At 38.4% G+C, this 144,179-nt stretch overlaps 8 protein-coding genes, 1 long non-coding RNA gene and 3 pseudogenes across 9 annotated transcripts; 10 read left to right on the top strand and 2 right to left on the bottom strand.

The window, feature by feature from the left end:
• Positions 1-16,248: 16,248 nt before the first annotated feature.
• On the top strand, positions 16,249-24,481 carry LOC110790827 (scopoletin glucosyltransferase-like; annotated as a pseudogene).
• Positions 24,482-50,608: 26,127 nt separating this feature from the next.
• Positions 50,609-56,637, top strand: LOC110790829 (uncharacterized). Its single transcript, XR_002533937.2, has 3 exons — positions 50,609-50,811; positions 51,837-51,929; positions 56,342-56,637. It is a non-coding gene; the product is annotated as an uncharacterized lncRNA (long non-coding RNA).
• Positions 56,638-58,546: 1,909 nt separating this feature from the next.
• LOC110790828 (scopoletin glucosyltransferase-like) lies at positions 58,547-63,845 on the top strand (annotated as a pseudogene).
• A 33-nt stretch (positions 63,846-63,878) lies between these two features.
• Positions 63,879-66,361, top strand: LOC110790830 (scopoletin glucosyltransferase). Its single transcript, XM_021995596.2, has one exon. It carries the CDS (start codon positions 64,677-64,679, stop codon positions 66,144-66,146), a length of 1,470 nt encoding a protein of 489 aa, XP_021851288.2. The 5' UTR covers positions 63,879-64,676; the 3' UTR covers positions 66,147-66,361.
• A 747-nt stretch (positions 66,362-67,108) lies between these two features.
• LOC110790831 (scopoletin glucosyltransferase-like) lies at positions 67,109-70,697 on the top strand. The gene is made up of 2 exons (XM_056843748.1): positions 67,109-68,169; positions 69,410-70,697. Exons 1-2 carry the CDS (start codon positions 67,643-67,645, stop codon positions 70,338-70,340), a joined length of 1,458 nt encoding a protein of 485 aa, XP_056699726.1. The 5' UTR covers positions 67,109-67,642; the 3' UTR covers positions 70,341-70,697.
• A 1,061-nt stretch (positions 70,698-71,758) lies between these two features.
• On the top strand, positions 71,759-73,475 carry LOC110790832 (scopoletin glucosyltransferase-like). Its single transcript, XM_021995598.2, has one exon. The coding sequence runs from the start codon at positions 71,777-71,779 to the stop codon at positions 73,241-73,243; it is 1,467 nt and encodes a 488-aa protein (XP_021851290.1). The 5' UTR covers positions 71,759-71,776; the 3' UTR covers positions 73,244-73,475.
• An 828-nt stretch (positions 73,476-74,303) lies between these two features.
• On the top strand, positions 74,304-75,972 carry LOC110790833 (scopoletin glucosyltransferase-like). Its single transcript, XM_021995599.2, has one exon. The coding sequence runs from the start codon at positions 74,362-74,364 to the stop codon at positions 75,823-75,825; it is 1,464 nt and encodes a 487-aa protein (XP_021851291.2). The 5' UTR covers positions 74,304-74,361; the 3' UTR covers positions 75,826-75,972.
• An 828-nt stretch (positions 75,973-76,800) lies between these two features.
• Positions 76,801-78,397, top strand: LOC110790835 (scopoletin glucosyltransferase). The gene has a single exon (XM_021995601.2). It carries the CDS (start codon positions 76,845-76,847, stop codon positions 78,303-78,305), a length of 1,461 nt encoding a protein of 486 aa, XP_021851293.2. The 5' UTR covers positions 76,801-76,844; the 3' UTR covers positions 78,306-78,397.
• A 1,459-nt stretch (positions 78,398-79,856) lies between these two features.
• On the top strand, positions 79,857-81,333 carry LOC110790836 (scopoletin glucosyltransferase-like; annotated as a pseudogene).
• A 550-nt stretch (positions 81,334-81,883) lies between these two features.
• On the bottom strand, positions 81,884-94,521 carry LOC110790837 (phenylalanine--tRNA ligase, chloroplastic/mitochondrial). Its single transcript, XM_021995602.2, has 10 exons — positions 94,197-94,521; positions 93,550-93,740; positions 92,718-92,924; positions 92,516-92,633; positions 86,663-86,739; positions 85,296-85,475; positions 85,128-85,172; positions 84,538-84,642; positions 83,012-83,125; positions 81,884-82,171 (listed from the first exon to the last, which is right to left on the bottom strand). The coding sequence occupies exons 1-10, from the start codon at positions 94,465-94,467 to the stop codon at positions 82,121-82,123; spliced, it is 1,359 nt and encodes a 452-aa protein (XP_021851294.1). The 5' UTR covers positions 94,468-94,521; the 3' UTR covers positions 81,884-82,120.
• A 9,259-nt stretch (positions 94,522-103,780) lies between these two features.
• On the top strand, positions 103,781-107,208 carry LOC130471910 (uncharacterized). The gene is made up of 5 exons (XM_056842269.1): positions 103,781-104,120; positions 104,449-104,890; positions 104,972-105,118; positions 105,236-106,205; positions 106,648-107,208. The coding sequence occupies exons 1-5, from the start codon at positions 103,781-103,783 to the stop codon at positions 107,206-107,208; spliced, it is 2,460 nt and encodes an 819-aa protein (XP_056698247.1).
• Positions 107,209-142,187: 34,979 nt separating this feature from the next.
• LOC130472512 (uncharacterized) lies at positions 142,188-142,916 on the bottom strand. Its single transcript, XM_056843730.1, has 2 exons — positions 142,794-142,916; positions 142,188-142,710 (listed from the first exon to the last, which is right to left on the bottom strand). Exons 1-2 carry the CDS (start codon positions 142,872-142,874, stop codon positions 142,438-142,440), a joined length of 354 nt encoding a protein of 117 aa, XP_056699708.1. The 5' UTR covers positions 142,875-142,916; the 3' UTR covers positions 142,188-142,437.
• Between the last annotated feature and the right edge of the window lie 1,263 nt (positions 142,917-144,179).

Genomic DNA, 144,179 nt, shown 5'->3' with positions numbered 1-144,179 from the left:
TTGTACTCCTGTGTATCTTACTCGTAGATTGTCTCGTGATATATTTTGGTTGATTCGTGTTCAATTAACTAATTTTTAATCATAATACTGATTTACTTTTTAAAATATAATGACGAAATTTGTTCTATTCAAACTTATTTAACTCGTAATTTGTACTTCTTGTACCTTTATAAACCAAAGATATAATTCAATGTGCGTTGTTCAGCCGAGTATTCGAACACTTGTTTATCAACCGAGTAAGTAACCAAACATGTTATAATCTAAACTTATTTAACATATTGTTCTTTATCGGATGTATTTCCAATAAAGCTATGTTACTGTATATATTGTTATAGTCTTGTAGAATTATGTAGATGTAAACTGATCTATAATCTCATAAAGTTATATAGAATTAGATAGTTGTAAACAAATAATCTCACAAAGCTATTTACTTATATAATACACAATTATGTCGTTGTAGATTTATATTCTTATATAGTTATAGTTTTGTAGGGTTCTAGTTTAAACTAGTTATGATCATCAATTCATTAATTATTAGCTTATTAGAGTAATCAAATGTAGAATGTTATACTTGACAATGTTATAAAACTTATGAATTTGTATTACTTTATTAGTCTTGTGCTCTTTTATTGACTCATATTCAACGGACTAATCGATTATTGAACTAAATTGATCTAATTCAATACGGTATAATCTTATTATAAGTTATAACCAAAGAATAATCGAAAAACTATGTTGAATCAACTGAATCAACTTATTATAAGATATTTTTTCTGGAATTCGATCGATCTAGATCTGCATAGTACAAGGAGGAAATGAGTGAGTGTTTGAAATTAATTGCAGCAACCTCAAATTAAGGCCAAAGTTGCAACTATTTAGAATTGCAGCAATCGACCAGCGCGGGAGTTGCAATTTATTCCCCTAATTGCAACTTGTATGGTCTATACGCGCTGCGAATTTTTTTTTTTTAAATAGTTTTTTTGCAACTCGGGGTCAATGAATTCGCTGCGAGTAGCTCATTTAATAATTGACCCGCGTTGACCAAACCTACTTTGCAACCCATATGACTTGTGTAAGTTGCAATTGATGAGTTGCAAATGACATTTTTTCTACTAGTGATTGAACTTGTTTAATTTGTCTCGTTTTGTTGTTGAACATGTTAGTCTCGTTACTGCTTAAACCAATATGAATATACGTTAAACTTGTATTTACAAACTTTACAAATTAATTACGTATTAGTTCATCATTATCGATTATTAATTGATACTTTAATAGTTATTAATTCATCAATAATTGCATGTCATGAATACGAGGTGATAAATTATACTACGTATTAGTCATTAGTTTATCGTTATCTATGATAAAATTAAGTCATATATTATATACTCACTAACTCTATTGGTCTTAAAATTTTAACACTTTTAAAATTTGGTTACCTCCCTTGTCTCTTAATTAAGAAATCCATATTATAATATAAACGTATTGAAAATTGTGATTTTAGTAATAACCCGATATTGTTTATAATTTTATCCGAATTGACCTGACCAGACATGAACCCTGCGCGATACGAACACGACCCGATATGATATGAACCTGTTACAACCCCGCTAAACCCGTTTACAAGCCGATGTGCTCCAACCCGAACCGACCCGATATGAATCCGACCCGATACTACCCGACTAAACCCGTTTACAAACCGACCCAATATGGCCCGACCCGATTATATCCCGACCCGATATTAACACGAACCGACATGAAACCGATCCGATATGAACCCGTGCCAACTAATCCGAACCCGAACTGATCCGTTAAATTTTCAACCCGACTCGATCCGACCAGATAGCCAAATAAACCCGTTTTAACTTGAACCAATAAACCCGACCCGAACCAAATCCGTTTATCCGAATTGACACTTCTTACTCATCGGTCATTGTGGGGAGGCCTAAATGTCCACCACCTCCACATCCAATGCTATCCCCAACTGACCCCACTAGAGCGTTACTTTGCTAAGCACAAATGCCCAAGTGACGATTGATTATAAATACGGAGTATTACCTCCATTTCAAAATAATTTTTACGGTTACTATTTGCACAAATATTAATACACAATAATAAAAGTGTGTAAAAAGGTGAGTGAATATAATAAAATATGAATAACTATGGTAAATGAGTAAAAGGTGGGTGGGTGTAAAGAAAAAATAAATAAAGTAAGAGAAAGTGAATGGAAAGTGAGTGGAAAGTTGTAAATGTTGTGGGATAAGAGGGGTAAAATAGTAAATTTTCATGTCTAAATATAGAATAAAGGGCAAAGTTTAAAGAACATTATAAAACGAATTAAAACGGAAAGTGTAAAGATCATTTTGAAACGGAGGTAGTACAAGTTTGGCTCAGTAAGATTGTACTCTATTTTGATAAAGTAGTGTAGTGGTTGTCTTCGTACGATAAGTCAGAATCGAAATAATTCCTCGTCCTCTGGCCCAGATGATGCGTATTGTACTTGTGACTCATGCGCTACATATAAAAAAAACAGTAATTGTATATTTCTTTCTTGTATGTGGAGTGTAATATAAGGTTCATATGATCGACTTCATATTGTATACTCTATTTCCGTGCTTAAGCTTTGTTGTTCTTCTTGAATTCGTTTAATGAGAAAATCATTCTATTTTTCACAAAGAGGGTGTTTGCATTTCGCTGTTGGTGGTTCATTATTGGTTGTTTTACTTGGGTGGTTTGACTGGTTGTTGGCATTAACTTTTCTGTTGGTTATTTGATTTATAAATATGTTTGGTAAACTCATTTGTTGGCGGTTGGCTGTGACTATTTAAAATGACATTTAAATACAATATTATTTTTATCCATTTATTACTCCATATATTCTTAATTAATTAACCAAATTAGTTATAATATTTAAAACTAGTCTTATATGCACGCGATGCGTGCGAGATAATATTAGAATTTTAACAAAATACTGAAAATGTAGATAAACTGCATAAACTTTTACGAAATCCAAACTTTAACTGACAACAGAGCAAGATCCCTAATTAAAAAAAAAAATCATTAAGCCAAGAATATTACTAATTCATTACAAAAAGGTCAAAATTACTTGCGTACTTCTTACTTTAATTACTTGTCATATCCAATACATCAACATAAAACGACATTCAATATTTGCAACCAAAAAAAAAAAAAATCAAAACTTGGAGGTGACTGGAGTTGTGTGGTTGTGAGCCTTGGGGTAGAATAGCCAGGCCTTCCCTCGTTGGAGTTGTTCTAAAATCAAGACAAATTCTTGTTTGGTGATTGACCTATGAGGCTGTGAGCCTTGGGGTAGAATAGCCAGACCTTCCCTCATGTTTGGCAGCACTGATTAATGGTTATGGAGATGTTGCTGCAAACTAAACTACCCCTTTTCTGCACATATAGATTCTTCATGCACAAATGAAATAATAAAATATATTTGTTCTCAGACACAGCAATTCATTTCCGATAGACATTATCCCTCAAATATGAACGAAACATTTCAGCCTAAAAGGAAGTTATTACAGACCTGTTTTGGTTTTCCAGAACTGCTACTTTTGGTTAGTTTGAGAACCTGTAAACTGATAAGTAAAGAAAGTATAAGAGTAACAAATTAAGAAAATTTAGTCATCCCAATTAATCACATGCTTAGTTTTCTGGTGAGCACAACCAGCTCATTTACTATTTCAGAGAGGACTGAAGATGAGCACAACCAGCTCATCTACTATTTCAGAGAGGACTATCAGCTCTCTGGTACGGAGAGGATACAACTAATACCTAGGTAATAACCCTTTTACAGCAAACTAAAATTTCATATTAATTAAAATGAACAAACCCAGAAAAATTAAAGCAATGCCCAAAAAAGAATTAATGGTGAAATAGTATGATCGCCGGCGCCGAAGAATCAAATATACAGGTTATGCACCGGTATAATTATAATCTGCACAAAGTGGAAATTAAATCAGCTTCAATATAAGACTATCATTCCCAACTATCATTCACGGCTAACAAACTAATTTTGTGCTAACTATCTTTCAATCACTATATATATATCTTTCAAAATTTGTGGAAATTAAATCAGCTTCAATATAAGACTATCATTCCCAACTATCATTCACAGTTAACAAACTAATTTTATGCTAACAAATTTGTGCTAACTAACAAATTTGTGTTAACAAAGTAAATCATGTAATTATTTCAAAAACTTTGTGCTAACAAATTTGTACTCTGTAACTCCTAAAATCAGGGCGAATATTAGTTTAGGAATTAATAACAAAAAATATGTGTTGATTGCTTGTTAGCAGAGTGTTTTGGATTCTAAAGTTACTTATGTCGTTTTTGTTCGACTAATTGTAGATATGTAGTTTAAGAAAATCTTAATAACCGCTTGGTGGTTTTATAAGGAAAGCGCAGAAAGATTTTTAAATTTGAACTGGTCAACATCCTACTATGTATAACTTTTAAAAAAATATTGCATGAACTAATGAATTTGAAATGACGATTCAAACTACTATGTCATTTGAAATTACTATAACCTTCACTCCTTTTATAATTTCTCAAAGATCCAACTTCCGAAATTTATAACAATGTTATCCATCTCTCCTCCACAATCCCTCTCATATACCCTTCACTTTTTTCATCGAGACTGCTACTGGTAGTCACAAACTCTAGAGGTGGCAACATGTGAGGAAAACTTGAGCCAGTCGTGACTTATATTGAAACAATAGATTATAAAATATAAGACTATCATTCAATAGTTGATTGCTACGGAGTTTGAGGACAAAAACACATTGCAAAGTGATTTTAATTACTAAAGAACTTGAAGTTTCTAAGATCTTTCAAGTTTGAATTCATGGAGTAAACAGAAAAAGGTTAAAAACGGACTTACCGGTATACCAAAGGCCCAAGATTTAGCAGCAAAATGGTAAAAAACGGACTTACCGGCATACAATAAACTATTCGGTACTCCAGTTTAGCATCAGACATCAACCTACTGCATCTAACCTAAAACATTTGAAGGACGTACATATTTGAAGAGTCGAGTAACTAATTCCTGGTGTTTTGGTAATAGAACATCTGAAGTTATGAACATGTTTGAATGATGAAGTGTAACTCTTGGGTGGCCAATAGGAATAGGACAAACTACCATGCAAATAGTATACCCCATCAGTCCATTGGAAGTGTTTAGGAAACTACAATATCCCTAGGAATTCATCACAACTGTCCACCTTAACAGTACATTTATACCATGACAAAACAAAAGTTCCTGAAGAATTTAACAATGAGGTTTTTGAAATGGGAGCACTTGTGCAGAATCTCAATTGAAGTAAATAGAAAATGCTTCATTCAATTTTAATTATATAAGTATTTTCTCCACAAACCATTTTTTAGGCCTCACTTTAAGAGAGTTTATGTAATCAACCAAAAAGAGAATCTAAATAGTCAACTACCCACCAGTTTGTGTTCTTCTCTAGATATCCCCTATAGCCACTGAATTCCTCAAAATCAATAACCCTGACATCCTTTCCGCAAACCATGCCCCAGCATACAACAATCAAGAACACTACACCCAATATGGGGCTACACAAACAGCAACAGCCATTTCAATTACTACAAATCGGGCAATATTCCTTTTTCAATGCCGTATACTACCATAACAGCTTGATGATCAGACAACAGTACCAAATTGATGTTTGTTAATTCTCACAATGGCAATACCAACATCAAAGAAATTACAACAACTTTTAACACTATATAAAAGAAAATAAAACTTAGGGCTAATTATAATGGAGGAGAAAGAAAGAGTACCGGATTAGAAGAGGAAACAGCGGTAGAAGAGAAGAGTTCGCGACACAGAAGGCAGGTGAGAAACTCGGCAACCGTGCCACTGGTTGTCGGAATGGAACTGGATGGCGACAGATAGGCGGAAGAAGAACCGTCCGACATGGAAGCTCCCGATCCGATTCATCAGTTTTCATTGCAAAAAATCAACAAATTCCACAAACATTAAGCACAGAATCAGAAAAGTTTGACATAAAATTAACTACCAAAGCCTAGTTGAAATTAGGCAAGTTCAGAAACATTAACCGTTGATTCAAGCCGAGCAAAAGCGAAAAGAAATTGAACGAAGCAATAAAATAGAGAAATTAAAAGAATTACCTGGGATTTAATTGACCCAGGTTTCAATTGGAATTCTTGAACGTTATGGGAGAAAATCCAATAAAAATCGAAACACAAATTGGTCCAGTCTGCAAAGCACCAATAATCAACACTGAAATAAAATTGAAATATGGTATGAAGTTATAAACACCAACAATCAACACTAAAGCCATAGATTGTCATTACAAAACTAAAACTAATTCAATAACAGTCCAATTACAAAACAGTAATTCTAGAACAACCAAATACCCAGTTCAAACATTACCTATGTTTTAAATGAGCTAATGGTGAAAATAATCACAATTTTCCACGAACCCCAAATGCACAATTAAACATCAATTGGTGAACTCCAAAATCAGGAAATTAACACCAAAAAAACTAAATTAACACACCAAAAAAACAAAAAAAAAAGTAAGGAAAAACAAAAAAATTAATTGAGGGGGTAATGATTGAAATTATCAGAAAAGATGAATTCCAAAATCAGAAATTGCAGAATCACCAAATTCGTGGTCTGGTTATTGTAGAAAGCTTCGATTTTGATAAAAACCCAAATTTGAGGCTTCTGGGTGAAATCGAAAGAAGTTAATACGGATCTGAACCGATGAACAACAAAAACACACAAAAAATAACACAAATAAATTGAAGAAAATTCATTGAAACCGCATGAATACAGCAAAGCAAAAACGAAATGCATAATTACATACAAATATACAATTCAATTCCAATTCCATAGCAAATCGGGAGAAACAATTTGAGCGAGTACTTGAGATTTGAAAGAGAAACCCGTTGAGATGATGAAGTTCAATTCGTCGGGTTGCTCATTCGCCCTTTCTCTGTCATGGAGGGAGGAGAGATCGAAGATGTGAGATTGAGGGAATGGGGGAAAGATTGAGTGAAGGAGATTGAGTGAAGGGAGGAGAGAGAAAGAAGCGGCGGAGGGAGAAAGGGCAGCGAGGGGTTTGAGAGATGCGAAGGGTTTGAGAGACGCGAAGGGTTTGGGAGTTGGAGTGGAGAGGGTATTTTGGTATTTTTCAAGGTGGACACGAAAAGTTAATTTACTTAAAAGCCCTCAGGAGCTGGCTTATATAATAGAGATATATTAGTAATAAATGAGTGATAAAAAATAACAACTCCCTCCGTCCCTTTTTATTCTTTACGTTTGGTATCATGTACGTGATTTAACAAATAATTGATGTAGATAAAGATTTTCTTGTTGTATAACTTAAACAATGAAAATTACGTTTATTAAAAATTGGACATTGGAAAAATAAAAAAGATTTAATGTTCTAATGGGAAAGTGTGAGAGATTTAATGGTTAAAATGACCCAATGAATTTGATTGGTGAAATAATGAGTTGACACGATTTTTGACAGAATATTAGAGACTTATGTTACAATATAAATGAAAGATTCTAAGTGTAAAGATTAAAATGGCACATTAGAAACGGAAAGCGTAAAGAATAAATTGGGACGGAGGGAGTATTAATTACTTCTAGTTTAAAGAATCATTAACTTAATTAGTATTAGTTAAAATTATGAATTTATAATTAACCATTGTTAATCACTTAATCATTGATTATTCTGTATAAATTATTTAATAATTTAATTAGTAAATAATGAATATATTAATTAAAATTACTAATTAAGTAAATTAATTAATTACTTCTATTTAAATAATCATTAATTTAATTAGTAATTAATTAGTAGATATTAAAAATTATGAGTTGTTATTTAGTAATTAATAGCTCTTAATGCATATATAGTTAATCGTTGATTACTCTGTATTCATTTTTTAATTGTTAATTATTTATTAATCATTATTATTAATTGTTAATTAGGGAAAAGGTAAGGATAAAAAAGTAATTTGAAGATACATTGAAAATCCAAAAGCCATACAAAAAAAAGTAGTTTTTCATTTTTTTTTCCGATAAGTTGGTTTTTCGGCTAACTAAAAAGCCAATTTACCTAACACTTTTTTTGCGGTTTGACTAACAAAAAAAAGGCAATAACTAAAAGATAGTGAAAAATCCACCAAAAAGCAATTAATCAAATACCCAAAATGAGTGAGTTTTCTTATCTATGTTTCCTCAGATTTAAATGTAAATTTCGTTAGGATCTATCAATCAAACAAAACTATTTATTTGCTGGTAATGTTAATGTCGGTGCCAACATAGTTGGTAAAGTTTTAGGAGAATGATATATATCAAATGCCTGAGATCAAATCTTATTTACAAGAAAATTAATATAGATCCACGCAACAACGTTGATCTAAAGATTTTACATCCACTTCAACAAACAACTCAATTAGAACATTTTTTTTGGTACACTTTGATGTGGCAAAATATTTTATATTTTTGAGCCGACGGGGGAGACCCAGTGGCGTATCCAGGATTTTGAAATATGATATGATAGACATTTTCTAATAAGTACTTAATACAAAGTATGACGTAAAATAAATTAAACTAGTTCTTTTTTTAAAAAGTAATGTTAAAAAATTGAGGTCTATATAAGCATATAATATCTCATCACATTAATTAATAATTACATTGGAAAAAAGTATTTGCCTTATATTAGTCATTGACTCATTGTACCCACGACCTCCCTTTAAAACTATGGAATACAAATTATGAAAATACTTCGTATAATTCAAGTTGTTCTAATTTTCTTTATTGAACACGTAAAAACCATTAAGATTGTTGGAAACAATGCAAAGAATGAGTTTTACCATTTTGTGAAAATGTCCCACATTGGTAGAAATGAAAAGTGGGGATTTCAAGTGTAGTATTTAAAGAAAAGTGCTTTGTCCCACATGGAAAGAAAATGGACTTCTCCCTTTGTTTAAATATAGGGAAGTATAGTTTATACTTTGAATTACTTCCCCAAGTGGTTTGAGCTAGAAGGGGGCATCCCCACGCCATTCGGCCGGTTCGGTTTGTGTTTGTGGCACGTTCCTTGATACTCGTTTTCGTTTTGATTGCAAAATTAAACTTCTGATTTTCAGTTACAAACGTTTTGATTATGAAATTGATTCTGATTTCGGTTACAAATGATGCTGCCTTTATAAACAGGTTTTGGGAGGTCATTTGAAGACACCGAAAATATTCTAATTCACCTTCTCCTCTCTGTTTACAAAACCATGTTATTCTGAGCATATTACGAGTTTCTAAGTTCGTCTTATTTGCCTGTACATTAAGGCGAATTGCTGTGTAAAATCTTGGGGGTAACGCCTATTCCGATTGCACCGTTGTCGGGGCTAATTTTGCTTCTAAGACAATGTTGTCTGACACGTCACAACTTCTCACATAAATCAAATGTTCGGCCCACATTTACATAACCGTTTTCGGATTTTACAGTATCATATCCTACAAAGATAACCTCTTTATTCATTTTAAAATATTTTTGTATATGATATAAGAAATTGTCCATATAAGGGCACATTTTTGAGGAAAATTTTTAATCTTAAAACATGATAATACTTCGTAATCCATAAAGGTTAGATAATGAAACACTGAAGAAGTAAAAACATTGACGAACTAGCTAGAGGCTTATAGCCCATTAAAAAAAAGAGGAAAAATAAAAATAAAAACTACTGGTGCGAGGTTTTGAACTCAATCAAGTTGCTTGAATACATTGATTGAGGAAGAATGTCAACTAAGCTAAGCCTTCTACCTTGTTATTATATGCAACAAATTATTTTTAAAGAGGGTATACATTTGTCTACCCAATTTGCAACATAGATACACCTCCGGGGAGACCGCGACCTTCACCAACCCCTCTAATACTGCTCTTGTTACGTGGCCGACTATATACTTACCTACTAACTCGGTTCATAATATTATTTACAATTACTATTTGCACAAGCTTAGTATTAACACAACAAAGGGAGGGTGTGGAAAAAAGTGGGTAAATATAATAAAATATTGATCAAGTAAGATGAATGTGTAAAAATATAGGTGGATGTAAGGAAAAAAAAAAAAAGTTAGAGAAATTGAGAGTATATTTGTTAATGTTGTGGGGTAAAAAGATAAGATAATAAATTTTTATGTCCAAAATAATATAAAACACAATATAAAGAACATTATGAATCAGATTAAAATGAAAGTGTAAAGATTATTTTGAAACAGAAATCGAGCTAGAAATACTAATTCTAATGTTCATATCATCAACCAAGTATAAGAATCAATAATTAAATATGAGTGTAGTATGATTTGTAGTTATCATTGGCATAATAGTAGTACAATAGGCATGACATCTTTGTAATTCTATGGTAGTATAATGTCATGACATTATCACCTTTAAGGCGCATTACGCACACTTCCTATTCATAAATACTACAGTACTCCTTTAATTTCGTTTTCAGCATTCTTCAATCTCACTAATCCAGAAGAAAAAAAAAATGAAATTATATTAAAAAAAACCCAGTAAAATTAGGGGTGAGCGGGACCGGGTATCCGGTCAAAAACAAAGGAATCGGTAACCGGCCATAACCGGATCCTAATTTTTGAAACCGATCCCGGAACCAGTCAACTCGGGTCCAAAATCTTTGGAACTAGTACCATAACCGTTGGAACCGGTTCCGATACCGGGTACCCGATTAGCCTTCACTTTTTTAATGTTTTCTTAATTAACAATTAAGTTAAAGATTAAGTTATAATTCTGCTTTTTTGTAATAAACTATGAAATTGTTAAATTGTTAATAAGCTGGACAATTTTTAATTTGTTTTTTTCTAGACTTATTAACCCAAAATAACAACTAATCGTCATGTTTTTTGAACCATTTGTGTCTGTTTGGTACAGGGTATCTGGTCCCGGAACCGATCCCACTGGGTACCCGGTTTCGGAACCGGTACCAACGGGTACCCACTGGGTATCGGGTCCTAGAAATCTAGACCCGTAACCGGAATCGATTATGACCGGTTCCTAAAATTTGGAACCAGAACCGGTCCTGCTGGTGGTACTGACTACGAATCCGGACCCGTCGGGTCCTTTGCGGTTCTGGGTCGGGGACCGGGTACCCAGTATTTCCGCTCACCCTCAAGTAAAACTACATACTGAATGACTAACATGAAATAAATTATGGAAAATGAAAGCACGAGAAAGAAAACAGTTACTAATTCCGTTTTAAAAAAATCTTTACAGTTACTATTTGCACAACTATTAAGACAAAAAGTTGAGTGGGTGGAAGAGAAACGTGTAAAAAGATGAGTGGGTGGAAGAAAAAAATGAATAAGATAAAGAGAAGTTTTTTTGGTATTTACTACCTTAAAAATACACCACTTTTGTACTCCCTCCGTCCCGGAATACTCGCAACGGTTTGACTGAACACGCTTGCCAATGCACAACTTTGACCATCAATATCTTCAATTATATATTATAAAAACTTATAAAATATTAATATTTTGAAAATATATATTAAGATGAAGCCAACAATATATTATATGGTAACTCTTATTTTCATATACTATAAATAAAATAGGGTCAAAGTGAATTATGTGAATAGTGCAAAAAGTCAAACCACTGCGAGTATTCCGAGACGGAGGGAGTATTTACTACCTTATGAAAATTTTATTTTAAATTACTACCTTAAAGTTCCAATTTTTTTTGTATTTACTACCACTTTACAGTTTTCTCATTTTAAAATAGAGATATCTCTTTCGTTTATTAATCATTTTAAGTGATTCAAAACCCATTCTTCTCATTTATGTGTAAAGATTCAATAGGGATCTTGATTTTAACATTTTGTAAAAGGTAAAACAAATTAAATATTATTTCTAAAATTTTATAGTATTTATGAATTATCAAACGAATTGTTTTGAAATGTTGTTCTCAATGAAATTCCTACAGTAAAAGAAAAATAATGAACTTTGAATCACTTTAAACGATTAAGAAACAAAAAAGATATCTTAATTTTTAAATTAGAAAACCGTAAAGTGGTAGTAAATAAAATAAAAAAATGGAAGTTTAAGTTAGTAATTTAAAATAAAAATTTCATAAGGTAGTAAATACAAAAGTGATGTATTGTTAAGGTAGTAAATACCAAAATTTCCTAAAGAGAAAATGAGTGAAAAATTGTAAATATCGTGGGGGTAAGAAGGGTAGTGTAGCAGTTTTTCATGTATGAAAATCGAATAAAGCAAAAGTATAAATAACATTAAGAAACAGACTAAAACCGAAAATATAAACATCATTTTGAAAAGGAGTACTCCCTCCGTCCCAAAATTATCTTCCTGCTTTCCTAAACGGCGTCCCAAAATTATCTTCTTGTTTCTAATTTTGGCTACTAAGGTCCCCACTTTCTCATGTACTATATTAATTAAAATTGAATTGAAAATCCCACCCATGTACTATATTCCACTTTTCCCATGTACTATATTCTCTTTCACATGTACTTTATTCCACTTTTCCATACAACTCAATCATCATTTGTACTTTATTCCACTTTTTCATGTACTATATTCCACTTTTTTTAAAATCCGTGTTTTTAGTCAAACAGGAAGATAATTATGGGACGGAGGGAGTAGTAAACATGAAATCTTACAAAAATTAGAAAATAAATTTGTGTAAAAAGTAGGAGGGAGGATACACCGCTGTTCCCCAGCGGGGGTTTCCCCCATACCTACCCAAAATAAAAAAAGTAACAGAAAATAAATTGAAAAAGATGGTCCACCCTTAAATAAATGTGTAAAAGTGTTGCTAACTTGTTATATACTGTCAATGGTTATATAAGTATTGTCATTGTTGTATATATACTGTCATTGTTGTATTAAAATCTGTCATAATCACCCAAAAAAAAGGGAAATGAAATAAAATAGAAAAGTAAAGGGACCACTTAAATGAATGGTTAAAGGTGTTGCATTTTAAATGGATGGGTAAAAGTGTAAAGTGTTATATAAGTATTGTCATCGTTTGCATAAATATTGTATTTGTTGTATTAAAATATTGTCATTGTTGTCGATACTTAGTACTCTATTTGACTTTTCAACGCAATAGGTAAAAATACCATTTTACCCCTGTATATGGGGGGAAAACCCACTGGAAGACAACAGTGTATCGTGCCTCAAAAAGTAGTATTCCACTGCTAACATAAAAGGCGAAGCAAAAGGAAACACCGGCCTAAAAAAAAAAAATACATGTATTTACTCCACATCTCCACAATGTAGTACTCCCTCCGTCCCGGAATACTCGTAACGTTTCGGCTGGACACGTTTGCCAATGCACAACTTTGACCACCAATATCTTTAACTACATATTATAAAAACTTATAAAATATTAATATTTTGAAAATATATATTAAGATGAAACCAACAATATATTATATACTAACATTTATTTTCATATACTTGAAATAAAATAGGATCAAAGTGAATTATGTGAATAGTGAAAAAAGTAAAACCGTTTTAAGTATTTCGGGACGGAAGGAGTAGTATTTTTTTTTTCTCTTTTTTAGTGCAAATGAGCCATTAAGGAAATATAAATTGCAAGTGGTGGAGTGAAAAATCAAACTTGAGACCTATTATATAATTATCCTAAATCTTAAGCCTTGGGCTAAAACCTCACTGGTTACCATGTACGTGTATAGTTGCATATGAAGTACATTAATTACTATATACAAATAGTGATAAATGAAAAAAACTAATTAACCAGAGGTTCAGAACATACCGCAATACATGAAAAAATCGGGGGTTATTTGGGATGTATAAACAATTAAACATGCTATGTGGCATGTTTTGGTTGAGTTTTCTAATATATTACTACCTCTATTTCAAAATGATTTTTACACTTTCCGTTTTAGGTCACTTTCTAATGTTCGTTAAATTTGCTTATTCTATCTTTGGACATGAAAATTTAATATCATAACTAGAATTTGAGCCGTTAATGACAACCCTATAATGACGTGCCAAAATTTTCGTCGTAAATGTCTTTTGCGACGGGGCTAACAACTACTCCTTTTGTATTTAAATAGGAGTCACATATGACCGTGCATGAGTATTAAGGAAGAAAAGTTGAATGAAATAAAAATAATAAAGCAAGCGGGGTTGGGGCCGGTAATTATTTTAATCAAGTAAAACAAGTGAGGACCATTAAATTTTGGAGGGGAAGATGGTGAGGGGTTTCTGAAATTAATTGTTTAATGTGGTGGTGGATCATCGGGTAATTAGATATATTATTTAATTAGATAGTGGGGTAAAAAAGTTACTAAAAATGGAAGTGAGACTCCTAATAAAATACGGCCAGAAATGGTAAGTGTGTCTGTTAATAAAATACGGAGAGAGTAAATAAAGACGAGAACAACTGTCGCAAATGAATTTTACGATCGACGGGGTAACAACGAGATTTTCCATCAACAAAGGCCCCTTTTATAACGGGTTTGCAACATGAACTCTCGTCACTATTGGGCTTTAGCGACGGAATTTTCCGTCGTTAATTGAACAATTTAATTCTTATATTGTACCTTACCCTTCTTACCCCCATGTACAATATTTACAGTTTTTCACTCAATTTCACTTACTTTATTCATTTTTTTACACCTACCTTCATTTTTACACATTTATCTTACTTTATCCATGTTTTATTATATTCAATTAACTTTCATTCTAAGGTTGAATGTGTGACATTAGTACACACCAATTAAAAAAGCTCCAATAATATGTAAGTAAGAGGTTGGCGAGGCGGCAATACGTTATGTATTACAAAATGATAAAATAGTAAACAGGGCAAAGTACCATTACCATTTTTGTAAATAGAAAGTACACTTTCTATTAGAAAAAGTACAATTTTTTAATAAAGTACTATTCAATTGTTTTTGTCTTTTTCCTATTTTATCTTTTGCTGTGATATGCATGAGGAAGCACATATCAGATATGCATTTGGACTTCCTCATGTGCGTAATCCGTGGTATGTATATTCAATGGCGGATCTTAGTTAGTGTTAGGGTGGGCCCGCCCCCCCTCCCCCCTGGCCAGAAAATTTTGTAGTGTATTTTTAGTTGCACCCCCTCTAAAATTTGCGTATAATTGTAGTATGTTGCTTAATTTTTTCTACCGGCCCCCTCGTAAAATTGTTCAAGATCCGCCACTGTGTATATTGAAGATAACATAGTTATCCTAGATGATAGAATATCGTATATGGTAGAGTTGTGTTATATCTGAGCTATGTGATATAAGATAGAAGTTTATATGACTTAGGAAAAACCTATTAAGAGTAGAATATTGAGTATGTAATATAAATAGAGGCATATGCCCACGAATAATACAGAAAACCCAACACAACAATATATTTCCCCCTCAATAATATTTTATCACAACTCTACCATAAACGATATTATATCATCTAAGATAACTACGTTATCCCTCGATAACTATGTTACCTCAATAATGTATTAGCTAGGTTACCAACTTACAAATTCGTACTAATTTTTTAAATATTTTAAGGTTGACACTTGGAATATGTCTTTAAATTCATTTGTACCCTGTACATTGTAAATTATTCTTGATATTATTGTGCGAGTGTGATAAGGAGAGTATATAAAAATGATCTTTGGTAAAATGTTGACGACTACTCCCTCCGTATTTATTTAAGAATATACTTGGCCAGGTATGAGTATTAAGAAAAAGAATTGAATGAAATAAAGTAATAAAACAAGTGGGATTGGATAGATATTTTAATAAGTAAAACAAGTGGGTACCATGTCATTTTAGGAGGTGGAGGGTGGGGGTGGAGTGTAGATAGATTATTTAATTAGATGGTGGGGTTGATAAGTTACTAAAAATGACAAATATATCTCTTAAATAAATACGGCCAAAAAAGACAAGTGTATCCATTAAATAAATACTGAGGGAGTATTCAATTAATCTCATAGGGCATAGAGAAAGACAATGTAACAACTTATATCGGACATAAGATATTTAATTTGATTGCACTACAACAAATCTCATATTCTCATCAAGGCATATTCTTAATTGTATGTATCAAACTAACAAGAGATAAAAAAATGATTAGGTAATACTAATATATATAAAAAATTATTTTGATTGAGGGGGTAATTTCGGTTGCATGATGAATTGAATTAGGTTTCGTATAGGAAAAGAAAAGTTGAATCATGCAATTAACCAGGGTATAATTTGATGTGCGCACAGTGCCACGGCCCACTATAGCAAGAGCTAGCGCATGTGAAACATGTACATTTGCTTATAAATACAACTCTTCTTCATCATTTACTTGTTGAGATTATTAGTGCTAGCTAGCTCTTCAAAATATCGACCAAAATGACAAAAGTTTTGTTACTCACCACTTTCATTTATTTTCTCCCGATAATGTTTTCTTTAGTCGAAGCTACTAGGCTTCCAGGTAACGTCTTATTGTTATGTCCGCTCTCTCTTTTTATTATGCTCATTTCGACTACTAATTATACTCTCTATATACTCCATTAATAGACACAACTCTTGAAAGTCTTGGATGAAAAAACAAACTCACCAATCACTATATTCTTAATTTTTCAATGTTATTGATCGATGATACTTTTTGGTTGTGGTTGAATATACCAACTAAAGAGTGTAACAATTTTAAAATTTCATGTTGCAGGGGGTATGGACAACTGGTATGCTGCTAACTCTTTGAGGATCTTAGAGAGGCCTGCAAATTCTCCACCACCGTATCCAAAGCCAGCGCCACCGGAACGTCAAGGAGTCGTTACAAGTAATTTTCTATAACTAATCTAGTTAAGCAATAGAGATATTCACCCAGTGATCTATTACTATATATTAAAAGAGACACCATGAATGACACGTGTCATTTCCTGGTGCGATTTTTTCCCGCCAAAATATTTTTTTATTTTTTTACTTTAAAATAAATAGATTACATTACGTTTTTTTAGGAAACTAAGATAAAAATATATTTTAATTACCATAGGTGTGTACTGCATAATATATTATTGGAGGAAAGCTAAATCAATATTATTTTTTCCTTTATGATATAATTTTATTTATGTATTATTATAACTTTTTAATCTGATAAGAAATATAAAAAATATTGATAAATGAACTTCTAATGTTAGTCTACTATTAATAATATAATACGTGGTAACTGGTAAGTAAGAATGTTAATTAAAATAATAATACATGGTAAGTAGATTAACATATAAGTTTATTTATCAAGATTTTACTCAATTCAAAATATGTTGTACTTCCTCCATTTTTTTTAATTGCACCATCTTGGATTTCACGCTTGCCAATGCACTATTTTAACCACTAGTATCTCTCATTATACATTTTTAAAAAATATAAAAATTTGATAATTTTAAAGTATATTTGGAGACGAATCTAACAAGATCCCACTTGAATATATTTTTCCTTACATATAAATCACAAAAAATAACTATATAAGAATATGTGAATAGTGCTAAAACCAAGATGGTGCAATTATAAAAAAATGGAGGAAGTATTTGATTAACTCGGTTATGCCCGGGTCTTTTCGAAAATTAGTCTTGAGTCATTCGGGTATGGTTAACGTTGTTAGATCGTTCTACATACAAGTAAACGACTATAATTTTTAACTTTGCATAGTAATATGCAAATTTAGTTCATTTAAATATTTTTTTACACAATTTTGAATTTATACTTTTTCATATATATTCTTTTTAGTTTCATGTTTTCCTAATACGACAAGTCTTTTAGTTACTATTAAAATAATAAATTATTTTAGTAGTAGCCGTGCGTTGCACGGGCCCTAAACTAGTTAAGAATAAATGTGAGTGAATAATATTTCACATGTTCAAATCCCCAGGTTCAATTATAATTTATAAAGCATGGCCTTATGACTTATTCGTACGCAGCAAAAGATCTAAGCAAGACATCATCTTACGCATGAAAATAAATGTTCATTTGTTTGCACAACGTACGCGTACGTACGTAACAATACAATAACATGGCTCAAAAGTTTCACTCTCAACCTAACTCGATTGGGTGATGATAAAGGTCGCAAGTTGCGACAACATTTAGTTGTCGCAATCTTACGTGTCGCAGTTTAATTGGTACACATAGGCGCCACGTAGGCTATGTGTCATCAGAATATTTTTACTATCAATTCAATATTTTTACTATAAAAATATATAAATAAGGTAATCAATGTAAAAAAGGAAACAAATTAGGATATTAAGATTTTCCTACCTTTTTTTGAAAGGTATATAATAGATTATATAAGTTAAATATTTTAATTTCCAATTTAAATCATGACACATAAGCATGCCATGTCATCATTGTGACACTGCTTAAAGGTCGCATGTTGCGACCTTTATCATTTTCGAACTCGATTATACTTATTTTGAAGCAAGCTTAATTAAATTATATAACTAATTAAGCTTTCACCATATTTTAAAATTGTATTTACTTTTTAAACAAATAAGAAAAAGGAATAATAACAAGTTATGAATGGAAATTTATATGCAGGTAATTTGAAGAATAGGTATGATGTGAAAAGTGAAGAAAGTGAAAACATTTTAGGGAGGCCCAGACATCCACCACCTTCTTACCCAAAACCAGCACCTCCAGAGCGTTATGTAACTTCAACAAGTGATGATCAATTATCTGTCTATGACTATGCCTCAACATACTCATACAGGAGCACTATATAAGTAATGCAGTATTTAATTAAAGGGATCGAGCTAGTGTGTGGCCAAGAAACCCAGTTTTCGAGCTGACCCATACATACCGGTTCTTCTAGCTATTTCCTATTGGATCTTAATTATATGTATCATAATTAAGCGCCCTAGCCTAGGCCCGTTTTATTACCTACCCACTGCTACTGTACCACTAAAATAGTTACTACGTGTTACGAATTGAAATGAAGTACTTCGTATAAAATAAGAGGAGTACATGCTGTTAATTAAGCTAATGTTATGTTTGTACGGAATACTAAGTATGTATTAAAGGGTTTTCTTTGAAAACGATGATATATACCAAGTATGAGTGTTTAGAGTACGTATGTACTCACTTTAGAATTTAATTTAGTTCAAGCTATTTTTTTTTTTTAATTGAATCCGCTATGGTTAAGAAATTGTGAACTTTCTAATTAGCTACTTATATCCGTTTCAAAATGATCTACATAAAGAAAGCCACAAATACGAATTAATTAAGCACGAATAATGTAGTCATGTAGATGGGATATAAAGAAAGCCAAAAAGACGAATTAAGTGTAGGATTATATAGATGCATAAAGCGGAATTTCAGGAAACAATTTCCTAACATCAATCACAGGATCACATGCATAATAATAGTATAGATCAGATTATGACGAAAGAATAATCACCTTTGTACGTAGCGTGTTCTCCCGTTCGTATGCAAGCTTCGAAGATCTGAGAGCCCCACTTGTTGCTCCTCTACTTAGTCCACAAGCACCAATTGAATCCCACGTATGCTAGTACGGAAGAGAACGATCACGATCAATCTCTTTCTTTGTTTGTGAAGAACAGCGTTTCAGAGAATGAGAGTTAGGGTTATTGTGTTTTCCTTTTTGTGTCAGATATTCAATGAACGTGATTTTTAAATCCCTGACATTATAACTATTATAATGTGAGAGTTTTAGGTTAACACAAAAACAAAGCCTAACATTCTTTCCCTTAATAGACCGGTTGCCATAGGGCCTTTTGGGCACATTCCAATTAGTGCTTATATGTGTGACCTTATAGGATTAATATATTTTAGTTGTAGGTTCAATCAATATTGTGCTACTAATCACATTTGTTCTCTAGCAAGCAAATATGATTACTAAAATAATTAACTTATTATCTTCATAATTAATTCCTATTTATATTTAGTAATTGCCGAAAATGTCTAAGAACATAATTCCTTCATTTAAGTACCAAGTATATTCTAATCAGTAGCTTTTGAGTGAGAACGGATAGATATAAAAAGACACGAGTGACGACTTCTTGTGAGGATAAGGGTAACTTCTATTTAGAGATCGAGGAAAAAAGGACGGAGAAACTAGTGATTGAATGGATCGTCAGTTATTTCACTCTCAACAACGTAACTACTACAAACGTGGTGGAATGGAGGTTTTACTTTAATGAGTAATAACATTCCAACTTTGAAAAGAACATGAGCCTCATAACTCATAAGTCATAAGGATATATACTTCAATTCTTTTGAGAAAAGTTGGTTCTTTTATGAGTTTCCCCCATCCTCATGCTAGAGTTTTCATTCTCTGATTAAGCCTATCTTCATTCGCTTCAATTCATTTTTATTGAAATTAAAACGGCCCTTTTTCATTAGATCGGCGGTCACTTACTTATTAGATCGGTCAACACTCATATGATAATCAAATAATCTTTAACAATCTACCAGTTGGACAAGATCTGAGATGACTAGACAAGCGATAGTGGACATGATATATAGAAAGTGGGTAGTAAAAATAACCGACTTTAGAAAGAGGAGGAAATCTTTGTCAAAAGTAGCTTGTGTAAAAAATGAACGCAAATAACTCTTATTAATACTGATTTTTGAGGTATTGACCTACCAACATACTACTAAATAGTTACTAATACGAGTCATTTACGACATTAATACTGACATACTTTTCAATTGGTACTAAAAAAATTGTACTTATCATAAATCACTTCACGTTTAAAAGAACCTTATAGAAAGAGTCGTCCATGCATATCCACAAGCGGCACGTACAAGGACCACAACACCAAAATGAAAATTGAAATAGGCAACTAGCTAGCTAGGCAAGGACGATTGACTCCATTTCAAATGCACTATGTCGATCACAAGCATGCTTTAACCAACTTACAGGACGAGTAACAATCTTAGTGGGAGACAATGCTCGATCAACTTGCATAATTCAATCATTTTCCATCCCCTCTTCAAAACATTGATTCTATACCCATGTGATTACATATACTATCTTGGGTAAATAAGTGAAAATAAGGTTACAAGATATGTAGAGTACAAAGCCTTGAAATTCTGTAAGGGTGAGCAGACTAGATACTTTAAGAGTGACGAGAATGATAAGGGAAACCCTCTATTAAAGTGCCTATAGTGGGGATTGAACCCCCAATCTTTTGGTTGAAAGATGAAATCATTTCCACTATTCCAAGACATTGCTTGATATGGCAGTACAAAGCTTTAGTTAGTAACTCAATACAAATAACTGAATAAGAGTATTCACATATTCTAGACCTAATCACAGGTCGAGGTGGGTGGCTTTTGTTATAAACCATTAAACATGACCCTTTTTCGGGTGAAAAATTCACACAAAATCTGTTATTATAGGCGAAAAAGACGGGTTATTCAGCCATTCAGAGATTGAGTGACATCTATAGTATTATTAAAATTCCAAGTCAATGCGCGAGTGAGTGCGTGACGTCTATTCCTTGTATCACGTGACTTTTGGAAAATGACATTGGCGCACTGCTCGCACATTACTCAATAAAGTTTTTACCACTACTCTAATGGTACGACTTACGAATCCAAACATATATTTTGGTTAACAATCTTACAATTTGAAATTTACCCACGGAGTACTTTTCTTCATTTTCTAAGATCATTTGTAAGATTGTCAATATAGGAGTTAAATGTTGCACTTTTTTAGCTAATTAAATATTTTTCTTCCCAAACAATCATTATTCGACTTTGTAATCTCTATTATATAAGTGAATAGGTGAGGTTATTTTAGTAAATCCACTTTTGGTGTTCCCATTGGATTACTAAAATACCCTCCATACTTATAGAATAGAGAATATAATGACAACCTACCCAATAGAAAAAATCCAAAGAAGAATTTTAATCAATCTAAACCCTTAAATAAATTATTACTATTTTAATCAATCTGTTTATATGCGTTCGGCTCTATCTAACCTATATTTCTTATATTCGCATGCATCGCGTTTATATTATATTTTTTACATGTTATTTCAGGTTTAAATGTAATAACACAAATCTGTTTCTTATATTCGCACGAATCGCGTGCATAAAAGACTAGTAATTAACAAGTGAAGTAAACATCAAGTAAATTACTAGAAAAATTAGTTTACTAATTATTGATTAACTAATAATTATTCTCAAATTGTGTAATGAGAATTATGTTTCACTTAATTGAATAAACACACTAATATCTAAATACATGCAGCGACCCGGAGCATTATCGGACCAATAACTAATTAGTTTATAGCAAAAACTTCAATTTTGGGCAACCCAAAGTCCATTCATCCTTCAAACAAAATGGGCTGGACTGTGTCCGGATAGCTGGCCCAAAAAATCAACCGAGCCCGGTACTTTTCCGGGGCTGGGCTGACTTTGATCCCGGTCTAACATGTTAAGAAGCTTTATATAGCACAATTATATTTTAATGAAAATGTTGTTCCTTTCCTGCCTGGCCCTGCAGATGCAATGCAAGTATCTAGCTGGAATTTTGCATAATTGCAGACCAATCATTAGACTTAAGATATCTTCATAAAAGATTAAGTAACAAGTGTCCTTTGCATAATTCCACAATCATGTGGCAACTCAACTAGTTCATATCTGCAACCTTAAATTACTTATCAGATTTAGTAAATTCAATTCTATGATATGTTCTTGTATATATAATAATCTAGCAAATCCATAAACTAGTAGCATCTGATTTTCAAATTAACATAGTTTTACATGTTAATTTACAAAAAGATGGGCAAAGAATTTCAAGGTAAGCTCCATATAGTGTTGTTCCCATTTATGGCTCATGGCCATATGATCCCAACGCTTGATACCGCAAGGCTATTTGCTGGTCGCGGTGTTATGGCAACCATGATTACTACCCCTCTGAACTCACAAATTTTCACAGAAGCTATTGAAAAAAGCAAGAAAGGTAATAATGGAGGTTTAATGATAGGAATCGAGGTGTTGAAGTTTCCGTCAGTAGAGAATGGTTTACCTGCAGGATGTGAGAATTTAGAGCAAGCAATGATGAGTTCAGAGATGGCAGAGAAGTTCATCAAGGCTGCAGGGATGCTAAGACAGCAGCTCGAGCAGTACTTGGAGAAGACACGGCCACATTGCCTTGTAGCAGATATGTTCTTCCCATGGGCTACAGAGTCTGCATCTAATTTCAACATTCCTAGGATTGTTTTCCATGGGATTAGCTTCTTTGCACATTGTACTAAACATATGATATGATTATGGTACACCACCCTTACAGAGTCGTCTCTTCTGATTCTGATGAGGAGTCGTTTGTTGTTCCTTTCCTTCCTCATGAGATATTTCTGACAAGAACACAACTTCCCCGAGAGTACTTGATGCTGCAATCTGAACAATCTGAGCTCGAGAAAAGACACAAAAAGATCCAGGAATCTGAGGTCCAATGTTATGGGATAATCGTCAACAGCTTCTATGAGTTGGAACGGGGAACCTCATTATGCCGAGGAAACAAATGTCAAATGGGAAGGAGAGCATGGCATATAGGCCCTCTTTTCTTACGCAATAAGACCCTAATTGAGGATGATGATCAACATAATAACTACATTTTTAATTGGCTTAACGAATTCAGTGATTTACATTTGTTTTGGAAGCTTAGCTCACTTCATAGTACCTCAATTACAAGAGATAGCAAAGGCTTTAGAAGTTATGTTATGGAGTATGAATTTATTTGGGTTGTGAGGGGTGATGATAAAAATCGAAAGATTGAAGAATGGTTGCCACAAGGGTTCAAGGAAAGGACTCAAGAAAAAGGTCTAGTAATACAAGGGTGGCTTCCACAGGCGCTGATCTTGGAGCATCAAGCTATTGTAACATTTGTCACTCATTGTGGGTGGAACTCGACACTAGAGGCAATCTCAGCTGGTGTACCGATGGTCACATGGCCTCTTTTCGCCGAGCAATTCTACAACGAAAAATTGGTGAACCATGTCTTGAAGATTGGGACCCCTGTTGGAGCTAAGAAGTGGAAACTGTTGCATACTATAGAGGATGTTGTAAACCACGGCGATATAGAAAATGCTGTGAGGAAAATAATGGAAGGACCTAAGGCTCAGGAGACTAGAACTAAAGCAAGGAGGTTGAAGGAAATGCCAAGGAAGGCTATGGAAGAAGGTGGTTCATCACATTGTGAATTAACTTCATTCATAAATGGGTTGAGGGATTACCATGCTAAACCACATCATTAAAGTGTATTGATAAGTTAATTGAGATATTACCATGTTACACAAGATGATTAGTGACTTAGTGTAGGCTAGGTAATTAATGTATAAGATAAATAGATAATGATTATGTAATTTTTATGGAATGCACAAAATGTAAATGGCTAAAAAGGCAAAAACTATGCAAATTAACTTCCAATGGTTGGTCCCTTATTGTATGGGTTTGGTGTTTTTTAGGCCCATTATGAAAGCCTTAATTCCTTGAAATCCTTATTGAAAAGGAGAAAAATGAATTTTAAATTCAATTAAAATCGTTAAAACACGAAATAGATATCTTAATTTTAAAATGACACAATAGTAAATGGGTAATGCTTCCAAACAAAAACATTCTTTAAGGTAGTAAATTAGAATATAATTTTCATAAGGTAGTTAATACAAAAGTGGTGTATTTTTAAGGTAGTAAATACCAAAATACCCTAAATTGATATATAAATTTCATAACTACTGAAAAATTTATATATTATTATTATTATTCAAAACAAGCATAGTATTTTTTTTTTATATATAATCTAATTCTCTCTTTTATTAGCTTTTTAATTTTATAGAAATTCCGTGTATTAGCACGGGCACATACTAATAGAACCTTAAATGAGAAAATTGGTTAAGTTATAATTTTAAATAATACGCAGCTAAAGTTATCTTCCACAACCTTTAGTTCAATCTCCTACCAATAACAATGTCAATCAAAGAAACATACAATAGATCGAATTTTAAGAATTAATAAATTTAGAGGGTAAATAGTTCTCGTAACATGGAATAAAAGAAAATACGTAGCACATGAGGAACCTTTGGTGAAAATGACATTATAACTTTTAGATTTAATAAGTTTGGATGATGTGATTATAAAGACTCGAGATTATAAAGATTAAAAATTATGAAGAACTTGATCATATCGAAGCAATATTTACGTAAGCTTCATATGAAATTCATTTACTTTTATTCTACGTGTTTCGTAAGAAGAAAATGAAAAAATGTTAGGTTGCGACTCACGACAATCTTTCGAACGAAATAAGAAGAATAACTTAATTGGTATAGAGTTGGAATCATGAATGATATCAAGGTGGTAGGGGTTTGGAATTTGATTCTTAATACCACGTGTTTAGTTCGATTTACGGATGGGTTTTTTTCCCTTTTGCTTGATACCTGGTGTAGGGGTTTTTTTTGGTGTCAAAACTTGTTTCCCATTCTACAAGAGGGGCGGTTCTTTAGAAAACCGTAGAATTTTTGTACCTCGAAGGAGTCGCCACCAAACATTGTTTAAAGTCTCGTTTGGAAATACCGCAAGTGACTCTAATTTGGATAAGGCCTTGAATCCTTGAAACGGATGGGTGAGATCCGGGCACGGGAACAAAAATGCTTATTCCGCGAGCTTTAGAAATATTCAAGTACGTTGGCACAACATTTTTTCGAAAATATACCCTAGATTAGACTATGTGGGTTTGAATTTAGAGCAAATTGAATCTCTAATTGTATGGTGGTCACTTTGCTTTAAAGATTGATTTAAGGAACCTAAGGCCGGTTTGTCCAAAAATATCTTTGTTAAGCGTGATGTAACCTTTGTATTTTGTTGTATTTAGCATGTTGGTGATGAAAGCAATAAAGCACATAAAGCAACATCACAATACTAGTAAAGTGCGGAATTAGTAAATACAAGACCCCCTAGAAAAGGACTAGGGAGTAGGTCCACATTGCCTAGAAATGGACTAGGCAAGTAAAGATGCGGAATTGAAAGTGCGGAATTGAAATTGCGGTATTGAAATTGCGGTATTGAAAGGTGCGATATTGAAATTGCAATATTGAAAGGTGCATAATTGAAATTTGTACTTGGGCACATGAGATTCGAACGCCAAGCGGCTCCTTAAAAATAAGTGCGTCCGACACGAATTCAAAGCCAAAAATCTCAACTTGGGAGAGGTTTCTCAACCCAAATATCCTAGATTTTGCATGTTAAACTTGAACTTGAAAGCTTGAATATTGAAGTTTTGAACTTTAAATAATTGAAATTTGAACTTGAAATGATCCTAGTTTAGGGAAATAACTATGAACAACCCTAAACATGGTAGGATCTTGAAAATTGAAAACTTGAACTTGTATATTGAAAATGGAGTTTTGAATCTCAAAAGACTAAACCTTTAAATGTTAAAAGGTGGCATCTTTGATTACCCCATGTTTGAGGGTGATTCTAGTCCAAGAGGTGATTGTAAACAACTTAGACATCCTTGAATCTTGAAAATTTGTATTTTGTATTTTGAAAAAGTTTGTAATTTTGGAAAACATGTATGATTGTTGCAAGTGGTGTTTTTTAATGATTAAAAACACCAACATGCTAATCATTTAGAAATCAAAGCAACATAGTTGATTAGAATGGGATTCAGATTTACCTAGTTAGGTTTAGGCAAGAGCTCCCAATTGCTTTTGAATTTAGAAATTTTGTATGTGTTTTTGAGGAGTTTTTGAGTTGTATTTTGAGGCGTAATGTCGAAATTACGACGTTGTATTGTTGTTCTCCTCCTCATTATGCTGAAAATGAGGGGTATTTATAGAAGGAATGGGTGCAAGGTGCCAGCACACGTCAGCGCAGGGCGCTGGACCAGCGCTGGGCGCTGGTGACGTGGCTTGAATGCCGCCAAAGCAAGGACGGGGAATCCGTCCTTGTTTCGTCTTGTAGTGTTGTACCTGTTGTACGAATAGTACTAGGTTTGGCGTTTTGTATTTTTTTGGAGGTTAAGGCATCATTTAGCGTCTAAAAATAAGCCTTTCTCGGGTTTTGATTTCCGGTTTTACGGGACGGGGCCCGGCATGCTCGGTTTAGTGGGTTGGCGCCCGAATTTGACTTGCCTTATATGATTTTGAGTGGAAAAGGCCTAGTAAAACCAATGGGATGGTCTACTAGATGAGTTTGTACTTGGATTTTGCAATTGGATTTGGAAAGTTGTATTTTGTACCGAGAACCGAAAGGGGAACGGTCTCGGGGGTTGGATTTTGGATCTCGAATTTTGGAAGCATTATTAGCAATTGGGATTTCCGCCTGGAGTTATTCCAATCACCTAATAAGGATAATGGTATCGTCATCATCCCAAAGGGGAGACACAAATTAGGCGTCTACACCTGGAGTAATGTATGAGCCATAGTCACCTACCCCTCTAGGTTTCTAAACCCCATACCTTGGGGGTTTGAGGTATGATTTAAATCTCTTAGCGTTTGGTTCACAAACTGGTATGGGGTTGGAATCAGGAATGATATCAAAGTGGTATGAGTTGGAACTTGATTCTTAATACCATGTGTTTGGTTCAATTTGGGAATGAGTTTTTTTTTCCTTTTGTTTGATACCTAGAGTAAAGGTACAAGTCATACCCATCTCCTCCCTAGGTTTCTAAACCCCATACATAGGGGATTTGAAGTATGGATTTAAAACTCTTAAAACTGCCAAACAAACACATATGGTATGAACTTAGACCATTAAAAACCCATACCTCATACCTAGAATTCGCGAACCAAACACCCCCTTAAAATTTCCACCCACATCATCTCTTATATGGCCACTTTCATATTCCCTCAAAAAAAAAAATTTGTGGCCACTTTCATATTATTTTAATAAATTCAACTCTCTCCTAAAACTACATGCAGATTAGGGTGTATATCTTTTAAAAATACGGAGAGAGTATCAAACTAGATAAAAATTACCCTGATATGAAATACTCCGTACAATATATTTATTGTATACAGTATACCTAATACGTGCAAAAAATTTTATCCATGCAGAAAGCCGCTGATACACTTAACTTTAAGCAACCAATAAAGAACCATCAATAATATGATATACTCCCTCCGTCCCTTAATACTCGCACCGGTTTGACCGGTGCGGAGTTTAAGACATTTGAATTGACTTGTTAATTTAATGGGTGTTAGTTGATAGTGGGGTATTTTTCTAATATAGTTAGTGGAAAATGTGTAAGAGGTGGGGAGTGGTGAGTGGGGGTGTGAATTTTTATAGGGAATAAGGTGTAAGTGGGGTTAGTAAGTAAGTGTGAGAAATAATATAATATTGGTATAAATTTCCATTTATAGAAGCGATGCAAGTATTAAGGGACGACCCGAAAAGGAAAGCGGTGCGAGTATTAAGGGACGGAGGGAGTAGTGTATTTCAGTATAAACTTTTCTCTCACAAAATTGGTATATTCCAAAGTCCAAACAAAGATCAATGTGGCCGTTGATGCTCAACAGATTCATGTAGTTTTCTTCCCATTTATGGCTCATGGCCACATGATTCCAACTCTCCATATGGCACGACTCTTTGCCAGTTTTAACAATGTCAGTGCAACCATTATCACCACCCCTCTCAACACAACGCGCAGATGGTGTAGGGGCCTGCACGTAGATCTACGTGCACCTGCATCAAAAAAAAAATACAAGAAGAACATAAGAAACTAAACAGAAGAACATAATAGAGTATTGAGTAAACGAAAAGAACATTAACCAAAAGCTGAAAAGAACACTAATGTTAAAAAACTAAAGAAAATGTACAAAATTGAAAATAACATATTCTCTCTCCTGATACATTATAAAAAGAACAACTATTTTACAAAAAGAACATCATGTAAAAAATGCAACAGAAAAACAAAAAAAATACATATCATCCGTAAGATTATAAAAAATTAAAAAACAGTAAAAAGGTTAAAAAGTTAAAAAGAACACAAAATAATTAAAAAAAGAACAACAACTTTTTTAGAAAAAACAAAGAACAAAATCAAAAGAAAAATAAAGTAACAAAAACTCAAAAAAAAAATTAAAAAAAAAGAACGAGAGAACAAAACACATGAAAAAGAACAACATTTTCTTTTTCCTTATCAAACAAAAGAACAGAATGAAAAGGACGAAAAGAACAACAAATCTATGTTATTTTATTAGTTGTATTTGTTCTTTTCAAACCACTTAGTGTTCTAATTAAAAAGACAAAAACGACGATATTTTGATGCACTTAAAACTAGATCTATATTTTTATTTAAATGTATTTTTGTTCTTATCCAACGCATCAGATCTATGTTCTTTTATTAAGTGTTATTTGTTCTATTTAAATGATTTTATGTTCTAATTAAAAAAAAGCCGAAACGACGATTTTTTGATGCACTTAAAACTAAATCTATATTTTTTTAAAAGTATTTTTGTTCTTTTACCACGAATCAGACTATGTTATTTTTTAAGTGTTATGTGTTCTTTTTGTTAGGTTATGATACATATAATTGAATATAAATCATGCGGAAAAACCATAAAAGCCAGAATTCCAAATTAATTGCTACATAACAATTAGCATAATTTAGGATGCATACTCTTTGTAGCGTGCCCTCCCTTGCTGCGCCCGAACCGAACAAGAACAAGTCTTTAGGACTCCAAGTGTCGTCCCTCCGTAGATAGTCCACATCACGCTCGGATCCGCCTTAGGTTTAATTAACTAGAATTTCCCCAAAGGTACTATATGTTTTTCGGATTTTATGACAAATAAAAGTCTGAGTTTTAAGCCTAAAACTTGAATGAATACTTGAATTACTCGTTATAAATTGTGAACCATGATCACCTATTTATAGGGTATGGGTATCGGATATTAGAATCCTACTAGGAAACTATTTAACTAATCTGAATTTAACTTAAATACAATTAATTAATTATCTAGTAGATTTAGGAAATCAATCTATACAAATCCTAATCGACCAAGGTTTGGTACACAAGCACAAACACACAAACACACACGCACGCACAACAGCCCAGGCCCAGCAAGTGCACGCAGCCCACGAGGGGCGCCCCTGCTGGCCTTGCTCGCGTTTGAGCTTTGCTTGCTTTGGTCGCGCGGGCTTCGCTAGGCGTTGGGCCTAGCTTCGTGCTAGGCCTTGCATCTAGCAAGCTCGTCCGATGTTCCGATTAATTTTCCGATTCCGGAATTCATTTCCGATACGAACAATATTTAACATTTCCGATTCCGGAATTAATTTCCGTTGCGAACAAATATTTAATATTTGCATTTCCGGAATTATTTTCCGATTCCGATAATATTTCCGATTCTGACAATATTTCCGTTTCCGGCAATATTTACGATTCCGGCAATATTTCCATTTCCGATAATATTTTCCGATACGTACCATGTTTCCGTTTCCGGCAACATCTACGACTTGGATAATATTTATATTTCCGATACAATCCATATTTCTGTTTCCGGCAATATCATCGTTTCCGGAGTATTCATTATTTGCCTTTGACGATCTCATCTCCCACTGGAACCAAGATCCGTCGATTCCGAATATCCATAGATGGAGTATTTAATGCCATTAAATACTTGATCCGTTTACGTACTATTTGTGTGACCCTACGGGTTCAGTCAAGAGTAAGCTGTGGATTAATATTATTAATTCCACTTGAACTGAAGCGGCCTCTTGCTAGGCATACAGTTCACTTGATCTCACTGAATTATTAACTTGTATAATTAATACTGAACCGCATTTATTAGACTTACCATTAAATGCATACTTGAACCAAGGGCATTATTTCCTTCAGTCTCCCACTTGTCCTTAGAGACAAGTGTGCATTTCCTAATTCCTTTGTCACTTGATGCTTGCTCTTGAACATAAGGTAAGAGTTGTCATCCTTATTATGTCCAGAGGTTTTTCTCGGTTTCAGAGTTCAACTGATCAAATAAACAGATAATCATAGCCTATGATTCATCTGAACACGACCATGCATTTTACAGTTTCTAGCTCTCCGAGTGGCCTTGTACAACTTTCAGCATTTCATCCCAATTTATGGGAGGACAATCCCAATCTTGCGATCTTGAGATTAGACTTCGTTTGATAGGTGATTACCCGAGCGTTGCCTTTATAGCCTCCTTTTACGGTGCGATGGTTGACAACGTCAAAGTAAGCAGTTCTCAAACAAGTAATCTCAAATCACTCAGGTATTGAGGATTAGTGTCTAATAATTTTAATGAAATTTACTTATGACAGATTTTCATCTCTTACAGTAAAGTTTCATAGGTCTGTCCGATACTAGTCTTCCCAAAGTAAGTATCTATGAAAATGATTGCGACATTGCCATGTCCACATAGTTCAAGAAACAGAACTACTAGTCATCTTGCATTCTAGTCGTCTAACGTTTTCTATGCGTCCGTCTTTATAGAAAACTCCAACCAGGGACCATTTTCAACTTTTGACATTCAAGTTCACTTGATAGACATTTCTTAGTCACAGGACTGGTCCTGACAATCTATCTTGAATATATAGTCAATTTGTAGGGATTCATCATTTAATAAACCACAAATTAAATGGAAAAATGAATCCTATTCATTAATGTGAATGGTTAACCAATAATGTTTTACAAAGTATTAAACTCTAAAACTTTAAAACATAAAATAAGGACATCATAGCCATTCTCCAACATGCTTGATTCCCATAGCTGTAGTGTAATACCTCGTATTTTTATAATATTTATAAGTATATTTTATTATATTTATAAAGAATTTTACGATTTATTAACATTTAAATAATATTTAAATGCATTTTATTTAATGTATTTTAATTAATTAGAATATTTATTATTTTAATTAATTACAAAACGAATTTAATTCTTGAGTCGGAAAATTAAATGAGTTGCAAATGATTTTTAAAGCTTCGGGTTTTAAATAAAAAGTCCAATTCGTTTTACTAAACGAGCCCAATCAATAGTATTTAATTTAAATCCTAAGCAAGCCCAATTCATTTAATTCCTAAGCCCAACTCAAATATCCTAAGCCTAGCCCATCAAGGGATTAGGGAGCCTATAAATAGGACACCCCCATCATTAAATGAGCCCCTAAAATTCATAAACCCTCTTTTGTTTTTCTTGCCCCTCACTCCATCTCTCCCCTTCTCTCTCTTTGCTCGGCACCCGCACGCCCTCAAGGCTCGTGCCCTCGTGCTGCACCCGCACGCCCGCACGGCCTCGTGCCCTCATGCCCGCCTCTCGTCCACACACACTCTCGCCCCTTCTCCTCTCGCAGCCCGCCCAGCCAGCGCGCATAGCTGCTGGTGCTATGCTGCTGTGTTGTTGCTCCATGTGCATCGCATGTTAGGTTATGATACATATGACATTACATAGATCATGCGGAAACAACCATTAACCCAGGACAACATATTATTTACACATAATCATATAGCATAATTTAGATGCATACTCTTTGTTGCGTGCCCTCCCTAGCTGCGCCCGAACCGAACAAGAACAAGTCTTTTAGGACTCCAAGTGTCGTCCCTCCGTAGATAGTCCACAGCACGTCCGGATCCGCCTTAAGATTGACCAACTAGAATCGCCCTTAAGGTACTAGAAAATTTCGGCACTTTTGAGCAAGATGTGTGTTTGATTTTCTCTCAAAAACTCACTTTTGAATACTTTGAAACTTGTGTATAAATTATGACCCCTAGGCCTTTATTTATAGAGTTATGGAAAAGGAATCGTAATCCTAGTAGGATGCGAATTAATTGGAATTAGAATCCTACATGAATTCTATTTAATTAATTTATCCAATTAGGAATAGAAATTTAATCATACACTGACTCTTGTAGATTCAGGAATCACGCATGAGCACAAACTCACACACACACGGCAGCCACAAGGGTTGCCCATGCGCGTGCGAGCAGCAGCCCGCGTAGCACGGCCCACGCAGCCGCGGCCCTTGGCGCGCGCTGGGCCTGCCTTGCGGTAGGCCTGGGCGCTGCCTTGGCTGGGCTTTGTGGCGCGCATGCTTGCTGGGCGATGGCCCCGGCTTCGTGCTGGGCCTTCGTCCGGCAAGCCTCGTCCGATGCTAATTCGTACGATACGCTTCCGATTAAATTTCCATTTCCGGAATCTATTTCCGATACGAACAATATTTAACATTTCCGATTCCGGAATTAATTTCCGTTTCGAACAAATATTTAATATTTCCGTTTCCGGAATTATTTTCCGATTCCGGCAATATTTCCGATTCTGACAATATTTCCGTTTCCGGTAATATTTCCGATTCTGGTAATATTTCCATTTCCAATAATATTTTCCGATACGTACCATGTTTCCGTTTCCGACAACATCTACGACTTGGATAATATTCATATTTCCGATACGATCCATATTTCCGTTTCCGGCAATATCATCGTTTCCGGAGTATTCATTTCTTGCCTGTGACGATCTTAGCTCCCACTGAAACCAAGATCCGTCGGTTCCGAATATTCATAGATGGAGTATTTAATGCCATTAAATACTTGATCCGTTTACGTACTATTTGTGTGACCCTACGGGTTCAGTCAAGAGTAAGCTGTGGATTAATATCATTAATTCCACTTGAACTGAAGCGGCCTCTAGCTAGGCATTCAGCTCACTTGATCTCACTGAATTATTAACTTGTTAATTAATACTGAACCGCATTTATTAGACTTAACATAGAATGCATACTTGGACCAAGGGCATTATTTCCTTCAGTCTCCCACTTGTCCTTAGGGACAAGTGTGCATTTCCTAATTCCTTTGTCGCTCGATGCTTGCTCTTGAACATAAGGTAAGAGTTGTCATCCTTATTATGTCCAGAGGTGTTCCTCGGTTTCAGAGTTCAACTGATCAAATAAACAGATAATCATAGCCTATGATTCATCCGAGCACGGCCATGCATTTCACAGTTTCTAGCTCTCCGAGTGGCCTTGTACAACTTTTAAGCATCTCATCCCGATTTATGGGAGGACAATCCCAATCTTGCGATCTTGAGATTAGACTTCGTTTGATAGGTGATTACCTGAGCGTTGCCTTTATAGCCTCCTTTTACGGTGCGACGGTTGGTCAACGTCAAAGCAACCAGTTCTCAAACAAGTAATCTCAAATCACTCAGGTATTGAGGATTTAGTGTCTAATAATTTAATGAAATTTACTTATGACAGACTTTCATCTCTTACAGTAAAGTTTCATAGGTCTTGTCCGATACTAGTCTTCCCAAAGTAAGTATCTATGCAAATGATTATGACATTGCCATGTCCACATAGTTCAAGAAACAGAACTACTAGTCATCTTGCACTCTAATCGTCTAACGTTTTCTATGCGTCCAATTTTATAGAAAACTCCGATTAGGGACCATTTTCAACCTTTGACATTCAAGTTCACTTGATAGACATTTCTTAGTCACAGGACTGGTCCTGACAGTCTATCTTGAATATATCGTCAAGTTGAAGGGACTCATCATTTAATAAACCACAAATTAAATGGAAAAATGAATTTCTTTCATTTATTGTGAATGATTAACCAATAATGTTTTACAAAGATTTAAACTCTAAAACTTTAAAACATTAAACAGAGACATCAAAGCCATTCTCCAATATGCTTGATTCCCATAGCTGCAGTGTGCGAGTTGTGCTTCGCTTGCGGCAGAGGTTTAGTTAATGGATCTGATATGTTGTCATCAGTTCCAATTTTGCTTATCTCGACTTCTTTTCTTTCAACGAACTCTCGTAGAAGGTGAAATCTACGAAGTACATGCTTGACTCTCTGGTGGTGTCTAGGCTCTTTTGCCTGTGCAATAGCTCCGTTATTATCACAATACAGGGCTATTGGTCCTTTAATGGAGGGGACTACACCAAGTTCTCCTATGAACTTCCTTAGCCATATAGCTTCCTTTGCTGCTTCATGTGCAGCAATGTACTCCGCTTCAGTTGTAGAATCCGCAATGGTGCTTTGCTTAGCACTTTTCCAGCTTACTGCTCCTCCGTTGAGGCAGAAGACAAACCCAGACTGTGATCTGAAATCATCTTTGTCGGTTTGGAAACTTGCGTCCGTATAGCCTTTAACAATTAATTCATCATCTCCACCATAGACCAGGAAGTCATCTTTGTGCCTTTTCAGGTACTTCAGAATGTTCTTGGCAGCAGTCCAATGCGCCTCTCCTGGGTCTGACTGGTATCTGCTCGTAGCACTGAGTGCGTACGCAACATCCGGGCGTGTACATATCATAGCATACATTATTGAACCAATCAATGATGCATATGGAATCCCACTCATTCGTCTACGCTCATCAAGTGTTTTTGGGCACTGAGTCTTGCTTAGAGTCATTCCATGAGACATGGGTAGGTAGCCTCGCTTGGAGTCCGCCATCTTGAACCTATCAAGCACCTTATTGATATAAGTGCTTTGACTAAGTCCAATCATCTTTTTAGATCTATCTCTGTAAATCTTGATGCCCAATATGTACTGTGCTTCTCCTAGATCCTTCATCGAAAAACATTTCCCAAGCCAAATCTTGACAGAGTTCAACATAGGAATGTCATTTCCGATAAGCAATATGTCGTCGACATATAATACCAGGAAAGCAATTTTGCTCCCACTGACCTTCTTGTATACACAAGATTCGTCTGCGTTCTTGATGAAACCAAAGTCACTGACTGCTTCATCAAAACGTATATTCCAGCTCCTGGATGCCTGCTTCAATCCGTAGATTGACTTCTTTAGCTTGCATACCTTTTTAGCATTCTTTGGATCCTCAAAACCTTCAGGCTGTGTCATAAACACAGTTTCTGTTAAAACGCCGTTTAAGAAAGCAGTTTTGACATCCATCTGCCATATTTCGTAATCGTAATATGCAGCGATTGCTAACATTATTCGAATAGACTTTAGCATTGCAACTGGTGAAAAGGTTTCATCGTAATCCACACCGTGGACTTGCCTGTAACCTTTTGCAACCAATCTAGCTTTGAAAACTTCAAGTTTCCCATCCTTGTCCTTTTTCAGTTTGAAAACCCATTTGCTTCCAATGGCTTGGTGGCCATCTGGCAAATCGACCAAATCCCATACTTGGTTTTCAGACATGGAGTCTAATTCAGATTGCATGGCTTCTTGCCATTGCTTGGAGCTAGGGCTCCTCATAGCTTGCTTGTAAGTCGCAGGTTCATCACTTTCAAGTAATAGAACGTCATAGCTCTCGTTCGTCAAAATACCTAAGTACCTTTCCGGTTGAGATCTATATCTTTGCGATCTACGCGGGGTAACATTTCTAGATTGACCATGATTCTCACCAGATTCTTCTAAAGATCTCTGAGTTTCATCCTGAATGTCATCTTGAGCATTCTCTAGAGTTTGTTGTTCGACTCGAATTTCTTCGAGGTCCACTTTTCTCCCACTTGTCATTTTGGAAATGTGATCCTTCTCCAAAAAGACACCATCTCGAGCAACAAACACTTTGTTCTCAGATGTATTGTAGAAGTAATACCCCTTTGTTTCCTTTGGATAGCCCACAAGGATACATTTGTCAGATTTTGGATGAAGTTTGTCTGAAATTAATCGTTTGACGTATACTTCACATCCCCAAATCTTAAGAAAAGACACATTTGGAGGCTTTCCAAACCATAATTCGTATGGAGTCTTTTTGACAGCTTTAGACGGAGCTCTATTTATAGTGAGTGCAGCTGTATTTAGTGCATGTCCCCAAAATTCTAATGGAAGTTCGGCCTGACCCATCATTGACCTGACCATGTCTAGCAAGGTTCTGTTCCTCCGTTCTGACACACCGTTCCATTGTGGTGTTCCAGGAGGAGTCAATTCTGATAGAATTCCACATTCTTTCAGATGGTCATCAAATTCATAGCTCAGATATTCACCGCCTCTATCAGACCGCAGTGCCTTAATCTTCTTGCCTAATTGATTCTCTACTTCACTCTGAAATTCCTTGAATTTGTCAAAGGATTCAGACTTATGCTTCATTAGGTAGACATAACCATACCTACTGAAGTCATCAGTGAAAGTGATAAAGTAGCTGAAACCACCTCTAGCATTTGTACTCATTGGTCCACATACATCTGTATGGATTAAACCCAATAGTTCATTTGCTCTTTCTCCAACTTTAGAGAAAGGTTGCTTTGTCATTTTGCCAAGTAAACATGATTCGCATTTACCATAATCCTCTAAGTCAAATGGTTCTAGAATTCCTTCTCTTTGAAGTCTTTCTAAGCGTTTCAAGTTTATATGGCCTAATCGACAATGCCACAGATAGGTGAGATCTGAATCATCCTTTTTGGCCTTTTTGGTATTTATGTTATATACTTGTTTGTCGTGATCTAATAAATAAAGTCCATTGACTAATCTAGCAGATCCATAAAACATCTCTTTAAAATAAAACGAACAACTATTGTCTTTTATTATAAAGGAAAATCCCTTAGCATCTAAGCAAGAAACTGAAATGATGTTTTTAGTAAGACTTGGAACATGGAAACATTCTTCCAGTTCCAAAACTAGCCCGGAGGGCAACGACAAATAGTAAGTTCCTACAGCTAATGCAGCAATCCGTGCTCCATTTCCCACTCGTAGGTCGACTTCACCCTTGCTTAACTTTCTACTTCTTCTTAGTCCCTGTGGATTGGAACATAAGTGTGAGCCACAACCTGTATCTAATACCCAAGAAGTTGAATTAGCAAGTATACAGTCTATAACGAAAATACCTGAAGATGGAACGACTGTTCCGTTCTTCTGATCTTCCTTTAGCTTTGGACATTCTCTTTTGTAATGGCCTATTCCATCACAATAAAGACAGCTTGATGTGGACTTGTCCTGCTTTGATTTAGCATTGCCCTTGGACTTTCCACCTTTCTTGAATGGTCTCTTTCTAGCCTTGAGTAAATCTTTGGCTTCACAGTCCAGTACTATTTCAGCCTTTCTGACAAGGTGAATAAATTCTGCAACTGTTTCTTCTCTTGGTTCACTTAGGTATTGTTGCTTGAAGCGACCAAACCCACTGTGTAGTGAATTGAGCAAGACAGAGACTGCCATCCTTTCGCTTATTGGTGTTCCTAGTAGACTTAGGCGATCAAAATATGAACACATAAGATCCACATGGAACCTCAGTGGGACGCCTACCCTCTGTTTAGTGCGAAGGAGCTGAACATGTGTTTCTTGGACCTCCATCCTATAACACCTGTTGGGAGAACTAACCTTTAGACCAGACATTGATTCAATCAACTCATGGACGTTCAGGTCCCTGTCCTCCGTACTTCCACGACAGATATCCCTCAGATTCTTGATGAGCGTAAAAGGTTCATAGGCTACAAACCTTCTAGCCCAATCATCAGGGATATTGTTCAGCATGAGACTCATAACCTTTTTGAGATCCGCATCCCAGGCGTAAAATCTCTCAGGGGTCATGTCTCTGGCATAGTAGCTTGGCATGGGATGTGATAGTACATACTCAAGTCCATTGAGTTTGACTATTTCAACTAGCTTAGCTTCCCATTCAAGAAAATTTGTCAGGTTCAGCTTGACCATAAGCTCAGAACCCATGATGATGTTTTGATTGTTGTTTGCCATATTAAAAACTACAATTGAAAAGAATAAACAAATAAATAATCATTCACAGTTTCTCTTAATAAACTTAAATTCTAGCATACATGCATAATTCAATGTTTATTAAGCATTTTATTCAAGTTATGTGTTCCGGCAGGTGTGAATAAAATGATTCCAAGATCCTAAAATCATTGAAGAACTAAGCACAGTTTGTCGACTTAATCCTAGAACATCTTAGGTAAGCAAAAGCCTTTTGCTAATAGTCTAGAAACTATTCTTGGTTGATAGGTACGTCTAAGAACTTATTAGGTAAACCTATCGAATTTGCCACGACATAAAAGGACTCCTTACTTATATCGTTGAGTTTCACCAAAACTAACATGTACTCACAATTATTTGTGTACCTTGCCCCTTTAGGACCAATAAGTAACACCTCGCTGAGCGAAAACTATTACTAGATTGATGTAAAGGATATCCAAGCAAGTGTATATTTTGGCATGGCACCTTTTAACTCAATTTTTAAGTTTGGAACTTAAGGCTCTTACTATGTTGGTTAGATTTTAAGTGAACTAAAATCCTTAATCATGCAACATAATCAAGCTTATGATCTCATGCATTTTAAGACATATTTAAAACAATAAATAACTTAAAACATGCATAAGATATTTGTGATCTAGTATGGCCCGACTTCATCTTGAAGCTTTGACTTCAAAGTCCGTCTTGAAAATCTCCGTGGGAGGCACCATTTTCTTCAAATAGGATAAGCTATAACTAATTACAACTATTTGATGGTTCGCAGACCATATTTGAATTGAAAAATAACTTTGGTACTTTAGACCAATTACATTCAAATTAATGGTACGCAGACCATATTTTCTATCCTATTTGGGCCATACTAGTCACTTCATAACCTGCAAAACAGTACATATACAATATATACCATTCACCCATTCATTATCATGAATGGCCCACATAGCTGGTTAGTAAAACACATTATGCATCACGTAAACATTTGCAGCAATTAATCAAGGGCACCAATAATCTACCAATTATTCAGTCCTTATTAATTCTAATCGAGTTGTTTTAACCTTAAGGATTTGTAGACCTAATCAAGAGTTTATGACTAAAAAGCGCTCCCACTCAAACCAATAAATTCATATGCTTTACTAATTTTAAACATAAAATTGTATTTCTAGTCTAACCGGAAACATACAAATTTAATTAAAATTTAAAGCTCATATAAATTTATAATTGAATCCAAAAATTTAATTTAATTTCAGTCGCATTTAAATTATTTCATGATTTTAATTTTAGTAAAATAATTAGAATAAATTCCATTTATTATAATTATAATATTCAAAATTAAAATCCAAGAAATTAATTCAAATTATTAATTTTAAAATTAATTAAAATTATGTGAACTGAAATTTTCAAATTAAACATTCAAAACGATCTAATCGTAACGCAAACACCCTACGCGTTGCACGCCCATGGGCCGTACGCACACAGCCATTGCTGGCCATGTGCGCGCAGCCCATGCGCTCGTCGCATAGCTGCTGCTGTCCTATCGCAAGCCTCCGCACAGCGCCCCATCGCACGCGAGATCGCTCGCTGGGCGCGCTGGCTCGCTCGCTGTGCGCGCGAGCCATCGCTCGCTGGGGCGCGACATCGCTCGCTGGGCGAGCGACATCGCGCGCTGCGCGCGCGAGCCATCGCTCGCTGGGGCGCGACATCGCTCGCTGGGCGAGCGACATCGCGCGCTGCGCGCGCGAGCAGTGCTGGGCGCAGCGCTCGTGGCACGCGAGCTTGCGCTCGCTGTGCGCGAGGCTGCGCGCACTTGTGCGAGGCAGCGCGCGTTGTGGCGCAGCTCGCTTGCTGCCCACACGCGACTGCCTTGGCTCGCCCTTCGCCCATGCCCATTCGTTCATTGTTCGTGGCACACGACACAAGGCAGGGCTGCTGCCTTGTGCTCGTGCACTACGCCCTTGCTCATTGCATTCGTGCCGCACGGGCGACGAGCTCCCTTGCTCGTCGTCGCATGCCCGCATTATACAACACCCCTTAAGGGTAACACGAAGCGTCCATTGCTTCGTGCGTGCAAGTTTTATGAACGAATCGCATAAACATTTAAAATTTATATTTAAAATAAATGACAAATTAATAAATAATATTAATTTCATAATTTTAGGGCGAAAAATCGAAAATTTATTATCCAATTGATTTCCGATTGTTATGGATTCAAGTCTAGGTCATAAAAATTTAAAATTTATCGTAAATTTACAATTTTTATGGTGGTTTTTAATCATAGGTTTCTAATTAAATTACAATTAATTATGAAAATCAAATTAATTCTAAATTATTCTAATTTTCAACAAATTAATCATAATTACAAATTAGATTGCATAATTAACAAGACTAGGCATTCAAACTTGTTAAACATATGCAGTAGGTCAATCAAAAATTCAAGATTTATCAACAAGAATCGCAAATATTTAATTTAACATCTTAAATTTACGAAATTTTGCATTCGAAAAACTAAAACCTTCGAAAAGTCATAGTTAGGCTTCGAATTTGAGAATTCTGGGTTCGGCAGAAAAATACTATTTTTGTCAAAATTTTAGAATGTCTTTTACATGCGGAATTGACACAAAAATCACTCAATTCGGATGAGTAACGAAGAAACTGCCGAAAAACTGCGTACGTATAATTAAATAAACGCAATTTGCAATTAATTAACAATTACGAAAATTAATCACCCCTTTTAATTCTTGCAAATTTGTAATATTTAACCATGTTCATGCAATTTAGATTATGAAAATAATAAGGGGCTCGTGATACCACTGTTAATTAAATAACCATGTTCATGCAATAATCATTTGCATAGATACTTACTTTGGGAAGACTAGTATCGGACAAGACCTATGAAACTTTACTGTAAGAGATGAAAGTCTGTCATAAGTAAATTTCATTAAATTATTAGACACTAAATCCTCAATACCTGAGTGATTTGAGATTACTTGTTTGAGAACTGGTTGCTTTGACGTTGACCAACCGTCGCACCGTAAAAGGAGGCTATAAAGGCAACGCTCAGGTAATCACCTATCAAACGAAGTCTAATCTCAAGATCGCAAGATTGGGATTGTCCTCCCATAAATCGGGATGAGATGCTTAAAAGTTGTACAAGGCCACTCGGAGAGCTAGAAACTGTGAAATGCATGGCCGTGCTCGGATGAATCATAGGCTATGATTATCTGTTTATTTGATCAGTTGAACTCTGAAACCGAGGAACACCTCTGGACATAATAAGGATGACAACTCTTACCTTATGTTCAAGAGCAAGCATCGAGCGACAAAGGAATTAGGAAATGCACACTTGTCCCTAAGGACAAGTGGGAGACTGAAGGAAATAATGCCCTTGGTCCAAGTATGCATTCTATGTTAAGTCTAATAAATGCGGTTCAGTATTAATTAACAAGTTAATAATTCAGTGAGATCAAGTGAGCTGAATGCCTAGCTAGAGGCCGCTTCAGTTCAAGTGGAATTAATGATATTAATCCACAGCTTACTCTTGACTGAACCCGTAGGGTCACACAAATAGTACGTAAACGGATCAAGTATTTAATGGCATTAAATACTCCATCTATGAATATTCGGAACCGACGGATCTTGGTTTCAGTGGGAGCTAAGATCGTCACAGGCAAGAAATGAATACTCCGGAAACGATGATATTGCCGGAAACGGAAATATGGATCGTATCGGAAATATGAATATTATCCAAGTCGTAGATGTTGCCGGAAACGGAAACATGGTACGTATCGGAAAATATTATTGGAAATGGAAATATTACCAGAATCGGAAATATTACCGGAAACGGAAATATTGTCAGAATCGGAAATATTGCCGGAATCGGAAAATAATTCCGGAAACGGAAATATTAAATATTTGTTCGAAACGGAAATTAATTCCGGAATCGGAAATGTTAAATATTGTTCGTATCGGAAATAGATTCCGGAAATGGAAATTTAATCGGAAGCGTATCGTACGAATTAGCATCGGACGAGGCTTGCCGGACGAAGGCCCAGCACGAAGCCGGGGCCATCGCCCAGCAAGCATGCGCGCCACAAGCCCAGCCAAGGCAGCGCCCAGGCCTACCGCAAGGCAGGCCCAGCGCGCGCCAAGGGCCACGGCTGCGTGGGCCGTGCTGCGCGGGCTGCTGCTCGCACGCGCATGGGCAGCCCTTGTGGCTGCCGTGTGTGTGTGAGTTTGTGCTCATGCGTGATTCCTGAATCTACAAGAGTCAGTGTATGATTAAATTTCTATTCCTAATTGGATAAATTAATTAAATAGAATTCATGTAGGATTCTAATTCCAATTAATTCGCATCCTACTAGGATTACGATTCCTTTTCCATAACTCTATAAATAAAGGCCTAGGGGTCATAATTTATACACAAGTTTCAAAGTATTCAAAAGTGAGTTTTTTGAGAGAAAATTAAAACACACACCTTGCTCATAAAGTGCCGAAATTTTCTAGTACCTTAAGGGCGATTCTAGTTGGTCAATCTTAAGGCGGATCCGGACGTGCTGTGGACTATCTACGGAGGGACGACACTTGGAGTCCTAAAAGACTTGTTCTTGTTCGGTTCGGGCGCAGCTAGGGAGGGCACGCAACAAAGAGTATGCATCTAAATTATGCTATATGATTATGTGTAAATAATATGTTGTCCTGGGTTAATGGTTGTTTCCGCATGATCTATGTAATGTCATATGTATCATAACCTAACAGTTACATAGATCATGCGGAAACAACCATTAACCCAGGACAACATATTATTTACACATAATCATATAGCATAATTTAGATGCATACTCTTTGTTGCGTGCCCTCCCTAGCTGCGCCCGAACCGAACAAGAACAAGTCTTTTAGGACTCCAAGTGTCGTCCCTCCGTAGATAGTCCACAGCACGTCCGGATCCGCCTTAAGATTGACCAACTAGAATCGCCCTTAAGGTACTAGAAAATTTCGGCACTTTTGAGCAAGATGTGTGTTTGATTTTCTCTCAAAAACTCACTTTTGAATACTTTGAAACTTGTGTATAAATTATGACCCCTAGGCCTTTATTTATAGAGTTATGGAAAAGGAATCGTAATCCTAGTAGGATGCGAATTAATTGGAATTAGAATCCTACATGAATTCTATTTAATTAATTTATCCAATTAGGAATAGAAATTTAATCATACACTGACTCTTGTAGATTCAGGAATCACGCATGAGCACAAACTCACACACACACGGCAGCCACAAGGGCTGCCCATGCGCGTGCGAGCAGCAGCCCGCGTAGCACGGCCCACGCAGCCGCGGCCCTTGGCGCGCGCTGGGCCTGCCTTGCGGTAGGCCTGGGCGCTGCCTTGGCTGGGCTTTGTGGCGCGCATGCTTGCTGGGCGATGGCCCCGGCTTCGTGCTGGGCCTTCGTCCGGCAAGCCTCGTCCGATGCTAATTCGTACGATACGCTTCCGATTAAATTTCCATTTCCGGAATCTATTTCCGATACGAACAATATTTAACATTTCCGATTCCGGAATTAATTTCCGTTTCGAACAAATATTTAATATTTCCGTTTCCGGAATTATTTTCCGATTCCGGCAATATTTCCGATTCTGACAATATTTCCGTTTCCGGTAATATTTCCGATTCTGGTAATATTTCCATTTCCAATAATATTTTCCGATACGTACCATGTTTCCGTTTCCGGCAACATCTACGACTTGGATAATATTCATATTTCCGATACGATCCATATTTCCGTTTCCGGCAATATCATCGTTTCCGGAGTATTCATTTCTTGCCTGTGACGATCTTAGCTCCCACTGAAACCAAGATCCGTCGGTTCCGAATATTCATAGATGGAGTATTTAATGCCATTAAATACTTGATCCGTTTACGTACTATTTGTGTGACCCTACGGGTTCAGTCAAGAGTAAGCTGTGGATTAATATCATTAATTCCACTTGAACTGAAGCGGCCTCTAGCTAGGCATTCAGCTCACTTGATCTCACTGAATTATTAACTTGTTAATTAATACTGAACCGCATTTATTAGACTTAACATAGAATGCATACTTGGACCAAGGGCATTATTTCCTTCATCGCACACCCACACCCTCACTCGCCCTCTCGCTCTCTCCTTCGCGCCCAGCGCGCGCGCGTGCCCCCTCCCTCGCTCGCGCCTGTCGCTGCTCGTCGCTCCTTGCTGCGCGCACACACACGGACGTGTGTGTGTGTGTGTTGTTCGTGTTCGTTTTTCCAATCTCTTTTCGCCCAATCACATTAATTCGTGGTTGTTCCGTGCTATAGGCCGGATTGGTATAATTCTCTTCTTCCTTACCTATTCTATTTAAATTTCGTATTTTAAATTATTATATTAGTATTGTTTTGAGTAATTAAAATGCTGGGAATCGGTTATGAATACCGTGGTTTGAGGATTTGCGTGCTGTGATTCATTAGGCTTGTTTTAATTATTAAAGGATGAATTTTCAGATTTGTTTATTGAATAAAGCATTGATTTTTATGATAATAAACTAGTGTTATTGGGATTTTCAAGTTAGGGTTTTAACCTAGACCTAATGAGTCAATTGATTAGCATAATTAGGTGATGATTTTAATTATGATGATCAATTATATTTTCAGATTTGAATAAAGGTTTAAAGTGTCGATTTTTATTGATTTTAAAGGCGGAAAAAGTATGTTTTCGTACTAGGGATTGATTTTGCAAATTGAGACGATTTTATTATTGAAAAACGATTGAATTCTAAAGTTTAAAGGAGGTTTTAAATTTTATAAAAAGTTGCTGGAAATTTAATGAACATGGAAATAATTTAAGTTTCATTATTTTGATGATAGGAGATTAGGAGGTGATTTCTAGTTGAGTGCTCGTTATTGCAAAGTGGCCCCTACGCTTAGGTATTCAAGGTACGTACAAGTCTAGGGCGACCACACCTTTTTGTCAATGACATTACATGATTGTTGATGATGTGAATTACATTATGTGGAATCATGTTTACTTTGGTGAAAGAGCATGTGATTTGTGATGTTGGATTTATTGGATTAATTGTTGAACAAGCATGTTGAAATTATTATGAGTATGGATTTCATTGTCAATCATGTTGTTCAATATTTATGCATGTATGGTTTATTTCACATGCAAGGGATGGATTATTTATTTGTATGCTATTGTACAGGATGTCTAGCATACTTTGAGCCAATTATTCGTACCTCGTTGTACTATTTATTTTACCACATGTGAAGAGTTAGCTCACGTAAGCCACCGCACATGTAGGGTTCAGTTGGGAATGTTATGTATGAAATGAATTAGGATTTGTCGTGCATGGGCACAACCCTCATGTTAATATGCATGATGTGGAGTCTCACTTTGGTGAGGAGAAACATGGTAGTAATATCACAAGTGTCTTGCTTGGTTGATCACAAGTCTTAAAGCATTAAAATAAGATTATTTTGGTTGTTGTTATTAATTGTATGTGTGTACACTGTCGAGTCTTGAGTTCGCATAATAAAATATTAATAAACGTAAAGTGCAACCCGAACAAGCTTCAAAACTCTTGGAACGTATATACCTTGAGTATGAACAATGGGGGGAGTCTTGCCGGAAAGCTCGTACTCCTACTAATGATACAGACGTTGTTTCATTTATATTATTTGCAGGAATTCCGCCGGTATGGCCCGATTTTATTAATATTATATTTGGTGTATGGTTGGCTTCCATCACCTTTCCTTTATGGAATATTTCTTTGGCCCGTTCGAAGCTTATTCTAATTAAATTGTGAGTCAAGAGTCGAGTCAAGAGTCGAGTCTTGTATTCATGATTGATTGTTAATTATTATATGGCTTTCGCATGTTGATTAACACTTAGTGAGTGATGCATGTTTTAGTTTCATTCACCCTATGCTTGTAAGTACTCAGCTTTTGCTGACTACGTGCTTTGTGTGTTTTGGTCATGGCCTTTGCCCTAATGACCCTATGATGATCTATCATTTGCACTTGCATTGATGGGGAGTGGAATAAAATAGCAGGTTGGTAGATCGGAATCATGTGGCTTGGGATGATCGAGAGAGTTGCATGTTTTCGTATTTTGAACTATTTAACTTTACTTTAATTATGTTTTGAAACGTTTGAATTATTTATACTTTGGGTTTTGGGCCATTATGGTTCCAAATTGTAGGAGGCCTCAATATTTCATTAATTATGGTTTTTAAAAGTTAGTTGACATTTAATTCCGCTGCGTAATTCTGGTACTAGCCTTAACCGTTATCACGGTGGCGGTAATACTTTAGTAATTCCTTTATTTTAAGTTGGAAAATGGTTTTATAAAAGCAAGGAATTATTAGGGTGTTACATGCAGTGTGCGAGTTGTGCTTCGCCTGCGGCAGAGGTTTAGTTAATGGATCTGAGATGTTGTCATCAGTTCCAATCTTGCTTATCTTGACTTCTTTTCTTTCAACGAACTCTCGTAGAAGGTGAAATCTACGAAGTACATGCTTGACTCTCTGGTAGTGTCTAGGCTCCTTTGCCTGTGAAATAGCTCCATTATTATCACAATACAGAGCTATTGGTCCTTTAATGGAGGGGACTACACCAAGTTCACCTATGAACTTCCTTAGCCATATAGCTTCCTTTGCTGCTTCATGTGCAGCAATGTACTCCGCTTCAGTTGTAGAATCCGCAATGTTGCTTTGCTTAGCACTTTTCCAGCTTACTGCACCTCCGTTGAGGCAGAAGACAAACCCAGACTGTGATCTGAAATCATCTTTGTCGGTTTGGAAACTTGCGTCCGTATAGCCTTTAACAATTAATTCATCATCTCCACCATAGACCAGGAAATCATCTATGTGCCTTTTCAGGTACTTCAGAATGTTCTTGGCAGCAGTCCAATGTGCCTCTCCTGGGTCTGACTGGTATCTGCTCGTAGCACTGAGTGCATACGCAACATCCGGGCGTGTAAAACCATATAATTGAATATAAATCAGGCGGTAAAACCATAAAAGTCAGGATTCCAAATTAATTGCTACATAACAATTAGCAAAATTTAGGATGCATACGCTTTGTAGCGTGCCCTCTCTTGCTGCGCCCGAACCGAACAAGAACAAGTCTTTAGGACTCCAAGTGTCGTCCCTCCGTAGATAGTCCACAGCACACTCGGATCCGCCTTAGGTTTAATTAACTAGAAATGCCCCAAAGGTACTATGTGTTTTTCGGATTTTATGACAAATAAAGTCTGAGTTTTAAGCCTAAAACTTGAATGAATACTTGAATTACTCGTTATAAATTGTGAACCATGATCACCTATTTATAGGGTATGGGTATCGGATATTAGAATCCTACTAGGAAACTAATTTAACTAATCTGAATTTAACTTAAATTCAATTAATTAATTATCTAGTAGATTTAGGAAATCAATCTATACGAATCCTAATCGACCAAGGCTTCGTACACAAGCACAAACACACACGCACGCACAGCAGCCCACGAGGGGCGCCTATGCGCGCGGGCGCTGAGCCCAGGCCCAGCAAGTGCTCGCAGCCCACGAGGGGCGCACCTGCTGGCCTTGCTCGCGTTTGGGCTTTGCTTGCTTTGGTCGCGCGGGCTTCGCTAGGCGTTGGGCCTAGCTTCGTGCTAGGCCTTGCGTCTAGCAAGCTCGTCCGATGTTTATTCGTATGTCGCGCTTCCGATTAATTTTTCGATTCCGGAATTCATTTCCGATACGAACAATATTTAACATTTCCGAATCCGGAATTAATTTCCGTTTCGAACAAATATTTAATATTTCCGTTTACGGAATTATTTTCCGATTCCGATAATATTTCCGATTCTGACAATATTTCCGTTTCCGGCAATATTTCCATTTCCGATAATATTTTCCGATACGTACCATGTTTCCGTTTCCGGCAACATCTATGACTTGGATAATATTTATATTTTCGATACGATCCATATTTCCGTTTCCGGCAAAATCATCGTTTCCGGAGTATTCATTATTTGCCTTTGACGATCTCAGCTCCCACTGGAACCAAGATCCGTCGATTCCGAATATCCATAGATGGAGTATTTAATGCCATTAAATACTTGATCCGTTTATGTACTATTTGTGTGACCCTACGGGTTCAATCAAGAGTAAGCTGTGGATTAATATCATTAATTCCACTTGAACTGAAGCGGCCCCTAGCTAGGCATACAGTTCACTTGATCTCACTGAATTATTAACTTGTATAATTAATACTGAACCGCATTTATTAGACTTACCATTAAATGCATACTTGGACCAAGGGCATTATTTCCTTCACTTTTCAAACCATTATATGTTCTTTTTTTTAACAACCTATGTACATTGATATAAAAGAACAAACTATGTTGATTTAAAAGAACAAATTATGTTGATGCCACGGTAAAAGTAAAGTTGTGAAAAGAACATTACAATTTGAAAAGAACATTAGAGGAAAGAACAAGAAAACGTACCTTAAACACTTGATCAACATTTATCAGGAGCATCAATATCTTTTAATAAATCTTCAAAAACTGATCTCAATCCTCGGAAAATATAATAGGGCTATAGCAACGCCTTTTTAGATAACAGTTTTCCTGGCGTTGCTATACCATAACTATTGCAACAGTTAAATAATTATTAATTTTAGTAGACTTTGACTTTGGAAAAACGTAGCTATAGAAAAGCTATTGCAACAATTATATATTATGAGTATTTTATTGCAACAGTTTTTAGTTTTTTAATATTTTAATGAGATATTGCAACGATTTTTTTTTTCAAACATCTAAAACATGTTAAAAATTAAAAATAAAATAAAAAAAGAAATAGGTTTATTAAAAATACGGATATTTCATGAAATACCCCCGAGTTTTACCATTATTCACCAAACGCCCATCAAGTTTCAACAATTCATAAAATACCCCTCACAAATGACTTAATACCCCAAGTACCCCTTTATGACGTCATCATCTTCATAATCAACCAATTACGATCTAATTATCCACCTAATCCTTAATTAACCCCCCTAATCCCTAATTACCCCCTAATCCCCCATTAACCCACCCATTAACCCATTAACCCACCCGTTAACCCACCTATTTCTTATTTTCTCTCTCTCCCCTTCCTTTTTCCATTAACCCACCCCCCCTCAAGGATTCCGGCGAGGGAGCCATGGCTGCCCCCCTTGCTCACAGCCATTTTTGTCTCCTTCTCACCTCCCCTACAACCCACCACCTCTTTCTCAACTCACCATCACCGACTCTCCAAATCTCCTCCATTATCTTCCCAATCGACGCCGTTGTGCCTCCTTCCTTCAGATCTTGCAGTGCCTCCTCCGCCGCCTCTCCTCCGTCAGATCCCGCTCCTCATGCTGCACCTCCGCTCTTTGTATTCTTCTCAAATGCCGCGCCTCCTCCTGTCAGATCTCGCTCCTCATGGTTCACCTTCGCTCGCCTTACTTTGCTCAAACGCCGCCGCCACACTCGTCGTCAATCTATGGTAACAGAAATTTCTGGCGAAGAAGGCGAGGGGGTTGCGGTTCAAATCTGGGCGAAGAGAAGGCGAGTTTCATCGGTGGAGGAGGCAACGACTTTAGGAGGTGGTGGTGGTGGCTTCAATGGCAGAAAGGGAAGAAGGAAGGGGAGAGGAAGGGTCGAGGAAGAAGCAAAAAAGTAAAAGGAAAAGGAAAAGGAAAAAAATGGGTCAATTATGAAAAATGGGTAAATGGGTGGGTTATTTAGATGTTAATTGAGTTAATTAGGGATGATGACGTTATAAAGGGGTACTTGGGGTATTAAGTCATTTGTGAGGGGTATTTTATGAATTGTTGAAACTTGATGGGCGTTTGGTAAATAATGGTAAAACTCGGGGGTATTTCATGAAATATCCGTTAAAAATATTTCATCAGGGCGCGTTTATTTTGGGTTTCCCTCTCACTGTTTTGTTAGGGTTTTGTTAGAGGCCTCTGCGTTCCTGGTTCTCTTTCGCCTTCCTCGTCATCGTTCCTTGAAGCAACAGATTTTATCTTCCATCATCGTTCCTTTGAAGCAACAGATTACGACTCTAGATTGGAGATATAGAAAGTGACGAAATCCAGTTCTGAATTTGCGCGAAGAACCACGTTAGTTTGTATTTATTTCTTCGAATTTGCTCTTACATTTCATAATTTTGCTATTTAAGTTTTCAACCGATTATAATGGAATTTTGTTGTGTTGTTCCGAGTTCTAAATTAGGGTCCTTAATTAGGGAATTCGGTTAATTGGGGAATTTGGATGATTGGGGAATTTGGTTGATTTTATTCATGGTGTATTTGTTGATTTCAATGGTTATTTTGGCTTATTTATTAAGTTCGGATCAGTTGGTTGCTCGTTGATGATGCTATACTGTTAGGTTTTTTTCTCGTTCTACTCTGTGCTATTCTGCTACCCTGTTCTATACTGCTGATGTTATACTTACTGCTACTCGTTTTCAACTTTATAATATACAAGGAAATATATGGTAAAGTGTTTTGTAAATTTGACCCATGTAGAGAGCATGTTAGGGAGGGAATGTGATGTTGAATATATATGTATAAAGTTGTATTGAGTTTTGAAGTGTTCACTTGTGAGAGAATCAAGAACAACGAAAGCTTGAATACTGGTTACATTTTATGTATATTCCAGATTATTAATCAAAATCACCCATCTTGTTCCTTGCAATCTGCTTATTTGATGTCTACACTATGTAATTCATAGCAGTAACCTCCATTTACTCTGCTGCTTCAGACCAATTTATTTAGTTCAATTTATTATCTGTTACTCTGCTATTATCAGTTGCACCTTTTTTTTTCTTTCCCTTTTTTGGGGAGCGGGGGGTGACAAGGGGTAACCAGGTTTCTCTATTTCTTGCTACTTGCCTGCTTCTATAAACATGAAAATTCCAGAAAAGAACACCGCTGGCTAACAAGCTATGTGAGTATAAATATGAATAACAATCGATTCTTGGTGGCGAATATATTAAAATTGCATGTGAGTAGTTATTTTCTAAATCCTGAAGGCATGTTTCTCTCCCAGAAGCCACATACCTGGAAGTTATTGTGCGTACTTATGTTGAGATGTGGAGGGGGATCATCTATTAATAAGGAAGCTATTATTTGATGTTCTGCAGGTTGATGATATTCACCAAGTAGATTTCTGCAAAATAACGCCGGCGAAGTTCTGTGGTTCAAAGGAAATTGTCCCACTTGAGTTCCGCAAACTAGTAAGTTCTAATTTTTTCTTGGTTTTGGATTGGAATGTTATTATAAATTTGTATTGATGAGACTTTTTCATAATGCTCTTCTTGAGATTCCTAATTTTTTCGGGCTGGTGTGGATTTTCGAATTTCTTATTCATCCATAGTACTGCTTACTTTAGTTTAAGTGTATTAAACTTAAAGTCACTTGAATCTGGTTGAGATTCTTGGAGGGTTCGTATATTTTTATGACAGTGAAGACTTGATGACAATTAAGATTGGGAATTCACTCATGTAGCATTTGAGGAGACTGCCTTCGGAGCATCGCTGCTGCCCAACTTTTTGGATGAGGTCATGAGTGTGTTTTGAGTCTTTTGTCTTGAGGCCTTGTTTTCTCTCTTTCTAGTTTCTACCCATATGTTAAATAGGGTTCGTTTGAGGTGGCTTTGTGCCTAGGCTTTTCTCTTGCTTTGTGAATGTGATGCCTCATTTGTCTTTCTAAGCATTAATTTATTATTTACAGCAACCAACAGAAATAAATTGGGCCATAGGAGTTGTTTTTAGTTATGATAGAATTGAGGCAAAAATGCTTCTTCAGTATACGAATCAGGTAAATGGACCTTGATTGTTGCTCGTCAGTTGAATTTGATGTTTATTGGATACCTAGTTTCTAATTTGGTATGTGGATTGAACCTTATGAATGCTTCTTCAGTATACGAATTGGGTAAATGGTGGCTGATTAAGATAATGTAGTTCTTTAGTGCGTCTATAACTGTTGAGAATCCCACTTAACCGAGGACTAGGGACGGCAAGATAACTGCAGCCTTGTTTTTTTATTGTGGAACAAATAGAACACTGCCTAAACCTACTATAATTTAATAATGTGAAAGTTGTTGTGATCTTATATTGCTCCCAATTATTAATATTCTGTTTACGTTAAATTGAAGATGTTGGCTGGTAATTTTCATTTGGAGTCTTTCTAGGCGTTTGTAGCGAAAAAGACTATAGCTTATGTCATGTCCTATTGGAGGAGTTGGATTCTGTCACATCCACAGGGACATTATGTGTTGTTTGGATGGGATTTGAGTGTGAATACTGATTAGATTTTCTACTAAAATATGCTTTCCTTCTACTGCTAAACAAACGGCGGTCTGATCTAGGAAGAATAATAGTGTTCCTGTAATTGGTTTGCGATTTAGTGGTCACAAACTCACGGACTCAATAGGTTATTTAGTATATATTCAGTTGTTATGCTGCAGTTTTGTTTCGTTCCTTTGTTGTCTTGATCAGTTGCTTATTTGGTGATAATGTTGAGTTGCAATTTGCTGCTGTGATCTATACTGTTGCTGAGCAGATACCTGAATGTCTTATCTCTTTCTGCAACACATAATTGAGACACTGACGTGACAAACAAAAAAAGAAAAACAACTACTGTATATTTTCTTCTGATGTAATAATCTGTTAGTTTGCTAAAGGAAAGTAAAGTTGATCAATTGCTGTGTTTACTTTGGTTTCTAACTTCTTAAGCCCATTTCTGGTTCCATTAGTAGTATTTCAACTTAAAGTAAAATCTATAGCTATTAGTTGTATTTTATGTCCAATCTTAACCCAATTTCGTGTCTTTGAAATCCCATAAAGTTTTGTGGTTATTTGCCTAAAGAACAAAGATTTCAGATTATAATGAGAATACACGCTGGTTGCTATATTCAGACTCTGAATTTTAAGTCTAAATTGTAATTATTTGCTGGTATAATTTGTACAAAGATGTAGAACAAAGATGTAGTATGAAAAGAACCCAGAGATAAAAATAAGAGTACATGTTTTGCAAACAGAAAGAACATCTAGTGATGAAGTTGATTGAAAAATAAAAAGAACATCTAAATTGTGAAATAATAGAAGAACACAGAGATATAAATAACATAACATGTATCTCTAATACAAAGAACATCAATAAGTTGGAAAATATAAAGAAGTTGACACTCCTTTTACAATGAACAGACAAGGAATTAAAAGAACATGATTTTGTAACTTAAAGAACAACGATTAGTCTTGAAAATTAGGAACAACAATTTTGGGTTTTTTGAAGTATTATTTTGCTGTTTATTGAGTTCTAACTGGTGGATTTGAATCCGAAAAATTCTAACTAGTGGTTTAGTTGTGCTGCCTGTTTCTGATTCTGATTCATTTTGTTGAGCCAGTTCACAGTGGTTTTTGAGTGTTAATAGAAGATGATGTATTGTATACCTTAGGCACTTTTCAGTTTTGGTCATTACTCTCAAAGCAATATATCCATGTAGATAATTTAGGGACTTTTGCATGCTTGTTGCAGATTGAGATGGTATCTTTAGGTGTAGCCAACATTGCGTGTAGTGTATTTGGTTCTTATTTCCTGTTTTATCTGATTTCCTCTATTTGGCAATGGTTTAAGATGCTAAGATTTGGAAGCCACTACTGTTGGGAACTTGTCAAAATGTGACAAGCCCTGCCGGCTAAAACCTCTTGAAGGTCAACAATGGCAAGGTTAGTGCACGTGGCCCTTTGGGAGTAGGAGTAAGGTTAAGTTTTCCTAGAGAGGAGTAGCTGAGCTTGGTTAAAAATTACAGACTAGATGGTTAAAAGATAGACAGGATAATAGCATCTGCTAGGACTGCTACGTGTATTTTCTCTCAACTCTCAAGTCTTGGATATTCTATCGTATTTGCTGAGTTTCGGGGAGACTAAGGTTTGAAGCTCATCAAAAGGGGGTGGGGAGTTTCTTCAGATTTGGGCTGAGTAAGCCATCGTGTACAAGCTTTTCATCATTCCTTTTACTACATGGCTACATGCAGGGTGTCTTTTATACTGATGTTAAGGAAAACAGACTTTTCACTAGTCTTAATTGGTTAAAGGTAAGGCTACATAATTTAACCACCCAAAAGCAGTACATGCACTTAAGTTGTCATTTTTGTTATTATTGGACAGAAATATCAATGAAACTACAACTCATAAACTCCTCTTTCTTAGACACCTCCTCCCCTTCCGCTTCTTCTACATATAAATTCTGTTGAAAAGCTAAAACTATTAAGTGCACCTAATTTCGATAAACAAGTAAAGGTCACTTCGGAATAAAAGGAACAGTACGAACGATTACTTGAAACATATATTATGTAACAAATTGCAAAAGAAGACAAGTCCATGATAAATTTTGTTTCTCATTGTCAATGAATGACACCATTTCTCATAATCAAAGAAACGACTCATTGCAACCCCTCGACCTCCGGTCCGAGGCAATAGTCCAACACCAAAGCAAGTTAAGGCTACAATTTTCCATTTTGCAAGAGGTGTAAAATTTAAACTGCCATACTAATATATGATTACTACATATCTTAAGACCAACAAAAGCTTATACCAGGAAAACAAAAGTAGCCAGTACTTTGTGGTGGTTATTTTCACGGGTTATAAATTGTAGGCAGCACTATCACGCTATACTCAACAACAAATATTATATCTCAAAAGCAGGATATCTAGAACCATGAACAACATAAATGAGATGGAAACATGATCTAGTTTATTAATACCTTTTGTACTTTCTATGCTGGAATGCTGGCACTTCATAACACCTTTTGTGGTTTCCACTTCAGAAAGCTGACACTTCATAATATCCCAAAGGTTGTAAGTATGTGCCCTGTGCTTATAGATGGCCAAAAAAGTAAAATAAAAATATATCTGCAGATAAAGGTTTTCCACTGTTAGGATACTTGATCCCTTCTAGTTGCCTAACATTTCCCTCATCCCAAGCAGATGGGCAGTTCACTCTCCACAGGGTGGTTAGCATCACAGTTTTCTAATTTTGTTCTTAATATATTCTAGGAAATTAGAATAGTTGCTGCTTCTGAACCATAATCTGAACTTGTCTGAAGTTCTTAGTCGCGATGTATTTTTAAGGTGAAAATAACAGAGCCTTTTGGGTATGTCTCTTTGTCAGAAAGTTCCTAGCAGAACAGCTGGACATGAACATGAATCCTCCAGGTTTATTCTTTCTAATCGATTCATGTCCCAAAGGATGTATATGGCCTGTTCTGAATATGACCTGTTCTGAGTCCTCCATATGTTGTCCTTTAGTATGTTTATGGCCTGTTCTGAATTGCACATGCTTTAGCATAAATGACATAAGGTGCTTATGTTGATTGGTGCCTACTGTGTTTGTGAAATGGCATATAGAACCATTTTTAAGGACTGCATGAAGTTGACTTCTTTTTTCTTTTGTTTTGCAAAAATCTTAGTTTGTTGTATATCATAGGCTACTAATGTAAACTTATTTGGTTAACAAGTTCATTCCTGCCTTTTAAGGTTTATCTTTTGTCATTCATGTGGAGCTTCTTTTTTCTTAAATATTTGGATTGTATTCATTGATATTGAATTCTTATTAAAATGTTATACTTGATTTGTTTGTTGTGTAGGATGGTGCATATAGTCAAGAAGTACGAGCTACTTTAAATATGTGGAGATTTATAGGGCACATAAATATTAGACAGGTTTTAAGAAATAAAGCTATAGTATAGTGATTATTGCAGGATTTTTTAATTTTAATGGAGGTAGTTTTAGAACCAATATTTTTTTGAACTATTCAGACAATTGTAATAGATATAGATTATTCTTATGAATTTACAAATTTTTAACTTATTTGTTATGAAAATCTTATTATATGTAGTTCATATTTATTACAGGTATATGGATAACTAAATCCATTTGAGAATATAGCTCTAGATCAATTGAAAGCTTTGTATTACATGTATATGGATAACTAAATCCATTTGAGAATTTAGCTATAGATCCATTGAAAGCTTTGTATTAGAGGTATATGGATAACTAAATCCATTTGAGAATGTATCTATAGATCAATTGAAAGCATTGTCATAAGCTCATTTTAAAGCGTTGTCGTATATAAAATCAATTTAAAGCGTTGCCATAAACTCAATTGAAACTGTTGCCATAAGCTCAATTGAAACCGTTGTCGTAAGCTCAATTGAAAGTGTTGCCATAAGCTCAATTGAAAGAATTACCATAAGCTCGATTGAAAGTGTTGCTATAACTAAAAATAAAAGTGTTGCCATAAACTCAATAGAAAATGTTGTTATAGGTACAATTAGAAGTGTTACCATAAGTGTAAGAAAGTGTTGCATTAGTTTTAAACTTCAACCAACAACCAACTAATAAGTGTTGCCTTAAGTTAACAAAAACTGTTGCCTTAAACGTGTAAATGTTGGCTTAAGTTGTTGAATAACTGTTGCCTTAGGTTAAAAGTGTTGCCTATAAAAAGCGTTGCCATAGTTAATTATGGCAACAGTTTATTATAAATGTTGCCTAAATCCGGGAAACTGTTGCCATAAACTTATAGCAACGCCCCCCTATTGGTAACGGTTTTTAAACCGTTGCTATAGGCCTATTGCAACGGTTAATTGATCTATGGTAACTGTTTATTGCCGTTGCTATAAGCCTATTTTGTAGTAGTATATCACGCTCTCCAGATATTCTCTTGCTTCGAAAACTAGCCAAATTAAACTAGTGTTTTTCTTAATTCAATCATTTTTCAACAAAGGAGAAACATTCAGAAGGAATTTTAGAGAGATAATAAGGAGAAAATATATTTTTCACTCTTTCACTCACCATCTTACTCTTTCTCTCTCAAAAAATCTCTCTTATGTTGAGAGAATATCAATCCTCTCCTCTTTCTCTCTCTAAAATGTATTTATAAAATGACTAATGGTTATGATTCATAAGTACAATTATTATATATATATATAGTTGCTGAAAAATAGAAAATGAAAAAATAGGAAGTAGAATCAAATAATAACAGAGAAGGAAAAAGGAAAAATTCTTAAAGAGTGCATAATGAGAACTATGCACGTGTATTTATTTCGTTTTTAACAGAATATTATAAAAAGAACAAATGAAAAGACTAAAAGAACAAATAGAGAGACTAAAAGAACAAGTCAAGTACCTTGTCCAACAATAATATATGATTCGGAATCATCATTTTCATCATTATGTTATGAATTATATATCAAGCACATTATTCATAATATCTGAAAAAATAATAGGTTAGCATGTATAAAACCAAGAAAAAGAACTCAATCAAAAGAACAAAGGATAAATAAAAAGTAAGAAGAAAAATAACACAATAAAATAAAAAGAACAAGTTATGAAACGCAAATGAAATTGAAAATAATAAAAAAAGAAGAACACAATAGAATGAAAGAAAAAATTATGAAGCGCAAATGGTCTATTTTTCTACTATAATGAAACTGTTCTTTCAATATGAGCATAAAGAAACTGTTCTTTTAATACGAGCATATGTTCTTTTAATACGTAAAACTGTTCTTTTCTGGAAAAAAATCGTAATTACATAATCAAAATCTTCAAAATCAGCAATTTCAACGAAATCAGTGTGTTGTTACATAATTTGATTCATTAAAATCATCAAAACCATTAAAACTCGATTTTTACAAAAACAAAATCATCAAAATAACCAAAATCATCAAACACATGATTATTACAAAATCAAAATCATCAAAATATAGAATTTATTATTTTAAAATTGAAAAATTACCTCCCAAAATCTGATTATCAGCTGCAGAATTCAGATTTGAAGAAGAAGAGTCGATTTAATTTGATGCTGAAGCAGAAAAATCAACGAATTTTTGGGAATTTTCACTACTTTCTCTTTCTAAGAACAATTTTAGAAAACCTAGTTCATATTTTCTCTCTCCTCTTCACAATTTGAGTTCAAAATATAAAATCTAGAAGAATATATATCGCAATAAGAAAGCAAATCGAATAAAAAAACAGAGCTGAAAAGAACAGGACCTTTAATGTTCTTTTGTTCAAGGGTATTGTTCTTTTGTTCAAGGAAAATGTTATTTTGTTCCCGTGATTTAATGAAACACGCGCGTTTTTTGTGTCTTTTATGTCGTTTTGTTTCTGGTGCACCTAGACCACGGTGCACACGCCTGCACCATCAAATTTGCGCTCTCAACATGGCCACCTTCACCAATGCCAATGAAACTAGCAACAGAATCGGAGCTCCGGTTATCAACTTCGAAGTTTTCAAATTTCCTACAAAAGAAGTCGGCTTACCTGACGGATGCGAGACCCCGGGCCAATTTTCAGGGCCAGGAATGATACATAACTTCTTCAAAGCTACAGAGATGCTAAATAAGCAGCTTGAGCACTACTTGGAGAGTGTCCGACCCAACTGCCTAGTCGCAGACATGTTCTTCCCATGGGCGACTGAGTGTGCATCCAAGTTCAACATCCCCAGGTTAGTCTTCCATGGGTTTTGCTACTTTTCTCTTTGTGCTCAATAAGTTATTAAACTACATGAGCCTTACAAGAATCTATCCTCTGACGAAGAGACATTCGTTCTTCCCTCTATCCCTCATGAGATACAGTTTACAAGATTGCAGATATCAGAAGATTTAAGGATAGGTGAGGAAACATTTTTTAAAAGGATAATTAATAGGGTCAAGGAATCAGAGGTAGAGAGTTATGGAGTGATTGTAAACAGCTTTTACGAGTTGGAACCAGATTATGCAGATTATTTCACTAACAAATTGAGGAGGAGGGCGTGGAATATAGGTCCGGTTTCACTTAGCAACAGAAGTCCCGATGATAAAGCTAAACAAACATCAGTAGATGAACATGAGTGCTTAAAATGGCTTAACTCAAAGAAGAATGATTCGGTGATTTACATCTGTTTCGGAAGCACAACAAGCTTCATCTCTCCTCAACTTGACGAGATTGCTATGGCGTTAGAAGCATGGGGAAAAGGTTTTTTCTGGGTTGTGAGGAATGGAGACGATGAAGAGTGGTTGCCACCAGGATTTGAACAAATGACAAAAGGGAAAAGCCTAATAATAAGAGGATGGGCTCCACAGGTGTTGATATTGGAGCATGAAGCCATAGGAGCATTCATCACCCATTGTGGGTGGAACTCCATACTAGAAGGGATCACAGCTGGTGTGCCTATGGTTACATGGCCTATTGGGGCCGAGCAATTCTATAATGAAAAATTGGTGATTCGAATTTTGAAGACGGGTGTCTCAGTCGGAGTTAAGAAGAGGAGTAGGACGCTTTTGATTGAGGATATCATCAAACGCGATGTTGTAGAGACAGCATTGAGAGAAATCATGGAGGGAAAAGAGGCATAGGATAGGAGAAACAGAGCAAACAAGTTGAAGGACATGGCACATAAGGCTGTTGAAAGAGGTGGCTCATCATACTCGGACTTTTTTTTTTGGTGAAAGAGTAGGGGCATGCCCCTAAATAAATAGCTTACAAACTACTGGAAGCAGAAACAGCAACACGCAAACAGAAAATAAAAAACAGGAACTAAATACTAAACAGAACACTAGCAGCTACACTATACTAACAAAGAAACATCCAGTACCACATCCAGCCTGATCATCCCGCAGCGATGGGCACCAAACGAGACGTAGTCATCCCCCCTATATCCTCCAATTTAACGGCCTTAAGGTCCATCGGGACCGCCTCAAAGATCACCACCGTTAGGTCGGCATTGACCCCATAGTTAGCTAACCAATCAGCTACTCGATTAGCTTCCCTATAGCAATGTGTAATTGTAACCTCCCACTCAGGACGATTAATGAGAGTCTTACATTTACGAATGATGTGAATATAAGGAGATGTTGATGGGCCTTCCTCCACCAACATACGAACCACCCTCCGAGTCCACCGTCAGTTGAACCTTACGATGTCCCCCATTCCACGCAAAAGCCAAACCATGAAGAACCCCCTTCAGTTCAGCCTTTGTGCAGCTACAGTCACCACATTTCACAGCAAAGGCAACATGAAGCTCACCTCTGTATCCTCTAATTAATCCTCCAGCACCAGCCTTCCCGGGGTTCCCCTTGGCAGCTCCGTCAGTGTTCAACCGAACCCAGCCTTCCCGTGGAAACTCCCACCTTATCAACCTCTCCACCCACTTCTTAGATATAGTACCAGCTAGTGACACCTTGCTGTCCATAGCCCTTTCAATATCACCCACCTGCATAAAAATAAAGGCCAACTGAATCTGATCTATAGGAATGTTAACCTCTCATTCAAAGCTCCTAGCATTTCGCCAGCGCCAGAGCCACCAAACAGAAACCGCGAACACCAAGGCCCACTCCTCACCAAATTTCAGGTTATGCTCATCCAAGTTATGCAGTACCCATTCTCTGAGATTACCCCCTTGAATAATATCAATGTCCTGACAACCAAGACGCCTCCAAACCACTCGAGCTGCAGGGCATAAGCGGATAATATGCTCGGTATCCTCCTCCATACCACACACCCCACACCTAGGATCATCAATAATTTTGCGAATACCTATTAATATTTGTCATTAATCGGTCCTGAACAGCCAACCACAAAAACATTCTAATTCTTTGAGGTATTGCAACACTCCAAATTTGTTTCCAGCCTTTAATTTGTTCCAGACTTGGACTCTCACATTGTCTCATTGCTGAACCCAAAGAGAAACCACCCGAAGGAGAACCATTCCAATATATCTCATCAATTGCCTCATCATCATTAATAATCTCAAAGGAAGCAATCTCACTTAGCATCGTACCCACTATTGGAGTCCCATAACTCTCGAACCGTATCATCTTGAATTTGGATAGGAGGCTCCGGGCAGGCCAAGGACAGAAGGGGCTCTTTTGTAGCCCAACGGTGATGCCAAAAGAATGTTTTCTCACCATTTCCTACTGTCATACTTATTCCTTTACGTATCGATATCTACATTTTTTAGGATCCCCCTCCACGCATACGAAGCATCGGGGCGAGCTTTAAACATATCTATATCACAACGACCGTCACAATACTTGCTACGTAGAACTCTAGACCACAGTGTGTTTGGCTCCGCTAATACTCTCCAACCAAGCTTAGCAAGGAATGCTGCGTTTGCTTGCCTCATTGACCTAAGACTAAGCCCTCCTTCCTGCTTATGCTTTGTTACATTTTCCCATGCTACCAGATGAATTTTCCGTGCCTCATTAGTTCCCCCCCAAAGAAACTTGCGAGTTTTCCTGTCAATATCGTCACAAACCGACCGTGGCAACTTGGTAGTTTGCATAGTATAGTATGGAACCGACGAGAGACAGGATTGAGCCAAGGTAGCTCAACCCGCCAATGATAAAGTTTTAGCCTTCCAACCTGTTCACTTTGAGTTAATCTTCTCAATAAGGTACTGGTAGTTCTGTTTTGAAGCACGCCCATTGATCGTTGGTACTCCTAAATATTTTCCGAAGTCTAGAGTACATTCCATACCAAGAGCATTACAAATAGCATCCCGAACATCCAAGTTTGTGTTTTCAGAAAAATAAACCCTTGATTTTTCTAGGCTCACTTTACTACCAGAGGCAGCACAGAACTAACAGCAAAGTGAGCATTAATTATCTCCAATGACTATCATACTATTATTATTGCACAATTAGTCGTCTAAGTATGTTTCTTTGATTTGAGTTATGGACTTATTGGAGTGCAGTACGGAGTATAAACTAAGTAGCAATCACTCAGTCAAGGAAAGATTAATAAAAACATGTGTTTTGTGTTGAAATCTTGATATTTGTAATTTGAGCAATGTCCTTTTCCCCCTGCTATATCCTCATAAAAATTAAGATGTTGTACGCTTGAACCCTCATTGTTTTTTCTTTTTTAAATGGATCACTTAGATCGGCAAATTTTCTAATGCAATTTTTACCATTAAATATCTCTAATTCTCTATTAGTAAAAGCTATAAAAGTATGATATTATGAAAATGTGTATTGTTTCTAATCCAAAATCATTTTACATAAATACATTTGATTTTTACAAATTCGAAAAAAGTTCAAGTCAAACTTAATACATGAATAGTGTCAAAGTCAAAGTGATGTATCTAACGAACCGAAGGAAGTAACACACAAGAGTAAACCATTTACCTTTAGTGCAACTCGTATACCCTTGAAACTGCATAAAATAAAAACACGTGGTAAAAATAAAAGTTTTACGGAGTACCATTTTATCCAACTATTAAATGCACGATCACATAAAACGCTATTTTAAAAAGCAAAAACCCTAGCCGTCCTCCTTTTTTTTCTCTCTAGGGTTTACAAATTTTAAAGGGTTTCTAGGCCGGAAATAGTCAAATTTCTTCGGAAATTTGACTATTTCCGACCCTTTTAGTTTAATTATTCATGTGTTTGTCTTCATATTCAATAAAACTACATCGTTTGAGTGTAGTAAGTTCCCCTATGGTGGGATTAGTGAGTGTAGTAAGTTCCCCTATGGTGGGATTAGTTGAGTATTTTGGGTCTTAGTATTAGTATAGTTTTGGTGGAGTATCGTCGTGAATTCGGTTCGTTGATAAAGAATTATACGAGATTGAATCAGTTATCAAAATTTCAAATTGACTTAGATGAATCGGATGGAAACCGTCCTCGCGGCTACAACAAATCGTTAGACCGTCTCTCCGAAAAGGATGTATGTTCCAGCGATATGTGCGAGAGATGTCACACAGTGCAAGATCTTCCCAACGATGGTAGTTTTTATGAAGGAATACCGCTTTTTGATTCAATTTATTATGTATTTATTAAATTCGATTTCTGTTATAAATGTCATATGACTTTCTATTAATGAATTGATTTTACATTTAAAAAAAATGCACGCGCACATCAACTATTAAATATGTGCGCCCACACCCAAAAGAAAAATTATGAACCAGTTAAAGACAACAATTACCTTTAAAAAAAAAATTAACAGATTACTCCATAAATTGCTGACCAGTGAATACTGAATAGACAACAAATGAACAAACAATGACAAGTTGTTTGGTGACCACTTATTGCATTATTTCTTCTGACTGCCTTTAGGTTGTGACTGAAATTAATGGGCCTACTCTTTATAACTCTAATGTTTTACTTGATGAATACAGGGGGTAATTAAGCACCTCGAAGGTACTACTCTTATCTACGAAGACAGGCCTACCAACAAAGTGGCGGATTGTTTGGCAAAAAATTTAAGAAAATCTTTTTTTTTTTGGTTAATGAAAGCTGTGTTTTCCATTCCCCTCCCATGGATTGTAATTTCAGGGAAAGCAGGTCTATAGCTATGTAGGAAGGATGGCTGCTCGATTCTACAAAGAAGTAAATCGTCGAAAACTGCTGAAATGATTTCTACTAGTCGGGGCTCCGATATTCAAATGCTTAAGAGAATATGTTCGGAGAGGAAACGGGCCAACGAGTGCAACACACGACTGTGATTGTTGGGCTTTTTAAGCCACCCGAGTTCATTAAGGGTTCGAAACAGCACTTTAATAATATTCGAGTTTTATTTCTATTAAATTTTCGTATTAGGATTTTGTGTTAACTATTTAAACACTTTTGAGCCGTCATTAAAAATCAACTATTCTTTTAATAATAATTTTCTGAGAGCGTATCTCTTTTCTAGTGAATTATGGAGTTTTGACAGATTTATCGCTTGTAAGTCTGTTCGTTCGTTCTAGGATTAGCGTTTGTTTTTCTTTGATATTTCCGATTGCGTCAATGACCGATTCCCAAATTTAATCTACTACGGAATAGTTCCTTTTTTTTATAAAAAAAAAAAAAAAAAAAAACAATGACAAGTTTAGTTTTTTGTTTTTTAAGGAAATAAACAATACAAGTGTTGATAAGAGATCATGCTGAGTTCTGCTTCTTCATATGAGTCTTCCAAATTAATCAATTAGATAAATTTTTAGATTTTGCTGATAAAAAAATGGCTGATGACGAACCACAACAAGTCCATGTCGTTTTCTTCCCATTCATGGCATACGGCCACATGAACCCGACCCTAGATATCGCAAAACTCTTAGCAGATCGAGGTGTCAAGGCAACCATCATCACCACACCACATAGCCTACCAATCATCACAAAAGCCGTCGAAGAGAACAAAGTCGGATCCCCAACCGGAACCGTTTATTTTGAGCTCTTCAAATTCCCATCAACACAGTGTGGCCTGCCTGAAGGATGTGAGATTGTAAACCAAGCCATAACGATTGGCATGGTACCAAATTTCATCAAGGCAGTCGGGATGCTGAAGGAGCAACTCGAACAGTACTTGGAGAAGACACGGCCTAGCTGTCTGGTGGCTGATATGTTCTTAACATGGACGACTGAATGTGCAGCAAAGTTTAACGTCCCTAGAGTGGTGTTCCATGGTACTTGCTACTTTGCTCTTTGTGCTCAGGAAATTGTTAGGTTATCTACGCCTTATAAGAATGCCACGTCTGATGTAGAACCCTTCATCATTCCTTCTCTACCACATGAGATTAAGATGACAAGACTGCAAATTTCAGAGGATTTGAGGAAAGAAGAGCTAACTGATGCCAAAAAGGAATTGGATTTGATCAAAGAGTCAGAACTCAACAGTTATGGGGTGATTGTTAACAGCTTCTATGAGTTGGAACCTGATTATGCAGACTTTTTCAGTAAAGAATTAGGAAGGAGGGCTTGGCATATTGGACCAGTTTCTCTCTGTAATAGGACTAGCATTAAAGACAAAGCACAAAGAGGGAACTCAAATGATCAAGACTCAAGCTTAAAATGGCTCAACTCAAAGCAACAGGATTCTGTCATTTATATCTGTTTTGGAAGCATGACTCAATTCACAGTGTCGCAGCTGCATGAGATCGCAGTAGCATTAGAAGCTTCCAAGCAAGATTTCATTTGGTTTGTAAAGAATGATGAAGACGAAAAGAGTCAAGAGTGGTTGCCGACAGGATTCAAACAAAGGATGGAAGGTAAAGGCTTGATACTAAGAGGTTGGGCTCCGCAGTTGCTAATCTTGGAGCATGAAGCCGTAGGAGCATTCGTGACTCACTGTGGGTGGAACTCAATACTAGAAGGCATCACTGCTGGTGTGCCGATGGTTACATGGCCTGGTTTTGCAGAGCAATTCTACAATGAAAAACTGGTAACCCAGGTAACAAAGACAGGGGTCTCAGTGGGAGCTAGGATATGTAGTATGGTTCCCTTTATTGATGATTTGGTGAAAAGGGACGCAATAGAGAAAGCTTTGAGAGATGTTATGGAGGGAGATGAGGCACGGGAGATGAGAAACAGAGCAAACAAGTTGAAGGAAATGTCACACAAGGCTGTTGAAGAAGGTGGTTCATCATATTCGAGTTTAGGTGCATTCATAAATGAGTTAAAAGCATCACCATGCTTGACTTCATTATTACTGTAGTATAATTCTTACATCTTTTAGATTGTTTTCTTCAAAACTCCGAAAATTTCTACCTTCAACTTGTGCTGTTACCATCCAAAATAAGAGGTCTGGTATGATTTCTGCCACCAATATTTGTACCGTCTTCCTCATGCCACATTACTATAGCCGTATCATAAATACTTATGACCCTTCAACCACAAGAAGAATTAAGAGAAAGGTCTTCCGAAGACAAACTCAACATGTGGACCCTATATTGCAACACTTCCTGCATCTTATCAATAAGAAAAACAATTGGTACGCTCCCTCCCACCCTAATACGAGTAATAATCACGCATAAGTCATCATTGCTAACTGTTCCGCCTATTGTGTATGGACTATGGAGTCCAACCATATCATCAACGAATAACGTAGAAATTCCCTGTAAACTCCACCGGACATTAATTTTCTTGTCCTATTTAATTTCACCATGACTTACCGTGTGTCCCACTATTCAAATTTTCTTAAATTATTATTGTATGTACTTTGTACGAGTACATGGAACTAAGGAAGTATTTTCGGATATCTGATATGTAACCATATCAGATCAAAAGATAAATAGCTCGAATATAAAATAGGGAAAAAAGAAAGTATCATTCATGTTAAAAAAAGTAACATTTTTGTTTAAAAAGTATCATTCAATTTTATTTTTTGTCTTTTTCCTATTTTATCTTGTGCTATGATATACTCCTCCGTATTTATTTAAGAGATACACTTGGCCGGGCACGGGTATTAAGAAAAAGAATTGAATGAAATAAAGTACTCCCTCCATCCCAGATTAGTTGTTACACTTACCTTGTTTGGTTATCAATTGTTATTTTATTTAAAAATTAGATGTGATAGGAGTTAATGGAGTATATTTTTAATTGAATGAGAAAGAGTATGGGGACAAAAAAGAAGTTAGTGGGAAGAGAGTGACAATATAATAATTGTAGGTCATTCCTATTTTAGAAGTGTAACAACTAATCTGGGACGGAGGGAGTAATAAAACAAGTGGGGTTGAGTAGATATTTTAATAAGAAAAACAAGTGGGGACCATGTCATTTTAGGGAGTGAAGGGTGAGGAGTAGATATATTATTTAATTAGATAGTGGGGTTGACAAGTTACTAAAAATGGCAAATATATATCTTAAATAAATATAACCGAAAAAGACAAGTGTATCTCTTAAATAAATACAAAGGGAGTATATTTGCAAGCACATATAGATATGCAAAAAGTACTTCCTCACATAGGACCGTGTCACCCAAATTATGAGTAGAAAGAAATACTCAAATCCCAAACCGATGCCATGTCATGGATGAGCATTATGCAGAAAAACGACAGATCTGACATATAAAGCCAACTTGAAATTTGCTTCCCACATTTCTAGGAAACTTGAAGCAATTCTAGATCATATAAACACACATAATATCACATTGTCTACCAATCTAACAACACTTTCCCTTGTAATTAGTTAATCACTGGGTTAATTTTGATCATGAAAATGGATGGTGAAACTGAACAGCTCCATGTAGTGTTGTTCCCATTCATGGCCCATGGACACATGATCCCAACCCTGGACATGGCTAGGCTCTTTGCTGCACGAGGTGTCAAGACAACCCTCATCACCACCCCTCTCAACGCACCTACCTTTACCACAGCCATTCAAAAGGGTAAAAACACATCCAGACCCCCACTAATCAATATCCAAGTGTTCAGGTTCCCAGCTCAGGAAGCTGGCCTACCTCAAGGTTGTGAGAATCTGGAGCAAGCATTAGGTCCTGGAGTTATGGACCAATTCTTTAAGGCTTCCGCTATGCTAAAAGAGCAGCTCGAACAGTTCTTGGACAAGACTCGTCCAGACTGCCTTATGGCTGGTATGATCTTCACTTGGGCAACTGATTCTGCATCAAAGTTTAACATCCCCAGGCTTGTCTTCCATGGGACTTGCTACTTTTCCCTTTGTGTAGGAGAAATTCTTAGGCTGCACCAACCCTATAAGAACGTCTCATCAGATCAGGAACCGTTCTGATAGTCTAGTAGGAACACGCACAAGAGGGGGGGTGAATTGTATTCGGAACTAGAGTGAGTTCCTTTTTCTTTTTAAGATAATATAAGGAACTGAAAAAGATAGAAACGAATGTTGCTCAATTTGAGGAAACTTCTTGACACTAATCAAGAAGAGAAAACCTCAAAACTCTTTTATATTAAAATAATTCCTCGATTACAATAATATAACAACTTGAGTTCCACTCAAACTCAAGTATCTCACAGTAATCTACTCTGATTACTCTCTATTCTTTTTCTCTCTTTCTCGACTTTAACTCAAAAGCCTTTACAAGATTACTTAATTTCTACTCACTCAAATTACAATTTGTTTTGAAAACTCTAGTTAATAATAAAGCTGTATTGATAATTGTGGAACTTAGGAACTTGAATATTGCTAGGACACAAATCAACTTAATAAACTCTTTTGAAAGCGTTTTGATAGATAAGAAAGTAGATAGAATATTTGTGCAATTTTACCAGAAGGAAAACGACTCTTTATATAGAGATGATCCTTAGGGTTAGTTACCTTCAAATCTCAACTTCCCACACTCCTACATACTTGGTCTCCACGATCCATGACTTGTGGATCAAGGGAAGACCACTTCTCTTAAAACGGTTTTTAGAGAAAATCGTGGTTTAGACTTTGTCAACCACTAAAAGATTAGTGAAAATATTCATTGAAACTAAATCAGATATTTAGGAGAAGTTTTAGGAAAATAAAACTGTTTTAACAAGAGGGATAAAAACAGATTTTATTAAAGAGAATAAAACGATACTTTATTTATATAATTTTCCCTTAAAACTTGCTGTTAAATATTATGATAAAATCTTAATAAATAATAAATCAAGCATCCTAGTTCCACAATATATCTTTATAGCTGTTATTATTTTACACAGAAATCTAAGAGTATTTAACTACCTAGGTTCGTGTTTTGCTCTTTTACTGGAGCTACAAGTCAGCAGCTGCAATGGTTCCTTCTCTGGAACAGGTGAGTTCCTCTAAAGGGACAGAGGAACTCATCACATGAAAACTTCATCCTCCTTTGCTTTGTTGTTCCTCTGTTGTGTATTAGCTTGGTGTTCCTAGCTTTGCGCATTCCACCTCAGGAATATCAGCAGCCATCTCAAGTTCCTCTCTGGAACAGAAGCACTTTACTTGTGGACATAACAGAAACTTTAATCAGGAAGTTTGCTATTTGTCATCAACCAAAATCAGGGTCAACACGTTCCTTCTTCCTTCCCTCCCCCATCAAATACATATGACAAGACTGCAGCTCTCTGAGGAGTTATGGAGTAACAAGGAAACGGATTACAAAAAGCGGAGCAGTAAGGTCAAGGAATCAGAGCTTGAGAGTTTCGGGGTTATTGTCAACAGCTTTTATGAGTTGGAACCAGATTACGCTGATTTTTTCAAGAAAGATTTAGGAAGAAGGGCATGGCATATAGGTCCTGTTTCATTGTACAACAGAAGCAATCAGGAAAAAGCTCAGAGAGGGAAAACATCTTCAATTGATCAACACGAGTGCTTGAAATGGCTTAACTCCAAGAAACCTGATTCTGTAATCTACATCTGTTTTGGAAGTACAATACACCTTATACCTTCTCAGATACATCAAGTTTTAATGGCTCTAGAAGCTACAGGACAAGAATTCATATGGGTTGTGAGGAACGAGGATGATCTAGGAGGATTCGAACAGAAAATGACAGGAAAAGGTTTAATTATAAGAGGCTGGGCTCCTCAGATGTTGATCTTGGAGCATGAAGCCATAGGAGCCTTTGTAACTCATTGTGGGTGGAATTCGACACTCGAAGGGATTGCAGCAGGTCTACCAATGGTTACATGGCCTATGTTTGCCGAGCAATTCTACAACGAGAAATTAGTAACTGACATTTTGAAGATTGGGATCCCTGTCGGAGCTAAGAAGTGGACCACCGTACCTTCTATAGAGGATGTCATAAAGCAGAATGCCATTGAGAAAGCATTAAGGGAAATAATGGAGGGAGATGCAGCTGAGGAGAGACGATGCAGATCAAAAGAGTTCAAAAACATGGCATGGAAGGCTTTAGAAGAAGGTGGTTCTTCGTATTCAGACTTAAGTGCATTAATACATGAGTTGAGAGGTTTATCCACCAAAAACCATAACTAATTCGTACGTAGTAATCATTCTAGGATTTTTCCATCCATAGCCATGACTTGAGTTTATTTTTTAAAATTGTAATACTTGTACTTGGTATTATTTTTCAGGTTCAATAACTAAATCAAGCGTTACTATTCGGTATTACTAAATGCTTAGTATTTTCTACTCATGCCTTTTTATATGTGACCCTCAGAGCTACAATAAGTTGTTAGAATATGCTTTGAATCAGTCAAGTCCCTTACTGCAATGCCTCATCACGTGGATCTGTCTAGAGAGTACTATAGTAACTCTTTAGGTCATATTATAGTTGTATTATGTAACATGTATTATTCAAGATCAATAAAACTTTTCTCTCCTTTGACTGTACACGTAGCTAACACATTATTAGTAAACCATGTTAAATTTATGTGTTTTAACTTACATTTTTAATTGTCTTTCTTCCTTCTGAGTAAGCATCATCACACATTTTATATATTGTCCTCTATTCCGACTTTATTTTCTCTCCTCTGTATTTTCCTAATATGTCCATTTGTCAGCTGCATTATGACTGGTAACAGGCAAAACCCATGCATGACCTACCATGAAGAACAGATAAAAGTTGTCTAGAGAAAGTTGCTAACTGCCAAGACTGATTTCTTTTGGTAATATGGACTGCCTTGAAATATCTCACATATCAGAACACTAGAATTCAAATTTATTAATAAATTTACCTTAATGATTGTTGCTTAACCAATAAATTGTAGTTTTCAATCGAAAAAAACTACTTTTTTTTGGAGGGAATAGAGATGCTAATAACCAACTACAAAAAAGAAAGTTCCATCGGAAAATATAGGAAATCATGACTACATTTCGGAGAAAACAAGACTTTCCGATTTTTACATTTTCAGAAATGCGACACTTAAAATACACTTTTCCGTATATATTTGATTCCACAAGCCAATTTAACAGGGGACAAAAGACCAAATCGTGTATGAGACAAATCTCAATTCTTCACAGCACTCAATGACATCAGAGGCGAAACTTCCGCAAACTTCTTCATCTAAGAGTCAAAAAACATAGTGACTACATTTAGATGCTTTATTTGCCTCAAGGATCAAGTCCCCAATAAAGTGGATGTCAACTATCCTAGTTGGTAAAATTTTGAGGTGGTGGAACCTTCCCGTCTCGTCTGCAACATATGCAACATATGGCTCTCTATTACCCACCAACAAAAAAAAAAAAAAAAAAGTCCCTAACAAAAATGCGCAACTAAAGGTATGACATTAGAGCATTTTTTTTGAAGCCAATAATTGATCGACTTAGATTTGCTTTCCCCCAATTTTTATTGGAACTCTAAGCCAATAATTGACCATCTATAAATATCACACTTACTATATTTAGTAAAACAGATTCTATCCAATTCAAATAGTCGCATATTCCAAAGTCCAAACAAAAAGATATTCAATATGGGTGTTAAAGCTAAAGAGCTTCATGTAGCTTTCTTCCCCTTCATGGCCCATGGCCATATGATTCCAGCTCTCGATATTGCAAGGCTCTTTGCAGCTCGCGACAATGTTAAGGTAACCATTATCACCACACCTCTTAACATAGGCACCTTCATCAAGGCCAATGAAAACAGCATCAAAATTGGAGCTTCCATTGTTAACATCCAAGTGTTCAAATTTCCGACCAAAGAAGTTGGCTTACCTGATGGATGTGAGACCCCGGATTTTTCATTAGGGACTGCAATGATCCATAACTTCTTTAAAGCTTCAGAGATGCTAAACGAGCAGCTCGAGCTGTTCTTGGAGAATGTCCGACCCAACTGCCTAGTTGCAGACATGTTCTATCCATGGGCGACTGAATGTGCAGCAAAGTTCAACATCCCGAGGCTAGTCTTCCATGGGTTTTGCTACTTTTCCCTTTGTGCTCAAGAAATTGTTAGGCTACATGAGCCTTATAAGAATCTGTCCTCTGACGAAGAGACATTCGTTCTTCCCTGTCTCCCTCATGAGATACAGTTGACAAGATTGCAGATATCAGAAGATTTAAGGAAAGGTGAAGAAACATTTTTCAAAAGGATAATTAACAGGGTCAAGGAATCAGAGGTCGATAGTTATGGAGTGATTGTTAACAGCTTTTACGAGTTGGAACCAGATTATGCAGACTTGTATAGAAAAGAGTTGGGAAGGAGAGCGTGGAATATAGGTCCTGTTTCACTGAGCAACAGAAGCACTGAGGATAAGGCTTATAGAGGCAAACAAACATCAATAGATAAATACGAGTGTTTGAAATGGCTTAGTTCAAAGAAGCCTGATTCAGTGATTTACATATGTTTCGGAAGCACAGCAAGTTCCATAGATACTCAACTGCATGAGATAGCAATGGCTCTAGAAGCATCAGGCAAACAGTTCATCTGGGTCGTGAGGAATAGTGCAGACAATGGAAAGAATGAAGAATGGTTGCCAACAGAATTCGAACAACGGACAAAAGGCAAAGGCCTAATAATAAGAGGATGGGCTCCACAGATGTTAATCTTGGAGCATGAAGCCATTGGAGCTTTCGTGACTCACTGTGGGTGGAACTCAACACTAGAAGGGATCTCAGCTGGCGTACCAATGGTTACATGGCCTATTTTCGCCGAGCAATTCTACAACGAGAAATTAGTAACTGACATTTTGAAGATTGGTGTCCCAGTCGGAGTTAAAAAGTGGAGTAGGACGCCTTTGATTGAGGATATCATGAAGCGCGAAGCTGTAGAGATGGCATTGAGAGAAATCATGGAGGGAAAAGAGGTGGAGGAGAGGAGAAACAGAGCAAAGAGGTTCAAGGCAATGGCACATAAGGCTGTTGAAAGAGGTGGCTCATCATATACTGATATAAGTGCATTGATAACCGAGTTAAGGGGTTATCACCTCCGACAGCAAAATTAGCAAGCTTTAGTTTTTTTGTTCTGTTTCAGCAAAATTGTAGAGTTTGACACTTAGGTGCTAAGAATTTATAACCTCATACTAACACATCCTTTGTAAAATTGTAAGTTAAATACTAACATTCAATGAACTTCCATAAACTCTATAAAAACATTTAGCCATATATCTAGCTTGTGTTACTCAAGACAAATGTACTGATTAAGGAGCAGAATAATTTGTTTTTGCCTTATTCCCAGCCCTGCATTATTTTTAGTGTAATAGCTAGGCCTAATATTCCTTGTTATTTCTTAATGCTTCAATTCTTCCCTCTTTCTAATGGAAACTCGTTCTTCTGAATCGATAATGCAGCACAGCACAGGATACCTTTCGGAAGATCTAAAGGAGCGGTATGAGGAGTTAGGAGTATGTAAAGATTGGAAGAGACAAGAAAGATTTCAAGTTTTGAGATTATAACTTAACCAACCCATTACACAGCATTCTAACCTGAATACAACTACTACTAAAAATGAGAATGTCTGTGTAAAAGAGTTGTATATTATACTCTTAATAATCTCATCGGTAACTCCATGTAAAAAAAAAATAGAACCACATTTGACTTTAATGTCCAAATTTTGCCATCTTAATCGGTTTTATGGCACAAAACAAGCATCAATCAGTCAAGCCACTCCTTGACAATAAAAAAAAAGGGCAATTCTTCTGAATTTTACTATAGTCGCACTCAATAATATAATAAGTCACCTCAAAACTAGTCGGTAACACGTACAGCCAATTATTTTCAAACAGACAAAATATTGTACAGAAAAGAAGAGAAACGGAAAATTACATGCCATATTCAAAACCAAATTCTCTACTGTCATCAAACTGTTGAAAAATAGATGTGCCAATTTTCCTAAACTTTTAGGAAGGAAATACTATTAGTATTGTTGAAATCAAAAGGGATGATATAAGCGATTATGTCAGAAAAACATAGGCACTAATCTTCCGACGTCCTTCATTAAAATATAGCACAAAAAAGATATATCTGGATCATCTTTTATATATATATATATATATATATATATATATATATATATATTGGTCTATATACGTCAAGTTCATTCTCATTAACCATCTCTCTCAATATGGGTGCTAAACCTAAAGAACTCCATGTAGTTCTCTTCCCATTCATGGCACACGGTCACATGATTCCAACCCTTGATATAGCAAGACTCTTTGCAGCTCGTGATGGCGTGATGGCGACCATCATCACAACCCCTCTCAATGTTGCCACCTTCACCAAAGCCATTGGAAACGGAAAGAAAATTGAAGCCCCAGTTATTAACATTGAGGCATTCAGGTTTCCGGCTAAAGAAGCTGGCCTACCTCAAGGATTAGAAAACCTAGAGCAAGTGTTAGGGTCTGAACTTATGAATGGGTTCTTCAAAGCTACAGAGATGCTAAGCGAGCAACTCGATCATTACTTGGAGAAGGTCCGTCCTAATTGTCTCGTTGCTGACATGTTCTTTCCATGGGCAACTGACCTTGCATCTAAGTTCAACATCCCAAGGCTAGTCTTCCACGGGATTTCCTCCTTTTCTCTTTGTGCACAAGAAGTTATTAGGCTACATGAGCCCTTTAAGAATGTTTCCTCTGATGAAGAGACATTTGTTCTTCCTTACCTACCCCATGAGATACAGTTGACAAGACTGCAAATTTCAGAAGAATTAAGGAATAGTGAGGATTCAGACTACAAAAGGAGGACGATTAGCTTCAAGGAATCAGAGCTCAAGAGTTACGGGGTGATTGTTAACAGCTTTTATGAGTTGGAACCTGATTATGCAGACTTATTCAGGAAAGAATTTGGAAGAAGGCTATGGAATATAGGCCCTGTCTCACTGAGCAACAGAAGCATAGAGGATAAAGCACAGAGAGGCAAACAGGCTTCAATAGATGAGCATGAGTGCTTGAAATGGCTTAACTCAAAAAAGCCTGACTCAGTTATTTACATCTGTTTTGGAAGCACAGCAAGTTTTATAGCAGCTCAATTGCACGAGATAGCAATGGCTGTGGAAGCCTCGGGACAACAGTTTATCTGGGTTGTGAGAAATGGAAAGAATGAAGAATGGTTGCCAACAGGATTTGAACAGAGGATGAAAGAGAAAGGGATGATAATAAGGGGGTGGGCTCCACAGGTGATAATCTTGGAGCATGAGGCCATAGGAGCATTCGTGACTCACTGTGGATGGAATTCGACACTAGAAGGGATCTCGGCTGGTGTGCCAATGGTTACATGGCCTATTTTTGCCGAGCAATTCTATAACGAAAAATTAGTGACTCAGATTTTGAAGACTGGCGTCCCAGTTGGAGCTAAAAAGTGGAGTAGGACACCTTCAATAGAGTGTCTCGTGAAGAAGGATGCTATAGTGAAAGCATTGACAGAAATCATGGCAGGAAAAGAGACTGATGAGAGGAGAAACAGAGCAAAGAATTTAAAGGAAATGGCACGGAAGGCTGTTGAACAAGGTGGCTCTTCATACATGGACTTAAGTGAATTGATAAATGAGATAAGAGGTTATCAACTCCTACAACTAAATGAGGAAGTATAAGTTTTCGCAAGTCTATGTTTTCTTTTTCCGACTCAGACTATACTTTTACTCTTCTATTTCTTGGCCATGGAAGTTATGGAAAAAAATAAAAATGTCAACACAACAATGGAGTTCAAGATAACAATCCGTATGTGGTTACACTTCGTAGTTCCTACTCTTAGTGATCATATTTCTACAATCACAAGGCCTAACTTTATACAGACTTTGGAGCTTCCAAGGCTAAGCAACCTCAAAGAAACACATCCCGAGTCCTTAATTTAATTGGAGTACAAGAAGTAATTCCTAGATATATTTAAGTCACCCTCCAGCAATAAAAAGTCTCCCAAAATCTAGTTGGTGTTACAGGAAAAATATAGGTGCAAGTGCAACTGTTCTCAAAAAAGTTTTTGCATAATTAAATATACAGATTAAACTTAACAATTTGACTATTAAACTTCTCAATATCTAATAGCTACTTAAGGGGAAAAAACTAAAAAGAATACATGCAATGTTCAAAACCAAACTCTCTTCTACATAGGCGAAAATTCTTTCAACTTGGAAAGAGACTCAAGAATAAGGACTTCTCAGTTTTCCAAACCCTTTGACGAAGAATATTCTATTTAAGTTGCTGAAATCAAAAGGGATATCATAAGCAATTACGTAGGCATGCATTACTCAGTCAACTTGGACTTGTCAAAAATACTCCCTACGTCCCTTAAAGATTGTCTCATTTGATTTTCCACGGTCTCCAAAACATGACTTAAAACGTAAATATCTTTAATTCTATACGTGTAAAAAGTATAAAAGTTTGATATTCCGAAAATATATATTGAAACGAATATAACAAAACCCTGCATGACTATATTAATTCTTATAGGCTAATGATAATTCATGGTCAAAGTTTTCAAAGTTTGACCCAAAAAATATTGCAACGGGGCAATTCTTTTAAGGACGGAAGGAATAGCTCTAAGCCACTTTGGAGCATCTATAAATTCATAAATCTATAGTTCACTGTCTTATATCATCTCTCGATTGTCAAAATGGGTGCTAAACCTGAAGAACTTCACATAGTTTTCTTCCCATTCATGGCACATGGCCACATGATTCCAACCCTTGATATAGCGAGACTCTTTGCAGCTCGCAATAAAGTGAAGGTGACCATTATCACCACCCCTCTAAATGTCTCCACCTTCTCAAAGGTCATCCAAAGCAGCAAGGGAATTGAAGCCTCGATTAACATTGAGATATTCAGGTTTCCAGCAAGGGAAGCTGGCCTGGCTGAAGGACTCGAGAACATGGAACAAGTAATGAGACCTGAGTTTATCAACAAGTTTTTCAAAGCTGCAGATTTGCTAAGTGAGCAACTCGAGCAGTACTTGGAGAAGGTCAGACCCAACTGCCTTGTTGCTGACATGTTCTTCCCATGGGCAACTGATTGTGCAGCTAAGTTCAACATCCCTAGGCTAGTCTTCCATGGGTTTAGCTACTTTTCCCTTTGTGCTCAAGAAATTATCAGGCTACATGAGCCCTTTAAGAATGTGTCTTCTGACCAACAGACATTCCTTCTTCCTTCCCTTCCCCATGAGATACAGTTAACAGGACTGCAGATCTCGGAAGATTTAAGGAAAAGTGACGAAACGGAATTCAAAAGGAGAATGGATAAGATCAAGGAATCAGAGCTCGAGAGTTACGGAGTGATTGTTAACAGCTTTTATGAGTTGGAACCTGATTATGCAAATTTTTTCAGAAAAGAATTGGGGAGGAGGTCATGGAATATAGGTCCTGTTTCACTAAGCAACAAAAGCAAAGAGGAGTCAATAGATGAACACGAGTGCTTGAAATGGCTTAGCTCAAAGAAGCCTAATTCAGTAATTTACATTTGTTTTGGGAGCACAGTAAGCTTTATAGCTCCTCAACTGCATGAGATTGCAGTGGCTCTAGAAATCACAGGGCAAGAATTCATTTGGGTCGTGAGGAATAATGCAGACAATATAAGAAAGAATGAAGAGTGGTTGCCACCTGGATTCGAACAACGGACAGAAGGCAAAGGCCTGATAATAAGAGGATGGGCTCCACAGGTGTTAATCTTGGAGCATGAAGCCATTGGAGCTTTTGTGACTCACTGTGGCTGGAACTCAACACTAGAAGGGATTTCAGCTGGTGTACCAATGGTTACATGGCCTATTTTCGCTGACCAATTCTATAACGAAAAATTGGTGACTCAAATTTTGAAGACTGGCGTCCCTGTCGGGGCTAAAAAGTGGAGTAGAATTCCTTCAATAGAGTATCTCATCAACCAGGATGCTATACAGAAAGCATTGACAGAAATAATGGTGGGAAAAGAGGCAGAAGAGAGGAGAAACAGAGCAAAGAAGCTCAAGGAAATGGCATGGAAGGCTGTTGAAGAAGGTGGTTCTTCACAATCTGAAATAACAACATTGATAAAAGAATTAAGAAGTTATGATCCCTTCAAGAAGAACAATAGCATGTTAACAGTTTAAGTTTTAATTCTCTGTCCTATTTCCTCTGTAATTCATCATTGATGCAAATTATCATATCGCCATTTATGTTCAAAATCTGAAATTAGTTGTAAGCCAAGCAAATTATTGATTATTTGGTTGAATTCAAGAAAATTAACTATTTAGAAAACATCTAGTCCATTTTTTATGGACATCTATACTTTGAAAGGTCTTTCATCGAACAACAGCTCTACCTCTTCTAACACATCAAGGGTCTCTACTGAAAATATAAGCTAAACATCTCCTCCAAGTGTAAATGTGCGGCAATTCTAGAAGATCCTCAGCTAGAAAAATATTGAAGCATATTCACATCTCGCCTCCTAAGTGGAATAATTAAGCATTACTAATCACAATTCTCATTGGGGTACGGCAATTATTTAATTATATAATTGATTCAGGCTACATACCTCTCCCAAAAAAAGAAAAAAAAAATTAACAATTAAAAATAATTAGTCATATAATCACTACATAGAAAACGTGGAAGCATGTGGACCTAAAACTTTCTAACTTTTGTACCATGAAAACCACAATGTTAGTCATAGGATCCTACTCCAGATTCACTCAATCAAGTCTCATTGAAAAGTTTAGAAATAATTTGAAGGGACCAAGATTTGAACCTTCAACCTCTTGTTCAAGATATGAATATTGAACGTTGGACAACACAATTCCGTACCTACTATTAGTAGGTACTAACTCAAACAAAAATGTTTTAAGGCTTGCCCTAATGAAGATCCGCCCCTAGACTGTTAGACTTTATATACCTTTAAAAAAATTAAAAAAAAAAAAAAAAAAAAAACTATCCAGAATTCTGCTTTCATATGGTACTCCACCTCAAAAGCTTTGTGTAAGATTCTTGCCAATCATGACTCATGGCCAAATGAGTCCATACATTAGCAGTAATTTGACCTTTTGAACTTCTACTTGTCATTGAACTATTAGCATTTTCAACACCATTTACTATTTTCGCAATCTCTTCATCTCCAACCTCTTCCTTCAATGGTTTCTGTGGCCTTCCCCTTCTCTTAGATGCCGCAATGTTCTCCTCTTTCGCGTTCTCTACATCTTGAGCTGTAAACACAGTCGGCTTCTTGCCTTTTCCTTTATCTCTACCCCATAATCTAGAAACCAAAAATAAAAAAATAAACATACTATACGGAAAGTTAAGAATTGTGGAAACATGTGGACCTAAAAGTTCCTAATTTTTCCACAATGGTAGTCATAGATACCTACTCCAGATTTCGTCGATCAAATCTCACTAAGAACATTACAAATCTCAGACATAAACCTTCAACCAACCTCTTGTTCAAGACTAAACCACTACGCCACAACCTTTTACATACTCCCTTCGTTACGAAATAATGGGAACGGTTTCATAAGTAGGTGTTTCACAATAATATGGACATTCTACTTTATTCTATTTTTGGGTAGAAGGCCCACCATATTTATATCTATACAGACAGTAGGCGTTCATCTAGTCAGATAATCGCGGAGTTTCTACCACAGTTCTTCAACTTACTTCCAATCCCGTACATGAAGTTATCAATCTAAAGTTCATTCTTAGTTTCTTACTATCTCATCCCCCAACTCTCCAAAGTTCCAAGGTCAAAATCTGATCAGATATCAATATGGGGGATGAACCTCAACAGCTCCATGTAGTTTTGTTCCCATTCATGGCCCAAGGCCACATGCTTCCTATCCTTGACATCGCAGGGCTCTTTGCAGCTCGCGGTGTAAGGATAACCATTATCACAACCCCTCACAACATGCCCATCTTCACCAAGGCAATCGAAAACAGCAAGAACAGAGCTCCAATGATCAGCATAACTTTGTTCAGATCCCAGCACAAGAAGTTGGCCTTCCCGAAGGATGCCAGAACTTGGAGGAGGCATCGAAGCTTGGATTACTAACCAAGTTCTTAGAAGCTACAGAGATGCTAAGCAAGCAGCTAGAGCAGTACCTAGAGATGATAGTCTTCCACGCGACTGGCTTCTTTTCTCTTTGTGTGGGAGAGATTATTTGGCTAAACAAGCCCTACAAGAATGTCTCATGTGATGAGGAGCCGTTCTTTCTTCCTTGTATCCCACATGAGGTTCAGTTGACAAGATCACAGCTCCCAGAAAATGTGTGGAAAAATGAGGACACATATGTTAAAAGGATGTTAATTAGGAGCAGGGAGTCAGAGCTCAAGAGTTATGGGGTAATTGTTAACAGCTTTTATGAGTTGGAACCACACTATGCAGATATTTACAGGAAAGAACAGGAAAGGAGGGCATGGAATATAGGTCCTGTTTCCATGTGCAACAAAAGCATTGAGGATAAAGCTCACAGAGGCAAGCAGGCTTCAACTAATGAACACGAGTGTTTGAAATGGCTTAACTTTAAGAAGCCAGATTCAGTAATTTATATCTGTTTTGGAAGCCTTGCAAACTTTATAGGTCCTCAACTACACGAGATTGCAATGGCTTTAGAAGCCTCCGGACAAGAATTCATCTGGGTCGTGAGGACTCATAATGACAAAAAGAGTGAAGAATGGTTGCCACCAAAATTTGAACAACAGATGGAAGGGAAAGGTTTGATAATACGAGGGTGGGCGCCACAACTGTTGATCTTGGAGCATGAAGCCATAGGAGCTTTTGTGACTCATTGTGGGTGGAATTCAACACTGGAAGGGATCTCATCTGGAGTGCCAATGGTTACATGGCCTATTTTCGCTGAGCAATTCTATAATGAAAAATTGGTGACACAAATTTTGAAGACTGGCGTCCCTGTCAGGGCAAAAAAGTGGAGTAGGATGCCTTCAATAGAGTATCTCATCAAGCAGGATGCTATACAGAAAGCATTGACAGAAATTATGGTGGGAAAAGAGGCAGAAGAGAAGAGAAACACAGCAAAGAAGCTCAAGGAAATGGCATGGAAGGCTGTTGCAGAAGGTGGCTCATCATACTCTGACTTAAGTGCACTGATAAATGAGCTACAGGGTTATCACCTTCAAGCAAAAGAATTGCCATGATAACTTTCTGAGTTTCAACTGTCATTCTTACTTCTCTGTTTTCTATTTCCTACTTCCCTGTATATTTTCCTCTTTTATTTCTAGGAATGCAAATTTGTCATAAGTTTAATAACATGGAATGTATGGAGTTCCTAGACTCGTTCCTTTTCTGAAAGATGGTGAAGGAAACAATGGCAATACAATGTTTTAAGGGGTCTCTCTTGAAAATAAACAACCCCACCCTATCCAAGGTAAACGAGGGAAAATATTAGAAAACCATGTCAGAAAGGGGCTAAAGAACACCATGTCACATTTACTTTGCAAATATAGTACTCAAACTTTATTAGGAACAGCATTCAGCAAGCTACCTAGAAGAGACCTAAAGTACAAAAGAAGCACATCTACACTATGCATCATTTAAGACATGAAACAAACAAAGAAGCTAGCCACTCAATGCGTACATATAGTGCGTGGTATTCAGGTTCAAAAAAGCAGAGTAGCAGACCTCCACAAATGGCAAACTAAAAAGTTAGTGCTGGGTTCCTACCGATAGGCATGTAGAATGCAGATATGTTCAAAAAACACAGCAGTCATTATCATGTGAAATATTGATACAGCATTTCTACTCCTCAATTTTGAGTCATTGCAGAGGTTTCTCAAGCATGTGTGAAACCAAGAAAAGTGCAAGCTAAGAACTACTAATGAACTATATTAAGCAAAAAAAGAACCGATTTCATATATAGATTATAGCAAGTGAAGAAATATACAAGGCAGAAGTCACAAGCCACAGATCCTTAGCGCCAAAATCTTATCTTAAAACAACCTTCAACTTTTCCTGCACCACCTCTCTCACTTTCGACTGCATAGACAAAATATGAGCATAATTGATCAGCAAGTGGAAGCAAATTTTAGATAAAGTCCTTGATGCAGATCAAGGCTCCCTGTGAGAATCTTTACTGCTTTATTTATGTACCCTCTTGATTTTACCTTACTCATACAGTAGGGATTTTACAAGTGAGATTTTATTATTGTCTTCAATATCATTGAACTTATTTTAGGTCTGTTGGGCCTTTAAATAGTTTCTACGCTGTAAGGGTTAATTATTGGGCTATTTAGTTCATTAATTAATTGTTTAGGTATTCGGCTTGTATTTAAGTAGTAAACTAGGTCATTTAGTTTCCTTTTTCATGTTGGAAGGAACAAGACAACTTTAACCTTTAGCTATAAAAATAGGCTAGGGTTTTACATTGAAGAGAGATTTTTTTCATCATTCTTGTAGAGTTAAGTCTCCTGCCCATAAATTCTGCTATTAATGGTCTCCAAGCTAAAGATTATTCTTAGCAGTGACACCCCCTGGTGTCTTTCTAATATTATTTATTCATGACTTGTCATGGAAAAGACATATTCCTTCAGCGACATTTTAGGAAAGATGATGAGATCTAAGAATCCTGGCATTACAGGACGTTGATCATGCCATGCAGAAGATATACACTCTTTGAGCGGGATTTCAACCAGTAGCACATCTAAGCTCCTCTACCTATAGCTTAATGTTAGAGGTCCTTAATATTTACAAGTACAACAACCATACTTGCATTACCCAATATCACAAGAATGAGGGAAAATCTAGGGTCATATTTATTTATTCCACTTAAATAAAATAACGACAGCATCATCACAACCAGATATATACAACACATACCTGCAACTCGTTTATTTCCTCATCTGTAAGAGAACGCTCCATCGATCGATAAGTGATTCGATAGCAGTGACTTGTCATGCCTTTCTTATTGGTAAAATTATCAATCAATTGCACCTGAATAGGAAAAAAAAAACAAGTTCACAGATTGTTCTTAGGTACTATAACCTAATTTCTCATAAGCAAAGGAACATTATTACCACCAAGTCCCCCCCCCCCCCACAAACACACACAAAAAGCACAAAATAAAGAAAAAAGAACACCCCCCCCCCCCCCCCCTCACACACACACAGACAGTAGAGAAAGGACAAAGTCTGGGCCTCTCAGGTAGTGAGGTATTCTGGTTGTTGCAACAACGGGGGAACAGACTTTGGTAAAATATTTTGTTCATCGGCGCAATATACAATGTCCTGCGTAAATGTATATGATAACAGATAACGTATCTTCATCACGAGCACGTGTTTTTCTTCCTAAGTTTTCATTAAGACCTCTAGAGGTAGTAATGAGTGGTAACGGAAAGTTATGAAGAAAAACACATATTTCGGATGAAGATTCATAACCAGATTCATCCGAACAAGACATTCCATGAAATTGACAAACGCATTATCACTACCACAATTTATAACTTTGTATCGAACCATATCTATCACTTAGCAGGAAAATGATCATCCATAGGCTTCCTGGACATTAAAGACAGATATTTTAGGTGTTTGGGCCATTCCCAGTAAACCTATCCTGGGTTGAATACCAGTGAAGGTGCACCAACCATGATGTAAATGTTGGTCAAATGAGAAGTTCAGAACACTGCCTTCACTATTTGAAAGGTGCTGGAGAATGGGGGATGGAGTGGGCACCTTTCCTCAAATGTTAACGTAAGCACCTAAACTTTCAGTTAGCAAGTAGCATCAAAAAAAAAATCACATAACCCGTATATTCAACAGGTGAATAACAGGTCCTTCAATGCAACACTCAGAAAGCACAAATGATACAATAATCACATCGACCAAGTGCTATCTTCTAATGAATTACATAAGCTGGCTATTGCAGACCTTTTAGAAACAATTCAACCATAGACATGCATAAAACATGGTGAAAATGGGAGTTACTTTTCACTGTTGTGAGAAGTCTGGGGATATCAGTTCACTATTGAATGTTGAGTACAAATGACCCGAATGAAGCAATACCAAAAATCAAAATAATTCAGAAATGGACAATTCCTGGAATTACAGCCCCAATAGTTGTAGCTTGCGCAATAGGAAATATGCATCCCATAAAGACTTACACCTCGTATCTCCAAAAGAGTTTAGCCCTTCAAATTTACAATTAAATGTAATAATTACGGAATCCCTAGGAAATTCTCAACGGAGAAACAAAAGTGCATAATTCTGACTCCAGCAAAAGAAATAGACAATAAAAACATTGAGTTAGCCAGCCACCTTCACAGCAAACGGGTGAAGTGGTCTTGTTAGAAAGTAGTGACTAAACAGAAAGGAATAACAACTCTTGGGGAAAAGGAGATGGATGTATACCTCTTCTGCGAGATCTCCGGCAATGCCTCGGACCACTTCACATAAGTTGTTCTCGGTAAATGCCTCACTTATCCAAAAACTTACGTCTTTGTAACAAGGAGGGAACTACAGATACAAAGCCATTCAAATTCAAGCAGCAGCAAATTCAGTCTTATGAAACAATGATAAAAGAAACCATTTACAACTAAAGATTCAGAACAATGAAATAAAATTATTTGCCGAGAAGGAACTTTGGTATAGCATACTTTATAGCCTTTAACTTCAAAAGAACCATAATCAATCTTATTCTTACAGAAGCAATTTTTATAATTGCATCCCAAAAAGCTTTTTTGCCTTCTAAATTGCCTAAATCACTTAAATCTCCAAAGCCTCAAGGCCTTCAATCACCTGCTTTGAAGCATAAGCCAAATTCTTTGAATTGTACACTTTATTCAGATTTTAACTCCCTTTAACAGCAAGAAAGCAGTTTTTGAAATGCACATCAAATTTTCCAACGACTGTTCTTTCACTAGGAAAAAATGAAATGACGATAAAAAATCTACATCAGCATACACCAGATCTCAAATATATGAATTTTTTGGTTGCATTACCTTTGAAAATGGCTTAAACTTAACACCAAGCTGGCCTTTAGTGAACTGTAAAATTCAAACCCAGTCAGCACAACCACATTATATACAGAAAATAGGATAGTGTTTTAACAATGACAGAAAATTTCACAGGAAGAAAAATTATTCACTGGGGATCTAGTTAACCAAGACCTGAGAAGTAAACCGCTTATCGCTTGACCAGAAAAGTCGAATGTCAGGTATGTCAAATAAGACCATGGCTAGCCTCTCCAGTCCCAAACCAAAAGCCCAAGCATAGTTTTCTGTTTTACCACTTCTTTTTAGTATCTCTCGCTCCATTACCCCACAGCCCAATACTTCCAACCACTTCTCCTGCTCAGAACAATCACAGAAACCAGAATATAACAGATGCAAAGTCAATAACAGAGAACCCAATAACTCATCACAGAAAGAAAAAAACACCGTTCAAATAAGAAATACTCCCTCTATCCCGTAATACCTTACTCGTTTTGACTTCTTTACTGTTCATGTGCTTACTTTGACGGCATTTTTATAAAATATATAAATAACAAATGTTACTATAAAAATATTTGTTGGATTATTTTCAATGTATATTTTTGAATCTCAATTGTATAATTTTTTGTGAATGTATTACTTAAGACATCAATGGTCAATGTAGTTTGTTGGCAAACTGGGTCAGGTATCATGATGGAACTCATGGAAGTAGGAGAGTAGAAATTAACAGTGAAGGAATATTTGTATTTTCACCTCAATCAATGAGGTCATACATTTTGACATTCATATCCACAACAAGAGGTATAGGAAACAGCAGTTGCAATGTAAAACTTTCTAGGATTCTGATTCAAATCTTATTAAATCTAAGATTTTAAAGGCTAATGGAGAACAAATACCAGTACCAGAGAAAAACAAATAGTCACCCTTGTTGTCAAGGATAAAATGCAGGAAACTTATTTTGCAGTCGCCCTTGCTACATTATCCTTCTATAGGTATTTTCCTGTTTGTTAATTCCCGTTTACAAGGGGTAGTTTAGTCAAGTACTTTATTCGTGTTTGCTATGGTTTTTGACAAAGATATCTATTCAGCAAATAAATAACATTTTTATTTATCAATATGCATGGTACTATGGTAGTAGACCATTAAGAACAGTTTTTCTTTAAATTTTGGCTACTTGCTCGATCTACTCATTTCTATCGTTTCAATTCTAGATTGCAGTGTTTTGCAGAACTGAAATGCAGGCAAAAGTCCAAAAAGGTTATTTGTAACCAATGATACTCTCTCCGTTCCTTTTTGTTCTAGTCACATACGTTGGAATCTTGTTTTTAGGTAAATATGGAAAATATGAGGGGTGTACGAAAAAGTGAATAAAGAGAGATGGAGTAAAAAGGTAGGTATATGCAAGGAAAAAACAAACAAAGAGTGAATGGAAAGGCGTAAATATTGTGGGAAAAAGAGGGTAAGTGGTAAAATTTATAGACCAGGAATAGAATAAATCAAACAGAAGGAGTGCATAATACATGAGAAAGGACAGCCATATGTACCTGGAAAAATATTTCAAGTTCAAAAGATGGACTAGTGAAAGGAAAATAAGTATCAACCCAACGCATCTCAACAGCACCTGCACATAGCACATGGGATCATAATAGGTCTGCAACTAGAAACATATCAAAGGTAACACGGTATAGATTCAAAAACAAATTACAACAGTTATTAATATCTGTGTACCAACCAGTGGCGGTGCCAATAGGGGTTAAATCTGGAAAAAAAAAATGTATATTCAATTGCACGCTCTACTGATAATGATGAACAGAGATAGCTCAGTGGTCCAGTTCCCACTCTAATTATCAACTAGACACGGGATCAATCCCTAGCCAAACTCCTTTCACCTTTTTATATTTTTATGATAATTTTCAACTCGTTTAATACCTACTGCGAAGGTTAATCGATGTAGAATGCTGATGCTCTTGCATCTTTGAAAGACTTTATGTGGGCCCTTGCATACTTGTTATGCCAGATTTTGCTTTAGTAATAGTCATACTTAGACCAACCCAAATAGTTGAGCATAAAAAGGACTATATTCCAATGTTAAAAGAACCACAACTTTGAGAACCACAACTTTGAAAACAACAACAACAACAACAAAACCTTAGTCCCAAATGATTTGGGGTCTGCTAAAGTGAATCGACATAGGAGATCGTCAATGTGACCAATCAAACAAGACAGGAGCGGGAAGTAAAAAGAATAAACAAGAAAGAGGGGGAAAGTAAAAGTAATGAAAGTAAAATAAGAGGTAAATAATTTATAAAAATATTATAATGGATAGTAAAAATAAGTAAAGTTTAAAATGAGAAAAATAAAAATAAATACAATAAGTATATTTGAAAATAGCATATAAAAATTAGCCTTGAAAAAAAAGAACAAAAAAAAAACGTCCACAAAAGGTTTGCAAAACGCAAGAAGTAAATTAAGAGAGTCAAAATAGAAGATGTATAACTCAAATAACGTCATCAACGTATATTCTCTCCCTCCACTCTGTCCTATCCAACGCCATATTTTCCTCAATCCCAATTAGGCTCATATCATGCACAATAACCTTCCTCCAAGTTTTCTTAGGTCTTCCCCTACCCCTTGCAATCCTATCACTTTGCTACCCTTCTAACCTCCTAACCAGGACATTACTTGATCTTCTTCTTACATGTCCAAACCATCTTAAAAGATTTTCCATCATCTTAAACTCAATCGGTGCAACCCCTTTCATCCTAATAATCTCATTCCTCAATCGATTCTTTCATGTATGGCCACACATCCAACGTAACATGCACATCACCGCCACATTCATCTTATGCACGTTTCACTGCGTGCTGTATAAAAACGCCGAACGAATTGTCGTGTGGTAGAGTTTTCCCTTCAATCTTTGTGGCATGCCTGGATCACATAGGAACCCCGTGGGTCCGTGGCACTTTTCCACTTCAACAAACCTGTTTTGATTCTATGAACCACATCCCCATCCAATTCCCTATCCTTTTGGGTAATAGATCCTAAATAGCGAAACATCTCAGAACCTTGGACAATTTTCCCATCTAAGGTAATCGCCCCGGTTTCCCTATCTCTCTGTTTTGGACTCCACTAAATTTACACTCCATATATTCCATCTTGTTTCTACTCGACCTAAAACCACGAGATTCCAATGTTTATCTCCATAACTCCAACTTAGTTTCCACTGCTTTGGTTTCATCAATCAACACAATATCATCTGCAAACATCATGCACCAGGGTATACCATCTTGAATTGACCTCGTCAATTCGTCCATGACTATAGCAAAAAGGAAAGGGCTAAGTACGAAACCTTGATGTACTCGAATGAAATGCGCTAACAATTTCCAATAGCAGCCTGTCACACACACACATGTGACACACAACACTGAAGAATAAGATAAAAAAGAGGAAGCTTTGACTTCACCACAGAAAGTGTACGGATACAAATAAACAGCAACTTGAGGCTACAACTCTTCAACAATGACTTTAGGTCACAACTCTCACAAGTTACTACAAATTACACAATAGTTTTTCTCTCTCTTCTACTCTTCTATTTAAGCACTAAGGCTGATTCCTCCTAGTACATGGCATTTAATGTTTATTGCTATGTTGTTGCTTTGTCCACTAGTGTGTCAACGGCTCCTTTCACTTCTCTTGCCTTGTGTTGTGTTGGTTGCCTTTCTGCAATAGTTGTTGCCTTGCCTCAACTCTTCTTCTGCTTCCTGTTGTACACCAATTTACACCAATTTGACAGGTGGACGGCTAGGATGATTCATTACATTACACCGATCCCAAAGACACACCTTGTCCTCAAGGTGGAAGCTTGGGAATCAACTGTTGAGCAGGTTTGCTTCCTTCCTCCCACGTGGCATCAAAGATTGGTAGCCCCCTCCATTTAATCAGAACTTTTGTGGTGGTTGTCTCCCCTTTTGTTGTACTACGCACCTCCAACAACTCTTCTGGTTCTACCATCAACTCCAGCTCATGAGTCAATTGCTTGGGAATGGAGGGTGAAGTTTCTTGTGCTCCTACAGCTCTTCTCGACACATGAAAAACAGGGTGCAATTTACAATTGGGGGGGGGGGGGGGGGGGGGGGGGGGGGGGGGGGGTGACCTGAGTTTATACGCCATTGTTCCCACCTACCTTTTGTATGACCTCAAATGGTCCATAGCTTCTCATTAGGCCTTCTAGCCAATGACCAATTTCAGCTGGTTGTTGTAATTTCAGCAGCACCGTATCTCCTACCTCAAAATGCTCTTCTCTCCTCTTTTTATCTGCATTGTTTTTCATCACCTGTTGGGCCTTGAGCAGGTTGTGCCTAAGTTCATCCAAGACAAGATCACGTTCATGAAGTTGTTCTTCCACGTTGCCCACTAATGTCTGGCCAGCTCCTACGCGGCAGTGTTTTGGCGGGTCGCGGAATGGAGTCATGCCAGTGGAGAGGTGAGTTGAAGTATTATAGGAGTACTCTGCCTATGCCAACCAGCGTGCCCAAGTCTTCGGTTTTTCCCCAACAAAACACCTCAAATATGTCTCAAGCCCCTTGTTCACATTCTCTGTTGCCCGTCAGTTTGAGGATGATAAGCAGCGCTTCTTTTCAGCTCCATACCTTGTAGCCTATAGAACTCCTTCCAGAAGACACTAAAAATTACTCGATCCCGGTCAGAAACAATCGAAGAGGGAACCCATGCAGCTTGACTACCTCGCGGATGAAAGTGTTAGCGACGTAGAGAGCTGTGAATGGATGTTTAAGACCAAGAAAATGAGCATACTTTGATAATCTGTCCACCACCACTAGGATAGCGTCCACTCCTTTAGACAACGGAAATCCCTCCACAAAATCCATCGAGATGTCCTCCCACACGGCTGTAGGTATGGGTAAGGGTTGAAGTAGGCCGGTTGGAGAACGTTGTGAGTGTTTGTTCTCCTAGCAAGTGAGACATTGTTACACATAAGTAGTGCTAACTCCCTCATCATGTCCTTGATGATATCAACATACTTCCTCGGAATTCCTTTCCTACTTAATGCCCACCAAAGAATTTCCCTCGGTACTTTGTGATACGCCTTCTCCAAATCAATGAAAACCATATGTAAATCATTTTTCTTATCTCGATAATTCTCCATTAGTTGTCTTATAAGATGAATGTCCTCCATAGTCGATCTCCCGGCATAAATCCAAACTGGTTCTTCGAAATCTTCACACTTCTCTTCGACCTTTGCTCAATAATTGTCTCTCGCAGTTTCATAGTATGACTCATTAGTTTGATTCCTCGACAGTTGGCACAATCTTGGACGTCACCCTTGTTCTTGTACAAGGGGATAATAGTACTTTTCCTCCACTCCAATGGCATCCTATTAATTCCCCAAATCTTGTTGAAAAGTGTTGTTAACCATACAACCCCTCTCTCTCTCTAAAGCATCTCCGGACTTCAATAGGTATGCCATCGGGCCCCACAACTTCGATAGGTATACCACAACTTTGAAAGGCAATAGAAATTCATAAAATATGCCATTTGCATCGTCTCACGGTCTGTATGTAAAGCCTTCTCTAATGTTCAAGTTTTAGGTTGAACTTTACTATTCCATTCTGAGTCTTCCTTATCTCGACATGATAGATAGGTGATGTAACATTTTGTTCATGACAGCATTACAAACTGTACATGTGCTCAAATGATAACTGCACAACTAGCCCATCATTTTTGTGTCGGTTAAAAAGGTTTAGGAGGCTGTAAATTGGGTTTAATAATATAAATATGTCATATTAGATATAAAATCAAAATTGGTTACTACAAGTAGGGGTGTTCAAAAATACCCGACTCGCATTATCCGACCCGTTGACCCGCTGACCCGGCAAAATTTAACCGGGTAATTGATTGATTTTTTAAATTTTAAATAACAGAAAACTGGGTCGGGTCATGGGCCTTTTTTTTAAAATATACGGGTACCCAAAAACCCGCTAAGATGGGTATGTCGTTAGTCACAGGGTAGGGTTTGGTGGACTTTGGTCATTTTTTTGCACACAGCCGCACATCTTTCTCACTCCCACTCACAGACACCAACTCCTCTCTCTCTCTCTCCTCTTTGATGATCTTCAATTGTACCCGACGACAAAACAGACCACAAGGAGGAAAGTGAGTAACTGATGCAGAAGTTCCCCAACAATATCTACTATCACCGTGACTCTTAGTCGGTTAGTCGTGTTCGATCATCCTTCGATTTTGGCCGCTAAAATCCTTTCATAAATAGTATAAAACGATTGTCCATCTCTCTTTCTGTATCTTCTCTATCTATCTCCATTATCTCATATGTAGTGTTGAATATGTAGCTTAATTTTTAAAGTTCAATTGATGCTTTTGATAATTTGCTGTAATAATTACTTTAAAGGTCTTATTAATTTGGGTACTCTTGTGCAATCCACTTCTAACTTGGTATAATACCCACTTTTGGGTTGACACTTATCAGATTTGCGCAATTTTTAAGTTATGGAAACAAGTTTCTTTGTATAATTTGGTAAGTGCTCCAACTTTGAGTACCCTGAGAACGGAAGAAGTAAAGAAAATAGTATGAAGTAACAAATCCGGGTACCTATGACCCGACCCGGAAAATCAGGTACCCGCAATTACGGGTACCTGGTTTTTCCGGGTCGTGTCATGGGCCGATTTTTTTGTTACCCGCAAATGCGGGTACCCGCTTTTTTGGGTAATGAACACCCCTACCTACAAGGACAGTATCATACTATCAGATTGAATTTCAAGTGTATGGAAGAGGATTACATCAAAATCCACAAAATAATCTAAGGGGAGATCAATATAACAAAAGATATTACATAGGTCAATATATTTCACACAATAAATAAAATAAAAACTACTAAAGCTGAGAGTCTGAGACAAACTTGAGACAAACTTTACAGTACCTAAGGAGGTAAATTCTAGGATACAACAAATAGGGGATGAATCAGCATAACAGCTAGAAGTAGCTCCTCTAGAATATGAGATATCTAGGGTTTCAAGGGAAACTAAGGAGAAATATAGAAAAATGAACGCGGTTTTAAATTCCAACTTGGTAGAAGGTCAAGGAGGGGAAGAGAAGGCAGAGTATGTTGATGGAACTTTTAAACAAGGATTTGTAGATCATTCACCTAGGTTCTTCAGTGTGAATTATGACGCTCAAAAGTCCATCATTAACACAAGAATTTCAGTGGAGGTTGTTCTTCTGCACAAAAGCTGATTCTTACTATCATTTGGTATTTTGGTTTATCCATGTCCTTCAACTAATACGGGGATTATTCCCATCATACATGTATCTAATAAGATCTAATTTAACACTCATGACAAACAAATAAATTAAGTATATTTACCAAATAAGTGTCTTGCCAACCCCTCCAAACATGTCTTCAAATCCTGAGCTGTATAGGTTGTAGCATCCAGGCCAGATGACTCCCAATCTTCAGGGGAAAATACTCGAACACCTTCCATCTGTAACCATAGTACAACGAAAAAATGTGAAGTAGCTCAATAAGCCGATATAAAAACACAATTCTAAGACCACAGAATAAGAACCTGATGGAAAACTGGGTAGTGCGTAGAGTCAATAGAGTCTCTACGATAGACATCTCCAGTAACAAGGAAATGAGTGTGTCCACTCCTTAGTATTTCAGCTTGATGAGCACTAGTATGACACCTCAAAACAGTTTGGGAGTCAACATAGTACGTATCATTATAACTCCTGCTAACATGATCAGCGGGAACCAAGACATCATCAAAATTCTGCAAGGATAGATTCTAACGTTTATATAGATTCACAGCGTACAACTTAAAGATACTGACTGAAATAATTAGATGGAAAAACTGAATAAAGAAAAGAAAACGACAACAAAAATAAACATCCTCTGCATATATTAATAATCTTGCTCATAGTTCTTTCATTTTTTACCTTATTGATTAATGAGGTGTGATGCGAAGGACCTGTGGTATATTCATTTAGAAAGATCTGGTATTGACAGCCTAATTTTTCAGTTTACTACCTAGGTGGGCCCTTATAACAGCATAGCCTCCCAGCCTCCGCATTAACAAGTCTGATAAAGCTCTGTTATGAATTTAATCAATCCAAATAAGTTGTTTTTTTTGTTGGGGGGGAGGGGAGGCTAAATTAACATATAGACGCCTTTGAGCAGGGAGATAGATGATCCCCAGATTATAGTAATGGGTGTGCTTGAACATCAGAACATGCAAGGAGAGCGACCTGATCATGGATGTCGACTTAAAAAGAAAGACAACATTTATTCATTCACCTGAACAAAAGCATGAAATCGGGACAACATAATGACACCAGCATGTGTAAAATCAGGCGTGCAGAAACTTCTCATTGAGCATCTAAAATTCAAGGACATACCGCTATCACGGGAACAATTGGACAAAGATCTTCGAATTTTTCAAATTTGTTAGAATAATTCGCATCGAAATAATCATAGATTGCGTTCTTCAATATGCCAAGTGGGTGTTGATCTCTCCTATGTAGTTGCATTCCAAGTTTTGTGAAGATTGTATCAGGGACATTGTTTGTAGGATCATCGCGCACCACATCTGAATCCCCATCAAATAGATTAGTGAATTCGGAAAATGCAAAAACTTGAAGTCTTCGATCACATCATACGGTAACCACTTAACTTCTCTTGTATGTAAAGTAACAACTGAAACTCAGTAGTAAGCTTACAACACTTGAAGTATTTCAAAAGAGTGGTTTTATAGCGCATAATTGTTCAATTCTTTTCACTTCCCTCTAAAACCCTTCTATGGATATTAACAATAACAAGAAATTCGATATTTATGGTTAATTCTGAATGTAAATAGACCAGATGACACACCAACGTACAGATTACCCATTTATCAAATTCAATTCATCTGATGAAATCATACACTAACCCAAATTCCAGTAACTACCCATAAAATATAATTAAAAAAAAAAATACAGGAAATCCCAAAATTAAAAAGTAACAATTAAACTGAAAGAAGAAGTAATTGTGGGAAATGGGTAGTAACCTTCTTTGGAAATCTTAACGCCGCCAACCTCCAACGCGGATGCCGCCATCACTGGTTGTCGCCATTTCTTGGTGCGGAGGTTGTCGGAGGAAACGGCGGATGTGGTGGAGAAAGCGAAGGCAGCAACGCGATTTCTACAGAGGAAGAGTGAAGGTTTAGAGAGGAAGGTAGAGTGAACGAGGGAGATGGCAGCAGCCATTGCTGTGGTGGTAGCAGAGTTGGTTTGAGCAGCTGCACACAGTTTTCGCAGGCAGATTGATTGGATAAGCATTTTTTTATGAGATGGTTTTGATGGTGAAATTTGACAAAGAAATGCTTCTGGTGCTGTTTAGGGGGTGATTATACTTAAGTGGCCATTAATTAACCCAAAGTAGTACTATAATTTCCAAAGACATAAGACATTACCGAGGAAGTCCAAATACATGCCTGGCATGTATTGGCAAATACATGCCAACCCCAAAAAAAAAGATAAATGTAATTGTGAAATAATTTTGGGGGAAATGGAAAACGGAATAGTGAAATTGTAATACGGGATGGTGATTTGGCATTGCTGAGTTGGCAATCATTAAACCCCTATCTTTTAGTTCTTCTTTCTTACTGAGTGTTGGGTTCCAAATCGCAGAACACCATTTTCGAACACCACCAATTCTTCGAACTCATTTTCGAACACCACCATAATTCATCCAAAAAAAAAAATCAAACCCATTTTTTTCTTCTTGTTCTCCTCTTTTTCTTCATCCACGTTTGTTGAGATATTATTTGGGGGTTGCTCCATAATGTCAATTTCGGAAATGGAGGGCATTGGTGACGAAAATGGTGAAGGTAGTCGCGAGGTTGAAGGAGAAGAGGAAGAAGAAGACTTCATATGGAGGTATGAACCACAATCCTCCTCCGACGAAGAGGTATGAATCTAGATCTGTTCTATAAATTATCCAATTGATTTTTCATGGAAATGGCACTCATATGTTTCTGGAAATGGCATTCAATGGCACTTCACTCCAATTTTTGATATTTTATGGATTTTGTAGCAATCATGTGTTAGGGATTTGTAAAATCTGATTGTTTTTCGTTATTTGAAATTTATTGCGATTGGTTAATGTGTTGATTGGTATTAATCTATTGGTTTGTTGGTATGAATTTATTGATTTACTGAATTTATTGATTTACTGAATTTGTTGATTGTTGAATTAATCATTAAAATGAATGATTAAATGCATTAATTAATCATTAAAATTAATACTGAACTTGGAAATGATGCTAATTAATGATGTAAGATTATAAATTTGATGGTAATTAATAATAATGTAAGATTTCCAAAAAGATTATAAAGGATGATTTTTTTGAGCATTATATTGGTGTGTGTTCTGGTTTGGAATTTTTTGGAATTGGTTGGTTGACATTGGTAATTGTGATGGGGGTTGGCTTTAATGTAATTGTAGGAGGGTGATGAGGATTGTTTCACAACCCCAAAAAAGCGAATGGTAGTAACTGCCTACGGGGAAGAGGAGGAAGTTCTTGAATTGAAGGTTGGTATGGTGTTTCCTTGTTGGGAGGAGATTGAAGAACAGTTTAGGGGGTATGCCAAACAAAAGGGTTTTGGTATTGCCCGTCGTTGTGGTACGGTGAAATTTGTGGTTGGTTCTGATAAAGAGAAAGGAATCGGGAAAGAGAAGCGTAATTGTTTGTGGACTTGTGAGTGCTATGGTGTGCCGGAAAGAAGGCGCAAGGCATCCGATTCACTCCATGAAGTAATTGGGAGTGGGGTACGCAAGTCTAAGAAATGTCAATGTCCCGTACATGTATTTGCAAGTGTAAATAAGTTAGGAGAGTGGGTGATACGTAGAGCAGTAATGGTTCATGAAAATTGTTGTGGGAACTTTTACGGTGCTGAAGTGGCACGCGCTCCTCGGAGGTATCAAGTATGACCTGGCACGAACTTCTGACAACCTGCAAAACAAGAATATTCCCGTAGGAATATTCCCTCCGATGCTTAAGTAAGTATAAGCTAGAGAGATAAGTAATTTGTAGAGAGAAGGCAGAGCAAAGATAGGTTTGTTGTTGTTGGGCAAGAATTGAATGCCCTTTTACCTAGGGATCTGCACTATTTATAGTGCTAGGGTTTCTCGGGAACTGGTCATGCATGATTGAGTGTTTACGCAAGATTGGGACACGTGTCCTGCATTGGTTCTGGAGGCTTGTTTAGGCCCAATGTGGACCTCTTAATCGCTTGGTCCTAGGCCTTGTGAAGTTTGAGAAATGCCCGTAGGCAAGCTTTTGGGCTCTTTCTTCTGGGCTTTGATAGTGCAGTTAGGTGGCATTCTTTTAGGCCACATCATTTTCCCCTCAAGGAGGATGCCCCTTGTCACTGTGGGGTAGGCTGCTTGATCGGAAGGAGCGCCACGTGTGAGGGCTTTTCAGAGCTTAGATTTTCCTTTAAAAGCTTCAATTCCTCTTTCATTTTTCTTTTGTTACTTCAGAGCGATTTTTTCTTTAGAGAGAGAAAGTAAATTTCGTCCTGCCAAAGATCTGCTGGTGTGTGCGCTTGAGTGTTCTTGGATTTGCTGTCCAGTGTTCTTGAGGGTTTAGAGGATTTGCCAAGACTTCTCATCAGTTTGATAATTTTCTGGTAAGTTTTCTATCAACACCTTGTTGTTTGTATGCTTGTGGGACCTCTCTCGTTTATTGCTTATAGTATTCTGTGGAGGCGTCTTGGGGGTTATGACACCTATCCCTTTTATTCTTTGCTAAAGTCAGACGTCCTGTCCCTTATGCAGGACGGCATGGCTCGAATTAGACAGACAGCTAACGTGCGTGCATGGGCTGCACCGCGAGAGGGGGACGATAGGGTTCCTTTTTTCGAACCCGTCCCAAGGAAGTAGGAGTAGAGTCCATTCTTCCCATAATACACGGGGCCATTAGAACAGCACATTCTCCTAGGAGAAGGAAGAATGTGGCTTCCCGTCCCCGCGTTCCACGCGAGGATTTTGAAGATGACTCCTCTAGCTCCTCAGACGAGGAGTTTGCAAAAAATCTTCCTCCTATGGTCCGGGGGAAGGAAGACGTCAATCTGTTTCCGTCGGATATCTTTCCCAGCATGAAATGGCTGCGGTACCTGAGGGAGCAAGGACGTGACTTTGAGCATTTTCTGCTCTTGCCCCCAGGTTTTAGCCTTAGAAGCCCTCGACCTCATGACTCCGTGGACCAACTCTCCCAAGGAGAGGTAGCCGTTTATACTGCTGCCTTTAGGTTGGGCCTTAGATTTCCATTGCACCCCTTTGTGATGGACGTTTTAGAGGGGTATGACATTGGCCTTGCTCAATTGACGCCAAACTCATGGGAAAATGTTTTTGGTTTTATTGCCAAGTGTGCTTTGAGCGGCGTCACCCCTTCCTTTCCTGCTTTCCTTCGTCTCGTAGTTATTGCCCCTTCTTCTCGTTCTCCCCAGGGGTGGTTCACCCTTTACAGCCGTCGGGGATATAAGACGGTGGTGGGTAAGACCTCTAGTTGGGTTTGGTGGAGGAAGAAGTGGTATGTTGTCCGAATGGAAGACCTCTCTCTTTCCAGACGTCTTTCTCGGTGGAACCGTCGGCCCCGCTATTTGTCTAAAGCTGACGCCTACCCTCGCCTCTCGTCCAGGGAGTGGGGACTAGTGAAGCCCTTGTTCCAGGCTGAGATGTATCGGCTGTCGTCAAAAAGCCATGCCTGGGTGCCTAATGCTTGGCTTCCCCATGTCGGCCAGTTCACCAATATAGTCTTTCTTTCGGCCGTTGTTCTTTGTTCCTATTTGAGTAGAGGTAGTTCCCCAGTAGATTTTCAAACTTTTTTTTTTTTTTTTATCTCTTTTTTTTTTTTTACTAACCCTTGGCTTTGTAGGTTCTGCCATGGATCGCTTATCTCCCGAAGACAAGAGTGTAGTGGAAGTACCCGCTTGGCTGTCCGAGGTATATACCGAGGACATTCTCAAGGCCGTGGAGGCCAAGAAGAAGGATTCCTCCAAGAAGTCCAGTGAGGGTGCCTCTGGCGACGTCGCCAAGGTAATATATATATATAATATATTTTGCCTCTGTTCATTTCTGGTCATGATTTGGTCGCTGATTTCCTTTATCTTTAGGAACCCACCTTGCCGGCTACGAAGAAGCGTCCGGCATCTTCGACGGAGGCTCCTAAGCCAAAACGGCCTTTCTTTAAGAAGATGGGTCCGGCCGACGCTGTCACCAAGCCGTCGGTACCAAAACCGTCCGCTCCCCCGGCTGAGGGGGAGGTTCCTCCTATCCAGACGCCCATTCTTCCTCCTGAGCAAAAGGAGGTTCCTTCCCAGGTGGACACCGAAATGGATGGTACTGCCGGAGCAGCTGCTGACGAAGTAGCAGTCGATCAGACTGCGGCGGCTGACGCCACCACCTTGTCCAGAGAGGACAAGGGTAAAGGCAAGGAGACTGAGGCTCCTTCTACTGATAATGCCTCTACTCCTCCTGCAGCTTCGCCAATTGGTTAGCGTCTCTGTACTTTAAATCTGTGATATCAGGTTGGGATTTGCACGATGTTTGTTAATCTTGGTGTTTGGTTCAGTTGAGATGTTCAAGCGGATGCGTCGGGCCGAGGTGGCGAGCATCCCTCCTTCTGCCGGTTTTAGCTCAGAGGCGAAGGATAAGATCCTTGCGATGTGTATGCGGCCATCCCTGAGGAATACGTGAGGTCACTCCCCGGGATTGACTTGGGATTCTTTGGGTCCATTCAGTCTCTCGTCCTTGATGTGAGATACTTACCCCTGGATTTCTGTGGTTATGATTATATGTGTACGCTATTTTTAATTCTATATTGTCTTTTGGCAGCTTTTCATTCGCTGTGCTGAGAGTAGGAACTACCGCTTTGATATGCACAATGAGATGCTCAAGCACAAGGACCAGATCGAGAATCATGAGCAATATGTTGAGAAGACGGCCAGGTTGATCAACTTGGACGTCGGCTTACCGTGCTGAGAAAGGAGTACTCTTCCGTCTTAGAGCGGGTGACTGATTTCTCTTCCAAGGTGAACGTTCTGGAAGGTCAGCTCAAGGCCATGCAGGGGAAGATCGAGGCCATGCGCAAGGAGGCTGCAAGCTCTTTTAAGTTGGGCGAGGAGTCCATCTTGGAGAGTGCCCAAAAGGCGTGGGATCAGTCTATGGACGGGAAGGATTTTTCCTGGTTCAAACGCCGTATCTCCCACCAGATAGCTGTTTCGACGGCTAGGCGCTTGGGCTTAGATCCTCCCGAGTTCGTTAGTGACGGGGAGGAAGACATAGAAGAAGATGAGGTGAACTCCCCTGAAGGCCAGGACGTCCAGGACGGGAGTTCCATTGCCCCTCATCCTTGAGCAGTTTTTCTTGCAGTTGGTTTAGATGACGCCAGGCGTTTGTAATAACTTTGGTGCCTTCGGGCATTTATTTGATTTGGTTTGTTTGCGCTTTGGGCGCTATGTATAAACAGTTTGTGCCATTGTGCACTGTATTTTAATTCTATCAGTTCGGTACTGATTTCTTAGAAATTTTTCTTTGGGTCCAATTGTTGGACAGAAATCTCAGTGTTTTAGGTGATCAGCCTAATTTGAGGCGCTAATCTAGGCCACTTCTCAGGCCGTCAAACGATTAGTCTTTTTAGATGGCATCCAAGGAAGAGGTCTTATGTCTGAATGTTTTGCGAGCCTAATTTAAGGCGCTAATCTAGGCCACTTCTCAGGTCGTTAAACGATTAGCCTTTTTAGACGCCATCCAAGGAGGAGGTCTTAGGTCTGATTGTTTTGCTCTTGTTTGAGTCTTTTTTGGGCTCTTTTCAAAGAAAAGGCGTCATGCTGGATGTCTAAACCCTTCATGTTTATTAGCACGGGGTACATCCAAACCCCTCGTGTTTATTAGCACTGGGTATTGTTTATTTAGCGGATAGGACGCCAGTTTAGGAATTGTTTTCTGGTGAGTTTCTTTCAACAGAGACTTGTATTCGTCAGATAAGTGTTAATTTACTAAATTGCTGGCTACATTCACCGCGTCTTAGACGGGTGTTTACAGGCCGTTTTGTGGGCTCTGAGTAAAATAGCTAGGCCGTTTTGTAGGCTCTGAGTACAATGGTTACCCTAATGATGTTCTACTCTTAGCCACTTTCTTCAATTTTGACCACTTCTATTTGGACGGGTCCAATTTCTTTGGTGACCTGGGGTTCATCTTCATGCTTTCGTTTTCCTCTGACTTCAGCAGAATCTTGCTTCCATGCTGACGGGTTGAGGGTCGTCAGGTAACAATCCCTAGCTTGTTGTTGATCTCCATGTATGGTGCCTATAACTCCATCATCGCACACGAACTTCAGAAGCATCAGATGGGTGACGACTACAGCCTTGATCTTGTTTAAGGTGGGTCGTCCCAGGATGACATTGTATGCCGTCAGGTCTTTGACGATTAAGAAGTTCACCTCCATTTTCCGCCCATTCTTCCTATCTCCAATTCGAACTGGCAGAGTGATAACGCCAACAGGATGAATGATACTCCCTCCAAAACCAATGATGGGATAGTGAATTCTTTCGATGGCTTTGGGATCGTGTGCTAGGCGATTGAGGCATTCTAGACTCATTATGTCGGACGAGCTTCCCGTGTCTATTAGTATGCGTTTAACTCTCATGTTAGCTATCTTGAATTCAACCACAAGGGGATCATCGTGCGGCGTGGCTATCCGTCCACCGTCTGACTCACATATTTCAATCTTTGGGAATGGATCCATGGGCGCTTTGGCTGACAGCAACACTTGTCCTAAGCGGCGGGCATAATCCTTCTGTCCTCTCATGGTAGGTCCTCCATCGGCCGGTCCTCCAGATATGACGGCTACAAATCCTCCGTCGATGTGTTGTCCCTTAGTCGGCGAGGCAGGGGACTTGTTCCTTTTGTATTGGTTTTTTCCAAAGCCATGAGCATTCTTCCGTAAGTAGTTCTTGAGATGTCCTTTGGAGGCTAGAACATCTAAGGCCCTCTTCAAGCTTCTACAATTCTTGGTTTCATGTCCTATATCTTCATGGAACTGGCAATATAATTTGGGATCTCGAGTCTCAGCAGGGGACTTCATGGGGAAGGGTCGATCAAGGTCGTACCTTGCCCGCACGTCTTTTAGTATGGTGAGAAGGTCTGTGTTGTACTCAAAATATTCCCGTTCTTGCGGTCGTTCTCTCTTGTGCCCCGGAAAGTTGGTATCATGCTCTTTTGAGAGATCCCATGTGCCATTTACCCGTGGAGGTTTTCGGTCCACCTTATCCTTCTTCCCGGAGGAGTCTGTTGTTTCTCCAATCCTCCCTTCCTTTGACGCGCTGTATATTTCCGTTGCATGGATAAATGCTTCAGCCTCGTCTAGGACCTCTGCCATAGTCCTTACACTCTTCTTAACTAGGTCAAACTTGAAGGAGCCCTTCTTCAATCCTCTGATAAAATTATCAAAAGAGACACCATCGGGCAAGTCTGGGATCTGTCCCGCCTCCAGATTGAAACGCTTCACGTAGCTTTTTAGGGACTCGTCCTTCCCTTGCTGGATCCGTCCTAAATGCGTGCTAGTTTTCCTTTCTTCCTTGTGTGCCATGAACCTTGTAGAGAACAAAGTTTGTAATTCGCTAAAAGAGGCAATTGATCCTGGGGGCAGCCGTTCAAACCATTTAGACGCTACTCCCTTAAGCGTGGCTGGGAAGTACTTGCACCAAGTGGCTTCATTGGTTTCCTGAACGTACATGTGGTGGCGGTATGCGACAAGATGCATGTCGGGATCGGTGGTCCCGTCATAAGCTTCAATGGTAGGGGTTTTTACTTTGGGTTCCTTCGGGGCGTTCATGATCTCGTCAGAAAAAGGGGTACTCATGTGCCTTAACGTCAGGTTGTTGAGTCCTTGCTGAATATGATAGGTTGGCTCACGGCGGCTTGATAGCAGGCGGGGGCGCATGCTTACCCTATGGGGCGTCATCTGGGTTGGTCCACGTGTAGTGGGATAAAATGGCGGGTCTTCCATAACAGGGGTGGACCCGGTGTCTGATAGTTCAGATTCAGCCTCATAGTGTTCTTGACGCCTTGCAGCTGGTCGCAAGACGGCTGGGGGACTTCCCCTAGATGATGGTCGTATGACCGGGTCCCTTCGAGGTAAGAAGATGGGTGGGTCACGGCCATCTTCTGAGTGCTCAGGCACAGGGCTAACTCCCCTGCTTGCTTGTGGACGAGAACCTTCTCCAGCTCTCCAGACGTTGGACGTGAGCGGCATTCTGCTTATCCGATTGACGCCTAGACTGAGGGGCCTCTGCGGAGCCGTCCTCTCAGCGCAGTAGATCAACATGTTCTTCCGAATTTCATCTTGCAGTGTAGTGCTCATCTGTTGTCGGAAGGTCTGATTTATTTGCTGTTGGAATCCTGTTAAAATCTCGCGTAGGGAGCCCACTGATACTGGAAAATCTAGATTCTCATCCAACACGACGTCTCGGACGCTAGGGCTTAGATGACCTCCTGGCGGAGACGCCTCGGTTATTGGTTCTTCTTCCACCACCACCTCAGCTTGCATTCGTCCTGGTGTGTTCCCTGCATTTGCAATTCGATTGGTCTCTTCAATGTGTCGTCTCTCTTCTTCTTCACCAGCATGCTCTCTGTCAGGGTGTAGTTTGGTCATGACACTGTACCTCCCCACAGACGGCGCCAAATGTTGTGGGAACTTTTACGGTGCTGAAGTGGCACGCGCTCCTCGGAGGTATCAAGTATGACCTGGCACGAACTTCTGGCAACCTGCAAAACAAGAATATTCCCGTAGGAATATTCCCTCCGATGCTTAAGTAAGTATAAGCTAGAGAGATAAGTAATTTGTAGAGAGAAGGCAGAGCAAAGATAGGTTTGTTGTTGTTGGGCAAGAATTGAATGCCCTTTTACCTAGGGATCTGCACTATTTATAGTGCTAGGGTTTCTCGGGAACTGGTCATGCATGATTGAGTGTTTACGCAAGATTGGGACACGTGTCCTGCATTGGTTCTGGAGGCTTGTTTAGGCCCAATGTGGACCTCTTAATCGCTTGGTCCTGGGCCCTGTGAAGTTTGAGAAATGCCCGTAGGCAAGCTTTTGGGCTCTTTCTTCTGGGCTTTGATAGTGCAGTTAGGTGGCATTCTTTTAGGCCACATCAAAAATCATCACCCCACCCCTAGTAAGTCTAGGATTATTTCTTATAACCGGAAGAAGTTTTTAAGGGAAAATCCTCATGTGTTGAGACAAGCGAATGTATGTTCGCAATCTGGTATGTCTGTAGCTCAAACTTATAACTTAATGGCGGTGCAACGGAATGGTAGAGGTAGAATGTCTTTCCTACGGAAGGATCTTAATGAAGTGGTTGCGAAGGTGAGGAAGGCAAGGACAAGTGGTGGTGATGCGAGGGAAATGTTTGACTATTTTAAGAAGACGAAAGCAGATAATTCTGATTTTTTTCACGTGTACCGGCAAGATGCAAAAGGGATGTTGCAGGATGTTTTATAGGTTGATGCTCGTAGTAGAGCTGCTTATGAGGAGTTTGGTGATGTTGTCTGCTTTGATAGTACGTACTTGACCAATAAATATAAAATGCCGTTTGCGAACTTTGTTGGTGTAAATCATCATGGTCAGAGCATATTACTTGGATGTGCGCTTGTTTCGCATGAAAATAGTGACACATTTGAGTGGATTTTAGGCAATTGGTTAGAATGTATGGGTGGTAAAGCCCCAATTGGGATATTGACTGATCAAGATCCCGCGATGAGGAGGGCTTTGAGAACAACCATGAGCAATACATGTCATAGGTGGTGCATATGGCACATTCTTCAGAAGTTTAGTAGGAAGCTTGGAACGCATGTAGAGTACCCCGATTTAAAGGTAGACTTGGAGCGCGCAATATATGATAGTCTAACATGTGATAACATTCTCCGTCTGTGAATTATATATTTATTTTGATGAATTGTATATTTAATTTGAAAAAAATAATCTAAACTGATGCACACCACCACTGATCTGTGCACACCACCACTGATCTGTGCACACACCTGATCAGTGCACCTGATCAGTGCACCTGATCAGTGATCCAGTGCACCTGATCAGTGATCCAGTGCACCTGATCAGTGTACCTGATCTGTGTACCTGATCAGTGTTCCTGATCAGTGTTCCTGATCAGTGCTCTGATCAGTTTACCTGATCAGTGATCCTGATCTGTGCAACTGATCAATTACCTGAGTTGTTGGTGAAATTCATCTGATCAGGGTTGTATGCGGAAAGGAACATGTGGGTTCCTGCGTATGTGAAGCATTTATTTTGGGCTGGCATGAAGACGACCCAACGAGTTGAAAGTATAAACAACTTTTTTGATCAATTTGTACACAAGCATACTCATTTGTATGAGTTTGTTGAGGCTTACTGTGAAGCAATGGAGGCAAGGGCAAATGAAGAAAGTATGGCCGATACGAGCACTGCGAGAAATCTAAGGCAAATTGTCACCTGTTTCCCAGCCGAGGAACTTTTCCAGAAATTATACACGGACGCCAAATTTCATGAGGTCCAAAGAGAGTGTAGTAGGGTACTGTATGTGCGGTGTTTGAGCAAGAAAATGTTGGATGAGTCTGTTGAAGAGTACGAGCTTGAGGACAGGGTTTGGATAAAGCCTAAACACGCAAGGAAGGAGATTGTTACGAAGCATAAGACGAAGTTTGTTGCAACGTATAATTACGTTACCAAGGAAGCATCTTGTGATTGTAAGCACTTTGAATGTCACGGTATAATGTGTAGGCATATGATATTGGTTCATGACTTGAATAACCAGACTGAAATTCCTGGCAAGTACATACTTCGTCGTTGGCGGAAAGATGTTGAAAGGAAGCATACGAAGGTCAGGGTGATGTACCACGACCCATTGAAGACAGAAGTTGTGTGTAGGTAAGAATTATTATTTTATTAAAAAAATTATTATTTTATTAAAGCTGATATACCTCATAATGTGTACATGTTGTCAATGTGTATCTGTTTTTCACATATAATGTTTAATATTGACAGGTACGATAAGCTAGTGGTGTTGTTTGAGCCTTTACTTTCAAGGGCAGCTACCTACAAAGAGTCGATGGATGTTGTTGTTGAAATATCTCACTTGTTGGCAATGCATTTGGATGAGAAGATTGCAATGCTTGATAGGCAAAGGCAAAATGAGGATGTTGTAGTTGGTACCCCGTCATCTGTGTGTTTGGAGAAAGGTGGTACGGAATTGACCCCCTCATCCGTTCGCCAGTTACAACCTATTGGGGTACGACGTACGATGGTGTTTGATTCCCCACAAACAAATGAACATGAAGGAAGTTGTGCCGGTGGTGGTGTATCGGGAAGCGTTGGAGGTTTATCTGGCAGCTTTGCTCGGGGTTTATCAGGAAGCTTCAATGATAGAATAGATGCAATGGATGCAATTGCAGCTGGTTTAACAGGTGGCTTTGATCATGATGATGATGATGTTGGTGGCAGTCCTAGCCTTGAAAGCATAGATGTGGGCCTAGATGGGGTCCAAGCAAATGGCAATGAGGTTTTTCCTTTGTTAGATCCTCCAATACCTCCAAGACCGGCCCACAAGACTACTAGTTACCGGTATAGGTCATGTACTGAGCGTCTGAAGCGGCCAATTACCCAAGAACAACTAATGAACAGAGAGACTCTAACTCCTAGCTCAACCAATGATGTTGGTCCTTCTTCTCCTTGTCCTCCATGTCCTCCTCCATGTCCTCCTCCATGTCCCCCTCCTTGTCCTCCATGTCCTCCTCCTCCAGCTCAACCAAAGGCTGCACCGAGGAAGGCAGCGGCACCGAGAAAGACAGCGGCGCCAAGGAAGCCTGCGGCACCGAGGAAGCCAGCAGCACCCAGGAAGCCAGCAGCACCCAGGAAGCCACGGAAGAGCAAGAAGGTTGATGAGCAACAACTTATAGTGCATCCGCAGCAACAACAACCGCAACAAAACTTCGTGCATCCCCAGCCACCCCAACAGGTAATTTACAAAGCTTTCATTATACAAGTTCATCTTTCGTCTGAAATATAGTTTAAGCTAGTTAATTAAGCTAGTTATGTAGTTTAAGAAATAGAAATAGAACCAGTTACGCTAGTTAATTAAGTAAAATAGAAGAATTAAACAATTAAGCTAGTTAATTAAGTAAAATAGAACCAGTTGGAAATTAAGTCTATTAGTAAAATAGAACCAGAAGATTTGGTTTTGGCAGTTGGAAATTAAGTCTCTGATTTGGTTTTGGCAGTTGGTTTGTTAGTCTGTTTTCACTGTTAGTCTGTTTTGATTTGGAAATTAAGCTTCCTGATTTGATTTGATTTGGTTTTGGCAGTTGGATCTTTATTTTCAGAAATTAAGTCTATTAGTCTGTTTCACTGTTGGAAATTAAGTGGACAAGTTGGATCTTTACTTTCACTGTTGTTTTCAGGAATTTGTACAAAGTGTTGGTGGTATACAAATGTTGGATGGTTCCTTTAGGTACTATGCCCGGCCTGTTTCAGCTCCCGGATGTGTATATCAACAACAACGACCATATGTTGGCGATGGATATATTGATGGCTACATAGACCCGTCTGGGGACCATGTCACGTTTGGTTCTCCTCAAACGGGGCATTCTCAAATGGTGCATCCTCAAATGGGCCATCCTTGTCAAATGGGCCATCCTACTCAAATAGGTCATCCTTCTCAAATTGTCCATCCTTCTGAGGTGAGCCATCCTTCTCAAATGGGCCATCCGATCCCTGTTATAAACTCGTACCATCCTGGGTCGTCATCTTGTCAAGGGTGTTCCTCCGTAGGTCAGTTTCGTCCACTAAACAACATCAACAACAACACTGCTATTGTTTATAATAACCATTTTCCTTCGTTTACGCAAAATGGAAGTGTTTCTATGCAACCTGTTTCAGGCAACGATGGTGGTTCAAAGGCGACGATGGTGGTTCCTAGATTTATACAAAATATCTTGTTGGGAGGAAATGGCGAAGGTTAAGGACTTGTAATTCATTCAATTGGAATAGTTGTTGTGTTTGTAATTTACTCAATTGGAATAGTTGTTGTGTTTGTGAATTAATTTTCCTTTGTTTGTGGGAGACTTTAAACAATTGATTTGGTACATTTTTACATTATCCTTATCCTAGTGCATAGTTTCAAAGGCCCATATTCAAAATAGGCTCATATTCAAAATAGGCCTATATTCAAAATTGGAGTATTCAAACATACGTTGTTTTTTATCACTAATGGTACTATCCGATCCAAAATGGCACTCATTTACATAAAAATGGTATTCATTTACATAAAAATGAAATTATATTGCATGGCCCATAAAAATGGCCCATAAAAATGATACTCATTTGCATGAAAATGGTATTCGTTTACATAAAAATGGTACACAGTTACAAAAAATGGTATTCATTTACATAAAAATGGTACTCCTGTTACAAAAGTGGTACTCATTTAAAGGTGTTATTCAAGATATAACTTCTAAAATATCATCAAAAATTCTACTTTCTAAAATATTTTATGAATACTTAAGTACTTTAATTTTATGAAATATTTAAGTACTTTATTTTATGAAATATTTAAGTAGTTTTAATTGTTCCATCAAATCGAGTATTGTTATCGAATTGTATATCGAATCATCATAAGAAATCATTAGAATGATTTTTAAGCCGAAGATTTCATAGGCCGAATTTGAAATCGAATAATCTATCATCCTTATTCAAATAACCATTTACCTTATGTCACTCTCGATTCATCGTATCATGAATCGCAATTCATACCTTTGATGGAATCGAATCTTAGAATGAATCATAGTAAATCAATCAATTCATTAAACCATGAATCCAATCATCCTTAATCATCCTTATTCTTATTCAAATGATTAACCATGAATCTTACGTGAACCATATATCACTCTTAACCATTTTCCAAATTGAAGTGGTGTTAAAATGAACATATGTGGTATTCAAATAGGTAAAAAGGGTATTCAGTTATATAAAGTGGTGTTAAAATGAACATATGTGGTAGTTACTTCATTAATAATGGTATTAAATTCTTTATTATGGGATTCTTTAATATTCTTTGAAAAGTTATAAATAAAATCCATTTCAATTGTAATTGGATTGATTATTAAACCATGAATTTTATAGATTAAACTATGATTCCTGATTAAGTCCAATTATTCCATTAAACTAACCATGAATCATAAATCGAATCATTAAATCGAGTTACTAACCCTTATTCAAATGATTTAAAGGGAACCATGTTCGCTTGAGTAACCATGTTTGAATCATTCGTGAAATCGAATCATAATCGAATCATTAATTCATCGAATCATAATCAAATCATTATTCGAATGATGTGAAATCGAATCATAATCAAATCATTATTTATAAGTAAAAGTATCGAATCGTATATCGAATCATTAGAATGATTTTTGATTCATATGCCGGAACCATGTTCGCTTGAGTCACCATGTTTGAATCATTCGTGAAATCGATTCATAATCGAATCATTAATTCACCGAATTCATCGAATCATAATCAAATCATTATACGAATGATGTGAAATCGAATCATTATTTATAAGTAAAAGTATCGAATCGTATATCGAATCATTAGAATGATTTTTGATTCATATGCCGAATTAGAAATCGAATAATCTATCAACCTTAGGGTCAACCTTATTCAAATAATTAACCATTTTATCTTATATCACTCTTAAGTATATTTTTTAACTATAAATTCAAAATTAAAAATTAAAAATGGTTTATTTTTAATCTAACTTCAAAATTGACAATATTACCAATTCCTTAAGGAAAATTTGGTAATATTAATCCAACCTTTGGCCGATTTTCTTTTATTAATCCCACCTACGACATATTTTTTAATAATCCCACCTTTACTACCCGACGACTTTTATTGGGCTTAAGTGGCCGGTAATCGGTGAAAAAGTCAACGAGATGGTGATGAATTGATGATGATGACTGAATATATCGAGAGAGAGTACTGCCATGTAGAGAAATAATGCGGCTTACAACAGTTTTATGACCTGTTGGGCCCAATAAAAGTTGTTGGGTAATAAATGTGGGATTATTAAAAAATATGTCGTAGGTGGGCTTAATAAAAGAAAATCGGTCAAAGGTTGGATTAATATTACCAAATTTTCCATTCCTTAAATGGTATTTAATAATTTAAAAATGACATTGATTTCTGAAAAATGGTTTAACATACATTTAGAATGGTATTATATTGTCAAAAATGGTATCAGTCATCCCAAAAAATGGCATTCAAAAACAGAATAAAATTTTACACCATGTAACCCTAAACCCTAAACCTTAAACCCTAAACCCTAAACCCTAAACCCCATTAAGTAACACTAAGTCACTACATCACTACATAAATCGAATTAATTAATCAAAACATTACACCATGAATCCAATCATCCTTATTCACATAATTACCGAATATCCTAGTTCAATATGGAATGGAATTGAATCATCAATCATTCACCTTATTCAACTCTACATTTGAATCATTAATTTGAATTCATCGTAGAATCGAATTGTGAATCATAATTCATGATTTTATACGAATCATTATCCATGATTTAACTCTCACCTATAATTACACACCCTAAATTTAAAATTAACCATATATCACTCTTAACCATTTTCCAAATTTAATTCAAAATACATAAAAATGGTATTCAAATAGGTAAAAGTGGTATTCATTTATAAAAAGAGTGGCACTGTATTGTCAAAAGTGGTGTTATGTTTAAAGAAAGTGGTAGTAAGATATCTATAATGATATTAAGTTATCTTTGAAAAGTTATGTTTTATAATTAAAATCATAATATAGCAATTGTAATTGGATTTATTATTAAGTCATTCACTATATTTTATTGATTAAACTATGATTCCTAATTATTCCATTAAATCGGGTCATTAACCATCAAATTGAGTAACCATCATTCTATTCTTAAGTCGATTCTTCAAATGGAATCATACGCCGAATCATAAATCGAATCACCCATATTCAAATGATTTAGAGGGAACCATGTTCGCTTCAGTAACCATGAGTCTTATGTGAATCGTAAATTTGAATCATTTCTATAATTGAATCATAAATCGTTATGTGAAATCGAATCATAATCAAATCATTATTTAACTCTCTCAATTATAATTATAAATCATAAATCGAATCATCCAAAAATTACTTATTCAAATAAATAACCATGAATCTTATATGAATCATAAAACGAATCGTTACATCATATCCTTAATTTCATACAATATTTACACTCTTAATTATAGAAATTAATCCTAATTTCAAAATTAAACCATACTGTGAGGGGGTCGAAAAAGCACGAGGCTATTGCGTGACCTCGTCCCTGTGGGTGTGACGCTTCTTTTTGTCAAATCAAGTGTAATTGGATTTCCTGTGAGTTTACACCCAATTGACTAGTAATATAGGAGTCGCCATTCAGTTTTTAACGACAATGAGAAAAAAACTGACAAAATCCGCTTATCGTGACATAAAGGGAGTGCAATTATGTTTGACCACGACGGCCGTAGGTTCCCTTGTGATCCCTGGTGGTGGGGATCGCTCAACGTACACCCGCAGGGTAGAGATTGAGGGTTCGGGGGACTGTAACTACCGAGAGGAGTACTCGCTCTTCGATAACTCCAGAGGCAGGATATCCTTACTAGCTCAGCATAAATAATTGAAGGGACATGCGTTAACTATTAAACTAATCTGAGTTGATTTTATCAATATGCAACACATAGTACTAGATCGAACGCGATTATCTGATTTAGATTGTTTTAAGGGACCTAGCATGATAATCCAATTTCCCAAAAATATCATATTTATTAAGCGTGATCAAACAATCAGATTTTAGTTAGTTTAACAGTTCATAAAAGGGCGAGGAAAGCAATTAAACCATGGAAAAGGGACACATTACGACGCACCCTTGAGAGGTGCGTCACGGTTCTCAGAAAACTAACCACTTTGACTTTGCTATTTCTCCTTTTATTTAACGAATCTCAAATTATGAGACGGGATACGTTCTGTTCGATTTATGGATCGATTGCGACAGAACGCGTGATCACTTTTGCAGCGCGAGGCTCAGGCTTAGGGGTTTAGAGTCAATACTCAGAATAATAATTGTGTGTTGTGTGTCCTTTTCACGTCGAACTTAAGGCCCTATTTATAGAAAAGGAGTTCGTGGAAAGATAGAATTGCAGAACTCTAATCCACGAGGAATTAGGAAAAAAAACGTACCAGGTATTTTCAGCGCCCAGGCCTGGGCGCCGAAGATTTCGGCGCCCAGAGCCAGGCGTTGAAAATAGGATCTGGGCTGTTTTTCTTAGTCAGATTCGGATTCCTAGAATCCGGAGTATTTGAGATTTAATTGAGTCCTTTAGTGCGTATTAACCTTGTGACGGGATGCGTCTGGGCCCGTTACGAACTCTAGGCTCGTTAGGATTTTAATTAATACGTGACTCTTACTTTCGAATCATATTAGGAATAGGATTCTCTCACAATTTCTATCGCATTTAGGATTTATGTTGGAGTGCAATACCTAATTCTGACAGGTTTCTATCTTTTATGACTTGCCACTTTTAACAACTACCCATTACGGCAGTTACTATTTTTAGCAGGTTTCCATAAATAGCAGGTTTCGGGTGAAATGAAAAGGGTAATGAGATTCGTTATTTTATAGGAGATGCGTTGTCAAGTGGAGATTTACGTTTTCATCATCGAACCTTCCCTTTCGGGAATGGGGACAAAAGTAGGTGTCTATAGTTAGCCCCCACTTTGACTGAGTCTTGGAATAAGACGATGGTCAAAGTACTAGACGGAGTGCGCCACACAAGCCATGGTGACCTGTTTTTGCGAGGGTCTCACGAGCCCCCGAGTGATAACATTTGACTTAAGGGTCATCACTTGGAGTGTCGACATATCCCTCACGTGTCATTGGGATTTGTCAACGGATAGTATAGAAACTTCCTCACTTTGTCAGTGGAAGGATCTAAAGAAGTGTAGAAAACTCCCTCACTTTGTCATTGGGAGTAGCTACAGATGTTTTCGAAATCAAAGCTATAAAGTGTAATTGGGCCTGGCCAAACCCAATCACGAGGTAAAAATGTTTTTAAAGATTCTCATTTTCAAGGTTAGTTAAACGAGAAAACCCCCTTGTTTTTATAGGACGTAAAACGAAGGAAAATCCAGCACATCGTTCTTTTTTGGAAAAACGGAAAACCAATCCTTTAATTTTTGGAAAAAAGGGAAAACCAATCACATCGTTCTTTTTTGGAAAAACGGAAAATCAATCCTTTAATTTTTGGAAAAAGGGAAAACCGATCCTTTAATTTTTGGAAAAAAGGAAAACCGATCCTTTAATTTTTGGAAAAAGGGAAAACCGATAAAGGTTATCGCTGCAGCGACTAAGGACCTGCGCGGTTAGTGACGCAGACCCCGCCGGCTAAAGATGGCGAGCCTGTCCGCTAAGGGTGGACACCCCGTCCGATAGAAGTGGACGAATCTGTTTTTGAAATTTGAAGATAAGGACCTACGCGGTTTGTGACGTAGACCCCGCCGGCTAAAGATGGCGAGCCTATTTTGAATTTGAAGACTTTATTTTTCGAAAACTGAGGACCTGCGCGGTTAGTGACGCAGACCCCGCCCGTTGAAGGTGGGCGAGCCCATTTTGAATTTCTTACTTTCTTTTCATTTTGCCTATGTAGAAGGGCTTTTGTGATTACAACCTGTTGGTGGGTCGCAATATTTCCTGATTAGGTGTGTCCTATAAGTGGGCCCACACTGAGTATATTTCTGTTAACGATATTTTTAAAATACCGTATTTTTTTCCTTTTTTTTTTTTGAGATTATCCAAACACGGGACTTGTGTATAGCGCAGCCCGGGAATGTGATTTTGATCGCGCGCTCTCTGTTGGAGTATACTTTTCGCGAGCCCCCAAGCACTCGGGCTTTGGTGGTCATTTTTCGCATACTTCATAACGTCTTTTAATCATGTTTGGGGTCGAGCTCGTATGTGCGAGCGACCTTTCATAGTGGTGTGCTACTTTGGCGAAGTCATGGGGTGCGACTTCAGTCTTCGGGCGACAAGGTTTAATATCATTCGGTTTAGCTTGGCCCGATTTAATCCTTTGACAGACAAACATTTTTTTATTTGAGAAACCAACGACTTAACAACATTTTTTGGTGTTTCGAAGAATGACCTTGATATTTTTTATTTTGAAAAGTGTACATATATGTTTCTTGAGACAAGTCTAAGTTTCGACCAAGTCTTACCATTCATTTTTGCTATTTGGGAGCTTAAAGGTGCTTTTGGGCTTGATCTTAATTGTACATAGGGCCTCGTGTCTAGCAACACGATTTTAAGTCTTTTCCTGCTCCGCGTTTTGTGAAATCTGGGCCTTGGGCTGCATTTTCGGCGCCCAAGGCTGGGCGTTAAATATTTCGGCGCCCAGCTTCTGGCCCTGAAAGTCCTTTCCTGGCAAATTTTGACTTTCGGATTTCTTAACGCGTTTCCGAATGGGATCAGGATGTCACTTGATGTGTTCAGCTATATATAGGGGCTAGATACGTCCCTATTTTCCATCACTCTCAATTTCCTTCTTTCTTTGCTGTGTTTTAATTACTCCTTGCTTTCGTCATGTCGATTCCCACTTTCTCACTCCAACGGACTGTTAGGCGTTGGCTACGGGCTCTTAATCCTACAGAAAAGGCTTTGTTGAAAGAATACCACTTAGAGGCACTTTTAGGCTTACAACAAATTAACATTGACTATAATTTTCTGCACGCAGCCCTAAGCTTTTGGGATTCCGATCATCATGTTTTTGTCTTTCGGGGCAACGAAATATGTCCTTTGCCAGATGAATTTGCTGCGATCCTTGGTTATCCTACTAATGCTACCCCTGCCACTCCTGGCACTATTGTAGAGAGTAAAACAACCATAGGGGCTTTCCTAGGACTAGATGCTAACATGCTTGCTGAAGTTGTTGTAGGTGATGAGGTTAATTTGGCAAAACTTGTAAAACACCACTTTAGGCCTAGTAAGAATATGACCGAACAGAAATTGAATATTCGAGCCCTTGTATTTTGCTTGTTGAATCATTACTTGCTGTCGAATAATAATGGTGAGTTCGGTGACATAAGATTGATCCCCTTGATTAGCCAGATGGAAAGTTGCTATTCTATTATGCCGTTGGTTGTTGCCGAGACTTTGCTGAGTGCGGATGAGCTGAAGAAGGATGCCAAATCTGAATATTTTAAGGGAAGCCCCCTATTACTGCAGGTAATCGATTTTTTTCTTGCGCACGTACACATTTTTTTTTGCATACACATTTTTTATTCGTCCTGCCTTGGGTCTGAGTTTCAGCTCCCAGGGCTGGGCGCTGGAATTTTCGGCGCCTGGTCCTGGGCGTTGAAACTGCGCCCCAGGAACAGTTTTCTTTTATTATTATTTTTTAATCGTACCCGTTTTTTGCAGATTTGGCTCGTGGAACGGCTTAGGCTCTTGGAAGCTCCTGCCGATCCTAAACATTATCGCCCTATAGCCTTGGATAACCGAAAATATTTGCACCAAGGCCAGGACGAGGCCGAATGGGCCTCCTTTTTTACTTATGGCATTTGTTCTATTAAGTGGGTGGTACCATGGTGGGGTTTGACTACTATTACGGGGGGTTCTGATGTATCGGTTTATGTTTCTTTGTTGGGGCTATCTCGGCCCATTTATATTTTCCCTTACCGAGTCATGCGTCAATATGGTTTAAGGCAGACTATCCCCTTTTCTGATACGGTACCACCTAAGGTAGCGGCCTTTTCACAAGCACGGGTTCTAGCGTGGGCTAAGTATTATGATGGTCTCCCGCGTTGGGCCGTAGCTACAAATGGCTTTGTGGGTCTTTCTGAAAACTACAAGTTGTGGATGAGCTCCGATGATAAAGCTGTGAGGACCGAGGCTTGAAATGGGGAGCCGGCCGAGCTTTTGATACCTCGTATTCGTGTTAAGTATGAGGGTCCTGATTCTGCCAAACCTCGTACCCATGGTATTAAGACTGTGAAAGCTCATCCTGATCGAAAGCAAAAGGAAGTTCCTCCCCGTTCCAGTTTCAGGCCTAAAAAGAGGCCTAACATGAAGGGGCCTGCTGTTGTTAAAAGAAATGCAAGCTCTCGCGGAGATTGTCGCCGGAACAATGTATAGTTAGGAAGGCTCAGCCGCCTGTAGAAACAATGACTAGTCTAGTTGATGATAATAATCCTTCTCCCACCATTGTCTGTGCCCTTGAGGCTGAGCGGGCTATAACTGAGAATGTTTCTGAAGCCTTGGCATCTTTGGAAGTTAGTGTCCAGGAGCCGGTTCTTATGGAGATTGATATTGGGGCAGCGCAGAAGACTGTGGGGGTGGATCCTGCGAACATTTCCCTCTACAAGACTTTATTTGATGATCCGGAAGAACTAGAGTAGTGTAGTTCTTGCTAGGGTGTAGGTGCCCTTTATTTATTTCAGTTGTGTTTGTTTTTTTCATTTCTTAGCACTTTGTTTTCCTTCTTATTATTTTTCAATAAAGGCGTATTTTATTTTTTCATTTTCATTTTTTGTTTCTCCTTCTTTTTATAATTTTACATGTCTAACACTTTTTGCACAATTTATGTATGTTTGTTTTTTGATTGGACCGAATCCTTGGTAAGGATTGCCTACGTATCTTGTCAGAATCAGGTCGCGCGTAGTTCTGGCTAGAATAAGTTCTAGGATGCCAGATTTTAATAGATATGCCCTGAGGTGGTAGCATATTACTTAATCGGTCAAATGAGTGAAGTATTATCATTATTTTCGTCTGCCGTTTTTTGTTTGCCGTAAGTCGCGTAAAAAAATGAAATTCGACTACTTTTTGTATGGCTATATTTTTTGGTGAGCCTATTTGGATACGTGCTGTACCCCCCAAGTGTTCGTTATTTTTCCGTTATGTGCGGATAAAATGACGAGCACTTCTAAAAAAAAAAAATTTAGGCAGGCAGAGAGTTTCAACCCCCAGGCTGGGGCGTCAAAGATTTCGGCGCCCAGCCCTGGGCGCTGAAAATGACTTGGGCGGTCGTTTTTGACGCTTTGCTTCACGTGTTCTTGCATTTATTTCTTTTTTCTCATTTTTTTAGTGCTTTGATTTTGTTCGTATTTAAAATCAACTTTGAGGCTAATTCGGAGGCTTTTTTGACTGTTAGCGGATGCATTTTTGTCCGGATTAATTTTTTCTATCCGTGACTCGAAACGGCTTTGAAAATGGAGTTAGGGTGTGGAAGATATTAAGATCTTTGTGTAGGATTTTGAGGTGGGTTGATGTGCGTGTTGATGCGGGGGGCGGTGTCTATTTTTTATGAGTTTTTTTTCTTGAGCAACCTTTGTATTGTTTGAATTTGATTTCCTTTTGATTTCTTTGGGTTGCGCGGGTTAGACCCTTATGTTTTGGAGATATGATGGGGATGGTGTGGTTTATTTTGTGGGTTTTCGGGAACTGGTTCCCATGGAACTATTTCAAGACCGAATGGGCCTCGTTTATTGGGCCTAGAGTGGGCCGCCTCTTTATTTTTGTATTTTGCAAGTACATTTGATGTTTACTTAGTGTTAGAATAAATTTTTAGGAGAAATATTACGCCTTTATTAATTTGGAAAGTAAGGAAAACACACTGAAACAAACTTGACCTATATTCTAAGGGGTCTTAGGACCATCTAAAGTCTTTATTATTTTTCTACCAATCTAAAGAACTACTAGGCGCTTTTTACTACGGTGCTCTATGTGGCTCAAGCCTTGGGTTTAGTCTCGTAAAACTTTGGTCCTTCACCGGTACTCATCTTGAATTCTATTCCTTTTGCATTGACCCACTGATATGTCTTCACCCATCCGTTCTCGATCTCTTCTAGTGTTGATGCAGGAGCGATTAACCGGGTTGGATCGAAACCTTCATCTTGTAAAGCTAGGGTGGTCGTCACAGTCTCGTCCTCCATAGGCCTCGATTCGTTAAACAATGTCCATAGAGCCTGGTCGTCCAATATTTCAGTTGTTTTAGCCTTGGTGAGGTGGGGTGCCTCATCCAAGGTGTGGCAGTCATGGAAGATTTCAAATCCTGGTTTTAGCAAGCCATCCTGAACGAAGGGTTCAGGGAAATCAAACATGGTTGTCCTTCTCCTTCCCGAATGAACATCCCGTTAAGGGTTCTATGATATGGGGGAAGGAGGGTGGTTTGTTTGGCCTTGTTAAGGCGTAGCCTAGACAGGCGGTCAGCAATATCTTCCTCCGTTGGTTCATAGCCTAAGCCAAAGGGAGTAGATTTGTTGGGTAAAGGATGGAATGTGCATTCCTTCTTCCTTATGCCCAATGGGGTTCCAGGGAAATAACCTTGAGCTAACATCATTCTAGGGATGACTCGGGATGCATGCGGGTCTAGGAATGCTGGATCATAATCTTCGATGAACTGGATTGTTTCTTCCATTTGAAACCCGTAAAGGTCGTCTGCAGTTTCGGCCGTTCCAACCATAGTACAACTGACGTCGAGAGGAGGGGCGCGGATTTCTAGTATTACCCCGTTATGGTTAAGTTTAACCATTTGGTGCAAGGTAGAAGCCACACCTCCTAAGTCATGGAGCCAAGGTCGCCCCAAGAGGAGGTTGAAAGTGGGCTTGATGTCAATTATTTGAAACTCCGTGGTGCGTGCCACAGGCCCGGTTTGTATAGTGAGGTTAATTTTCCCAACACAGGCCTTCAGGAGTTATCATAAGCTCGTACCCCTTGCGTGGAGGTTTGGAAGTCATCATTTCCTAGCCCCAAGCAATGGGCGGTTCGCAATGGGCAAACATTGACCGCCGAACCGTTAACTACGAGCGCTAGGGGGATGTTTTGTCCTTTGCATCCAACCACTAGATAAAGGGCTTTGTTGTGAGCACCCCCCTCTTTGGGCAAGTCTTTGTCACTGAAAAACTATGGCCTTTTCTCTGGCATCTCTCGTGACATGGCTAACCAGTGAGTCAGGTGTGATATCTGTAGGTACTGAGATGAGGTCGAGTGAGCGAATAAGCTTTTCGCGATGTTCCTTTGAAGTACACATGAGATCCCAGATGGTAATTTCGGCTTTGGTTCTTTTTAGTTGTTTCAAGAGAGGATTTTCAATGACTTCCGCGACGGTGGTGTGCCGTCCATTCTCAGGAGTTTTCCTAACCGGGATATCGTCCATAGGAGGTGGGTGAATATCCGGTTAGTATATCCTTCCGGATCGGGTGAGGTTGTCGACCTCGGGCTCCTGAGGGGTGGTGTCAATGAGAGCATACCCGGGCCAAGTTTCAGTAAAGAGATCCTGGCCCGACACTTGAGATAGGTAAATATCTTCATCATCATCATCCCACACACCGCACACTTCTCTCTCGATTCGATCCATAGGGACCACAGCGGGTGGTGCACCTTGGGGCTTAATGTACACCGTAGGGTCGAAGTTCTCATTTTCTGGTTGGTCGAGAGAGATGTGACAAGAGCCGAGTGGGCTCTTGTTGTTGTTGGGTTTGCCAACGTTAGGGAGAGGTATCACTTCATCCTCTATCATGTCCTGGATCGTATGTTTTAGATTCCAGCAGTTTTCGGTGCCATGCCCATTTCCTTGATGGAATTTGCAGTAAGTACCTTCGACCCAATATTTGTTCTTGACAGGAGGGTCACGGGTGGGGCCTATAGGTCTCAACTTTCCTTGATTGGTTAGTCTTTCAAAGGCTTGTACCAAAGTCGACCCGAGTGGGGCAAACTTTCAGTCTCGGACCCATCTTCCAGGGCTTCTTCGGGCGGAGTCTCCTCTACGGCATGGACTTCTTGGGCTTGGGATGTGTTGCCCCTGTTGTAGGTATTGCTTTTGTATGCGGGTTTACTTTGTATTGTTTTTGCGAGGTCATCCTCAATCTTTATTCCCACATCATAAACTCTTTTGAAAGTGTCAAGTCCCAGGTACCTAAGGTGCTGTCTGTAGGCCGGGTCCAGGTTGTCAATGAATTTTTGGACCAATTCTTTTTCGGGAGGCCTATTGATTAGCTGGGCCGCCTGATCCCTCCATCTAGCAAAGTAGGTTGTGAAACCCTCATTTTTCTTTTGGAAGAGAACTTCCAGCTCGCGCATGGTGACTTGAAAATCCATGTTCGACGAGTATTGCTTGATGAAGACATTGACAAAGTCTTCCCAAGTGGGGAAGAGCTTAGGGTCCTGGTGATAGTACCATTTGAGAGGCACAGGTTCCAAGGACAAAGGAAAGGCAGGTAAATACATGGACTTGTCCACGCCTTTCAAGTTCATGGCATTCACAAAGCTCAATAGATGATCACGGGGATTATCCGTGGCTTTAAACTTTGGTAAGTCAGATGAACTAAACTTTTCTGGTAGTTTGCCAGGAAAAGGTTCAGGATCGAGGGAGAAGTACTTGCTCCCCATGGTTTGCTGTAGGACCATTTTTTCAATCTTCTTCTCGTTATCGAGGTCGTTTTTGGCTTGCGCAGCCGCTAAGGCTTCGTTTTCCATTTTCAGTTGGCCCATGAGTCGGGTCATTTGAGCCATCTGCTCTTGCAATTCTTCGATGGACATGTTTGAGGGTGCGAATCGAGGTTGGGGAAGCGGAGATCCTTGAAATGAGGGATGACGGACGGAGCTTGGAGTCACTAAACCTGGCGTTGGCGATGTATCTTCGAGGCGCACTAACCGTTGATTTCCTGATCGGCACCAAGTGGCAGGACCAGTCCTATGCATAAGATAAGCTAAAGTTTTAGGTCCCAAAGTTTCAAGTATTACTTAGTCTAGACTTCGACTCTCTCTATTGGTTTTTCACTCTTTCTTTTGTTGGTACACTTTTTAGTTCTTTCTTTCGGTCATTCTTTGGATTTTCGAAACACTTGCCCGTGTGACATTCATAATTATTAGCATGTTCGGTTTTTAGTGCCGAGCATTGTCGTCGTAGGAGGCCTAACAACGACGCAAAGAGTTATTAATTTTTTACGAGTCGCTTTTGAAATCGAGTGCTTTTCTTACGCCCTCGTAGCAATTCTTTTTACGAACGTTTTTTTTGTGCTACGTATTTTCCTTTTGCGTGGGCACCGAGGTTGCTGCGCCTGACCAGAAGGCCAAGCAGCAACTTCAGCGCCCAGCGTAGGGCGTGAGAAATTCTGGCGCCCAGCCAGGGGCGTTGAAAATGCGTCCCTGGCTGGTTCTCGTTTTCTGTTTGCGTCCACTTTTGTTTATGCGACTTCGATTTTGCGTGCTTTCCTAATAACGTCCTTTACGCGTTGTGCAGATTTTTTTTGGATTCGTTACAGGCCATCCTGAGCGTCGCTTATTTTTGTGGCGACCGTTCGGGTTTGCGGAACACGTGTTTCGGTATAACTCTTTGGCAAATTGGTTTATGAATGTTTGGGCAGTTTTTAAGGTCGTTGGTTTTTCTAGGACAGTTTGTCACACACAATCATAAATTTCGCTACACATAACTAACATTCCATCATGAGGCAATAATAATATGTCATGTAGTTTATGATAGGCTTCTATGGGTAGTTATTTGCGCCTGGCTTGGTACCGCTTCTATCGTAGATCCAACACATGCCCCGGTCGAGGTAGTGTCTTCAACAGACGAATTTCGCTCAAGAGGCCAACCCGCAAGTGCAAGCCAAGGAGGCATGCAGGCGAGAGGGACCTAATGAGCGAGCGATTGGGTTTGGGACGAGTGTACTACTAGCGAAAGTGCCGAGTGGACAACATTCGAAGCGTATGCACCCCCCCGGTTGGAGATGGGTATCCTTAGTCCCAAATCCCAAGATGAAACACCAAGGGAGCCAAGATTCGTTATGCGGTTCTGTCCGTTCACATTAATATGCTGATTTTCAGGTCGTCCCAACTTGATTGGGAAATAAACGCGGAGTAGGATCGTTTCACCCTTCAGCTATTTTGATTACCTACAAGCACGAGTATTTCCTTCACTATCTCCAGTGGAGTCGCCACTGTGAGGGGGTCGAAAAAGCACGAGGCTATTGCGTGACCTCGTCCCTCGTGGGTGTGACGCTTCTTTTTGTCAAATCAAGTGTAATTGGATTTCCTGTGAGTTTACACCCAATTGACTAGTAATATAGGAGTCACCATTCAGTTTTTAACGACAATGAGAAAAACTGACAAAACCCGGTTATCGTGACATAAAGGGAGTGCAATTATGTTTGACCACGACGGCCGTAGGTTCCCTTGTGATCCCTGGTGGAGGGGATCGCTCAACATACACCCGCAGGGTAGAGATTCAGGGTTCGGGGGACTGTAACTACCGAGAGGAGTACTCGCTCTTCGATAACTCGAGAGGCAGGATATCCTTACTAGCTCAGCATAAATAATTGAAGGGACATGCGTTAACTATTAAACTAATCTGAGTTGATTTTATCAATATGCAACACATAGTACTAGATCGAACGCAATTATCTGATTTAGATTGTTTTAAGGAACCTAGCATGATAATCCAATTTCCCAAAAATATCATATTTATTAAGCGTGATCGAACAATCAGATTTTAGTTAGTTTAACAGTTCATAAAAGGGCGAGGAAAGCAATTAAACCATGGAAATGGGACACATTACGACGCACCCTTGAGAGGTTCGTCACGGTTCTCAGAAAACTAACCACTCTGACTTTGCTATTTCTCCTTTTATTTAACGAATCTCAAATTATGGGACGGGATACGTTCTGTTCGATTTATGGATTGATTGCGACAGAACGCGTGATCAGTTTTGCAGCGTGAGGCTTAGGCTTAGGGGTTTAGAGTCAATACTCAGAATAATAATTGTGTGTTGTGTGTCCTTTTCACGTCGAACTTAAGGCCCTATTTATAGAAAAGGAGTTCGTGGAAAGATAGAATTGCAGAACTCTAATCCACGAGGAATTAGGAAAAAACACGTACCAGGTATTTTCAGCGCCCAGGCCTGGGCGCCGAAGATTTCGGCGCCCAAAGCCAGGCGTTGAAAATAGGATCTGGGCTGTTTTTCTTAGTCAGATTCGGATTCCTAGAATCTGGAGTATTTGAGATTTAATTGAGTCCTTTAGTGCGTATTAACCTTGTGACGGGATGCGTCTGGGCCCGTTACGAACTCTAGGCTCGTTAGGATTTTAATTAATACGTGACTCTTACTTTCGAATCATATTAGGAATAAGATTCTCTCGCAATTTCTATCGCATTTAGGATTTATGTTGGAGTGCAACACCTAATTCTGACAGGTTTCTATCTTTTATGACTTGCCACTTTTAACAACTACCCATTACGGCAGTTACTATTTTTAGCAGGTTTCCATAAATAGCAGGTTTCTATAAATAGCAGGTTTTGGGTGAAATGAAAAGGGGTAATGAGATTCGTTATTTTATAGGAGATGCGTTGTCAAGTGGAGATTTACGTTTTCATCATCGAACTTTCCCTTTCGGGAATGGGGACAAAAATAGGTGTCTACACATACTTTACTTCACTCTAATCATTTTCTAAAATTAAACCATACTTCACTCATTTATATATGGTATTGTTTTATGAAAAATGGTATTACTTTATAAATAGTGTGCCACTATTTTCTCCAATATGGTACATAGTCATCAAAAATGGTTTTATTAATAGAACAATGGTGTTATTTGTTACAAAAATGGTACTCATTGCAATTCATTTACATTGAATGGTTCTCATTATTTAAAAATGGTATTCGTGTTATACAAATTGGTATTTAAGTGTATGATTATGGTGTTAAGGGTACAAAATTGGTACTGTTTTTTGAAAAAAATGGTGCGAATATGGTCATACTTTGCATATAATTTGGGCCATATTTTGCAAAGACTTTGGGCCATATTTTGCATATAACTTGGAAATATGCATCCTGCAAAAAAATACATCCTCAAGCCTGAAATATTCATCCTGCAATATTATCCATGATCACAAATTCTTGATCCAACTGCAATATTATCCATGATCCTAAATCGCAACAACAACAACAATATTATCCATGATCCTAAATCGCAACAACAACAACAATATTATCCATGATCCAACAACAACAAAGTCTTCCAACAACATACATCCTAAATATTCAACAAAGTCTTCCAACTACCAAATTTACAAATTAATAACAATTTATCCAACAACTATGATCACAAAATTATCCAACACCCACATTATCCTGCAAATCATCCAAGAACCAGTTTAGGGCAAACCACTACTACCCCCCCTTGTCCTAGCTCGAGGCAGCATTGCTTCAAGCATGGCGTAACTGACGTCATTGTATTCCGACAGCAAGTCGTCAAGCATTAACGCCGTTCTTAATTTCACCAAATCATGCTACAAAATCAGGAAAAATGTAAGTCCTACTACTATGTTGGACCACACAAAATCTTGAAGTTGAAGTTGAGAAAATTATACTTACCACTTCATACTGTGCCACGAACCGAGGCGCACATGCCTTCATGCAGCTTAACATTATAACCCCGCACGACTTACTACAACACATTTACACATTTTTAAGTCAAACAAATAATAAACTTTACAGGCACGATTAAGAATACAAATAAACCACATATATACTTACTTGTCCACATTGCCTGCTATGTTGATGACCTCAGTACGCCAATTGCTCATTGTCCCTGCCTGGTATCCAGGTACATTCACCTCGAACATGGTGTCCATTGCATTAACCTGGTACGAGTATACCAATATTCACATTTTTAACTCCTCAACAAACTCCTACAAATTTATGAAAATCAGTACAAAGTCAAGTCCTCAACATTTACCAGATCATTAAGGTTATCGGCATGTTTCTCCGCTGGGTTTTTTAAGATCGAATCAATCAATCTTATTGCCTTCCCCTTAATGTCAAAACAGACACCCCACCAATGTTCTTTGACCAGTACGGGGACAAAAACCTGTACCACAGGTGTCCCGTTATAACTGCTTCACTTAAAAATTAAGCACACATATATTAAACCAAAAAACATACCGTCGCTAGAGAAGTAAACGGGATGTTTTTCAGAACCTTGCCGTACTTGGTGCCTATGATGTAGTTGGAGTCTTTGGGTTCCAATACCCTTAACTTTGAACCAAGAAAAACAACAGTCAGATAATACAAACCAACATAGATGGGAAAGAAAAATAAAGTTAACCCGACAATACTTACGGCAAAATCAGGAGTCAGCAATATCCTTTCACTCTTTCCAACGAACTCCTTCACCCTCCACACCTTAGTGTACAGAAAGGAAGCCATCCGAACATACCCGGTACTCACACATTGGCTCGCCATCAATGTGTGGTAACAATCCCTTTGATCAGCCACCCCACCATCACAGCTAATCATCTCTGGTCCCGGGCTATATACAATTCATTTACAATTAGAGCCACATTCAATAAATATAAATACACGTAAACGATTTATTTAAATATTCATACCAGGTGGGGATGTTCCTTGATGACCGCCAAGATCGGATGAAAACAAGGACACGGTTTGCAAACGTTGTAATTCTCTGTGGATTCGTAGACAACTCATACACAGCAGAAGACAACGCAAGCTTAATCACTCTCTTGGGCCCAGTCCCGGGAGTAATTGCTGGCTCGTTCTCTTTTTCTTTCTCTTTTTCTTTCTCTTTTCCCTTATCTACAATTGTCACTTGCTCAACATTTTTCACTTGCTCAACTTTCTGGTGGAACGGCTGCGGTGGAACGGCTGCGGCGTCTGATTTCTTTGAAGATCCAGTTGTTGAGTCTAGCATCTCCTCAGACGAAAGTTGATTAGCTAGCTTAACACACGAAGCTGCCACCATTCCAACCATCCCAACAGGACCTTCCTCGACCTGAACAGGTGCCGCAGCAGTCGAGAGACCGTTCGAAACAGCAGCTGAAACACCGCCACCCCCACCACCAATGTTATAGTGGAACGAACCAGAATCGCCTGCTGAGTAATCCCCACCAGCATTGTTCTTTCCACCTGATCCTCCTGAACCTCCTGATCCTCCTGAATTCCACTTGCAAATGCATCAAAGCCGATCGGTGCTCGAGCAGCAGCATCGTAGCCTTGACGAGGAGCGTTCTCAAACCCAGGAGGACCTAGACCTACACTTACATCATCACCACCCCCTCTTCCCATATCCCCAGGAAAACCAAAAGGCCCTCTTCCAATTCCCATACCACCAGCCCCTCTTCCCATTCCCATACTCGTACCAACACCGTAATCACCTCTGCCAACAAACCGCCTAGTGCCAAACCCACTAGTGCCAACCAACCCACTAGTGCCAACCAACCCACCACGAGGCCCAACCCAACCACTGCCAGCACTGCCAGCAAACCCCCCAGTGCCAACCAAAGTACCACCCCACCCACTGCCATCACCACCAACACCCATACCACTACCGCTCGCTAACCATTCCCTCTCGGACACAGCATTCACAATCATACGCTCCAACTCGGGTTTGAACAACTTAAGTACCTGCACAAACCAAACATGGTGCACCAAAACAACTCAACATTGCACACATCCAAAACAATCATACGCTCGGGTTTGCACATAAATTACACTAACCCTAACCAACAATAACACAAAAATTCAACCTAAAGTAGTTTCCTGATTTGCACATAAATTACCTGATGCGCCAATTCTTGTACAACGGCACTATCTCTACTTAGATTTCCTAAAAGGGAAACACCAGCGTTTCCCCCTGCATTGCCAACATCTGCCCTACTACGATCAGTTTCCTTGCCCTTGCCGGTCAACGGCTCATCTACAATATCAATCCGCCGGTCAACTTCCTTGTTTGTCAGGCCACTAACAATGTTTCTCACTTCACCATCATAAACCACCTTCTTTGACTGCAAATACATAAGTACCTCGTTAATTACAACGTAACTAAATATTTTTCAATCAAACATCCACCAATTTGTATTACCTTGGATCTACCATAGTCGTATCCTTTTCTCTTGTCTCTCTTGATTGCTTTTTTCACTTCCAGGTTCCCCCAAACCTTCAACCTAGGCAAAGGTTCTACATCAACGGGGGTTCCCGCCAAGCGATCAAGGTAAAAAATCTGCAAATTTAGTCAAACAAGTATTAGAACTAGATTTGCAGTTATATAAAATCAAATAAATAAATTAAAATGTGACACAAATCTTACCATTAAGGCCACAACACAGCCACCGCATCCACGAGCATAACCATCATCGTAAAAACTCTTCAAAAACACTTCCACACGTTCCATCAGCCTATTATAAGTCCACGTGCACCAATCGTACTCCTCTGCCACACCACCCAACGAAACAACAACCATCAATTTGTGTGACAGGTTGGTGCACATGGCTGTAGGGCAAAGTAAGTGGCCCACTACCACAGCCAAGAACGCATTCCTAAATGCTAGATTCTCACCAGGGGTACTTAGAGGTATAACCTCCCCCGCTGAATCTTTCTCCCCCTCCACAACTTTGGCTACCTTCGCCAACAACACCATATCCTTCGAAGGATCAGCAACTCTAGTACCGTACATCTTAAATAGCTCAATGACAGGACGTACCATTTGCTGATCCTTCCAATCAATTGCCACAGGTGCAGGAACATCCTTCGTTCCCATTGGCAGCCCAAAAATCCTTTGAACATGTTGCGGGGTAAACCGGAACACATTCTCATCCCCAAACTTTACATGCCCCTCAGCATCTACCCTGGTCATCAACCAGTAACAGAATCTCCTGTCCAACTTCCCCAACTTCATTTCCAACAACCCCGAGAAACCCATTTTCTCTACTTCTTCCCGTCTTGAATCATCCAGTTTCTTGATTAACTTGACGAACGACTCGACTCGGCAAATAATTTTAGGGGCCTGATTAAGAAATATTTTTTAAAAAATACATATAACTTTTATAACTTATATAACTTTTATAATACATTACTAAAGAAATTCTAATACTCAAATGTTAAATCTAACATAAATAACACAATTTACCTTTTCACAAGTTCGTAAATGCGTCAAGACAACACGATTACGTGCCTTGACAATCTCCCCGGCACTCTTGCTCTTTTTCTTCTAAACCTGAAAATATATTACGCAAACCTGTTAAAGCTTATTTAACATAATACTAAATTGATTTAAATTTATATTTTATTGCAAATAATACTTATTTAATTTAAAACAATAATTTAGTATTACTTAAAATACTAAAATTTACCTTCTTCGAGGCCTTCTTCGAGGCCTTCTTCGAGGACTTCTTCCTCTTTCTCTTTCTTGGCTCTTCCTCCTCCTCCGAAGAAGATGAAGACGAGGAATCACCTTCTGACCCTTCCGTGGATGACGCAGAAGATGAAGCAGAGCACTCCTCAGAGGAGGACTCCTCGGAGGAGGACTCCTCTTCACTACTTTCCTCCTCACTGCATTGTACGCCATCTAGATCTTCACTTGCCTCCTGGTACACCAGCTTTTGCCTCTTCTTCTTCCTACTATCACTTGCACTAGGTTTCACAACATGCTTCTTCGGAGGGGTTCTCCCAGCTTTCTTTGAACCACCCCCTTTCTTCGTCATCTTTAAATTCCCCATACTAACTTCTACACAAAATTAAACCACAACTAGATTAACATCGATTAACATTCAACTAACATCGACAAACAAGAAGCGGGGGGTAGGGGTTCCCTAACACTTTCACAACAACGGCAACAACCCTTACAAGCTTGTTGCAAATACCATGCATTCAATCAAATCAACAAACCGGTTTCCGACTACCCAAACACCAATCAAAAAATAAGATAAAAAGGCATGAATTGCAAATACCATACATCGATACATCACAACTAGCAGACCCATCCACCACACCACCACCACCACCTTATTCTAAAAAAATCAATCAGAATTTCATTATAAACAAAGTTATGACTAATTTCTATTTCGATGAATTGCAAATACCAATACCAAATTATTGGACAAAAAAACTAACACTATTTCCCATTTAACCAAGAAATTGAAACTACTTCAACCATTTAAACAGAATTATGAAACCAACTCAAACAATTAATTTAATCAAGGGAAATTAATTTAAGATTGAATCTACACCAATTAGTTTGATCTTCAGCAATTTATCACATTCACTTTATCATCATTATCACATGAAAGCAATTCACAACTGAAATCAACAATTCCATTCTCGCATTAAATACGGAAAATTAGTGCGAATTTATGCAAACATTTGCTCAAGGATTTATGCAAAAATCGTATCATGTCCAAATCTATAAACAATTGACAATAATTTTAAATTTATAAACAAAAACCCTAATTAATTTCAATTTTAGGGTTCATACCTCGAAAATTTGGGGCTTTTTCACGAACAGAATTTCGTCCAACTTCCGAGTGCTTCTTGCGAGAACTTGAGTGACTAGAACTTCAGTGAGAAAAAAACCCAACAAATCTTCAGTGATTGTTTTTGGAACTTTGAATTCGATTTTTTGGTTTACCACAAAACTCGATCAAGGAGAGAGAGAGAGTGAGATTGGAAGATGAGAGGAAACAAGTGAGGAGTGTGGAGTCAGCAGTTGAAGCCCGTTACGGAGTCCACGCAAGCAAACGGATTTAATTTCAAATGGCGCGCGAAAGTACCAAATTGCCCCTGGCATGTATTTGCAAATACATACATGGCTGCGATTTTGACGCCCTCGACATTACTGGGGAAATACATGGGAAGTTGGGAACTAGTTTAAGGCTCGTACATCACAAGGTGATGTCGTTATGACTATACTAAGGTAATTATTGATTTTTTATGATTATTATTTTACTATATTAGACTTAGAAAGAAAAAATATTATCTACATTTTTTTTAAATTTTACCGATATTTTTATCGTCCTCCCTAACTCATATAGAGTAAATAAATATAACAATATAGTTTTAACATATAAAAATTTTATAAACAGAAAAAGGAAAAATATATGAATATAAGAATTAAGTTATAAAGTTGGTAATTAATATGGTGGTTCATGTTAATAATATGTCGATATAATTTGTTGGTAGACTTTAATAATTTTATATTTTAGTATTAATTTTCATAGTATATGATTTTAAATTAAGTTCGTGGTAACATATTGTAAAAAGATAATTTTTACATATCAACATAGTATCATTAGCTTTTAGAGTTTTTTTTGTTTTTTGTTTTTTTTTTTGAAGGGAATAGGAAAATTATCATTAATAAATCGTCATATGGCATCTACAGCAAGAATTATCCTTAAATAACACATAATCTAAAAAATCAATATGAATTGTTCATCCAATTTACTATTATGCACGTTTTGGAACCGCTTATTTGATATGGTAGTATTCCAACCATAATCGACTTTCGATGACTCTATATCTTTAATGCCTAATGTTAGCAATTGAAATCTGGTCTTCATCATGACGTTCTTGATCTTCAACCAGTAATATTCTTCCCTAATACACATAGATCTACTAAATAACTTAAGAAATAAATTTCCTCGAAGAAAAGAGAAGTCCTGTCTTTCTAGGGAGAAAAGGTTCTCATATAAGGAGGAAACATTATTATAACCTAAAGACAAACAAAAAGAATAAATCAACAAAATAACAAAGATTGAGGCTTTCCACCGATAAAAGTTGATGGAAGCCCCTTCAAAATTAACTAAAAAAGGCTAAGGTTTGAGAGGGAGAGAGGGGGAGAGGGGGAGGAGGAGCGGTTATTAGGGATGACGATGGGTAGGATCTGGACCGGATCCTACTAGATCCAGATCCGTTTTTCACACATGGATCCAGATCCGGATCTGCGGGTCCAAAAATTTTGGATCCAGATCCCGGGTAGTTCTGGATCCACATGTAATTTTTTTTTCCTTAAAAAAATATTAGTTTTATGGTACTTTTTACAAAAAATAAAATAAAATTATGCATTCATCCTATGATGCAAATATATTCTAACCGAATAAAGAAAATAAATATCAAAATTATGAAAAAATTTCACTTTCATATTATTTTACACATTTTTTATTAAAAATAAAATTTTATTTTAAAATAGATCAATGGGCAGGATCTGGACCGGATCTGGATCTCAAAAACGAGATCTGGACCGGATCTGGATCTCAAAAACGAGATCCAGATCCTATCCGCCAAAAACGGATCCGGATCTGGATCCAAATCCGCAGGGGCCAAATTTTAAAGATCCATATCATGTAAAACGCATTTGGATTCACCGGATCCGGACAGGGTCCAGATTTATTGCCAACTCTAGCGGTTATTCTCTCTAGATTAGCTTTTAGAGTTAGAATACATTAAATATCTTTATTTTAAAACCTTTGATTTTCTTTATTCACTTAGCATGTGACTTTTTTTCTGCGGCTCCAAATAGCATTGGTGTGCATTTTAAGGATTTAGATAAAAATTGGTTAAATATTTGCAATCATGATCTCGTGTAATGTAATGTAGTCAACATTTTTTGACATTTTAAAAAGGTTCTTTAACTTGGATATTAATTTTTGTTTTATATAAATTAACAACACATCGAGAGATGACACTTGATTATTGATATAGTGCATAAATAGTTATTGATATTTTTCTACATTTAAAAAAAAAATTCAAATATATTTCTTTACAAAGATATGGAATAGTAGTAATGGTAAAAAAATTAAAATATTAGGAAAATTATTCTAGGTTAGGCCGTAATTTATAACAGCATACGGAGTATATGATAATCAAATTGGATAAAAAATATTATAGCTTATCGAATATTGCACAAAAAAAGTTTGCCAAAAAATAAAAAAAAATAAAAAATAGCAAGACATTATCAGGAGATAATACGTGTCATTCCTGGTGTGTCTTTCAGTATACGAGAAGTCTAACAAGAATATGTAGGGTATGTTCATTGTAGTGGTGAATTTAATTTAAAATAGTTTTTGCATGGAAATATATAATTTAAAGTAGAGGATAATCTAGGAAGAATAATATTATAATGATAATAAAGTGTTCTGAAGGAAAAATTGTTTCTTGATTTAGCAACACCCCCCCCATTTAATTTTGCAAAATTTGAATAAAAGTTTGATTGTCTATTTAAAACTGCATATTGTTTATTTTGTACTATGTCTTTTTGTTCGTTGCTTTTCGTTAACAACTTAACACTATATACATAACCGAGATTGAGATTGTGGTATAGTGGTATCGAATCTATGGGGGTCGTTTGAGAAATTTCTCTTATCTATCCTCCCGGGTGGTTCTGGTCATCTTATGGTTTAAAAAAAACACTATGTACATAACTCATCTTCTGAATAAATCATGGATGCAAAAATAAAAACAAAAATTGCCACAATTTGTAAGGTTGTTTATTTAGTATGTATATTTTTCAATTATGATGTATTTAAAAAACATTTGTGAATACATTGCCGCAAGAACCAAGTGTAACACTTGACTACTTGGTATGGAAAGCCCTACTAAGAGAAAACATCATCCTTTTTGGTTGGTTTGCCTCCCTTCGAAGCTTAGTTGTGATGTAAAGCTTATAGTCGAAAGCAATAAGATTCCTTGTCACTCTACTCAAAGCATCAAGCACTTAGTCGTAACACCTTTTCTTTTAGGGGTCGCTTAGATCCCGGGTAATATAAGTGGGAAAAATCAACGGATTAAGGCCCTGTTTAGTTCACTTTATTTCACGACCTTATTACTTATTTCAGATTTATTCAGATTAAATTATGTAGACACCTACATTTGTCCCCATTCCCGAAAGGGAAGGTTCGATGATGAAAACATAAATCTCCACTTGACAACGCATCTCCTATAAAATAAACGAATCTCAATTCCCCTTTTCATTTCACCCGAAACCTGCTATTTATAGAAACCTGCTAAAAATAGTAACTACCGTAAAACATAGCTTCTAAAAGTGGCAAGTCATAAAAGATAGAAACCTGTCAGAATTAGGTATTGCACTCCAACATAAATCCTAAATGAGATAGAAAACTGCGAGAATCCTATTCCTAATATGATTCGGAAATAAGAGTTACGTATTAATTAAAATCCTAACGAGCCTAGAGTTCGTAACGGGCCCAGACGCATTCCGTCATGAAATTGATACGCACTAAAAGACTCGATTAAGTCTCAAACACTACGGATTTCAGGAATCCGAATCTGACTAAGAAAACAGCCCAGACCCTATTTTCAACGCCTGGCTCTGGGCGTCGAAATCTTCGGCGCCCAGGCCTGGGCGCTGAAAATACCTGGGTACGTGTTTTTTCCTAATTCTTTGTGGATTAGAACTCTGCAATTCTATCTTTCCACGAACTCTCCCCTATAAATACAGCCCAAATTCGACGTGAGAAAAGACAACACACAATTCATATTCTGAGTATTGACTCAAACCCTTAGCCTAAGCCTCACGCTGCGAAATTGTTCACGCGTTCTGTCGCAATCGATCCATAAATCGAACAGAACGTATCTTGTCCCATAATTTCAGATTCGTTAAATAAAAAGGAGAAATAGCAAAGTCAAAGTGGTTAGTTTTCTGAGAACCATGACGCACCTCTCAAGGGTGCGTCGTAATGTGTCCCTTTTCGATGATTTAATTGCTTTCCTCGCCCTTTTTATGAACTGTTAAACTAACTAAATCTGATTGTTCTATCGCGCCTAACAAACATAATATTTTTTGGGAAATTGGATTATCATGCTAGGTTTTAGGTTATGATACATATGACAATTCATAAATCATGCGGAAAAACCATAAAGCCAGGAAAACATGTTATTTACACATAATCATTTAGCATAGTTTAGATGCATACTCTTTGTTGCGTGCCTTCCCTAGCTGCGCCTGAACCGAACAAGAAAAAGTCTTTAGGACTCCAAGTGTCGTCCCTCCGTAGATAGTCCACAGCACGTCCGGATCCGCCTTAAGATTGACCAACTAGAATCGCCCTTAAGGTTCTACTTATTTTCGGCTAAAATGGGCAAGAGTTATGGCTGATTTTGTGCTTAAAAATCCTAGTTTTGAATACTTGAAAACTTATGTATAAACAATGACCCTAGGCCCTTATTTATAGAGGTATGGAAAGAGAATTGGAATCCTATTAGGATACTAATTTATTTAATTAGAATCCTGCTAGGACTCTATTTAAATAAACTTTATCTAATAGGTTTAGGATTTAATCTTTTATTGAATCCCGATAGCTTTAGGATTCGCACACGAGCATCGCACGAGCACCGTACACCCGCGCAGGCCTTGCGGCCCACGCTGAGCGCACAGCGCTCGGCCCATGCTTCTGTCCGCGCGCGCCCATGGCTTCGGCTGGGCCTGGCTTGCGCTGGGCCTGGTCGAGGCTTTGGCGTGTGTTGGTGATGCGTGTGGCTTGCTGGGCGATGGCCTGGCTTCGTGCTGGGCCTTCGTCTAGCGGGCCTCGTCCGATGCTAATTCGTACGATACGCTTCCGATTAAATTCCCGATTCCGGAATTCATTTTCGATACGAACAACATTTAATATTTCCGATTCCGGAATCAATTTCCGTTTCGAAGAAATATTTAATATTTCCGTTTCCGGAATTATTTTCCGATTTCGATAATATTTCCGATTCTGACAATATTTCCGTTTCCGGCAATATTTCCGATTCTGGCAATATTTCCATTTCCGATAATATTTTCCCATACGTACCATGTTTCCGTTTCCGGCAACATCTACGACTTGGATAATATTTATATTTCCGATACGATCCATATTTCCGTTTCCGGCAATATCATCGTTTCCGGAGTATTCATTTCTTGCCTGTGACGATCTCAGCTCCCACTGAAACCAAGATCCGTCGATTCCGAATATCCATAGATGGAGTATTTAATGCCATTAAATACTTGATCCGTTTACGTACTATTTGTGTGACCCTACGGGTTCAGTCAAGAGTAAGCTGTGGATTAATATCATTAATTCCACTTGAACTGAAGCGGCCTCTAGCTAGGCATTCAGCTCACTTGATCTCACTGAATTATTAACTTGTTAATTAATACTGAACCGCATTTATTAGACTTAACATTGAATGCATACTTGGACCAAGGGCATTATTTCCTTCACTAGGTCCCTTAATACTATTTAAATCAGATAATCACGATCGATCTAGTATTATATGTTGCATATTGCTAAAATCAACTCAGATTAGTTTAATAGTTAACGCATGTCCCTTCAATTATTTATGCTGAGCTAGTAAGTGTTGTGGGGTTTTTCCGGTGAGATACCTTGGAGGTTTTCCGGTAACTTCTAAGGATTTCACAAGATTGTATTTTTATAGAGAGAGAAAGTAGAGAGAAGGCAGAGCAGCAATTGCTCTTGAATGTATTGATTGTGACCCCTTTTTCTAGGGAAGTGGGACTATTTTATAGTACTAGGTTTTTGTGGGAATGACCTAATATTCCCTTTACATGATTGGCTAGGGTATGGGAGGAGGACATGTGTCCTTTCTCCTTACAATTCCCTGGCCCCTTTTGGCAATAGTGGGCTTTTTGGGCCTATTGTGCTTATTCATACTACTTGGAATACCTACTACTTAGGCCCCTTTTCAGGTATAGGTACATTACATACATTTATACATTCTTAAATACAAATACATATACATTGTAGATACGTAGATTGATACCCATGCTGTGGACTAGTCTTCGTATGGTTTCTGCTTAGGGGGCGTAATACGTGCCATGTGTCGCATCCTCATTGGTACACGAAGGCATGGTAATTTTGCCCACAACAGTAAGGATATCCTGCCTCTGGAGTTATCGACGAGCGAGTACTCCTCTCGGTAGTTACAGTCCCCCGAATCCTCAATCTCTACCTTGCGGGTGTATGTTGAGAGATCCCCACACCAGGGATCACAAGGGAACCTACGGCCGTCGTGGTCAAACATAATTGCACTCCCTTTATGTCACGATAACCTGGTTTTGTCAGTTTTTCTCATTGTCGTTAAAAACTGAATGGCGACTCCTATATTACTAGTCAATTGGGTGTATACTCACAGGAAATCCAATTACACTTGATTGAATAAAAGAATCGTCACACCCACGAGGGACGAGGTCACGCATTAGCCTCGTGCTTTTTCGACCCCCTCACAGTGGCGACTCCACTGGGGATAGTGAAGGAAATACTCGTGCTTGTAGGTAATCAAAATAGCCGAAGGGTGAAACGATCCTACCCCGCGTTTATTTCCCCATCAAGTTGGGACGACCTGAAAATCAGCATATTATTGTGAACGGGCAGAACCGCATAACGAATCTCAGCTCCCTCGGGAGTTGGGACTAAGGATACCTTTTTTCGCCAATAGGGGGGTGCATACGCCGTGCATGTTGCCCACTCGGTACTTGTGCAGGTAGTACACCTATCCCGAACCCAATCGCTCGCTCATTAGGTCCCTCTCGCCTGCATGCCCCCTTGGCTTGCACTTGCGGGTTGGCCTCTTGAGCGAAATTCGTCTGTTGAAGACACTACCTCGACCGGGGCATGTGTTGGATCTACGATAGAAGCGGTACCAAGCCAGGCGCAAATACTATCCATAGAAGCCTATCATAAACTACGTGACATATTTAATTTTCAAATCCACGTTTGTAATGTAGTTATGTGTAGCGAACTATGTGACTATGTTATGATTGTGCGTACAAATAATGCTAGACAAATAATGCTAGAAAACCAACGACCTTAAAAATTGCCCAAACATTCATAGACTAATTTGCCAAAGAGTTATACCGAAATACGTGTTCCGCAAACCCGAATGATCGCCACAAAAATAAGCGACGCTCGGGATGGCCTGTAAAGAATCCCACAAACGCTGCTACGCGTAAAGGACGTTATTAGACAAGCACGCAAATCGAAGTCGCATAAACAGAAGAGAACCAGCCAGGGACGCATTTTCAACGCCCCTGGCTGGGCGCCAGGATTTCTCACGCCCCTCGCTGGGCGCTGAAGTTGCTGCTCGGCCTTCTGGTCAGGCGCAGCAGCCTCGGTGCCCGCGCAAAAGGAAAATACGTAGCACAAAAAAAATGTTCGTAAAACGAATTGCTACGAGGGCGTAAGAAAAGCACTCGATTTCAAAAGCGACTCGTGAAAAAATTAATAACTCTTTGCGTCGTTGTTAGGCCTCCTACGACGGCAATGCTCGACACTAAAGTCGACCATGCAAATAATTATGAATGTCACACGGGCAGAGATTTTCGAAAATATAAAGAGCTCAAAGTGCACACATAGCAGTCCAAATATACTAGTCTGACTTAAGGATAGTCATAGAATGTCTAAAAAAACCGACTCACGAAACAAACTAATGTGTCTCCTACTCCACAACAATAATGCAGGGCCCCTGAATACCTGCCCGTGATAGCCATCAAGGAACGCGATGGAAGAAGCATATCCCGAACATCTATACCTAGAGGTCGCACAAACCCAAGAGATGCATGCTCTGGGACACGACCCTTTACGTTCTCAAAGGCCACTCGCCCCAAAGAATCGTGCTATGCCAAAAACGCTCCCCAACTCACATGCTTTCGGGCTATTGTTTGGGTTAGAAAAGAAAAGAGCGAAGAATGAAACAGAAATTATGGCATTAGCTCTTCAAGATGAAGTGTTCGATCCTACTAAATTGATCGCTCCATCACCCTCAAAAGATGACCAAATCCAACGAGGGTGGCGCAAGACTTTCAAATGGACCAATGCTCGTGGGATGAAGTTCAAGATATCTGCGGGAGAGGGTCCGATGTACGAAGAATTAGAGTCTGAATCCGAGTCCGAACTTAGCAAAATTGTAACCCCTCCCAAAAAAAGTTTAGACCCGGAAATCTCTACTCCGGGAGATCTTTTTGATGTAATTCTTCATGACTTTAATAAGATAAACAAAACTTCTGAGTATATGTCGCTTAAAAATCCGAGTAATAATGCAGAATGTCTCGCCACTAATGAGCACGAAAAAGAGCCAGAAGAGGAATATACCGAACTAATAAAAGCTGTAAGTGAACAAGAACTCAAAACTCCTATAATTGAGGACACAGAATCGGTAAATATTGGAACAGAAGAAAATCCTAAAATCATTAAAATTGGCCTCACCTTAACTCCCACTGAAAAGGCCGATCTAATATCCACTTTGCGGGAATTCGAGGGTGTCTTTGCTTGGTCCTACAAAGACATGCCAGGAATAGATCGAGAAATCGCTGAGCATAAAATTCCGCTAGATCCCAAAATGACGCCAGTAAAACAAAAGCTACGGCGGCTCAAACCAGAGATAGCCTTGAAAATAAAAGAAGAAGTCACTAAACAATTAGACGCCGGCTTTATAAAAGTCTCCAACTACCCAGAATGGGTGGCCAATATTGTCCCCGTAGCTAAGAAAGATGGACGAGTGCGAATGTGCGTAGACTTTCGAGACCTCAACAAAGCCAGTCCTAAAGATGACTTCCCTCTACCTCACATTGACATACTAGTAGACAACACCGCAGAGCACGCACTCCTCTCCTTTATGGACGGGTACGCCGGATATAACCAAATACTCATGGCAGAAGAAGACATGGAAAAAACAACTTTCATTACCCCTTGGGGTACATATTGTTACACTGTAATGCCTTTTGGTTTGAAAATCGCGGGGGCCACCTATCAAAGAACAGCCACCACGTTACTACATGACATGATACACAAAGAAATCGAGGTCTATGTGGACGACATGATCGTCAAATCTAAAGACCGGCACGGTCACCTCCCGACACTTAAAAAGTTCTTCACCCGAATCTTGAAATATAACATGAGACTAAATCCACAAAAATGTGTGTTCGGGGTAACCTCGGGAAAATTGCTAGGATATGTTGTTAGTACGCGAGGAATCGAGATTGACCCATCTAAGATCAAAGCCATTACCGAAATGCCCCCACCAAAAACTGAAAAACAGATAAGGGGCTTCCTAGAAAAGCTGCAATACATTAGTAGGTTCATTTCCAAGCTTACTATGACTTGTGAGCCAATATTCAAAAAATTAAGAAAAGAAGAAAAAGTCGAATGGGATGAACAATGCCAAACTGCCTTCGATAAAATCAAAGAATACCTAAGCAAACCACCCGTCCTCTCCCCGCCTTTGCCTGGAATCCCTTTACGCCTATACCTAACCGTCACGGATACTGCAGCGGGAGCTATGCTCTCACAGTGTGTACATGGATCCGAGCGAGCCATTTACTACTTGAGCAAGAAGTTCATACAGTACGAGACGAGATACACAGAACTTGAGAAAACCTGCCTCGCCCTCGTCTGGGCATCCAAAAAACTCAGACATTACCTATTGGCCCACACTGTTCATATAGTGTCACAACTAGACCCCTTAAAATACATGTTCGAAAAGCCCGCCCTAAATGTTCGCCTGTCCAGGTGGCTAGTCATGCTCTCAGAATTCAACCAAAAATTCATGCCAGAAAAAAACAATCAAAGGAAGAGCGGTAGCCGAATTCCTGGCCGAGCATGCCACGAATGAGGAAACCACGGAAGCTTACCTCCTCCCCGATGAGGAACTTCTAATGATACAAGACGACTATTGGACACTATACTTCGATGGCGCGTCCAACCAGAAAGGATGCGGCGTCGGAGTTCTCCTAGTCAGTCCCGAAGGGGCCCATATACCAATTTCCGTCAAACTTGACTTCGAGGCCACAAACAACGCCGCCGAATACGAGGCCTGCATAGTTGGGTTAGAGGCCGCAGTTAGCCTCGGAGTCAAACATCTACAAGTCTTCGGGGATTCTTCCCTAATAATCAACCATATATCCAAAAGATGGAAGGTCCGAAGCACTAGTCTCTCAAAATATCAAGCTCACTTAGACCAAATAGTCGAGCAATTTGAAAAAATCGAGTATACGTACTTACCAAGAGACGACAACCAATTCGCGGATGCACTAGCGAAGCTAGCTTCAATGCTCAACATCCCGAATGAATGGGACGGAATGACCCTTCGGGTCGAGCGAAGGAAAGAGCCGGCTTATTGCTGTACCATAGACTCCGAACCTGAAAACACCGAAGAAGAACCATGGTACACGGACATCCTTCGTTACAAAACAAGTGGGGAATTCCCCCCAAACACCTCCCCGCGAGCACAAAAGGCCCTACGCCTCCTCGCTTCACAATATAGCATAATTCTGGGAGAACTGTACAAATACACGCCGAATAAAATCAATTTACTTTGTGTCCACCAAAACCAAGCCCAAAGACTAATAGAAGAATACCATAACGGCGTGTGCGGACCCCATATGAACGGAAAAATGCTACCCCGAAAAATATCCCGCTCAGGGTACTATTGGACCACTATGGAAACCGATTGCCACCACTTTGTAAAAACTTGCCCAAAATGCCAAATCTTCAGTAACCTTAACCATTTGCCTCCCTCGGAACTATACACCTTCACTTCTCCATGGCCCTTTTCCACCTGGGGTATAGATATAATCGGCAAGGTAACACCAACAGGCGTAGGGGGACACGAGTACGTTTTAGTCGTAATTGATTACTTCGCTAAATGGGTAGAGGCAGTCTCCTATGCAAAATTAACGGCCAAACATGTCGCTCGATTCCTAGAAAAGAACATATTCTGTCGATACAGGGTTCCACATGAAATCATAAGTGACCAAGGTTCCCACTTTAGGGCCGAAGTCCAAGACCTGCTCGAAAAATATCATGTCAAACACCATAAATCCTCTCCCTACAGGCCGCAAATGAATGACGCGGTAGAGGCGGCCAACAAAAATATTAAAGTCATAATCGAAAAAATGGCCGAAAATTATAAGGATTGGCCCAACAAATTACACTTCGCATTATGGGGCTATCGAACCTCAATCCGCACCTCCATTGGAGTAACACCCTACTCCTTGGTATACGGAATGGAAGAAGTTCAACCGATCGAGTTGGAAATTCCCTCCCTCCGGATCGTCCTAGAAAGCAAGCTACCCGAAGCTGATTGGGTTCAAGCTAGGTACAACGAGCTCGTCCTTTTAGACGAACGGAGGTTGAGAGCTTTACATCACGTGCAAGTGTATCAAAAGCGCATCGCAAGGCAATTCAACAAAAGAGTCAAACCTCGAAATATCAAAGAAGGGGATTTTGTATTAAAAGAAGTCCGCGCACCTACTACGGACCCTCGAGGAAAATTCCGGCCTAACTGGACATGACCATATTTTGTAAAGACCATCCTACCTGGCGGAGCAGTCCAACTAGCTGACATAGATGGAGCGGAATTCGCTAACCTCACGAACTTAGACCAATTGAAAAAGTACTATATTTAATAAAATCCAGTCCGGAGTTAAGGCATCTAATAAAACACGTTAAGACTCATAAGCGAGCATTCTGTACATTACTATAAGCAAACGACATAAAACTCGATAAAGTAGGAAAAAGCGAAGGACAAAACTTCAACGCCCAGGGCTGGGCGCTGTTATTTTTCACGCCCAGGCCTGGGCGCCGATATTTCTTTCGCCCTTGAACGGGCGTCATTCTCTCTTGCCACCTATCCTCCCGATTCTGCAAGTGTTCGTACTCCTTTTTCGAACCATCAAAAGAACCACGAACACTTGTGGGGGGGGGGGGGGGGAAGCAGACGTGTAATGAACACCCTTTCAAAAAAAATTTCAAAAGCTAGAACTACGCGCGACCTGATTCTGACAAGATACGTAGGCAATCCTTATCAAGGATTCGGTCCAATAAAAATTAAAAAATAATAAAGTCATGCAACGCATCAAGAAGAAAAGATATTGCAAAGGGAACTATACCCTAACCCATGCACGGGCAAGACCAAATAGAATGAAAAACAAAGCCACAAGAATTTTCAGGAACAAGCCCAACAAAGGAGTATGGCACGAGTCGGCAAAAAAACAAAAAAATAGTGAACATGCATATGTAATACCCCAAGTAGTCGGTTAGTCTAAAAATATGTGTGCACTCTTGTATGAACTCATTATTTTTACGAAATTCTTTCCCTTTTCAAAATTCGTCGTTGGTTTAGAAAGCTAATATTACTATAATATGTTAAAGCAAAGCCCACGGAAGGCTCAAAACATTCTTGCACCAAAAATCGCAAAAAAATATATATACATGCGGAATACAAGAATGAATATGTACAAAACAGGAGGTAAGCCTAAGACTCGTCATCGGCTCCATGTCTCCAAGCCTCGCCGGTCCATCCACTCCACTCCCCGTGGTATGAGGGCCCCCAGCCAGAATCACCCCAAAAATGAGGTTGTGACTGCAACTCGGGGCTAGGCTCTCGGGCCACCGACACGGAACGTCGCCTACGCTCCGGCTCGGACCTCTCCCCGGAAGAACTCACCCCCGCGTTGGAACGGCGATGCCGTAGGGGCGAGTGTCGTGCCCTCTCTCTCTCACGACCGTGTCCCTCGCTCGAGGGACCCGCGTCGTCGGCCCCGGCTCGTCCAGCACCCGTCTACAAGAAAAGACAAAAAGAGAGTGAGTAACAGAAAGCCAAACAAAAGGTACAGACCAAAAGAAAAAAAAGGGCACATTACCCGAGTAGAGTGGGGGCTCCTGCAAGAAAGTGCAGATCGGGCTCGAACCAACGCGAACTTCAACCGGTTGATCACCCCCACCATCGCGTTGGCCGTATGGGCCGGAACCTGAAACAGGAATGTTAGTAACAAAAGAAAAAAAAGAAAGATATAAGAAGAGTGCACAAATAAAAGGTGCATACCGCCTGTACTCCCTCAGGGAGCGGAGCATGGAAAACCCGGTCTTCCGAGAAAGTCTCCACAATCTCGGATCCACTCTCTCCGGTATACGAGATCCGAGCATCGGGAAGCACCCATCCCCCCAACGAAGGGTCAGGACACTCCTGCACAAAACACAGTAGACATAAACACATAGGCACGAGCATAAAAACACTAAAATCAAAACGAAAAGAGAGGGCAACTTACAGCGCCAGGCTCCGGGAGACGAAGAGAATCCTGGATAAACTGATGATAGCTAGCTCCCTCTATCACCAACTCCGTCGCCGGCACGCCAGTCCTCTAGTGGACCCTCCACGACTCACCTATCGAGCGAGTAGACAACATGGTCCCAGGCGGAGGCCTAGGCACCGAAAAAGCCCCGACCGTCTGCATACGTACCCGCTCTCCCAGGTACCAGACAGGGTCCCGGCGGCCAACGAACAAAACCCGCATCTGGCTCAGGGCATAACTATCCCTGACCGAAGCATGAGTACCCCTAAAAGAGAGCCATGGGGTCCAAACCACCTGTTTTTGTACAAACACGGTCAGATCTCGCATGTAGAAAATAAAAAGAATGACGAAATATGAGATAGAGGATAAGATTCTGTACATGCTCAGGGTTCCCGTCCCGAATAAGATCCCACACGGTATCGGGCGGTGGATGCACTGTCAGCTTCTTCTTCCAACCCCAACGGCGACCGACAGGGAACTCCAAAGGCCTCTGCCCCTTTCGGGGAGCCAGCCAAGGTAAGTGCTCAAAGGCCCACAGCTGCAAAAAGAAAAGACAATAAAACATAAAAAAAAAAGAGGCCCGGTAAAAGCGAGAAAACAAAAGAAAGTCTAGGCACGTACCTCGATCAAACGCGGCACTCCCGCTAATGTAATCACAAAGTGACGTCTACTCGGGTCCGAGTCGCGCACCGCCAAACTCATCTGGCCGACGAGCGTCGCATAGCCCAAATCGCCCCAGCGATAGTCACCCAGTGTAGACACGTCCTCCACCATCCCTATCCACCTCGGGTCAAAGGTGTCAGTCGGACCCGATAGAAAAGTGGAAGTAATAAAATGGAGGTAGAACAGCCGAGCATGTCTCGAAGGCGACTCCTCTACCCCAGGCTCTAAGGCCCACATCAGGTCAGCGAAGGGTATCCCACGGGGCTGGTACGAAGGCAATCTCCTACCCATCCACGAGCCCAGGAGCCTGGTACCCTCAGTAACAGTCGGCGATGGGCCATCCGACCTCAGACGAACGGGGTTCCCTGTAAAGGTCAAGCCCGTCAAAGCCGTGTAGTCCTCGGGAGTGATTGTCATCTCGCCCCAAGGAAAATGGAAGGTGTTGGTGGTATCCCACCACCACCTCATGAACGACCGCAGAAAGGACAGGGAGATGTTAAGCCGCAGTATCTCCCAGAAGGTCTCGACCACCGGAAATAGTGAGCTCGCCCTCACCAAAGCCTGGGCGTCCGAGCTCAGGAAGCTAAAAACGGTCTCACTCGTCGCTGCGCCATAGCCGCGAACCGTAGTCTCTCTCCTCGCGTGAAGGCGGGAAGTCACGTGGTGCTCTAGGTCGTAGTGCAGATCACGACCGTCGTAGGGGAGCTTAGGGCCCACCCATAGGGGACCCGCGCCAGTAGACTGACGCGTCATGCCACGCTCCTCGTGGCCACCAGAAGGAGGTGACGACTCGTCAGGCATGCTGATCAATAATACAATAAGGCATTATACCTTTAACAAAATTAGCACTCACACCAATCACTAAAGGAGCGCATTCCGCTCATAAAATGGAGTCATACAATTTTTTGTTCCCTAAGACATGATACTAAGTTCATATCGAGCAAAAAATTCCCTAAGTGAATTTTTTTTAATTAACTCCAACAAAATGAAAATTCCTCCATAATTTGTCATTCATGAATTATGAGGAACGCAAGCAATATACCAAGAACACCTACATTGCAAGAAAACACTAGAGTCGTAGGTATACTTGGGGGCTAGCATGAAAATGCCCAAATTCAACAAAAAAATCAACATACTTGCGAAAATTAACATGCACAAACTAATTAACATGTTATGAGGAACATTTCCAACTATCTAATTGAAGGAAAGGGGCACAAAATCAAAAACCCCCAAATCAATTTCATGCATAAAGATACTTGACAAAAATATTGAAATTGACAAAAAAGCTCAAAATTACTGAAGATTACTTACATTGGGAAGATTAGGAAGTGATTTGGAGTAGAA

The sequence above is a fragment of the Spinacia oleracea genome, chromosome 4 (assembly GCF_020520425.1).
Source record: "Spinacia oleracea cultivar Varoflay chromosome 4, BTI_SOV_V1, whole genome shotgun sequence".
Taxonomy (NCBI): Eukaryota; Viridiplantae; Streptophyta; class Magnoliopsida; order Caryophyllales; family Amaranthaceae; genus Spinacia; species Spinacia oleracea.
This window is presented reverse-complemented; position numbering and strand designations above follow the sequence as displayed.

Coding starts and splice junctions, on each gene's coding strand:
- LOC110790830 (XM_021995596.2), top strand. CDS start 64,677: ATGGCTGATGACGAACCACAACAAGTCCATGTCGTTTTCTTCCCATTC.
- LOC110790831 (XM_056843748.1), top strand. CDS start 67,643: ATGAAAATGGATGGTGAAACTGAACAGCTCCATGTAGTGTTGTTCCCA. Junction 68,170..69,409: donor GTCTCATCAGATCAGGAACC/GTTCTGATAGTC, acceptor AACCAAAATCAG/GGTCAACACGTTCCTTCTTC.
- LOC110790832 (XM_021995598.2), top strand. CDS start 71,777: ATGGGTGTTAAAGCTAAAGAGCTTCATGTAGCTTTCTTCCCCTTCATG.
- LOC110790833 (XM_021995599.2), top strand. CDS start 74,362: ATGGGTGCTAAACCTAAAGAACTCCATGTAGTTCTCTTCCCATTCATG.
- LOC110790835 (XM_021995601.2), top strand. CDS start 76,845: ATGGGTGCTAAACCTGAAGAACTTCACATAGTTTTCTTCCCATTCATG.
- LOC110790837 (XM_021995602.2), bottom strand. CDS start 94,467: ATGCTTATCCAATCAATCTGCCTGCGAAAACTGTGTGCAGCTGCTCAA. Junction 93,741..94,196: donor CGTTAAGATTTCCAAAGAAG/GTTACTACCCAT, acceptor ATGGGGATTCAG/ATGTGGTGCGCGATGATCCT. Junction 85,173..85,295: donor ATAAGCGGTTTACTTCTCAG/GTCTTGGTTAAC, acceptor TGAATTTTACAG/TTCACTAAAGGCCAGCTTGG.
- LOC130471910 (XM_056842269.1), top strand. CDS start 103,781: ATGCCGTTTGCGAACTTTGTTGGTGTAAATCATCATGGTCAGAGCATA. Junction 104,121..104,448: donor AACATGTGATAACATTCTCC/GTCTGTGAATTA, acceptor TCATCTGATCAG/GGTTGTATGCGGAAAGGAAC. Junction 104,891..104,971: donor GTTACGAAGCATAAGACGAA/GTTTGTTGCAAC, acceptor TATAATGTGTAG/GCATATGATATTGGTTCATG.
- LOC130472512 (XM_056843730.1), bottom strand. CDS start 142,874: ATGAGTTTGGCGGTGCGCGACTCGGACCCGAGTAGACGTCACTTTGTG. Junction 142,711..142,793: donor GAGTGCCGCGTTTGATCGAG/GTACGTGCCTAG, acceptor TTCTTTTTGCAG/CTGTGGGCCTTTGAGCACTT.